Source organism: Musa acuminata, chromosome BXJ1-6 (assembly GCF_036884655.1).
Source record: "Musa acuminata AAA Group cultivar baxijiao chromosome BXJ1-6, Cavendish_Baxijiao_AAA, whole genome shotgun sequence".
Lineage (NCBI taxonomy): Eukaryota > Viridiplantae > Streptophyta > Magnoliopsida > Zingiberales > Musaceae > Musa > Musa acuminata.
This window is the reverse complement of record NC_088332.1, coordinates 4132651-4254546: the sequence shown is the minus strand read 5'-3', so window position 1 is coordinate 4254546 and position 121896 is coordinate 4132651. Positions and strand designations below refer to the sequence as shown.

At 38.0% G+C, this 121896-nt stretch overlaps 11 protein-coding genes and 1 long non-coding RNA gene across 27 annotated transcripts in view; 8 read left to right on the top strand and 4 right to left on the bottom strand.

Annotated features, from left to right (window-relative positions):
- Positions 1-1687: 1687 nt before the first annotated feature.
- On the top strand, positions 1688-4580 carry LOC135581201 (glycosyltransferase BC10-like). 3 transcript variants are annotated; one of them, XM_065186148.1, is made up of 2 exons: positions 1688-3093; positions 4363-4580. In XM_065186148.1, exon 1 carries the CDS (start codon positions 1917-1919, stop codon positions 3039-3041), a length of 1125 nt encoding a protein of 374 aa, XP_065042220.1. In that variant the 5' UTR covers positions 1688-1916; the 3' UTR covers positions 3042-3093; positions 4363-4580. The 3 variants fall into 3 exon arrangements, with proteins under 3 accessions (XP_065042220.1, XP_065042219.1, XP_065042221.1); XM_065186147.1 differs by having other exon boundaries at positions 1688-3107; XM_065186149.1 differs by lacking the exon at positions 4363-4580 and adding an exon at positions 3871-4323 and having other exon boundaries at positions 1688-3107.
- A 2982-nt stretch (positions 4581-7562) lies between these two features.
- LOC103986833 (uncharacterized) lies at positions 7563-16004 on the top strand. 4 transcript variants are annotated; one of them, XM_065186144.1, is made up of 5 exons: positions 7563-8633; positions 8711-8795; positions 10077-10150; positions 13049-14977; positions 15068-16004. In XM_065186144.1, exons 4-5 carry the CDS (start codon positions 14002-14004, stop codon positions 15559-15561), a joined length of 1470 nt encoding a protein of 489 aa, XP_065042216.1. In that variant the 5' UTR covers positions 7563-8633; positions 8711-8795; positions 10077-10150; positions 13049-14001; the 3' UTR covers positions 15562-16004. The 4 variants fall into 4 exon arrangements, with proteins under 4 accessions (XP_065042216.1, XP_009403219.2, XP_065042215.1 ...); XM_009404944.3 differs by having other exon boundaries at positions 7563-8795; positions 13107-13192; positions 13733-14977; XM_065186143.1 differs by adding an exon at positions 8903-8970 and having other exon boundaries at positions 7563-8795; positions 13107-14977.
- A 5523-nt stretch (positions 16005-21527) lies between these two features.
- On the top strand, positions 21528-30720 carry LOC103986831 (putative clathrin assembly protein At5g35200). Of its 2 annotated transcripts, none has more exons than XM_009404940.3 (16): positions 21528-21660; positions 22129-22248; positions 22352-22421; positions 23339-23436; positions 24155-24296; positions 24386-24486; positions 26230-26313; positions 26410-26460; positions 26548-26613; positions 26688-26753; positions 27721-27801; positions 27913-27990; positions 29440-29598; positions 29677-29752; positions 29848-29969; positions 30134-30720. In XM_009404940.3, the coding sequence occupies exons 2-16, from the start codon at positions 22153-22155 to the stop codon at positions 30485-30487; spliced, it is 1644 nt and encodes a 547-aa protein (XP_009403215.2). In that variant the 5' UTR covers positions 21528-21660; positions 22129-22152; the 3' UTR covers positions 30488-30720. The 2 variants fall into 2 exon arrangements, with proteins under 2 accessions (XP_009403215.2, XP_009403216.2); XM_009404941.3 differs by having other exon boundaries at positions 21618-21660; positions 22139-22248.
- Positions 30721-32250: 1530 nt separating this feature from the next.
- On the top strand, positions 32251-40193 carry LOC103986830 (uncharacterized). Its single transcript, XM_009404938.3, has 3 exons — positions 32251-32708; positions 34235-34422; positions 39519-40193. The coding sequence occupies exons 1-3, from the start codon at positions 32306-32308 to the stop codon at positions 40047-40049; spliced, it is 1122 nt and encodes a 373-aa protein (XP_009403213.2). The 5' UTR covers positions 32251-32305; the 3' UTR covers positions 40050-40193.
- A 1705-nt stretch (positions 40194-41898) lies between these two features.
- On the top strand, positions 41899-55361 carry LOC135675711 (uncharacterized). The gene is made up of 10 exons (XM_065186142.1): positions 41899-43500; positions 43997-44476; positions 44570-44871; positions 49179-49913; positions 49997-50275; positions 50451-50612; positions 50713-51645; positions 51753-51968; positions 52871-53131; positions 54760-55361. The coding sequence occupies exons 1-10, from the start codon at positions 42117-42119 to the stop codon at positions 55093-55095; spliced, it is 5088 nt and encodes a 1695-aa protein (XP_065042214.1). The 5' UTR covers positions 41899-42116; the 3' UTR covers positions 55096-55361.
- An 828-nt stretch (positions 55362-56189) lies between these two features.
- LOC103986828 (14 kDa proline-rich protein DC2.15-like) lies at positions 56190-56839 on the top strand. Its single transcript, XM_009404936.3, has one exon. The coding sequence runs from the start codon at positions 56270-56272 to the stop codon at positions 56669-56671; it is 402 nt and encodes a 133-aa protein (XP_009403211.2). The 5' UTR covers positions 56190-56269; the 3' UTR covers positions 56672-56839.
- Positions 56840-73022: 16183 nt separating this feature from the next.
- Positions 73023-74191, bottom strand: LOC135675710 (36.4 kDa proline-rich protein-like). Its single transcript, XM_065186140.1, has 2 exons — positions 73307-74191; positions 73023-73231 (listed from the first exon to the last, which is right to left on the bottom strand). Exon 1 carries the CDS (start codon positions 74106-74108, stop codon positions 73317-73319), a length of 792 nt encoding a protein of 263 aa, XP_065042212.1. The 5' UTR covers positions 74109-74191; the 3' UTR covers positions 73023-73231; positions 73307-73316.
- Positions 74192-79536: 5345 nt separating this feature from the next.
- LOC103986824 (ras-related protein RHN1) lies at positions 79537-83852 on the bottom strand. 5 transcript variants are annotated; one of them, XM_065186139.1, is made up of 7 exons: positions 83690-83852; positions 82557-82634; positions 82301-82468; positions 81331-81379; positions 80826-80899; positions 80107-80200; positions 79537-80043 (listed from the first exon to the last, which is right to left on the bottom strand). In XM_065186139.1, the coding sequence occupies exons 1-7, from the start codon at positions 83828-83830 to the stop codon at positions 79943-79945; spliced, it is 705 nt and encodes a 234-aa protein (XP_065042211.1). In that variant the 5' UTR covers positions 83831-83852; the 3' UTR covers positions 79537-79942. The 5 variants fall into 5 exon arrangements, with proteins under 5 accessions (XP_065042211.1, XP_009403207.2, XP_065042210.1 ...); XM_009404932.3 differs by having other exon boundaries at positions 83694-83852; XM_065186138.1 differs by having other exon boundaries at positions 79537-80200.
- Positions 83853-85770: 1918 nt separating this feature from the next.
- Positions 85771-91883, top strand: LOC135586831 (probable serine/threonine-protein kinase At1g54610). Its single transcript, XM_065186137.1, has 7 exons — positions 85771-86515; positions 87240-87524; positions 87779-88096; positions 88353-88574; positions 90021-90115; positions 90753-90852; positions 91463-91883. Exons 1-7 carry the CDS (start codon positions 86144-86146, stop codon positions 91604-91606), a joined length of 1536 nt encoding a protein of 511 aa, XP_065042209.1. The 5' UTR covers positions 85771-86143; the 3' UTR covers positions 91607-91883.
- Positions 91884-95111: 3228 nt separating this feature from the next.
- LOC135675708 (crossover junction endonuclease EME1B-like) lies at positions 95112-110235 on the bottom strand. Of its 4 annotated transcripts, XM_065186135.1 has the most exons (13): positions 109750-110235; positions 106467-106754; positions 106287-106363; positions 104312-104494; positions 104086-104239; positions 103875-103984; positions 103432-103607; positions 100769-100832; positions 100555-100673; positions 98057-98146; positions 96026-96140; positions 95763-95954; positions 95112-95463 (listed from the first exon to the last, which is right to left on the bottom strand). In XM_065186135.1, exons 1-12 carry the CDS (start codon positions 110048-110050, stop codon positions 95781-95783), a joined length of 1851 nt encoding a protein of 616 aa, XP_065042207.1. In that variant the 5' UTR covers positions 110051-110235; the 3' UTR covers positions 95112-95463; positions 95763-95780. The 4 variants fall into 4 exon arrangements, 2 of the variants coding, with proteins under 2 accessions (XP_065042207.1, XP_065042208.1); XM_065186136.1 differs by lacking the exon at positions 95112-95463 and having other exon boundaries at positions 95527-95954; XR_010513973.1 differs by lacking the exons at positions 95112-95463; positions 95763-95954 and adding an exon at positions 98908-99110 and having other exon boundaries at positions 96091-96140.
- A 1905-nt stretch (positions 110236-112140) lies between these two features.
- LOC135675707 (uncharacterized) lies at positions 112141-119106 on the bottom strand. Its single transcript, XR_010513972.1, has 4 exons — positions 118980-119106; positions 118817-118872; positions 112519-112560; positions 112141-112429 (listed from the first exon to the last, which is right to left on the bottom strand). It is a non-coding gene; the product is annotated as an uncharacterized LOC135675707 (long non-coding RNA).
- Positions 119107-120422: 1316 nt separating this feature from the next.
- LOC103986818 (F-box protein At5g67140) overlaps positions 120423-121896 on the top strand; it is a 9230-nt gene continuing 7756 nt past the window's right edge. For 2 of the 3 annotated variants that reach the window (XM_018828028.2, XM_009404925.3), the window contains exons 1-3: positions 120424-120597; positions 120688-120834; positions 121425-121560. In XM_018828028.2, the coding sequence (XP_018683573.2) occupies positions 120470-120597; positions 120688-120834; positions 121425-121560 (411 nt within the window). In that variant the 5' untranslated portion in view covers positions 120424-120469. Of the gene's footprint in view, positions 120598-120687; positions 120835-121424; positions 121561-121896 lie in introns of all 3 variants that reach the window. The other variant, XM_009404926.3, reaches the window with a different exon arrangement.

Here is a 121896-nt window from a genome sequence, read left to right as displayed (position 1 = left end):
TCTTCTTGTCTTCACTTATATATTATTTATTATCTTTTTACTTTTTCTTTTCCTTTTGAAAACGAGAGGCAATATAGAGCAGTCACATTGATATTATTTTATTTTATTAAAAAAAATCAAAATTTATCCTGATTTCTTTGAAATGTTTTGACCAATTCATGAGGAATGAGAACCTTATTTTTACCTAACTTACAGTGACAGAAAGATGAAACCTCCCTATACAGTTTTTTCTTCTCTTCCTTTTTAACATTTGTCCCTATCTTTTCTTTGTCTTTCATTTTCAATGCTTGTGTTGGTAGAGACAGCTCTCCCTATCTCCGCAATTTGTGTTTGTACGACTACGACCGTCCAACTACATCTTGGCACAAATTTCAAATCCAACCAGCACGAATGGTTTAGAATTCGCCATAGCACAGTAACACGTGTCACCAAATTTCCTTCGCCCTTATTTCTAATAAATCATCATTTTTATTATTTTTAGCATTATAAATTACTATAATTAGTGGTCTAATGCCATTAATGAAATAGATTATCGATTTTAATCTAAATCGCTCGTATGAATTGGAACTTTTCAGATCAGCATCAAGAATTTAAAATGATTTAAATAGCTAAATGTACAAAAAAAAAAAAGAAACACTCTTATAGAATGATTAGCTTCAGTTTCCATTGTAGTTCAAAAGTTATGAGTCATTTTGGAAATACTAAACTCCAATTAGTTTATATCTATCAGTTAATTATTAAGACTAATTATATAGTAATTTTTAATATTTTAATTATTATATTTTTAAAAATTATATTGAGATCCTTATACTTATAAAAATAAAATATTTACATCTATTGCTCTAATAAAATATCTATCTTTCTAGATTTTTAATTTTATAAAATTAATTTTTTAATCCAGAAATCTCAATATTTTACTTTCATAAATATAGAAATTTTTGAAAATACAGAGACCATGATAAATAACTAACTACAGAAGATGATTTATAATTAACCTTAAAAATACTAGTTGATGTTAATATGAATGATTCTGTCAGCTAGCTTTCTTTGGGATTATTTAAATATTTAATATAATTCTTAAGGCATTTATATTATAAGATAATGGTGAGAAAACCAGTAAGCTGAAGCATAGACAAAAAGAAAAGAGAGTAAAATAAATGAAGAAAATATTAAGTATTTAAACCTTTATAATTTATTAATTCAAATTAGCTATTGAATGCTATTTCCACAACTTGAAGGAGTAAATATAGAAATAAATCCTTCATTTTTTACAGCCAAATTTTAGGACAGAAATTTCAGGGCACCAGAATGGCAAGAACAGCAGAGACTTATTTCACAGTCCTATTATTTAGAAAAAATAATTTATCTTTTTTCTTATTGGCCTCTGAGATGGCTATATCCTGTTATTCCTCCGCATCAAATCCCAGGCTCTCTCCACGTTTCACGTTTCACCGAGCTTGTCTGGTCTGTTTAAACGACACGCGTCCGCAACAACTCTTCGCGGATTAGAGTTAATCTTCAACCGTCGGATCAGTGGATTAACGGTGGATTATCGAGGAGCGCTTTGATTTGGTCAACGTACATTTGTACTGTAAGAAATCGTTCACTTACCCTAAGAAACCAAATTAATATTCTTAGCAAATATAACAGATAATTTTAATTAATTGAATTAAATTAAAGGGGACGGCGAAAGGAACGGAGCCTCTGCCATCCGTGTCCCTCGCTCCCCGCCCTTTCTCCCTCTCAATTGTCCCCCTTCGATCCGCTCCTGCGGCGCAAGATTCGATTTTGATGCCTGAAGCAGACGATTGACGCTGTGTCGATTCTATCGCTGCCCCCGTTCGCCATCCCGTCGCCGATTTGGTTCCCAGATTAGTGTGAAAACCTAGAGGATTGATCCTTTGTTGCCAGTCTCCATGAAGGTTTTTGGGAGAAATCTGGAGCTGGATCACGAGAGGGCGATGATATCTTGGTCGCCGTTCCTGATCGCTTTGCTCCTGTTGATGTCGATCCCGGTGGTGTTCGTTTTGGCCCCCCGGATTCTGCCGCCGAAGACGATGCCGAGCATCCCCGATTTGGACGAGGTGGACGATCTGGCGCTGTTCCGGCGCGCCACTCTCGCCTCCGCCGGCGGCGAAGGGGGCAGAGGGGGCGCCGGGATCCGCCGCCGCGCCGCGTCGGCGCCCAAGATCGCCTTCCTGTTCCTCACCAACTCCGACCTCGTGTTCGCGCCGCTGTGGGAGCGGTTCTTCCACGGCCACGAACGGCTGTTCAACGTGTACGTCCATGCCGACCCCGCCGCTGAGCTCCTCCTCCCGCCGACGCCGTCGTTCCGCGGCCGCTTCATCCCGGCCAAGGCGACTCAGCGTTCCTCGCCGACCCTCATATCTGCCGCGCGCCGTCTCCTCGCCGCTGCCCTCATCGACGACCCGGCGAACGCCTTCTTCGCCCTCCTCTCCCAGAGCTGCGTGCCCCTCCACTCCTTTCGCTTCGCCTACCACGCCCTCCTCGCTGACCCTGGCACGCCTTCTAATCTCCCCGACGGCCGTCGTCGCCGCCGCAGTTACATCGAGATCTCATCCAAAGATCCGTGGATGTGGAATCGGTACGTGGCCCGCGGCGACGGCGTGATGATGCCCGAGGTGCCCTTCGAAAAGTTCCGCGCGGGTTCGCAGTTCTTTGTCCTCGCAAGGCGGCACGCCGTGATGGTGGTGCGCGACCGCCGGTTCTGGAAGAAGTTTAAGATGCCCTGCTTGAAGTCGAGGGTGGATTCCTGCTACCCCGAGGAGCACTACTTCCCGACGCTCCTCGACATGCAGGACCCCGCGGGGTGCACTCGCTACACTCTAACCAGAGTTAATTGGACGGACAGCGTTGGCGGGCATCCGCACATGTACCAGCCGCCGGAGATCTCCGCAAATCTGATCAACGAGCTGCGGAAGTCCAATTCAACGTACTCGCACCTCTTTGCACGCAAGTTCTCCGCAGAGTGCCTCGACCCTTTGCTCAAGCTCGCAGACAGTGTCATCTTCCAGGATTAGCGTCAAATGCCTAGTCTTGGTTTTGGATTTATGGATGAAGATTTGGTTCCAGGTGAATGAATTGAGGTAGCGAACTGTCCTATTTTCTCCTGAAAGTTTATTTATCTGCCAGTAGTTTCTTGATGTTCATCTAATGAAATGTTTGTCGAAAAAATTGGACTTTTTCTGGATACGAGGCACCAAGTGGAACACCTAGTTTAATATCACACTGGAAGTGTGAAAAAGAGTTAGAGGTAAAAATGAGTCTACCATCATCAATGTGAACATAAGCATTATTGAGCAAATAAGTTTAGTTTCATCAAGTTAATATGTCATCTGTTTTATTGGTTTGGGTTGGATCAGTGACAAATTCTACTGGAACAAATAAGTCAAACCTTAAATTGGGCATATTCTTAATGGGCTAGATCATGACACTAAGATACTTGTATAGTTGAGCTCTTGGGATTTTGCCGAAACTGTAGTAGTCATGGAATGTCATCCTTGTGCATAGTATTAGTAGGTGTCTCTACTCTACTCAATTGTCTGGTTATTAGAAGGCTCTGGTTCTAAATCTTTGGTGGTATTTAACATGCTTTATTCCACATGAGGATCACTACTCTGTCACGAACAATTATTCAGTTATTCCACATTTTCTTGCTTAGTTGAAATTGGTACCATTACTAGATTGACCAAAATGAAAATTTGCAAGACTTGACCACCCACTTGACGTCTTCATAATCTGTGTATGAATCTGTGGGCACTCGATATTTGATATATTTTATTTTTTGTAGAGTTGCATATACCTAAAAAATCTAATGTTTTTTTGTATTTATCTCTCTATGTAATTTAGGTTTACCGAGAGGGTCAACAGTAATACCTGTATAAATAAAGAGACTCTTCCATGACTAGAATATTGTTTCTTGAGGTAACAAAGGAGCAACTTCATCATTGTACTAAGGTTCATTGTACCTCTATTTGTATGTTGATGGTCTTCGTATCAATGCTGGTTAACCCAAGTTTGTTGAATAAATGTGAACGAGTGGGGTATCTAGAGAATCTTAATATTTGGAGTCATATATATAGACACTATATTATTATTTATACAGAAATTTACAAACTTTGCAGGGACAGATATGTAAAAGGCCCTGCATCTTTCATATGTATGTTGTTTTTTAGTGCCTTTCTGTTATGATATTTCACTTTTCCATTGATTTGACTGTCACAGTATGTAGCAGAGGATTGGTTTAGTGATTTCCTTCTGTGTATCTCATGGTTTGCCAATTCTTGTTTGGTTAAGTCAGTCATGGAGGATGTTTATATCTTTCTATTGTCGCTTTTGCAGGAATTGATGAGAGTAACTGGCTGAAGCTGATCCATCACTCCCTCTTCATTGCTGAGCACCACCAAGCCACATGTTTCTTCAAAGCAAAAAATAAGAGACTGTCAAGTGAGATAGGCTAATTAGACATCAGCATCATCATCATCATCCCATGTAACACAAGATGTAACCCAGCAATATGTGTTTAATAAACAATAATAACTGTGAAGTTCTGAGCACCATCCTTTTCTGTCTAAACTGTGTTGTTATGCCTTTTACCTTGGGCTGTTTTCTGTCCTCATCATTTTTACCTGGATGCTGTGCTAGTTCTTTCTAGAAAGTTATTGTGGCTAATGAGGCAGAAAATGGTCACAAGATGATCTTTCCTTGAAATGTTGGCAAGGAATTTTTGACTTCCACAATAATAATACTCCTTTTTCTTTTATTCCATCTTGATATTGGTATGGTGAGAGTCAAAGGGAATCAACCTACTTGGCTGCCAGGCCAGTGATCTGTGTTTTCCATAAAAGATGTCTCTCCTGAAGATCCATTTTTCTCTGCCTAACTTGAGGACCTTCTGAGAACCATTCCTTTTTCACATGGTGCTGGCCCCCATTCACTTCCTTTCTTTGGACATCTTGCTGGCAGTCACACTCATCCAAGTTTTCTAGACATCCAAGTGCAGAAATTAGTGATATGATGGTTTCCCTTTGGATTTAGAATAATTATGACATTATAACTGGACTTCATTTTCCTTGCAGTGCTGCCAAGTTGGGTTAGGAATTGAGGGATCAACTAACTAATAAGGATTCAGCAGAAGTTCTCACAATTTGTAGGCAGTGGATTTGCTCAGTGCAATAGACCTCAACAACAAAGCATATGATTTGGGAATTTAGTTGAGGAAAGAAATGACAGCTTCATTTTCTTGTGGTTTATACTTGAAAGATATTGTAAAGTTTCATTATCCTGTTTGGAACAGATAGAATAGGATATTGGTTGGCACATCACTAATGGTCCCTTCTGCTTGATTGACTTGGTGGTTTGCTCACCATTGATATATTATAATGTAACTATCATTAGCACATATGATGACTATGACAACTAAGTTGTCTGTAGTTACACACTGTTCATCCAATTTAAATTTGTGATTTGGATTGATGAGTGCTTAACATGTAGAAGGCAAGAAGTCAAAGTCCAATATGTTCATTTCTATCTTTTTGGTCATTCTCAGGCACTTGAAGATCTCAGCAGACTTCAGATCCTTTTTTTTAATCTGTGATATTTTTGAACAATTATTTCATTTACTTGTTAAATTTTGACTATTATGATGAATCATGAAACTAATATGTGACAGATTCTGATGTCATGGCCTCTTGTATATTCTTTATCCTTGCAGTCCCTAAACCTTCTAATCCTAAGAAGACACCATCGAATAGGATAAGTGACCAAACATTTCAATCTTCTTTCATCAGTTGGCCTAATCCTCACATTATATCCATAATCATTTTTTTCTCAAGGTATTTCTTTTGACAGGATAAATGTATAACAAACACTGTGTATGATTTGAAATCCAATTTTTACCATCATGGATATGCAGAATGTGGATATTCCAGTGGCTTTATTGTACAAAACCAATGTATTCAGAGCATCAAACTTTGATTTGATTGAGATCAGAGTAAAAGGTTAAATCTTATTTCATACAAAATAAAGAGCTAATTACATATCATTCTCTACACTTACATGTTATTAGCATTATAATTTTTATACTTCAAAAATTTATATATGATTCTAAAAATGAAACAAAAAATTTCATTTACCTTAATGTCATCATCAGATGAAAAACACAACATGATTTCATTGATGTAATCATAAAATAAATCTCTGCAGCAATTGCTAAAATGTGACACCTACATACATCACTCTGTAGCTAAAATGTGATTCATATTGAGAATATTAAAAACTAATATTTTAAACTATTAATTTTATAATAAAAATTAATCAACAATAATAAAATAAAAAATCTCAATTATTAGAGATGCAATCTTCTGGCAAAATATTAAACATATAGTTTTCTTGTGACCGTTCTAAAATATTAATTCTTTATATTCTCAATTTGAAGCACATCAAGAAGAACATGAAACACAAGCAAGATTACATCTCTATTAATTATTGCTGCCACCATTGCTGTTCACCACTAGGAATCATCACTATAAAATTCGCACTATCGTCATTGATCATCATGATTGTTATTGTGCACATGAATTGGAAAATGCAACCATCAAACATCATAAGGCACGCTATGGATTAATATAAACTTTCTCAAATCATCTTTGTTAATCCAAATACTATACATCATTTAATAGACTAACTAACAACACAACAAAATCGCCTCAATTGAGGTAATATTTAACCTCATCGATGGTATTCATATAATTTGTGTGCAACAATGGGAGAAAAAAAAAATATCATAAAAAATGATCTAAGTCAATTCTCATCGTTCCATACTAAAGCATAAATTTTTTTATGACACTAATAAAATAAAAAATACTAAATAAATAATAATCCATTTAATATATGAATTTTTAAAACTTATTTTTTCGAATAACACCACTTATTTTAGTTCTTTTTCCAAGATAACATCTTTATTTTCTATAATCTTAAAAGTTCCATCGTAAGACCAATGCTTCCTCAAGTAGCATCTCAATCTTGAGGTTAATCTTGTTCTCGAGCTTGTTGTTGGTAGAGCTTACGATAAGATCGCTTGAGGAGGTGTTAGCTTTGTCGTAGGTCGCCCTCCTCCCTTTCTCTGCTTTGTGTGGTGTGGAAACATGAGCGATGTTGATTGGGTGGAGACTATAAAAAAAAAAAAAAAAGGCAAGGAAAGATATTTTTGGGATTAAAAAATAAAATACTTTATTTAGGAAAAATGAAAAAAAAGAACTATTTTATAAAAATCACCCTATTATATATATATATATATTTAATTGCTATGATATTTATTTATTAAATGAATAAAAATGTCCCTTATATTATCAATTTCGTATGTTCTCTTTCTCCACAGTTATTCTACTGCATGTAAAAGTAATAATAATAATACAATATAACCTATGATATTATTATAATGTGGTTTAGGGTTTCTTTCTCTCTTTGGTCAGCCCAGGAAATGTCGTTCTTTAAAATTCGTGCTGCCACTTGGAATTAAGTGTAGGGTCGAAGGATTTCCTCTCCTTTCTATCGCGGTCCGTCCCAACGATGGTTTCTTCGTCGGTTGGTGGAGGTGGGTGGTGGCAGGCCATCTGCCACCGGTCTCCCTGCCTATGCAATCGCTCGATCCTCTCGATCGAAAGGGTTCCCATCCGATGTCGTCCACCGGCGGCGGTTCCGGGCTTCGGATCGCGGCTGTGGCGAATGGATGCGGTGAAGGAGGAGGAGGAGGCGGAGGGAATTGACCACTTCGGTCGGCTGCCAGAATCCGTGCTGCTCATCGTTTTCAAGATCGTCTCCCGCCGCTTCCACGTGCTCGTCCCCCTGATCGAATGCCTCCTCGGCCACGTCGATTGCGTAATCTCTGACGAACCATCCTCCGCCTCCGGGGCAATTCCCGCGGCGTCTTCTCCCACGTGCCCGCATTGTGTTCGGCGGCATTGTCAAACCTTTGCAGGCCATCGGCCAGATTCTCGCCCCCCTCCGCCGTCGTTGCCACCAGACCGAGGTGCTCGCTGTCCTCCCTCTCGTCGTCAGTGGTGTCCCACCACTCCCGGTTGGAGGTCGTGAAGAACCTTAATGAGATCCGTTGCCTCCGGACCGAGCTCCCTGTTGGAGAGCTCGACGTCGGCGACGGCGTCCTTTTGAAATAGAAGGTCGAATTGTGGTCGACCCTCCACAGCTGCGTCTTACTTGGCGCGTCTTCCATCATCCCCTCGTCTTCCATCTCGCCCAAATCCTTGATCGCTAACCTAATCCTAGCTTCCATGTTGCTTGTGGAGGTGATGATAGCCGTAGCATCTCGGAGTTGTACACCAATTGAAGCTTGAAGCCTAGGGTGTTTTGGATGACCAGCTCCCTGATAGCCATCTCGGCACAGCATTACCTCTGGTCGATCACTTTAGAGCACGAGACGCTGGAGAACTTAGAGCTCATGAACATGGATGGTCAGGGGGTGCTAACGACGGACCAGTATCAGCATCAACGAGTTGCCATCAAACCGTCGTTCCAGCACTCTCATCTGGAGCTTCCTGGAGGATTGGTGCTGAAGAGGGCAACACTGGTGGCCGTCAAGCCAAGCGAGGTGTGGGGTAGGGAAGTTGCCAATGATGGAGGTTGTCAACAAGCTATATGGATTTCTAATGCATTTGAAGATCCATATATACAGGTCTTCAGGGAGGATGCTTGTCAAGAAGAGGATTTTCTATCTGGAGATGAGTTCCATATCGGGTTAGAAGAGATAAACTTAAGAGGTAAATTTATAGATATTGCAACTAGTTATGCTTGTTGGAAACTATTAATTTGTTCAAACTGTTGTGTAATCACTGAGATTTTTTCACCCTTTTTCAAAATTGACTAGACATTTGACCTTTTACAAATCTCAACAACAACAAAAGATCCATATAGTTGATCCTAACTAGTTGGGAGGTATGACTTTGTTGTTATTGTTGTTGCTCTCAGCTTGTTATATTTGATATAGTTTGTGTCCTTATTTGTCATTCAGATTATGAAAATATTTAAAATTGATTTTTATTTTAGAGTGAACATATTAGGTAATATATTAAATTAATTAAATATAAAATTAAATTTTATTTATTTCCTTTGTGATAACTATCCTTCTATGTAGATGGCAATGTTGCCCATTTTCTTCATCACTCACCTATCATCAGAAGGGTAGGATTGTCTTGTTGAAGATAGAGATAGGCCTTTTGTTCATTTATATTGTAGTTATTATCATCTTTAAATATTTAGAAATAAAATTTATTTTAGTTTTAAACTAATTAAAATAAGAAAAATTCATGCATTTGAATTTTTAAAACAATAATAACTAAAATTTAAATAAAGTAGCTAGCCTACCTTTCTCTTCAAGACTTCAACAAGACTATCCTCTCCCTCATTCCCTTCTCTTAATAGTCAACCGATGAGGAACATATAGACTTTATCGTCTTTAAATAAGAGGTGAGTGAGGGCTATCCTAAAGGAAATAAATAATAAATAATATTACATTAATTAATTTGATAATTAATTTAATATTTTGCCTAATATGTTCATCCAAAATGGAAACAGATTTTAATTATTTTCTTAATTTGGATTACAGAAAAGAAATAAAATTATATCAAATAAATTAAATCTTACTATGACAATTTTAGATTTTCTTTTGAAAGGGTGGGAAAATCTTGATAATTACAAGTTGGGCTTCCACTCTATAACTGTGTGTGTTTGGCAGAAGTAGGAGCTAAAGAAACAGAAGTTGTCATTGTTATACATGTATTGTAGATCATGAACGAGTATGTAGAAATTTGGGTTACAATAATCTTTTATTGAATGTTTTTATAATTCCTGTATATTTTAATATCTTTTTATAAAGTTTAAAATATCATATTATCCTAGATATAGTTGTTTCCTCGCTTGTGTTGGCCTAACAAGGAAGTTAATTCATAGTGAATCTAATTTTCAATTTACATGGTTAAATTAGGAACAATATAAATAAATTAATAAATCTAAAAAATTTAATGATTGATTTCTTTCCTTAGTGGGAAACTCTGTCTCCTATCCCATCTTAATGATGTGTTGAGGGGTTCATGAGGGAGGAATGTCTTCGAGAGAGGTAAGTTTTCCGACTATCCTTTGTCAATATTTTTATTTTCGCATATTTTACTTTATGATATTGCTTAGATTTCTTTATTTTGAAGATTAAAATTATGCTATTGATTTATAATTCCATTATTTAGATTAATTAATGATACATGATTCTTGTGATTAAATTCCTGTTACTTATTCCCATCTTGAATATTTGAACTATATTATTCTTGATTTCTATATAAATTTCATAATATTCATGTTTGAATTTAGATTGTTTGATATTGTACGTTTAGGGTTTTATATTATGTTTAAATAAATAATTATGAATTTAATTATTAATGATATGATTTTATATTTATTTATTTTGTTATGTTACATGTTTTAAAATTTTAAATCGATCAGTTTAAAAATTCTATAAAATAAAAAGGATGAAGCTGAAATTTGATTTGAGGATTTGATCTAGCTAGAATTAGGTTTGACCTGAGTCAAACTAATTGATCGGATTGGTCTAACTTAGTCTAGTAAGTTGGTCAACCCATGGGTAGCTCAATACGGTACTGTTCTCCAGCCTTCAGTGTGAGTCATTGGCTAGGCCCCATATAACATATAATCCCCGTTGGTTTGACGTGGGATGGTGCAACCTGACCTAGTGTGACCTATAGTTTAGTGCAGCCTGTGGCTTGTGGCTCGACCCAACATGGTGTGTCTTTACGTTGCTCGAGGTTTGTAGCTTGGCGTGGCATGGTCCACCTTAGTCTAGTGTGATCCAATTCCCCGGGCTTAGCAAAAACCAACGCGACCTAGCTCTTGTGGTTCGACTTAGCATGGCACGACAGCTCAAGATTGTAGCTCGACTAAGCACAATGTGGATCAACATAACCAAGCTCATGTGGCCCAACTTGCGTCACCCTTACATCCTGACGTTTGGTGCATGGTCCTTGCGACTCGGCCTGAGCTCAGCCCAAACTCCCTTAGTTTGCAACCTTTGAGGCTCATCTAGTGGCTTGTTGCTACCCAAACCCTATTATTGGTGGCCTCATGTTGCTCAACTCATGGTCCCTTGTGGCTCAGTTGGTTTCCTTGCATAGTGATTGAATCAGATTCGTTTGGTCGGTTCAGGTTAGTTCCGAGTGATTCCGGATTAGTTTTAATCAATTCAAGTCTGTTTAGCCTAAAATGAACCAATTCAATCCAATTAGGTTAAGTTTAGGGCAATTATAATTTGGTTCAAATCTATTGGATCAATTTATGTAGCGTTCAAGTTAATTGAGGGTTATAGTAGGATTGATACCTTATGATTTTGATGTCTAACAAATTTTTAAAAAAATATTTGATATACTTGTGATGAATTTGAATGAAAGTAATGAATTTTCAATTTAAAATTGTGTCGTGTGATCAAAATAAATGATAAGGCATGATATGATATACGAGGACTCTGTTTACTATCAAGGCCAAGTGGGCCGATACTGGTAACATGATTGTTTTTGGGTGAGCCATCAGACGTGGTGGTTAGATGATTTTTCTATCTACTATTCGGAGGAATGTGTCTCTATTTTGGAGGATGAGGGATATTACTTCATTCATTATTGGGAATATGATATGTGTTGCTTGCTATTGGGAGAATAAAGATATGATCCCTCCATCCACTATTGAGAGAGTGCACGGGTGTCCAACCTACACAACTGAATGAAACCCGAGTCTTGTGATGACTATGATATCATTATGTGATATAATTTGATTGACATTTGCTTGATGATTGGCTCTCTTTGAGATATTGTTATATATTTTCGGAAGATGTTTTAGAAGATCTTTACTCAATGTGTTTTGTTAATATCTTATGTTTTTGTTTTTAGAGAGCACTCTTCAAATGTTAATTCTAGTTCCTAAGTAGAAATATTTATTTATTGCTTGCTCGAAGAGATCTAGTATTTAATGATTATTAGTGCAAGCTTATAGAACTTGTTTTACTATTTTCAGACAGTTGTTTATTTTAAGAAAACATTTGAGATTTTTGTTTGAATATAATTAATTTTTTTTAGACTGCTCTGGATTAATGTCGGTGGTAAAATTGTCATATTCTGCATTGTGAAACAAGTGTCGGATGTGACATTTTTATAATAAATATTGAAAATCCCAAAAGTATCATCAATCTAGGACCAAGAATCTGCTTAAAGTGATTCTATTTGTCTGCAAGTAGTCACCTAGTGAATTATTATTTGTCAAGTTTAAAATATTTGAGTTACATTAGTCTCCTTTTTCCCACTTTGATTGCTTTTGTTCTCTTGATCACTGTTTCATTATTTTCCAAGAGTGAGCTTAGGATAAGTTTTGCAGAAAGAACTTTTGAATCTTATTTGTTTGTACTCCATTCTTGTTTGTGATAGTTTAGGTTGAAGATTGTTTTTGATACCAAGTTTTCAGTAGTATGTGGGTCATATGTTGTTGTCTCCCTTGATGATGCTGTTTTAGCAGATAACTGGAAGGTCCACGATTCGGCTAAAATTAATTGAACAATAGATGTTCCATATATGGTGAAGGTGTTCTCTTTTTCCTACTAGATGCATTATATAACCATTATGTGATATGTTTATGGAGATATAATATGGAGGACCAAATAACCTCATTATAAGGTGGTACTCAGATGTATGGCCCTCAAGTATCACTAGCCGTGGTACTTGCTTTTAATTATTCTTTAAACTTTTTTGAGTGGTATTTATCATACAACTTATGGATTGTTGATTGCGACTAGTAAATATTTCTTTAATGTACATTGTTTTCTTCAAGAAGCTTATGGTATGTTGTATGAGGTCTTATTATATCAAATCTTGGTGCTATAAGTTTCTTATTGAAAATGTTATTCTTACTTTATATGTTATATATAATATGAAATTCTTTCTTTTTTGTGTTGCCATATGGTGTACAGCTGTTAAGATTGTTGTGATGCTGATACTGAAGACACTTTGCTTGGTTACTTGTTTCAGATAGCATGAACAACAAGCATCTCATGTTTGTTCATAAGTGTTGACATCTGGTCTATAATTCAATGCTACATGAAGACATATGATCGGTAAGGCAATTACTAAATGAAGATTAAGTGTCTCCACTAAAATTAGGGTGGCAATTCACAATTTAATGCCAGATGTTCAATAGGCAAGTCTCTGTTTTTGTCAGAAGTGCTAACTTATACCTGTGTAACTTTCAAGTCTTATTATATCAAATCTTGGTGCTATAAGTTTCTTATGGAAAATGTTATTCTTACTTTATGTATCACATATGATATGAAATTATTTCTTTTTTTGTGTTGCCACATGCTGATCAGCAATTAAGATTGTTGTGATGCTGATGACACTTTGCTTTATTACTTGTTTCAGATACCATGAACAACATGCATCTCATGTTTTTTCTTTTTGTTTTGCTCAAGTTTTCATATATGATCAATAAGTCAGTACTAAATAAAGATTGAGGGTGGCAATTCACAATTTAATGGCAGATGTTCTACAGGCAATGGTCTGTTTTTGTCTTGTATCATAAGTGACTCTGTAACTTAAGATGTTGACTTTTGGTCAAATCAATTTTATCATGTTTACTTTTTATTATTTGTGTGCAGAGAGGGGTGCTTAGCAAAAGTCATCTCATCGAAACGTGTCGGATATGTGCGCTTCGTTTTCCATTGCCGTGTTATCACATTTTGCTACAAGTCAATTGGGCTCGGTAAGCATTAAAGAAGGCAACAGGAACGTCCACCCGTTCGTTCCCCATTGTTGAGCCGGTCATCCCTTCCCGGCCGCCAGCCATATTCGACCCAAAGTTTACATACAACGCCCCGCGCCTGCTATAGTCGCCGACGTCGACTCTTTCATCGAGAGGATACAGGCGATGAAGCCATGGATCAAGATCCTGGTCATGGCGCTCGCCGGCGCCGTCGTCTTCCTCCTCCTTCCCCTCCTGTTCTGGTGTCGTCTGCGTCGGCGACTGGTTCCCCGGACCGCGGAAACGAGTCCTCCTCAGAGCCTGCAATCCGGGATCGCCAGGCTTCAGCTCGCCCACGGATCGAACACCAGCGGAAAGGTGGGTCGTCTCTTCCACCACCACCTCCACCACCGCCCGAGCCAAGGCCAGGACCAGGACCACGTGCCGACACCTTTCTGTTGGAACGACCATCCCGGGCTCGTGGTGGAGGCGGTGGAGAACGGGTGGTCGCGGTTCGTGTTCGCGGCCGGGCGATCGCCGGACCACTTGCACCCCCGCTGCGCCCCGGTCTGGGGCCTGTGCGTCGTCTGCGACGGGGAGAGCGACTCCGTGGAGACGAGCTGGGAGGTGCCCGTCGGATCGGCGGACTTCCTGCAAACGGTTCGGCTCAATCCGAGGGCGCGGAGGAGCGGCAGCACTGGTAGCAGTCCACTCCTCCACGGCGAATCTATCTCCATCGCGAGGATGCTTCTCCCCTTGCCCGGCCCGTCTCTGCGCGTCTCCTCCTTCCCGCAAGATGCCTACTTCGAGATCACCATCTTGTACCTGAAACCACACCAACAGCAGCAATCGTCTTCTCGCGCCAGCAGGAGGGCCAAAGCCGACGCCGGCGGCGAGAGCGAACGCGCGAAGCTGATCGCCGGCAAATTCTTGGAATCCCCGTCCGACTCCACGGCCCATGACACCGTCACTCCCACCGTAATCGACATCAACAGTCCAAACCACGGATCCAAATCCACCAAAGAGGAGGGAGGCAAACAGAGACACAGCAGTCTTCTCTCCTTTGGCCTCACCCATGGCGGTTCGCTTCCCAGTCGACCATCGCCCGGGACGTATCGGGGATCCATCGGCTTCCACTCCGACGGCTCTCTCCATCTCGACGGTAAGAGAACCCATCTGCGTTTCTCCGCATCCTATTGATGAGGACAATTAATTGGGGGATCAGTTCATGCAACGCGCATTCACGTTTCAGGAATGAAGCTGGTGTTCGAGTCGGAGAAGGCCGAGTGGGCAGAGGTGAACAGGGTGATCGGCTGCGGCTTCGACCCCAGCAAGAAGAAGGTCTTCTTCACGGTGGACTCGGAGCTGAAACACGTCATCCACTGCAACTCCGACACGTACAAGGCCCCGCTGTTCCCGCTGATCTCAGCAAACGCCGACGCCATGTTGCTGGTCAATCTGGGCCAGAGCAAGTTCAAGTACGAGCCGGCAAACGCACGTCGAACGCCGAATCCCTGCTTCATCCGCTCCTCCTCGGTCGACGGTGGCGCCAACACCATCGGCTACGAGGACAGCCGCGAACTGTTCTCGATGGGGAGGATCGACTCCGAGTGGGTTGATGCGGTCAAGAAGAGCCAGAGCAGCAGCAGCAGCAAGAAGAGCAACGTGAACTACAACAACGACGGCAGCACCGTCATCGATGTGGATGCCGATTCTGATCTCTTCGAGATCTCCCTGCACATTTGACAGATCATGTTGTGCTTAGAAAAATGTTACGACTCCAGCGGTGGAAGCAGACGTCATTGGATTGCTTGGTGCTGGTGACGCCGGCCATTGCAGGTGTGTGATGGAGAGAGAAAAGATAGCAACACGGAGAGTCGCATATCGCGTCTGTTGTTGCACTAATGATTCAGGACGCAAGAAAACGAGAGTGCTTTCTTGCGAAGATAGGACTGACATCATTCATCTGTGCGTGCTAATTTAGTCTCCTGTTCATAAAAATAACACAGTTGCTGTTGCAGTACGAGCGGAGTGTTTCAACTCCTTCTCGTTGATGGCCTTCTTTTTTTCTTTGTTTGTTTGTTGTTGATCAATACACTTTGTAATTTTCGTTGATGAGTTCATCAAGATGATAATTTTGTACAAGTTGGGTTATTAGAAACAATAAAAGAAAACCCATTAGAATACGACGATCAATGAGGATAGAGAAAAGTTAAAGATAAACTAAGGGAATGATTAGTTAGAGCTATCATGATCATGAAAGGAAGGTGAATTATAATTGATACTAGGAATATGAGGTCCCATCACTCTATGTCGGTAGAGTGGACTATGTTGTCATCGCAAGATATGACGATATTAATTGAGACTCCTTGCATTTAAGTAATGTTTGATAAATTCTTTACTTTTTTTTTTTCTGCAATTCTTTAGAACTAGTGAAATTATTCATCTTTAAATGTCAAGTTTGAGGTTTTTTTCAATTGTAAACGTCAATATTCATGTCTTAATGAGATAATATGCCCAAAGCATTCATCAATAATATATGTATGTATGTATGTATATTCAATGCACAAGATTCATATCAATGTAGGGTCTAGGAAAGCTAACGACTCGAACTTGATTTTTAAATCGTAAAAAAATAATCTTATTTCTTGTTTGACGGCACAGAAAATCAATTAAATTCATAACAAACAATAAAAAAAATATGATTTATCAAATTTATTAAAGTGAATGATGTATTGTGATTATCCATTAGCTTTAGCAGTGGGGCCATTGGAACTGGCTAAGGCTCTACCTAATTCCTTACCTACAGCTCAAAAGTTGGCTTTGGTGGAGGCACCTTAGCATGGCTTGTATAAAGTTTATGGACTTACAATATGGTAAGTTGCCATTAGTCTTTGGTGATAACTCTGTTGGAGTGACTATTGACATTCTAACAGAAGCACCCACCAAACTTTAACTATTGTAGTTACAGTTTGAGAACCATAAATTAAGATGTTTTTGACACTTGAATAGAAACAATTCAAGGTTAAGGATCAGCTCATCAATCCATGCAAAGTAAATATTGAGTATAGAGAAGTAGAGGATCTTTGAATGGAAGATAAATTATGAGAGTATAATGCCTTCTTCTTTCCTTTTCTTTCTTTTTTTTTTTTGGAATTTTATATGCTATTACTTTCACCTTGATTGCTTAGTATCTCTCATAATTATGATTTGATTAATGGTTGAAATTGACTTTTAGACATTTGATAAGGCTCTTGGTGATTTAGTAGCTCCAAAATTAATGTTGATGAGAGTAAAATGAAGAATAAATAGGAGAAAAATAACTAGTTAACATCAAGCAAAACATATATGGAAAGCAATTAAAGGAGTCAATAACTATATCTAATGTTTAATTCAGTAATTGCTTCAAGTTCATTGACTATTAAATATGAAACTTAAGTATCATATAATAAATCCAAACAACTATACATAATCCATTGAAAATAGGACGATAAATGATGAACGATGATATTGTAAGTCAATGAGATGTCATGATCAAAAAATTAATCCTCATAATTTTTGAGTAATTTTTTAGACCCGAAAGTAACATAGAGTCCGACCGGAAAGTAATAGAATCACAAATTAGTAAGATCGAAGGCGATTGACTGTAGGTCATTCGGAGTTATTAGATTAATCTTTTGAAAGACATAAAAAAAAATATAAGTACTAATAAAAATAAAGATTATTGGGTATAGTTTTAAGATCAATATTTCATGATCTGACCGCGAGAATCGATCCATTAATATTCTTACTAAAAAGTACTGCTCATTAACTTAATAGAGTTGAGAGCTGGTGATGACTTATATATTCAATCACATATATAATTGAAAGCGACACCACACATCATGAGTGGTAGTACGAACCAATCCTTCGTCGTCGTAAAGTTATGCTAATGATATCGTTGATAAGACAACAAATTGAGAGACTAATAATCTAGATTTGATGACAAGATCAATGGCAATAGTTATGTTGTGTCGGCTGGTCTTTGTGCTAAATAAAACACCATTGAATCAGCATGTTATTGCAAGATTTGATGTTTACTATGTCACTATGTTATTGACATGGAAGCTTATGGAGATCCCAATTCCATAGGTTTATCCGACTTAGTTAGATAGTTTTGGTGCTTATGCCTTTCACCCATCCATATAAGAAAGATTACAGGTGAATAGTTTATGAAGATGTATATTTTAATTATATTTGGTGAACAGTAAGAAAGCTTAATTATATAAAATTATCATGATTAACTTTTCTTAGGACCGATTTGGAAGTTTAGATTAGGACAAATAATTTAGCCAAATCCAATTAATACAACATCAGAATAATTTATTAAGACTAATCGTAGATTATCACCTGTAATTAGTTGCATTTAATATTTTAATCCATATATCTTCAAAAGTTACATTGAGATTATATACTTATGAAGGTGAAACATTTAATTCCGTTTCTCCTCGTACCATCATAGACGAAAATATTTACTTACGATTCAGATTAATTGTTTCACTTTCATAAGTATAAATATCTCAATATAAACTTTACAAATATATGGATTGAAATGTTAAAGATAATTAATTATATGAGATAATTTATAATTAACCTTAGTTTGTCATTATCATGGCCAAGGCAAGAAATAGATGATAAGCTCATTGATGATGATTCCCCTACAACATGATTAGCTTCCTTTTCTCTTACTTTCTTTCTTTGTTCTTTTATTCTTGTTGGTCCCAAAAGACTTCAAGTGGGTGTGTACATCATGACTCAAAAAATGCCACCCACTTTTTGTTTGATCTGGTTGGATGTCCCATTAATCATTCCTTGGATTTCTAATTGATCACTTCCTTTTGGATCCAGTAATCTAGGATTCTAAGCTACCATTTTCTTCCTACTGCCTGGCAGTTCTTGGATTGCATTAGTCTTGCCATGCTCATTTCCTAGAGCTCACTTCTTGGTCTCACACAGAAGGTTAAAGCAGTTTTAATGGGCATGAGATTTTGATCAGAGTTGAGCACCACAAAACATGTGCAATCGAGGATGATAACACAAGTTTTCATGAACATCAATTCCAATATAATATGGGAGAAGCTTTTTTTATGTGGGAAAACTTCTAAAAGCAATGGTTTGGAGCCCCCCAAAAAGGGAAGAAAAAGAAACACCCCATTTTAAAGCTAATTATAGTGCTTTCTTTAATCATCTTTCTTGTGGGTTCTAAAAGCAAAACTCAACTTTATATTAATGGCATTGGTTCATCCAAAAAGCTAAACAGATTAATACTGATCTCAGATGATATTTTGTTTCCTTTTCTTCAGCATGAGAAGAAGAAGTGAACTCAACCAATAAGCTGTCCATATCTCATCATGACTTTAGTGTGAGTCTAACAATGCAATTCCCATTGAAGAAACCAATGGGTTTTGCCCAATATGAAACCTTTCTACTTCCCTTATTATTTATGAACAAGCAGCTATCTAATCTCCATAATCAAATGTTGACACCTGATACTATTTGATTTGATTGCTGAACTGCTAATATTTCTTAGGTCAACAAGGAAGATTAAAGAAATAGTCATCTCTCCCATCAAACTTGGTGGTTTGTCTTAATTTAGGTGTTAAACTACTCTTGGATTGAAAATAATCATCTCCAATTCTCAAACAGATCAACCACTAACTTCTCATCTTCAGATCAATCATATCAGTACACTCATTCAAGTTGACAATTTATCGGATATCGGTACCTAATAAAATCATAAAGTCATAGCCATTTAGGGTTGTTATATTTATCATCAACAAGTTCTATGAAAATTTATATTCTTTATTATATTAAAAACTTAAAATTTTTATTTATAGTTTCTAAAAAAATCTTTTTAAATTTTTTCATCTCTTCTCATACCACTATTTCATATCTTTTATGAGTATAAGTTTCATTTGAGTACAGTCATATCATCTAAAATGATATTATCATATTTTATCTTTGGTTGAAATATGAGTTTATTTCTTTCGTAGCAACTTTTGTTACCAAGACTTGATTATAAAATTAATCTCTTTGTTCTAAGGACAGAGAGTCAGATCATTAAAAAAAACCACTAAATTCTTTTTCAGAAACATGAATGATAATATTTGAGTTTCCAAAGTAGATTCTTCTTTTCTGATGCAAAGACTGTTGTCTGAGTCATAAGAATATTTCGTCAGCATAAGTAGTCAAGTCTTTTTTTTTTTCCTTGTTTGAATTGTGGAAAACAGATGCACATCTCAGTTAATCCAAGAACAACTTCTAGCCTCCCATTCTCTCTCATCCAATTTCTTTGAGCAGCCAAAGCTGACCTGCTCTACCTTATCATTTGTTGTTTCTGACTAGTATTAGTCAAAGCAATGGAAGCTCCTGAAAGAAATCCCCAACCCCTTCAAACTTCAAACATGGTTGTAGCTGTCACCAGCTTCCTCTGTTCTCATTTTTTTATAATCCCCCCTCCCTCTCTCTCTCTCTCTCTCTCTCTCTCTCCACTAATTCTCAAGCACAAATAATAATAATAACATTACAATCTCATACTTCTTGTAAACACAACAAGATGTTGTCTGCATTCAATCCTTCAATACAAGGAAAAACAGAAATTGTAGAACACCAAGCTTCATTGTTTAACTGTAGCATAGATGAGACAGAACAGGATGTCTTCATTTGCTCATTCCACTATGGCAGAGAGAAAATGACAGAAACTCAACAAATTAACCACAGCCAAGACCAATTTTTACTGCAATGAGGAATATCTTTTATATGCTCTCTTTTATTTATACATATAATCTAACACCAACAGCAAAAAAAATTGGCACCTAATGACTAGTTTTATGATACTTTAGCCTTCCTTCATCTTAAGTTACTTATCCTTGATTACATTGACTTTTAAAGGTCTTGACTGTTGATAAATATTCCTTCCCTTATCATTTTGTCTAGTAATAACATTTGGATCAATGATTTTTTTTCCATACAAAATTAACTTGAGAAAAGGTTAAATTCATTCTGAGTTCTATCCATCCACCAAACACAACATGATGACTAATTTTTTAATCATTTAGTCTTCCCCTTAAATTATTTATACAACATTGAACACATCAACCACATTTGACTATTGATAGTCTTTTTAATTATTTTATTTTGAGGAAAAATTGTTGCATTTCGAATTATGAAATTATTTTAATTTCTTTAATTTTATCATTTCATCTGTAAGCTTAAGTCAAGTTTTATATATACAATTTGAATTGTTCAAGAAATCATTCACATAAAATTAATTTGTAAAGAAGAGGTCAAATCATGATGAACTAATTTTATGATGAACTATTTTTCCTCCTACAAATTGAAGTAATTCCACTGTCCAATTACTACATGCTTACAAAGTGGAGCTGTCTATTCTCACTATTACCTCTCTTTTCTACTGTGCAAAAAGAAACAAGCATTTGAACTAAACAAGGGGAATCGAAGCAGGTGTGCCTTCCCTCTTATCCTGTTCCGGCAAAACGACGCCCCCCCACCGGCGACCCGACGACTGCACCGTTACCGACTCCGTTTCACTTACGCCACGCTGGTCATGAGCCGGCATCGAGAATGACGTCGTCAATTCTCTCACCTCGTTGGCTTCTGTTGGGTTGTTGAAAGGGACGCCGAGGGTACACCGCACCGCGGTCAGCCTTCCCCTCACAGCTTAGAAAAGTCGACGCTTGAAAGCACGCAGCAATCATTCTTGCCTGCCTGCTTTGATCCATTTCTTGATTCCCAGTCCCCCCTCTCTCCCTCTTCTCCCATTCTTCCGCATCCTCTCCAATCTTGGTAAGCACTTGTTGCTCTTGATCTATTTGTGTGGTCGCTTGATAAATATTTTAGGTGGTTGTGATTTACTATTATTTTTCTTTTCCCCCTTCGAATTTTGACTGGTTAAATGAAAAGATCTGATGATGTTTTGATTTGATACTTAAATTGTCTTGGGAGATTTTCGTGCGTTGATGCCCGGCCGTGATTTTGTTGCTGGTGTTGTAGTCGATAGTTTGATTTCGAGCTTTTGGAGCTAAGAATCAATCACCGGGAGGCATATCGTAAATCATTCTTTCAGAAAGAAAAGAAATATGGATTTGCTTGATGACTAAGATTGTGGTGCTTTTCGATGGATGCTACTGTAGCTAAATTGATTGTGACTCATGATTTGTGTTTTTGTGAGAATTAAATGGTCTTTTAGATGTGGATGCTGTTAGCGGTGGCCAATTGGATTCAGATGGTGTTGTTATCGATTGTGTTGACTAGGGTCTCTTAGGTTGGGAGCAGAAAATGTCTGGAGGAACGCAGCAGAGCTTGAGGAAGTATTTGGGTGCCCTCAAAGACACGACCACTGTCAGCTTGGCCAAAGTGAACAGTGATTACAAGGTTGGAAGTCATTGTTAATGCTTTTACCTCTACAACTTATTTCTATTTTATTTTTCTTTGTTCCCTGATCTGTTAGCTTGATTTTCTTTTTCTGTTAAACCAGGAACTGGATATTGCCATTGTGAAGGCCACAAATCATGTAGAGCGTCCCGCCAAGGAGAAGTACATACGAGGTAGGCACGGCATCGTTTGGTTTATTTGGCATTCAAAGATAATTGGAGCTTCTATGATGGGCCATTTTGTTTGCTTTTTTAGGTTATAGTGTTTCTTGGTGATGTTTTCTTGGAGTGGCATCACTTGTTAATTATTTCTTATCGACATACATGGTTATGCTTCAACATGATATGCCATATTTTGAAGTCATATAAATCTAATTACAGTATGTAATCTTTCATCAGGTTGACAAAGATATGTCATCTTTGTGCTAAGTATCTAAAGCTAATTCAGATGAAATGTCCCACTTCACTGTTATCGTACCACTCTCTGTTGGTTCAATCTCTTCATCCTTCTGATGAAGAATATATCCAGATAATTACACTTAAAATATATATAAGATAGGGCACACAAATTAAAATCATATTCTTGTCTGCCATCAATAAGATGACTTCCTGTCGTTCTAATGTACAAATTTCGATCTGATTCTACTAGGCATTCAAAACCTATCTTGTTACACAGATTAAGAAAGAGGCCAATGGACTAAAAGTTCAAAGGGCACCATTTACTGCATCTGCTATCCTTTTTGCTGACAATGAGAACTTTTTTAACTTCAAACAAAGATAGAAGCTAAATCTTGAGAGCTGAAAGAAAGAATCTCTGGAGGTTACCCACCTTTCCACTGTGGTAACCCCATTACACTTATTCTGGAGTTCTGGTGAATATTGAGTTTGTGCATAAATGCAGTAATTATATGGTTTCCTCCAGAAGAATTTCCTTGTTGGGCACACCTCATCTTTGGTTCTTTTAAGTCAGTTCCAAATAAGAACCACAGTTGATATTTGGAGTTCCTTTTTCTAAGTTTAGTGTTTATTGTTTTTTGTTTATATATTTTTGACTTGATGCTTGGTTAATTTGTTATTTAATATTTTTGCAGCCATCTTTTATGCTATTTCAGCTGCCAGACCTCGGGCAGATGTAGCTTACTGCATTCATGCTCTTGCTAGGCGTCTTGCAAAGACGCACAATTGGGCGGTATATACTCCACAATGATATTTTCTCTGCAGTGGTTCTATTTTTTTGTGCATAGAATAAAAACTGAAAAGAAAAGAATTTTGATTGTGCTGTTCTAATATTTCTCTGGAACTAAGCTTCCCTTGCTATAATAGGTAGTTGATTTCTAACTCCTTGATGACTTGATCTCGAGGGACAATTTAAAGGATGTTTTTAATTTTGATCGAGGGTGGGCTTTGGTACAACAGTAAGGTTGTTTCTCTGTGACATGGGCTTTGGCACACTTATTGCACCATTTCACCATTACATGAGCATTCACTAGATCATATATTGCATGGCAAGGTTCAATACAGAGAAAGACTTTTTTAGTAGAAAAGTAGTTAGAAACTTGTGGAAGAAGAACTCTTAACTGGCGAGATATGAAGTAATTAACTATGTGCAGCAGAACAAGATTTGAGAGCTGAAATTATGATTTGCCTTTTCTTTTGCTTATTACTTTTAAACTTGTATCTTGTTGGAAGCTTTTCTTTCCTGGACTTTCCTTTTTATGTAAATCTCAATAATGAAATGTGGAAGGATTTGAAATATCCAAAAAAAATATGAAATAAATTTACAAGTTAATATTTTTATGTTTCTTTTCAATTTCCAACTCAATGTGCCTTATTAAAAATTACTTGCAGCATATGTGCAACTTACTTATGTTTGCAGTGTCACTGATTTAATATTGGTTGCAATTCAGGTTGCATTGAAAACCTTGATTGTTATACATCGTGCTCTGAGGGAAGTGGATCCCACATTCCGTGAAGAACTCATTAATTATGGGAGAAGTAGAAATCATATGCTGAACTTGGCCCATTTTAAAGATGATTCCAGTGCATATGGTATTCATCCTGCTCAGCAGACTGTAGTGAGATAAACAAACAACTGTTTTATTATTTTACATGTATGTTCTTATTTGAATGGTTTTCAGCCTGGGATTATTCTGCATGGGTGCGTACCTATGCGTTATATTTAGAGGAGAGGCTCGAGTGTTTCCATGTTCTCAAATATGACGTAGAGACAGATCCTCCGGTATGCAAATGTTAATTTTTTTTTTCTTTCGTTTCTAGTTTTGTGTACGTAAGTGCTTTAGAAGCTTCCTCTGGTGATTTTGTTGATTCGAGACAGAATTATTTTTGACTGAGCATGGCAAAAAGTTGGGTATCATAGAACACCAAAAACTTAAAGAGTTTCCCGTGAAGCCTCTAGATATATCAAAGGCACGAAGGGTGAAGGACAAGTACATCCTTCCCTTTTCTAAGAACCATTATCTCGAGAAACATATTCAATTTATTGGCTTATTCATAACAATGAGTCTGTCAGCTGGGATTTCAGTAGATCAATCAAGACGCTGCATAAAGAGAATCCTGAAACTTCATAGACATAAATGATTTTTGGATATGAGTTTTGTGCATGCTGGAGATACTATTTTGAGATACTTATTAACTTGTTTATGGAATAATTTGACAACTTAAATAGTATCTAGTTATTTGTAAATCGAATTCCTTTTGAGACCATTTTGTGCATGCTAAACCTTGTGGAATGGGAGTGTCATTTAGTTAGATTTTTTCACTTTGTTGTAAGGATACATCTGATTTTATATTGGTGGGATGCTTAGAGCCAACCTTTTAGTACTTAGCAAATTGCGGTTTTCTCATCTCAAAATCTTTGCCCTCTAGGTGGGTTCGGCTCCAAGTAAAATACCCTGAGATTTTAGCATCTAAACCCTGTCAATTTTACCCATTACCATTGTTTATATATTATTATGATTTATCTTAGACACTAGAGATTGAGCTTTGGCATGACAATTGTCACTCCTTCACTGTATAGATGGTTAGAGTTTGAGTCACAAAAACAACTTTGAAAAATCTTTTTGTATAATTCTAAAAGTCTGGACATAGTCAAATTACCGGTAGGATTTTTTGTAGACCCAATATTTTTCATCATACACAGAAAGCTTATAACACTATGCGCAAGTTAAAAAAATTTTCATACAGAGAATTTTTAGTCGAGAGTTTTAACTTTATTCTGAAGTAGTTAATTCATTGCTCCCGCCATGAGGTAGAAATTAACATTGCATGGTAGATAAGTAGCTAAAATGAGGGCTAACATTTCTCTTTTGACACTTGGGTGTCAAGAATTTGAGTCACAGATATATTTGAACTTATAGGGGTAAAGTTGCTTACATGGACTGTACCCAACATCAAGTTGGAAGTATAAGCCTTATTTTTTTGGACTGCTGTAAGATATTACTGTTGTTGAGTTATCCTCAGGAGATATCATCATGGATCATCATAATGAATGATTACTTTTGCAGCACTAAGTATTGATGTGCCCAAATTATCCTCAGGAGATATCATCATGGATCATCATAATGAATGGTTACTTTTGCACCATTAAGTATTGATGTGCCCAAATATTATAGTTAGTTTTACTTGCTACAGTTATATCAGAATTATAGGAAAACTGTTTGGATCAACTTTATGCAACTAAGAAACCCTAAAACTATATACTTCCTAATAAGGGCAGGTGATTGAAACATAAATTTATTTTCTGTGACATTCCTTAGACCTCATTTAGATGATACATATTGGCCCCACATTGGGAGGAGTCTGGTTCACTGGGCCAAACTTGTTTCCTTTTCTTTCCTTTTTTGTTAGTATGGTTTCAGTTACAAACTCAGAAAGATAGTTAACATCTATGAGTTTTGTCATATACATTCCAATTCACTTTGTAATTTATTAACTGATACATTAATATGTGTGATTTCTACAGAGAACTAAGGATCTTGAGACTGCTGAGTTGCTTGAACAATTGGCATCACTACAACAACTGCAACATCGTCTACTTGGCTGCCAGGTAAGCAAGCAAGATGCACTAGTTATTATATGAGTCATTAAAGAATTTAGTTTGTCGTGTTAAAGAGTGATTGATTCTATTGTCAACATTTTGCAGCCACAAGGAGCCGCATGCCATAATGTTATAATTCATCTTGCACTTTCTATGGTGAGTGAAGTTTGTGTTTATTCTGTATAATGAATTATTTACTGATGATTCTCATGACGCTTGTTTTTTCTGACTTGCCACTGCTAGGTTGCTGGGGAGAGTATTAAGATTTATAATTCCATTAGTGATGGTATAATTAATATGGTTGACAAGGTATTGGAATTTCATAAGTTATTAGTTGAAGGAACCCATTAGTTTGAATTTGTTTCTAACTTGTCTTTTGGCAGTTCTTTGAGATGCAACGACATGATGCAGTAAGGGCACTTGATATATACAGAAGAGCAGGTCAACAGGTACCTAAAATAATTAACCTGACTGAGAAATGTATTGAATTTTCATGTTTGAGAAAACCACATTTTATTGTATATTATATCATGTAACGATAGAAGATGTTTGTTGCTATAGAACATCAATGCTAAAGTAACTGAAATAGGAGGATTTTTTGCTTTGGAAATTCAATTCAGATTTAAAATTTAGAGCAAAATGTTGCTTGATGGACAAAATAGAAACAAGTTAGTCTAGAAGAATGTTTTTTGTATAAGTATGGTTTAGATGTGTCAACTATTAAGTATATCTGGATTACGAGGAATGATGATTATCGGGATAATGGTAGTACTGATGGGAATCAAAAAGTAACTATCCAATAATGTTAGGAGTAGGATAAATTTAAAGGACTAGTTTTCACTGAGAGATGGATTACCATTTTGTTTGGCAAGTTGATCTTCTTGCTTGAAGTCAACAGACTTGCATCAATATCCTAGAGATGTCCAACTGAATTAAAACTTCAATGTGACTACCTGAAGAGACACTTCAAATAGTATCAGGCAGACATTTCTTTACCCTCTTTTTCCAATCCTGGATTCTTTATGGTCCAATACTAGCCATCAGTACAACAACCAAGTTATTTGAGTTCAGATGATCCGAGAGACTGAGTTGGCTTGGCTTGGGTGAACTTAATTGAGAGGTGATTGGACTCAGTCCAAGCTCAACCAAGCCTTGAAACATAAATTCAGGCTTCATTCTGTAGTGATTTGATTAAAAAAACCAAATAATCAATCTGAAATAACTTCTGAAAACTACAATGGAACAGAGCCTGAGCTGAGCTTGCCATTAGCCTATCCACTCAACCTTGTTCAATCGTGGCTTATTTTTGCAATAAATCTTGGAAGTAATATGCCAATGACTAGACCTGAAGTTAGAGCAAGTGTTTCAATTTGTTTGCAGCCATACTAACACAAATTTTTTCTGACCTTTCTGCAGGCAGAAAGATTGTCAGAATTTTATGAAGTATGTAAAAGCATGGACATCAGACGTGGAGAGAAGTTTATAAAAATTGAACAGGTCCTAATACTTTAGCTCTCTCGTCGTTCTCCTGTTGGTTAATATGACAAGGAGTACTTTGTACAAATAATTGCCCAATCTGACGGAAGTTACCTTATTAAAAAATTGCAGCCTCCTGCATCATTTTTAACAGCCATGGAAGACTTTGTGAGAGACGCTCCACGAGCTTCCACAGTTCGCAAGGATCAGGTTGGAAACCTACTTAATTGTTTGATTTTTTTTTTTTGTCTGATTATGATCAATATGTTCTGCAAGCCTGCATATCAATAAGAAGAGTGATTTCTGTAATCTTTTCTATCAATACAACATTTAATAATATATTTTTATATCTAGTGTTGTAAGCAAGCAATAACAATTTAACCTACTTATGATGAAAATTGGAGCATCACTTGCAAGGCAATATAGTGATAATGGATCAATGATCTTACCAGGCATATAAAAAATAGACCTTCATTGTGCATGTTATTATATTGTTTTGGTTGATGAAAGTTTAATTAGGAATAACCCTAAACTTGAGTTACCGAGACAAATTTTAGAAACTAAAGGCTAAGCAGGCTAAAGGTCGAATTCGTAAAATGTAATTTAACAAGGTAAGAGAAGAACTGGAGGTGACTATTGATTAAGATGGAGGCATAAAAAGTTTCTACAAGTAAATGCTTTAGGTATATTAGATCTATTATTCAACAAGGAGATATGAAGATATTGCTCGTAGAATAAGAGCAAAATGGTAAAGTGGAGCAATGCATTGGGAGTTTTATATGATTATTGTATTCCTTAGATTTAAAGAAAATTTTCCGATAATTGTATGTTGATCATGCAGTGGATTGAAGTATTAGTCAATTGAGTTGTGTAGAAAAAGTTAACATAGTTGAGATAAGAATATTGAGGTGGATATACAAATTTACTAAAAAAAGATAGAATAAAAATTTCATGGGCAAACATTTAAGTATAACTATGATAAATGATAATGTGAGAAAAAAAATATTTAAGATGGTATACAAATATTCAAAAACATCTATAACTATCATTGTTAGATGAGGTGTGAGAACAGATTGAGGAAGAAAATGTTACCAGAAATCATAAAATGAATTTGATTGCTCTTCATTAAATTAGGAATATTGTCCTGTGTAGAGTTCGGTGATGGGAAAATATCCATGTATCTGACTCGGAACAAAATAAAATGTTACTATTTGTTGTTGTGTTATGGCTTTAACATATAACTAATTTTAAAATTAGATGAAACTTGAATTCCTGATATGACTTGTGGCATGTGAATTGTTTAGTTTAAGAATTCACAAGTAAAATCATCATTTAACTTTTAGTTGGTAGTAGTCATGGAATTTTGCTGCTAAAGTATTTATGAGATCCTTTGACGGTGATTACATGATTTTGTATAGAACTTATTTCATGGTGATGATACACGTCACTTATTCTGATCCGTCTTCTAAAAGGAACTTGACAGTACTTGATGTCCGTGCAACAGTACTTAGTGAGAAATGTTTGGAATAATTGTTAAATCCTGAACTAAGCTCTTTTATGTATTTGTCTGAATATCATGTGGTTTCATCTGAAATTTTTTTTTATCCTACTTGATTACTGTTAACTGTTAGTTTCTTGAAAATGTAAATGATCTCTTAGTCAAGAGACGACAAAGATGCTGCTTCAAAAGTAGTATTGGCAATTGAGTACAAGAAGACCCCTGAAGAGGAAGAAGCACCTCCACCACCCCCTCCACAACCAGAACCAGTTAAAGTGGAAGCCCCCGTATCTGTAGTATCAGAACAGACAGATTTGCTGGTATGAAACAGATCCAGAATCTCAATTTTCCTTTAGCTTACAATATATCTGAATCTTATCTCAACTTATTTGTATCAGGGACTAAATGGTGCAACTCCAGTTGCATCAGAACTAGATAACAAGAATGCTATGGCACTTGCCATTGTACCAGTTGGTAAACTCCCTAATCAGCATTGCTAATGTTCCTTATTTAAGCACATGGACTGGTCCCTTTATTTCTTTTCTCCTTTTAAATGCAAATCATTTCAGATAATGTTCCTAGCTCTGCTACCTCCAGTAGTCTGAATCCAGAGAATGGAACTACAGGCTGGGAATTGGCACTTGTAACAGCTCCCAGTTCAAATGAAAGTGCTGTGACTTCAAGTAAATTGGTAAGAGTTTCTTATACTGCAAAGTTCTGCATTCTGACCTAGGTTCTCAGTTCCCTGAATGACTCACAATTAGCACAGATAGCTAGCTCAGTTGGGATGCCACCCATGCAAAATTATGATGATTGCCTTCTTGACTATTATAAATGCAATCGACTATCGTGCAGGGTGGAGGATTTGATAAGCTCACATTAGACAGCTTATACGACGATGCAGAGAGGAGAGCAAATCAGAATGTGAGCTACAACCCGTGGGAGATGGGTCGGATGGCAGGTCCAATGATGCAACCAGTGGTTCATGACCCTTTCTATGCCTCAAATGCAGTCGCTGCACCTCATTTTGTGCAGATGGCAGCAATGGCCCAGCAACAACAAGCTTTCCTACTCCAGCAGCAGATGATGATGTCTGGTCAGCAGCCTCAGCAGACCCCTTTGAACCCTTTTGGTAATCCATATGCAGATGTCTCGTATGCTTCAGGAGTGCCTCTTCAACCATCCAATGCATATACTCGCCTCATCTAGATGAGAGAGGAGCATCTTTGTATTTTGTTCTTCGATAGGATTATTGTTAATAGTGGTCTACTGCAATTTTTAAAGAGTATATTGGTCGATAGTCTGATTTATTTCTAGTGGTGATTGTAAGATGTGCTTATATATATGCATTTGCTTGCAGTGTGAGGCAAGAAGAACAAGATTCGATTTGTTACAGTAGATTGTAATAATGGATAATAAGAAATATTCTTTTCTGAATTTTATGACCTTTGTTCCTGCAACTAAAGTTGTAAACTACAATATTAGTGCTTCGACTGTTAGAATGAAACTGTGTTTATTAATGAGTTAATTTAGTTTTTATTGCTTTGTTGATTGCTGATAATTCTTTTGAAAGATTCTTTTTGCTAGTGTCACACATTGGTTGAACGAACAAGAGATCCGACTCTCCCCTGCTTCTTTATTTACATGATTTGATCACTGAATGGGAAATAAGAATTAGTGATTCACATTCTTGACATAAGATCCAGAGGAACATGATTCTAATTCTCACTCAAGGGAATCCAAACACCAGCAGGTAACATTTCGATTGGCATTTCAGAGATGGACTGAAAAAGCTTTCATATAACACCTCATTAAGCGATGGTGTCCATTTTGATCACTCGACTCGACTTGTTCAAAAGAGTCAACTTGGTCGAAAGAGGATTAATTATGTAGTTCCTATAGTTACAAAAGTGAAACATCTAAATTCATTTATAATGACATTTGTTTTACTGATGAAAATATAAAAATAAAAGATAACGACAACGTCGTTGGGCCACGAGTGGTTATTGTGGATAAGAAAAGCGATGACGAGCTGTTGAGGATCGCTTTGCATCAATCCTAGTAAGTGAAAGGACTGTCAATGTAGTTGCAGAGTGATCCTCACCAGTTAAAAATATTTTGTTATTTTTACTTTTATATTTTCATTGATTAAATTGATATCGTGAAGATAAATAGATTTATATATATATTTTTTCGTAATTGGATGTCAATATAATATTTTAAAATATAAAAATCGAGATAACGAAGATAGCTAACTACATATTAGCTATCTAATTAGTCCATCTAATTGCTGATCTAATCAAGATTAGAAAAGACTGCAGACAAGTGTTCGAGAATGAACCGTTGGATCGGGTTAGAATTGCCCCCTTCAAGTCCGGCAACAACTCAGTGCAAGCCCGTCGGCGGGCACCCACGAAGACTGAAGTCTAAAGCCAGGCAGGATTCACAAAAGAGGTTGCAGGTGGCAGTCTGTCTGTGGTCAATCAACATCAGACCCTGCAAACAGCATACGGGGCCCATCTGAAGCCCAATTCGATGGTTCATTTCGGTGAAACCGGTCTCGGAGTTCACAATTCGAGGGGTAATCATAATATAGGCGTAGTTTTAGCGCAATCCTGCAACCAATCCAACTTAATACAAATATCAAATGTTCCGAACGCATTCTTTCAACGCTGAGAAATTGCATATTAAGCCATCTAAAGTTCAATATAGCATATGTATCCTCCAAATATTAAAATATTATTCATGTATACCTGTAAATATTTAAATCCTCCATACGTGTGTACCAATAAACAACCACTATTAATGGTGACCGATAAATTTAGAAAAATCGAAGAAAAAATCATTCTTATAGTTTCATTTATTATTTATTATTTTATGCTATACTTAAATTTGTAGGAACAAATACAGAAAAAAATACTTTAAAGGGGTATATATGAAAATTTCCTTAAATAAAACCACGCCCCATTACCTCTCCTGCTTTCTTTTCCTCTCTTCCTCCTCACCGAAACCGTCGAAGCCCTAGCCATGGCGGTGCGTGGTTTTCGTGGCGTGAGGGACGACCTCTCCGAGCTCGGCCGCCACCTCCTCGACATCGCCTGCTTTATCTCCCCACTCCTCCCCCCGCCCCATCACGACTCCCCCCCTCCGTCGCCCCGCCTCCCCGCGGCACCGCCGCCATCGCCGCGCCTCTCCTCGAGGGCCCTAGCCGGAATCCTCAGCGACCTCGCGGAGATCGGAGGAGGCTTCCGAAGCGGTCTCTCTCGCCTTTCCGGCGCGTTCCGGAGCCCTGCCGATCGCTACGGAGGGTACTCCGATCGCGCCGGCTATGCGGGTACCGTCGGGGTGTCTGAGGAGCTGCTTGAGTTCGTCAGTGATCTCGTCAAGTGCCCCGAGTCATGGCTGGACTTCCCGGTGTCTGTGGATGACCGTAATTTCCTTACTTCATTAATTGAAGGATGCTTTTGTTGCAATTGAATGTGTGTTTTTTTGGTTGTCTTGAATTCTTGAATTTGGAGGTTTCTTTTTTTGACAATTTATCCCTAAATTAGAAAGACGTGCGAATCATAGTGGACATCAGCTCGGACGATAAGGGTAAAAAGTTGTGATAATTGCGGGCTACGTGTTGCATATTACCTACTTCCTTTCAGCTTTGTCTACTAGCTATAATCTTTCCTCTCCAAGTATTGCTTATGGCAGCATGCCGTTGTAACGGCCTCCTTTAGTGGACACCATTTCTGCTCTATACTTTCGCCACAAAATCTTAAGCCTCATTATCTTCCAATTAAATGTAACACTTATTCCACTTGTGTTTTATCTTGGGCAATTTGCCTATGTTTCATCTGCCAGTTTATCTGTGTTACTGGGCTCAGTTGATGTTTTCTTGCAGGTTCAAATTCATATGTTTAGCTAGGAAAAATTCATTTTTTCATTGTAACATTGGTATGGCCATTGTTGGCTTGACTAATTTATAAGAGGAGTCTTGTCTAGTTCTCTGCCCCTGGAGTGCTACCTAGGAGGTCCAGCCAGCTAGATCCTAGTTAGGTTCTAAATAACAACTATCAACTCTTTTGTGTGTTCAACTTTAAATGTTTGTATTTGATGTTTCAAATATGTAAATGTTCAGCTGTTTTTATCAATTCCAAAGTTGTTCTTCTGTGCTGTTCATTGTTTCATCTTTTTAATGTTAATATGTTTTTTACACATTAATTTTTTTTTGTTTTTACATTCACTGTCATCAAGATTTTGAGTCCAATGATGCCAGAAATAGAGTATTTGAATCCTTCATGGATATCATGTAGATTGCAGAAGTGCAGAACTTGAAATTGTAACTCCCGTCTTTTTGTTGACCCTCGTGTACCAATTATCATTGTATATATTGATCATTGCCTGAGGCTGCATTAGTAGAAGCCTTGTGAACAACATCTGTTGTTTTTTATAATGATATATTATGGTGGATTGTAAGAATAATTCCCTCATAAATTTGGTTTTCTTGATGTCATCTTAGACTAGGCAGGGTTAGCAGGACCCTTGTGCAAGCCTTTGTTGTTTTTAACTCTATATATTATGGTGGTGGATTGTAAGAATATTTTCCTCTTAAATTTGCTTTTCTTGATCTCATCATAGTTTATGGTTAATCTCGTTAATTTCTTTTTATGTCCTTTGTGATAACATTTGTGAAACGACTTTTTTAGTTTTATTTACTTCTTACGCTGCTTATTCAGGGCTACAAAATGTTTAGGGACATAATAAGTGTTTCAAAACTTAGAGGAAGTATCTGCATAAGTACTTAGTACCAGTATGCACGTCTATCAAAGATGCACAAAAAGGCTAAAATTTGCTATATTAACCATGGTTGTCTTTAATTTACTTCTGATTTTGACAAATCTGGTGTGGTTTACTGCTGATAGACTGACAATGGGAAGCGACAACTAAATTGTTGGTATAATTTTGCAGCGTTTAATATGTCTTGCACTCAAAGAGAACACATTTCAACTGTTGAAGATGCTATTCCTGATTTGCAATCTCTTCGACTCAGCCTTTGTCCCACCTACATGAGTGAGGAATACTTTTGGAGAATATACTTCACATTATTGCATCCCAAGCTGAGCAAACATGATTCTGAATTGTTATCTACTAGTCAGGTATGTAATTAAATTCTTCATAGTACATATGAACTATACTTAAGAAAAATTCCCATGCTTCAAAATTTCCAAATGATTTTCTTGCTTATTGGTATATTCAAGTTATTAGTTTATCATGCTTCAAATAGTGGGTTTCCATGTAATTTTCGTGAAGGTAGTAGCCACCTGGCCTTATCTGGCATATTAGCTTGTACTACTAATCTGAACAGCCATTAGATCCCAAACGTACGGTCTGATTTGTGCAATTTATGTTAAATTGATCAAAACTCAAACATATTTAGGCTTTGTTGGTCAAAACAGTCCAAATTAGCTGATGCACCCCTTAAAAACTATTGTGGGTCTTTTTCTATTTGTCTTTTCTACTGAAATATGTTTCGCAGCCCCCCTTGTTTTTCCTCCTCTCTAGCTATCTATCAATTTTTTAGATCTGGCCACCAGTGTCCACCACCACTACTTTTTGCTGGCTAGAGGTCCCATTTCTCCTGTTAGATTTTGTTTTTAGATGTTGAACTTGTAAAATCTATGTTGCTATAAAATAGACTCGTCCACCTCCTCTGTTGTCCGCCATCCTAATTCTTCCTGATCTAGCGTTGACTATCACCATAGATGCCTGTAGCTGGTGACCTGCCAACAACTAGGTAATGCTTTTTTTTTTCTTCTTTTGTTGTTTCATGTACTGAGAAGTATTATATATGCAAGAATTTCCTTTTATTTTGATCTGTTTGTGAGTTATTAATTAGAATTGTATAAAAGTAGACTTTCATCGCTTGTATGTTTTATAGTTACCCATTTTTGACTGCTAGCTTAAATAAAATTTCTGTTATTTGCTTTACAATTATATATGTCTCCCTCGTCATTCTAATATTTTACTTATGCAATTATACATGTTTCAGTTGACAGAACAACTTCCATGTACCGAACTGGGGACTGCTGAATGTCGTTTACTGGAATTCTTTAATCATATAAAACTTAAAAGTGCAGCTGCATAGAGATTAGAGATGGACAATATCTTGTGCTAGATAGATAGCTTATGTTGATGTTAAGAATGTGCAAAACTGACCATCACCTACTGACCAAATATCATACCTCAGACTATGTTATCCTATTATTTAAAAAAAAAAAATCAAATAATATCTGAAGAAAATTAAATATAGAATTATAAAAGAAATATCAGTACTTAATCTTTCATCTTTTGCAAGGATTGAGGAACCCATGAGGAGGCTGATGAAGAAAAGAAACTGCACGACAAGCAATAGACAAAGAGGATTGAGAACATTTAGGAAAAAAGGAATTCCTTACACGTATGAGTAGGCTTTAAATTTTCTATAACAATTTCTCCAAACAAACATATTTAAGACTAACAGAGTCACATAAAGTCAGGCTGAGGGTCCCAATTGTCTGGTTCAGCCAGTGATTTAAAAAGCGCTAGGCGCCAAAAGGCGCCAAGGTCCAAAAACGCCCGAGGCGCTAGGCGCTCGCCCGAGCGAAGCGAGGCGCTAAAATATAAAAATATAAAATATAAAATATAATTAATAAATATAATTATTAAAAAATTTAAATAAAAATATAAAAATATATAATATAATTAATAAATATAATCACATTAACCGTATAAACCTGCTGACGGAGAAACGAGGAAGCAGCGACGAGTGGTGGCGGCAGCAGCGGCGAGCGACGGCGGCGAGCGGCGACAGCAACGGCAGCGAGCGGCGGCAGCAGCAGCGGCAAGCGGCGGCAGTGACAGCAGCAGCAGCAGCGGCGAGCGGGAAAGGAAAAGGGAGAGGAAGGCGCGAGCAACAGGAGGCCTCGAGGGAGGCGCGAGCAGCGGGAAGGCTCGCGGGAGGGCTCGTAGGAGGCGAGAGGGCTCGCGGGTGGCGAGAGGGCTCGAGGGAGGCGCGAGCAGCGGGAAGGCTCGCGGGAGGGCTCGCAGGAGACGCGAGCAGCAAGAGGGCTCGCGGGAGGCGCGAGCAGCGGGAGGGCTCGCAGGAGGCGTGAGCAGCGGGAAGGCTCGCGGGAGGGCTCGCGGGAGGCACGAGCAGCGACAGCGGCAGCGGGAGCAGCGGCAGCGAGCGACGAGATCGCGATCGGGATCGAGAGCGGCAGCAGGTTAGTGTTGGGTTAGGGTTGGGGTTATATCGGTTTAGTTGGTTCGATTGAACCAACTAACAACCGAACCAGCCTTGGTTTACCCAGGCGCTCGCCCGAAGCGCCCAGCGCCTGGGCTCGGGCGAGCGCCCAGGCGGCGCCTGTTTGAAGCGCGCCACCTGGGACATTAGCGAGGCGCTCGGGCCTCGCCTCGCCTCGCCCGAGCGCCTTTTGCAATCACTGGGTTCAGCTAAAGATATGGTGGTAGGTTCTCCCAGTGGAATAAGTCTCTTTTGGGTTTTTCATAGTGTCAAAATTCCCTTAGTGTATTTCCTATAATTTTAATTTTAATAGGCATTTTTATGACAATTTGATCAGTATATGTTTAGTTATGTGGGAGAAACTACTACTGTGAGTGTTTCATGATAGCACTTGAGATTACTTGTCAATGTTGAAAAGCATGTATATTTATTAGCATTTATAGGTTTTGAGATATGATTGAACCTTGTGATTCTGCATGCATTTCAAATGGAATGACAATCATGTTCATATTTCTTAATTAGCTTTATCATGATTTTGCTTGATCGAAAAACTGATTCATTAGCTTGATATACATGAAACTATGCGACCTCAAATACTTAAACATAAGTTGAAGATGGTAGACTCAACCAATCTAATACTCCTCCCACTTCCAATCTGGGATTAGACTAGGGTGTTACAAACTTTTTTACATAATAGGCCTTCCTACTTGTGTGTACCCCATTAAGTATTGGGTTAATTCTGATATCAATTGTCACAATTCAGTGTCATGAGAGAACTGGCTAACTTGATAGGCTTGATAGTATGTGTTTCAAAATGTTTAAATCCAAGTTTATAGTAATAGATCCATCTTCTATTTAAATTATGTTTAAATCCAGTTGATGTTTAAATTTTCCCACTTCCACTTCCACTTTATAAAGAATCTGGTTTGATGTTATCTTTCAACACTCTTCAGTTTACAACTAATGTGGCACAGATGGTTTAATTGTTTTCTTTGTTGCCTCAACACACACACAGATTATTTTTGTATGTTCTTTTATATTGTTTTTACCTCATCGAGAAATCAAATACATAGATAGTCATCTTGCATGACTCTTTGTCCATGTCACTCAGTGTTGTCTAAATCTGCTCATGTACTTGGTGTCTTGGTTATCATGTTTGCTCTCTCAAGTTCTCCCCTTTTGCTTGCTAAATTAAAATTATTGCATGTGTGGTATTCTGGCTCATACGCCTATTTACTAATTATTCCATCTCTTAGATTTCATGGTTAGAATTTCTTCAAGAATTGATTCTCAATATTAGAATAAAAACTTTGTTCTGAAAACAAGAAATATTGTGACATACAAAGCTGAAAATTTGCACGAAGGTATTTGCAAATGTTACTTTGAATCTGAATATTAATGGAATTTCCACAATTCTAGAATGCTAATTACATTGTCCAACCATGTTATCTTGTCAGTCTGTGTTTCTGCTGGCTTGAAAAGTTACTCTTCCATTTGATGTGCCTAGGTGATAAAAAGTTGACCGCCTAAATTTACAGTTATTGTTGCTCTGGTGCAATATTTTCCAGGCACACAGAAACATGCTTGTAGCTATATCTTGTTAATATGCCTGCAATATTTTACCAACATTTGGCCTTTCTGTTGACTCTTGAGAAATGGATATGTGTGATCATTTACATCATCCTAATGGTAACTAGTTAAAGCAAATATTTGCTCCTCCTGGAGGTGACTTATTCCTAAGCAGTCTTTCTATGGCTTATTGAACTCCTATGACTACTCCTACTGCCTATAACACCCCGGTTTAGTCCTACACTGGAAGAGATTTACTTGTAAGGGCATATGATGGATGTGCTATATTAGGGAGTTAATTGGTTGACTTATAAGGAATGTCAAAGTATTGAGCTACCCCTAGGGTAGGCTAGACCTGATCCAGTTCGGTTCGAACCAGAACCAAACCAGCCCAGTTGTTCGTTGGTTCCAAACTAAACCAAAACCAGCCCTTGGCAGTTTGGTTTCGGTTTGAACTGGTGATTCCAGAATTTAAATGAAAAATCAGGTCAAAGGGGCCTTGATTGACCGTTTGAGCCAACTGTTTGAGGCCCAATGGTCTAGTGGTCGATTGTTTAAGGCTTCAAGGGGTAAATTACCTATTTGCACCCCCAATAGTGATATAAATGCATTTTGCAAGGGTGTTTTGGTTATTTCATAGTGATTTGATCATTTCACTAATCAAAACTTAGAAATAAAATTATGATCTTTTGTTGCTTCAAACAAGGTTCGTCGTACCACATCGTATTGCTTAGTATGAGCAGTATGTATTGGTTCGACTAGGGATCGGTATGGGTGGTACATATTGGTACGTTAGTATGCCCCACCATTCTGTCTATCAATATGTCGGTACAGCTCGGTACATATCATACCGATGTCAGTTGGTACACCAATACAGACCGGTAAGACAAACTATGGTTTTAAATTATTTTAATTAAAAATTAAAAGTAAAAAAAGGAAGTGACAGTTTAAATGGAAATCAGAACCACCAGAACCGAAATGGGTCCTGTGTGGTTTGGTTTCGATTCCCAAAATTTAGGAATCGGAATCGTCGATTCTAGAACCGGGGTCAAGTCTAGGGTAGGCATCATATGCCCCTACAATTTAAGTTTAACTACTTAGGTTTAATCTAGAACCGGGGTCAAGACTTAGGTTTGATAAGTGGATGAATACGGTTAACTACAATTTAAGCATTTTGGGCATTTTGACTAGTGGTTTGGGCTCAATAAATAAACATGTCAGCATCCTGCTGGGCCTGGTCATGATACTGTTTAGCTTATTTTTTTCTAGTGTTTCAGGTCAAGGTTCTTGAACTTCAATAATGCTTCATTGTAAACATGCACCATATCTTAGCAAATTAACTGATCAGCTTTGGGCTTATTGTTTCATCTCCCTTTGATCATTTTACTAGTCTCTTGACAGATTTTGGACTCAATGCGCATAACTGCCAAGGAGACATGCAATAGGCCATCTACTCAATCTCAAAACCTTGACTCGGAAAGCTTACCTTCATTGATGAGTGAGAAATGTAGCACTATCCAGCAAGAGCATAATGAAGCATGGCAAGATGCATTGATGGCCAAGTCGAGATCTCAACTAAGCATTGATCAGTGGTCTGAGGTAACAAATCCAGCGGATGCTTCCGGTGACACAATAAAATTTGTACCTGATGATGTTTCATTGAGGGACACTACCGAAGGTAATGTTTTAGTGATGGAGAAGTACATGGATTCGCTCTTGACAGAAGAAGAGCAGGTGCGTTTGCCCTACTCCTTCAGGAGGAAACATGTCTCTGCCGGTGAGGAGATCATGATAAATCAAAAAATGCCAAAATTGAAGATGTCTTCTGATGAGGAATCTGGTGATTGGCAAGCAGTTGAAGATTCTGACTTCGAAATTCTGGAGAAATCTTCAGTTAATAAGAGCACTGAAAGTTTCCACCGCCATACATAAATTTCCTTTTTCCCGTTTATTTCTGTAAAGTGCTCGATCTGCTGAACCATCATATGTCTGCTGTGGCACAAAGTCTATCCCTGTATATTTCTGTAATTAACTATGCTTTTGTCAGATGGAAATCTGATGTCAGCTTTCATTTAATTCAAGCGGTTGCATCCACAATATCAGTTCAACAAATAAGTATTGTACAAAAAGTAAGTAAATGTCATTGCTAATATAATACATAGATTTTGTTGCTACTAAAAGAAGTACAACTGCAATGTACAAAAAGGCTAGAGAACCAAAGTGTGGCATATTTTATGTAGGAATTATCATGAATTATAAAGACTAGATGTTGAGGTAGTTGGTAATGTTGGATTAGATCATCTGAGATGATTCTATTTGTTGAGTTATGTTTGTATAATTCTACTTTTACCTTTGTATCTACAACCGGTCGACCTTTGGGTTTTAATTCTGATAGATTATTTGGAAATATTTTGAGCATGGATGAATCAAGTTTTAAGATGTTTCTCAGCTGGTCAAATGAATGTTGGTTAATTTGATTATTTAGAGCAAAAATTTATCGAACGTGTTTTTGGGCTTGTGAATGTGATTATGAGCTAAATAACGATAAACCAATCCAAATTTAAATTTAGGTTGTATGCTGATTTAATGTTCGAGAAGTATCACCATTTTGTTTTTTTCATGAACATGCACTGAATTTGAGACCAATTTTCTAATTGATATGCAACACATTGCATCAATCATTGTGTTTTCTTAATTTTGAATCTCTCGATATGGAATAAATTAGTCTTTTTATTTAAAGATATGATTAATATGTGATAGATCTCTCTATGCCAATTGACATATTCCCTCTATCTCCTACTTAAGTCCGAAAGGGATCCAACTAGAATATTTTGATGGTCGGTCATCCTCCGACATCTATCGCCATGTGAAGACTAGCGTAGAAGAAAAGGGTCATCGTTACCTTTCACCTACTTCCCTCCATTAACTATCGTTTGAGCTTTTTCTCTCCCAATTGTCTACATGGGTAAAACATCAAAGGAGAAAATTGTGATGGTTGCAGACTTGTCTCCTCCTTTGATCAGTTAGAAAAGCTAACTCCTAATACTATGCAGGGGTTATTTTTTTACGAAAAATTCATACCTAAAAAAGGATATCAAACTAACTTGAACATCAGAGGGACTAGGTCGGAAAACTTTTCATCTTAGTGCACATGATGCCTCAGAAGCTTTAACCCCCACCTCGAAACCATCTTAGTGCCACCACGAAACCACCCTAAGACCATCTCGGAGTCACTTCGGATGCTCCTACGTCTTCAGATTTGGACCACATAGAGTTGACTCGGACGTAATTCCCCTAACAAAAATTATTATTCAATTTTATTTCATAAGTTAGATTATTATTTCATGAAATTTATGTCAATTAAAGCAATGATATCCATTAATTTTAGATTCTAAATTTTAAATTATATATATATTGGAATACCAATAATTTTAACTAATTGCTATGTACTTTTATATTGTGAGACGAGAATCGGTAAATTAGTTTCAATATTGCAAACTGATGTTAAAATTATTTATATCTGTATAGCTAAGTCCATAGATTAATATTCGTAACATATTAGTATTGCATATTCGATGCTTTTGGGTGATTCCAACATTAATACGAAACTAATATTAATCAATGGATTTAGTTATATAAATATAAATAATTTATTTTTAGATTTTGATTTTTGAGTCCATAATCATAGCTTAAATTATATATATATATATATATATGTATATATTAGATGAAGTATAATACAGTTTTATGTTAGATTTAAGACAATGAGGTGAACGTTCTGCATTGCCCTCCCCGAATAGCCTCGCTCACATACATACGCACGCACGCACGAACGCACGCAGACAAACCCTCTTCGCCTCCTCCTCCGTCGTCTTCTTTCCTGCCCCCAAATGTCCGAAACCGAGGAAGAGCCATTGAATCCATAGATTGCGATCCCCGACCAAAAGCAAAGGAGGAGGGAGATATATACGAAGAGATCGATCGATCGATCGGGGCGCCATGAACACAGCTCTGAATCTCGCTGAGTCAATTTCGACGTCGTCCACCGCCTCGCCTTCGCCGTCGGGGCCGTTCTTGGAGCCCCGGCAGGAGGCGGCTGCGTCGCCCTTTGGGGCCGGGAGCGTGGCGGCGGCCGAGGAGCCCGGGGCCGCGCTCGTCTCCTCTCGGGATGCGGGAGGCGGCGGACCGGGGGGCCAGGACGCGGTCACGGTGGAGCGGCGCGGCCACCACTCGGCGGTGTGCCGGTGGACGGTGCCCCAGTTTCCCCGTGCAAAGGCCCGCGCCCTGTGGAGCCGCTACTTCGAGGTGGGCGGCTACGACTGCCGCTTGCTGGTGTACCCGCGCGGCGACTCGCAGGCCCTCCCGGGCTACCTCTCCCTGTACCTGCAGATCGTCGACCCCCGCGGCTCCTCATCGTCCTCCGGCGGCAACAAGTGGGACTGTTTCGCCAGCTACCGCCTCTCCCTCTCCAACCACCTCGACGACGCCAAGTCCGTCGCCCGCGACTCCTGGCACCGGTTCTCCTCCAAGAAAAAGTCTCACGGCTGGTGTGACTTCGCCCCCTTCGCCGCCGTCCTCGACCAGAGATCCGGATTCCTCCTCCCGCCCTCTGACTCCCTCGTCATTACCGCTGACATCCTTCTCCTCCACGAGACCATTGCCTTCAACCGCGACCACGAGCCTCAGCCACCCCCCGCCGACGTCGTCGGCGGCAAGTTCACATGGAAGGTCCACAACTTCAGCCTATTCCGTGAGATGATCAGGACGCAGAAGATCATGAGCCCCGTGTTCCCGGCCGGCGACTGTAACCTCAGGATTAGCGTGTATCAGAGCTCCGTTGCTGGGGCCGACCACCTCTCCATGTGCCTCGAGAGCAAGGACACTGAGAAGACCGCTGTGGCCACCGCTGGTCCTTCTGCCCCTGCCCTCGAGCGTAGCTGTTGGTGCCTCTTCCGGATGTCAGTGCTGAACCAGCGGCCTGGGTTGAACCATGTGCACCGCGACTCCTATGGGCGGTTTGCTGCTGACAACAAGAGCGGCGACAACACCAGCCTCGGATGGAATGACTATATGCGCATGGAGGACTTTGTCGGTCCAGATGCTGGGTTCCTTGTCGATGACACTGCTGTGTTCAGCACATCCTTCCATGTGATTAGGGAGTCAAGCAACTTCACCAAGAATTTTGGGCCTGTACTTGGCAGCAGTGGGGGGAGGGGGGTGGCGAGGAAGTCGGATGGACATTTCGGCAAGTTTACATGGAGGATCGAAAATTTCACGAAGCTTAAGGACTTACTTAAGAAGCGCAAGATCACAGGACTCTGCATTAAGAGTAGGAGGTTCCAGATTGGCAACCGGGACTGTCGCCTCATTGTTTATCCCAGGGGTAAGCTCATTATATGATGTTCACTGTATCTTTATTTCATGCATTTTGGGAGTATGGGATTTGATTGATGAACCTATAGGAAATCCCTTTGCTAACTATTCCTTTGTGGTTGCTATAATTTTCTTGAGGAACTGATGATCCGTCCACTTAGTATTCTTGCAGTCAGAAGGGAATTCTGCAACAGTGCGTTTTCTTCAGTGGTTGTTTATTAATCTCAATATTAATGATATTCTTTGAGATCTTAGGGATGATTCATGTAGTACTAATGCTAATTGTACCAAACCATATATGCCCAGTTTGTGCATCATTACATTCTTTAGTAGTTACACTTCATTTTCAAAATATTTTGTTAGTAATCATTCATATGTTATTATTTTATTTACATGCCAATGGGAATTCTTGTAATTGCTTTATTAACGTATAGTGTAATGGTGAGGAAGTACACATGCTGATCGAGTCAACCTTTGTTTTCTCTTACATCTGTGACGGGCACCAGGACAGTCTCAACCTCCATGTCACCTCTCCGTGTTCCTCGAAGTCACAGATTCCCGCAACATGGCAAGTGAATGGAGTTGCTTTGTGAGTCATCGATTGTCAGTGGTGAATCAGAGAATGGAGGAAAAATCTGTTACAAAGGAGTCACAGAATCGCTACTCGAAGGCTGCAAAAGACTGGGGTTGGCGTGAATTTGTGACTCTGACTAGTCTCTTTGACCAGGATTCTGGATTTCTTGTTCAGGACACTGTCATTTTCTCAGCTGAGGTTCTAATATTGAAGGAGACTTCTACGATGCAAGAATTTAGTGACACTGAGCCTGCACTGGTTCCCGTGTGTCCAGCCTCCCAAGTTGACGCTATTTCAAAGAGAGGATCATTCACATGGAGGGTGGAAAATTTCTTGTCCTTCAAGGAGATTATGGAAACACGCAAGATTTTCAGCAAATTTTTCCAAGTCGGGGGTTGTGAGCTCCGAATAGGTACATTGTGTATCTAAGTTTCTTAATTTATTTGACAATACAGTTGCTCTTATTTTACAATTTATAGGCACTTACCCTTTGACTAAACCACAGGTGTCTATGAGTCATTTGACACGATTTGCATATACTTGGAGAGTGATCAGTCATCTGGGAATGATTCTGACAAAAATTTTTGGGTACGGTACAGAATGGCTATTGTCAACCAGAAAAATCCTGCAAAAACTGTGTGGAAAGAATCTTCAATTTGCACGAAAACTTGGAACAATTCAGTCTTACAGTTTATGAAGGTCTCTGATCTGCTAGAATCAGATGCAGGATTTCTCATCCGTGATACTGTGGTGTTCATTTGTGAGATCATAGATTGCTGTCCCTGGTTTGAGTTTTCTGATCTTGAGGTATATTTGAATTCTGGAAATACTTGTGTATGGGATAGTTGGAGCCTGTTTATTATTATTTTCTGTCCAACCTAAATTTGCAGTTGATTCTTTCTATCACGAATTTCATGCCTGTTGGTTGCCAAAACATGCTGACGTGCTTATGATAACTTTTGTATAGATGAACATGAATAAAGTATAAATAAGTTGGTCATGGTTTTTGGTAATAAACTCTTTTAACTGTTAGATCAACATTTACTAATCTTATGAAGATATAAGTCCAACTTTCCTTCTTATCCTCCTTTTTCTTTCGACCTAGTAATTTCATTTAGGTCAATTTATATATGCTATACAAACATATTTCTCAGTTGTTAATAATCACTTGCTATTAGATTTTGTTTCATTTCTTAGTAAGGAAACTTTCCATAGCTCTTAATTCACCTACTTTTGAGTAAATGATCATTGATTGGAAAAGCAAGAAGATTCTAGCCCGTTAGCATATTAGGTAACATGTTGCACTATATTTGTTGTGGTGGGTTAATCAGGAAGCAGGAGCAGATCATATCAAAGTATACATGAGATAAGAATATTGGGAAGGGTAAACGGCATAGGTGCATTCCTGGAAAGGTGGACATGTAATGATTGAGCACTTGATGGTTTTCATCATTGGAGTTGGTTATTTTATTGTGCATGCATAAGAGTGAGCAAATTTAAGCTAGTTGTACCAAATCAGTGGCAGAGAACCAATATCTGGCTGTAAATAATCAAAAAGGCATTATGGTTCTTGCATTAATGAAAGATGTGACTTCTAGATGCTTAAATATTGGAAAGGGATTCTTGTGGCCAAAACAGAATCTTTTTGTCCTTGTTTTGTATGTATCAGCCAATTAAAATGCTGGCTAGAACTTGATATGCTAAAAAAGAGGATGAGCATGTCTTATTATTCGACAGAACTTTGTGCAGATTGAATCATTTATACTAGTTTTTTTGTTCCTTTAATCAGTTACTATTAGGTTTAGAACCAAAGTTTGCAATTTCGGTTGCCGGACCCATGCCAGTCCATGGCCGGACTGGTATGGGTCTGTTCATTCCAACATACCGTGTTTAGGTGAGGGGAGGAAGAAGGAAGAAAGGAGGAGAAGGAGGTGTATTGGATTGGGCGACGGGCTTGGGAATGGCAAGTAGCAATAAGTGAAGATATGATAAGTCGCATCACATGAGCCAAACACTAAGACATATATATATATATATATATATATATATATATATATATATATATATATATATATATATATAGATAGAGAGAGAGAGAGAGAGAGAGAGAGAGAGAGGGAACCGGACCACACAGTTTGGGTTGGTCTGCATACCAGTTAGTTATTGGACCTGTAAAAATTAGCCGAATCATATCAAACCAGTCGATTTTTCAATCTATGAATAAAACAATGACCAGGAAATTTGCAAACTCACATCACCATTTATTGGTACAATTTTGTAGTTATCCCCTTTGGAAGATAAATGTCTTAATGTTAGATTCTAGATTTCACTTTATGAACACTAGCCAATTGCTGATTTTTTCCTTGAAGAACAAATATCATTACTTTTTTTTTTACTGCAAAAGAAAGTACCACTACTAATCATTACCAGAAGAGCAGAAATATAAATGGATTAGGATGATAAGGCATCCTTTAACAGAATTGCATTAGAAATAACAATTCAATAAAGTAATGTTCGCCAAGTACAAAATTATCCATATATCTGAAGCCTCCATAACAGGTTAAACACACTGATACTTAGTATATATTCATGCATTCAGTTTCATCCAGAAACACCAAAATTCTGCAAACATTGCTTAACTCAAAAAACATGATACCAGGCTTCGTAAAGCCTCTGCAGTCTAACAGATTCATTTTTCATTGCCTTGAAATTTTGATTTCTGAGGGTTAATTATCGTGGTTACTTTTAGGAAATAACAGACCCAATGGTCATTTTAGTCATTTAGTGAATCTTATTCTTTGAAATGGTCAAGGTTTAAGTACAGCCTTGTTTGTCAATGCACAAGCATCCTATCATATGAAAAAGCCAAAGTATATTATATATTCGATAAATGGGTTTCTCAATTAGGCCTTTGCGCTGTTGACTTGGCTTATATTTATCCTTAAATAATGTCCAGTTCAACATGACAAGGAGATTAAGAGAAAATATTGGGACACACAGGAGAAGTATATTCATATAGACTATATGTGAACTTTTTTCAATGTTGTGAGAGTGCTATGCGGAGCACCAGATTGTAAGAAGACTTTGGGAAAAAGGTCCACATACCTTATTGGGACTTGTAGTTCATGGTAGTATAGATCTAGCACAATATATAGGTTCAGATGTGTCCAAAAACTAGGGTCTAATTAGGAAAACCTTGAGACAAAATGCTGCATATACTAAAGCTTATCATTTATCGTTCTTTTATAACATTTTCGTGTCAAGTACAATTTGATTGCTTGCAATAATTTTCAGCTTTCTATTTACTGTAACTTTAGAGCTTTGGTAATTGCTATTGGGAGTATGTAATTGCGACTTTCTGATTCTTCTTTCTGTGTTGATAGGGTCTTTATATGTTTAATAAATTTTCTGCTTGTGTGCAAATTAACAAAGCTACTAGGGAGAGGATTATTGAAAAGTCTTCAATCTATTATTGTTGTATTAAAACTTGAAAGTTTATGCTTGTTGTTCTTTTGAATTCTAGAAGTAATGACCAATAAAAAAAATGATGACATGGATTAGAAAACCAAGATATGTTTCCATTTAAAAATTTTGAGACTTCTGTAAAGGGAATAATGTAATTCATTGATCTTTGTGCACCCCCTTAAAAAAAGGAAAACCTTTAAGATAGTTCTAAGACCACCTAGCCTTATGGATTAGAGTGCTGAGTAGTTTAAAAATAACATGTATGAAAAACTATTGTGTCTAAGATCTGGATGTTGAGATGGATGTTTACTAGGAAAGCTAGAATTGAAATAAATGTATTCATAAACAATTAGTTGTCATTTTAATAGAGGATAAAATGAGGGAAAAAGATTTAAGCTAGTAGGAATACATCTAAAGACCTATAGTTCCCCCTCTCTTGCTAAGATGAGTCAATTGGTATTAGTAACCTGAGATAAGAGAAAAGCAAACCCTGGAAAGTTCTACTAGAAATAATGAAAAGAAGAGCTGCTTTTGGTTTGAACTCTGATATTGTCATAAACAAATTTCAAAGATAGGAAGAGATCCATGTGTCCAAACCCAAATAATTGCAACATTATGGCTTTTATTGGTCACATGCTGTTTTGCCCAACTATTTTTCTTGGGTTCAATGACCCAATTTGCTTCAGCTTATCTAATTATTCAGTAACCATTTTTATTATTTCTGAATGCAATATGGTTACATTGTAGGTTGAGAAAAAAATGATGCAAATTAAATCACATAATTTTCTGTATATTTAGGAAAAAATGATATGGCTAATATTAGTTTTTCTTAGAGAACATAAAAAACATCAGAAGTTTTCTGCTAAAACCATCTTCCATTCTAATTTTATCTCTATGTGGTACTTGTGTTAATACCTTTTTGTGCACTCTCATATTATGAATTTTCCCCATAAGTTCTATTTATTTTTAGTCAAAGTTGAGAATCTTGACTTAATACTGGTTTAAAAATATTATCAGATAGAATCTTGACCTAATACTACAAAAGAAATAGAATATTAGTTTTAACATCAGCAATTGAAATGTTCAAATTGATGATTTGCTGAAGGTATTAAATAGTGTCACTTTGTCATTAGCTCCATTCACTATTTTGTAAAGCAAGAAAATATGCTTCTATTTCATGAGCGAGCATCCTCAATGTAACTGTAATAGCATGTTTGTAAAATCAGCATATGTTAATCTTTGACTATATTGGTTCAGTAGATAAGTTAGGTGATTAGATGTTATCCTTCTGTGAGATCTGTCTATGATTTCAAGCCTTGTGGAATGCAGTATGTACAGTGGACTTCTTCCAGCATTTGCATATCTCTTTTCAGGATTTTTTATGTATGTTATGTCATGACCCAAACCCGAAAACCATGAGGGGTTGGGTAGCAACTCATTGTAATCACAGCCATTCAGCACACCCAGCATTATGTAAAGGCCTGCTGGTTGACTTATGTAGGCCGTGTCATGTACACTCATTTGCATCTGTTCCATGCAATACAGTTCAGATTTTATTGATATTTACTTGTCATCTGTTGCATTATTCAGCTCATCTTGTTGGTATACTTGTGTGTGCATCCTTAGGTTTCTTGTCTCTTTGTTGTAAGGTTTTGGCTTCAGAAGATGAGCAGGATGCATTGTCGACAGATCCAGATGAACTAATTGAATCTGAAGATAGTGAAATTATTAGTGGAGATGAAGAAGACATGTTCCGGAACCTTCTCTCACGAGCAGGCTTCCATCTGTCATATGGAGATAATACCTCTCAGCCCCAGGTTACATTAAGGGAAAAGCTTCTAATGGATGCTGGTGCAATTGCTGGATTTCTGACTAGTTTGCGTGTTTATCTTGATGACCCTGCTAAAGTCAAGCGCTTGCTCCTTCCTACTAAACTATCTTCATCTAGCTGCAGCAAGAAAGATGCTTCAAATGGTGATGCAAATTCTCCGAGCTTGATGAATTTGTTGATGGGGGTGAAAGTCTTGCAACAAGCTATCATTGACTTACTCATAGATATAATGGTGGAGTGTTGCCAACCTTCAGAAGGAAGAACTGGATATGATTCTTCTGAAACAAGCTCAAAAACTTCTGGTTCAAGTGGAGCTAGTACTCCACCAGAAACTGGTGGTGATAGTGAAGTATCAGCAGACTATGCACAATGTGATATGTATCAGAGATTGGAACCTGGAACGGGAGAAATCAACCACACATATGCAGTACAAAGCTCATACCCGAATACATGTGAGATAGTGGACAGAACTGACCAAGAGAGACACATTTTTCCCCATGAGGCTTCTGCTGGAGATCAACCAGCATGTGATGATCTTGTCCAAGTTTCCAAGGTAGTTTGTAAACTTGAGTTATTACCACAATTATCTTTGAGTTTGATATCCTTTATTAGTACTCTACAATGATTTTTTCATAGACAAAATGGCCTGAACAATCTGAGGAGCTTTTGGGATTAATTATCAATTCACTGAGAGCCCTTGATAGTGCTGTGCCACAAGGATGTCCTGAACCTAGAAGGCGGCCACAGACAGTCCAGAAGATTATTCTTGTGCTTGACAAAGCTCCGAAGCATCTTCTTCCTGATTTAATCGCCCTTGTGCCCAAATTGATTGATCCTTCAGAACATTCTCTAGCCGCTTGCGCACTTTTAGATCGCCTTCAGAAACCAGATGCTGAACCTTCACTGCAATTATCGGTATTCTATTAATTTCTTTGAGATCATTTTTTTTATTTATTTATAGATGTTTTTCAGATAAACCTATAATCTTTGTGCTAAAAGTTACTTTGGAAGAAATTTCGGCTTTATATACATGTTATGCTTGTAATGTATATTTTGCCTTTTGTATTTCATATCTAATCCTGCTTTTCAGGTTTTTGGTACTCTAGGTCAGTTGGAGTTTGGAAGTGAAGTGTGGGAACGTATCCTATATAAGACATTCGAGTTGTTGATGGATTGCAGTGATGAACATCTTGTAGCAGCAATGAGTTTTGTTTTCAAAGCTGCATCTCAGTGCCAGCATCTTCCTCAAGCTGTACTTAATGTTTCTCCATAACCTTGATTAATATTCATACACTGTATATCAAAGGACTGATTGTTGACTTTTTTTGCTTTCTTCTTTTTTCTCCCTGTAGGTCAGAGCTTTTCGTTTGAGACTAAAAAGTCTTGGTACTGAAGTTCCTCAGTGTGTGCTGGATATTCTGACAAAAATACTGCATACTAGTGCAGACGTGGCTGAAGCCATTATGAGTGATATTGACTCTGACAGTGGGCTTGACGGTAATTGCACGATATCTTGCGATACTTATTCAATTGGTGCAAATGAGATCTCTCCTGATGGGTTGCACATGGGGATAGATCAGGTTGTGAATGGATGTCACAATCACACTGATGTTTACATTTTGATAGAGATGTTATCCATACCTGGATTATTTGTTGAAGTTTCACAGGTCTTTGAAAGAGCGTTAATTCGAGGGGCCATTGGGCTGCAATCGGTTGCGCTGGTATTAGAAAGGCGACATTCTCAAATGTTGAACATCAAATCTAGGTCCATTTTGGATGATTCACAGAACAGGCAAGTCCTGGTAGATGGAAGTATTGATTCATTGCCTGTCCAAGAAGATGATTTCACATCAGTTCTTTCTCTTGGTGAAGTATTATCTCTTTCCAGGGATGTGAGAGTCCAGGACTTTGTGAGGATGCTTTATGCTATCATGTTTAAGATTTATGCCGAAGAGCATTACCGATTTAGGATGTTGAAAGGACTTGTAGAACGTGCAACAAATATGTCAAATAGTTGCCGTGTAGTTGATATAGATATGGATGTCTTGGTATTTCTTGTTAGGGAGGAAGATGGAATAGCTAGACCAGTTATGAACATGTTGCGTGAGGTTGCTGAAGTTGCCCAAGTTGATCGTGCAAATCTTTGGCACCAGATATGTTCTGTTGAGGTTGAACATATTCGTTTTCGAGAGGAAAAGCAAGCAGAAATTTCTAAGGTTGCTGATGAAAAAGCTTCTTTGTCTCAAAGGCTAAATGAATCTGAGGCAACCACTAACCGTCTTAAGGTCTCTATCTTCTTGTTTGAGTTGCTGGGGATCATTACCCTCTGGCTCTGACCATATATTTTTGCCCTCTAACTATCTAGTTGACTATTTTCTTGAATGAATGACAGGGTGAGTTGAAAGCTGAGGTGGAGCAATATGCTCGGGAAAGAAAGGAACTAACTGAACATATGCTTGACATTGAGAATCAGTTGGAATGGCTTCGATCTGAGAAAGATGAGGAGATTGCAAAGCTCTCTGCTGACAGGAGAGTTCTTCAGGACCGTCTTCATGATGCAGAGACACAACTTTCACAGTTGAAAACTAGGAAGCGTGATGAGTTAAAGGTAATGTAAATGCTTGATTGGAACAAAAGAGAGATTTTCCTTTCTGAATGTTACTACTTGTGGTTGTTATTTTATTTGTCGTGTCAAAATGTTAAAAAAATGTTATGCTAATTATTTTAGAAACATTACTTTTACTTGATTCCCATTTTAGAAGCATTTTATGTCACAATATATCTATGTACAACTGTATTGCGAATGCATTATCACATCCATTGGATATATCTTTTGCAAGTTAACACAGCTTACTATTTTAAATTTTTTATTATTATAAACATAATAGTAGTATATATGGAGATATTGTTATTCTGGATCTTGGGCAGTCTTTGCAAAATCTCAAAAATTAAAACTTAAAATCCTTTAGTTGTTTTCTAATTGTTTGGTCACTGGATGATTATGCCCTTGAAGAATTTCTCAGAAGATTTTTAATGTTTGGTTTTTTCTTTTATTTGCCCCCCCTCTGAACAAGACATTGGATTATAATGGTTTTTTATGGGTGACATTCTCTGAACAAGATATTGTATTATAATGGTTTTTTATGTTAAGTCAGACTTTCACTATGTTATGCAATTCTCATTAAGTCTTTGTTTCAAACAGAAACAAACTGAACCTTCAAGTTATGGAGTGTAAATATTCCACATGAAGGATGCAAGTGCCCTTTTATTTCAATTTGTCATTTTTAACAATTGGATTCTTGTTAATTTGATTTACCTAAATTCTTGCACAAGTTACTAATAGGTTCTATTTCTTTTACTTTCTTGTGACATTATAATGGTCATCAATTTCCTGCACTTGTTCTTCGTATCAACTAACTTGCAACATTTTATGTAATGTGTCCTGTACACTTAACTTGGCATTGGGGCTAATTGGTATGAGAAAATAATTTGACCTTATAATTGATGCAGAGGGTAGTCAAAGAGAAAAATGCATTGGCTGAAAGGTTGAAAAGTGCAGAAGCTGCACGTAGAAGATTTGATGAAGAATTAAAGCGATATGCCACAGAGACGGTGACTAGGGAGGAAGTCAGGCAATCACTCGAAGATGAAGTGCGGCGCTTAACACAAACTGTTGGACAAACTGAAGGAGAAAAAAGGGAGAAGGAAGAGCAGGTTGCTCGATGCGAAGCATATATTGATGGAATGGAAGCAACATTGCAAGCATGCCAGGTTTCTTTCTTTGTCTTAAGTTTTCACTACAAGTTTCTGTTTTTAGTCCCTTTCTGCAGCAAATTGTTAATGACCTTATAGGCTCTGGATCTTTTAGATTATTCTCAATATAAGGGCATTTTTAAATGTTTAACAACTTGTAAGCTTCTTCAGCTTGAGATGTCAGTGAAGATGCTCTGATAGTACGTGCAAGATAAAATTTGTTCTAGAGGATAACCTAATTCCTCTTACTGTTTCTTGCCAGTCTACTAATATCTTCTTGTGCTTGTTCTACCTCAACTTTCCTATTTTCCTTCTCCTCCTCTTCTTTTTCTATAAGCTGTGACATCATCTAACATTGTTGGCCAACTGGGGTTGAATTAACATGGATTCTAGTTATTCCCACCTATTTCAAACCATGCAACCAAGAAATCTGCCAAAAACTGTACCAATATGGATCGGGTGATGCTGCAAAGTGCAATCTATGGTATTTAATTTTTAAATTCTAATTTATGATAATGAATTCAGACTTTTTTATGGTTACAGCGATGGGGTGAATGATTGCTCAATTCTTCAATGACCATGAAGATTTAACTGCATATTAAAAGAAGCTTCTATTGCATTAAGAGATAACAACAAAATAAAAATGTTCGAAGGATTTTAGATGTTCAAATAAGGCACATGGAAAAATTACTTTAGCATTGAGCCCTATCTTGTTTATTTCTAGAAGGGGGCATACATTGGCACTATGGTTTGCTCCTATTTGACATGGGAGATCAAAGTTCCAGTCATGGAAACATTCGCCTCTCAGACATTGGCGGGAGTCTCATATTCGAGGCTGTCCATTTTGAAATATATTTTCTGATTCTATTCTTGTTAGAATACTCTTGTCCACTGATAACCAGCCTGCAATTAGCCGGTAGGTAAATTTTATTTTTCTGACAATTTCAGTGTAGTAACCATTGGAAAGTAGAAGTGTGTTCATGTCCTGGGTCTACTACGTTTGCATCTTACAGATTGTGATTTTGATGTGAACCAGCTTTTGCAGTTGGATCTGTTAAACCTTGAAAACCTGTTATCTTGTGCTTCTAGTTTCCAAATAATTGATTTTGCATTTGCTCGAGAAACTTCATGATCAATGACTAGCATATAAGTTGGAAGAAATTTTTTCATCTGGGTAGCTTCTTTTGTCTCCTGGCCTCATCAGATCAAACTATTGGATACACATGCAAACTTGTTGCGTTATGTAAGATAATTTTTTGTTAGTGTTTTCATAGTGCTTCCACAGTCCACAACAGGTTGACCAAGATATGTTGTCCCTTCAGTAACTTTTTCTGCTGGACCTCTGTGTTGTCTCCTCTGTATATTGTAGCATCTTCTTTTTCATGCACGTTTTATTTTCTTTGCCTACTTCCTAGAAATCATTCATCAGGAGGCTAATCGTTCAACCAGGCAATCCTAATCAGACTGTGTATCTATGTGTAGTTGCTTTTGTTGGATAGGCTTTCTGGAATGAACCTAGCAAATTCAAATAGATTACCTTTCCCCTATCACTAACTAAAAGGGATGTTACTCTGGGTTTTTCTGCAAATGAAAATTGGAATACTGAAGATCTGTTCTCCTAATGCTATTCCTTCATTGATTCGCAGCAATATATACATACACTCGAAGCTTCACTCCAAGAAGAGATGGCTCGCCATGCCCCACTATATGGTGCAGGCCTGGAAGCCTTGTCAATGAAGGAACTTGAGACACTTACCCGCATTCATGAAGAAGGGCTCAGGCAGATCCATGCAATTCAGCAGATGAAGAACGGTAACAATTCTCTGGTAAGCGGGCAGTCGCTTCCGCAAGTTCATGGCTTATATTCTTCAGCTCCTCCAATGCCTGTTGGTATGCCTCCATCGATAAACCCAAATGGAGTAGGAATCCATGGAAACGGGCATATGAATGGTTCCGTCGGGCCCTGGTTTAGCCCCACCTAAGAAACTAAAGGTTCAAGCAAGATTGTTGTTCTTCTGGCCTTGTGTCAAGTAATTGATATGATAGCTTTTCTCACTCAAATCTCCCCAAGCCCCCCTATTCATTTGAACTGGTAGAACTATCGGATCATTACCCGATATGAGAAAGGTATGTCATGTACAAATAAGCTAAGAAACATGCTTTGAGAAAAAATAGTTTTGTAATACTTGGAAGCGCAAGAAAAAAATCCGATGGAGCTAGCAGTTGGAAATGAAAGCTTTTTTTTCCATATGGTTGATGCCACCATCTTTTGGTTATGTTATTTGTTGTTATACACTCCTAAGGTAATTTGTGATTATGTTTATATGGCCATCTTAGACAGCATTCAGATTCAGTGAGGCCATGTTGTACTGGTTATTGTCACAGATCCTTATTAGCCACTGAATGAGCACAGAACAATAGCACAATCATAGAACTTGTTTCATCTTTTTTGGAAAAAATGGGTGTCTGTTTGTTTCTGGGAGATTGATGTGAGTAATTGCCTTTGGGTATGACATTTTTGTTTTCTAATAAGTCGATTTAAATAAATTTATAATATCTTATTTTATTTTCTATCAATAATGCATATCTAACTATTTATCGTCTCTATTGAAGCACTTGATTAGTTAGTGTCTTATTTTTTATGAGCCTTATATATATATATATATATATATATATATATATATATATATATATATATATATATATCATTTAATGTAATAAAAAATATTTTTTTTAAAAAAATATTCATAAATAAGAATATTATTTTTTAGTAAATGCATATATATTCATCTTAAAATTCTCAATGAAAATTTATTTTTTAAAAAATATTCATAATGATAGAGAAAAATATTTAGGGGTCAATCGTCATGTGATCTTATTTTTATAAATATAAAAATTTTAATATAATTTTTAAAAATATAAAAATTAGGATGTTAAAGGTATCTAATTACGGTAACTAATTATTTATTAGCCCAACCAGTCACTTGGTAAAAGGAGATCCGACGAGACATAGAAACAAAATGTACAAAGCTGGCGCATCGCCTTCAGCGCCCAACACAGGAGCCCACATCCTCTCTCTCTCTCAGCTTATAACGTGGAGCTACGCTTGCACTTGCGAGGAGAAACAGGTCGCCCGGCAAAGGGAAGAAGAAAGCCATGGACACCACCAAGCTTGCGGTGCTCCTCCTTGCTCTCGTCTGCAGCACCCTCTCCGCTGCCACCTCACCATGCAATCCCGAGACCCCCAAGCCGAAGACACCCACGCCATACTTCCCTCCCAAGACGGCGCCTCCCAACCCATTCTGCCCGTGGGACACCCTCAAGCTGGGCGCCTGCTTGGACTTCATCGGCGACGTCGGCCTGCTCGTCGGGGCCGCACCCTCCCGTGGCAAGTGCTGCGCCCTCCTCGAGGGCCTGACGGACGCCGAAGCCGCGCTGTGCCTCTGCACCACCATCAAGGAGAGCGTGCTCGGCGTCACCACCAAGTGGACGGTGGCGCTCAGCATCGTGGTTAGCTCCTGCAAGAAGCAGATCCCGGACGGGTTCAAGTGTGTGTAGGCATCTCGTTGTTGCCTTTGGACTGCTCTCGACAAAGCTTCGTTCATGATGTCTGTGCGTGCGTCTTCTTTTGTGGGTAGTTATGTCTCAGCCTTGTTCTTGTGATCACTGCAACCATCCGCTCTCCTTGTTCTTGCCACTGGAATCATCTCCTCTATTTATGTCTTAGCCTTGTTCTTGTCATTGTTAAATACTGAAATAAATTTTGAATTGATGGAACATGAAAAAAGAAAGCAATGAAAAGAAGAAGGATGTGAAGAAACATGGATTAATAATATTAAGTAAACTCAACATGTTGAGACATTAAGGTTAGTGTCCATCATATTATTTACTTGACACAAGCAGTCATAGACTTCAAATGCCTACCATGAAGGCATCATCTAAAGTGAAACTCCATCTAAGCTTGTGATCGAATCCTTTTGAGCTGTTCTTCTGGTGAAGGTTGGGTGATATGGTTCCAAACACTCGGGTGTTAGGTTTAGGGAAGAGGATAGGAACTCCTCAAATGCAATCTCTCTCTCTCTCTCTCTCTCTCTCTCTCTCTCTCTCTCTCTCTCTCTCTCTCTTCTAAACTGATGCTTCATATAACTGTGACCACAACACACCGGTGTTTGGAATTTTGCATGAAACATGAACGGATGTGAACTGTGTTACTTTGGGAGCAGGCCTGCCATGGCAAGCAGTGGACAAGCAGGGGCGCAAGGGAGAGAGAGAGAGAGAGAGAGAGGACGACAAAGAAGTCTGAGAGAGGAGATAGGAGCCCGTGAAGAGACTCTGTTTGTTATAGCTGGCAATGAAGTCTCTTTCTTATCATTCATCATATCATATTCTGATGGAGATGGCTGTTGTCTCCCCCTTTCTTCTCTCGGTTACTTCACTTCTTTTACCTCAGTAGAGACGGATGAAGCATCAGAACCAGTGATTGGTATTCATGCTTTGCTTCATATCAACACATATCAAATATCATCAAAGAAGAAACCAATTGAATTGATTAATATGTTTTACTATTCTAAGTGATGTCTGCAATCCCCTCTGTTGTTTATTCAATCAAATCCTCACTCCTACATTTCCTCAATTGGGGATTATATATATATAAACATATATATATATATATATATATATATATATATATATAATACTCATATTTTGGATTTTTTCAAAAGGTACCTCTTTTTTGGTTTATTCTAAACAATACATTTAATTTAAAAACCCAAAATACCCATCAAAAGTTTTTCTGTCAAATTTGTTTGCCCATTTTTTCAGTTTTCAACAGTTACAGTGTTTTCATTTAGCTTGTTTTTCAATAATGGTTATAGTATTTTATTAATATAGTAAAAATTATTATAAATATCAATGAAAAATACTGTAAATAATATCATATCATATGTTCTTGGATGTCATTGTAATATCATTACGATGTCATAATTTTAGACTTATAATTGATTCGATTGAAGTTATGAGTCTATTTAGATTATTGACGGTGTTTTTATTATATTGATCAAAACACTTTTATAAAGAAATTTTTTTTAGGGATAATTTAAGAATTTTATAAATTAATGATACTATTTGAGAAAAAACAAAATGAAAGTACTAATGAAAAATATCCAGTGATTTTCTAGTAATAATAAATATTATTACAAAATATTATTCTGATCAATTCAAGTTTGATATTATGGATTTATGTCAATGCAATCCTCACATTAAAACTAACAATTATACTGATAACTATGTGATCAATTCAAGTTTGATATTATGGATTTATGTCAATGCAATCCTCACATTAAAACTAACAATTATACTGATAACTATGTGATCAATTCAAGTTTGATATTATGGATTTATGTCAATGCAATCCCCACATTAAGACTAACAATTATACTGATGACTATGTGATCATTTCAAATCAGGGCTCGACTTGTTGCTTGCTAAACCAACTGTTGAACTACTGATTCGCCACATCGAGGCCCCTATTTTGATTTGATTTAGTTCGATGTCCAAATAACGCACCCCATAGTGACATTAACATCTGAAGACGGTGACGTTTACTTGGAACTAGGGCGGTAATCATACCTAGTAAATTCGAAACACGAATGGATCCCAAATAACATTAAATCCGATTTAGTTTAATTCCTATATAAGTAGCGGCAGGTCGGTAACCGACTTCGAGTTTCTCTACTTCGACTTCTTGCCTTGGGTTGGTCGGGTGCGATGGCTTCTTCCTCGTCGCCTTCCCTTTCGCCTCCGCCCAAGTCCTCCTCCGTTTCGGACAACGCCGGCGAGGAGGGAAAGCAGGAGCTCCAGGGAAAGGTGGGTCCGGATCAGCGATTTCTCTGGCTCTAGTGCCCTCGTCCTCCTTCCTGATTAGGGTTTCGTCTTGGCTTGTTTTGCAGATTCGAGGCCATGAGGTCGCCATCAGTGAACTGGAGCACGTCCAGCCTTCCCGAGTACGTTCTTCCTCTTTCTTCCCTCTGGGTGATGTTTCTTCTTTTGCTTTGCGCGAGATCTGGGTTTATTTGCCCCCGAAATAGGTATTTGTTGAAACTTGACATCCATGTTTCTTCACTCTTGCCGTTTAGTTCTATGTGAATTTTCTCGCTATTATTTTGTTCTAATGTTGGTCTGTTTCTGGGTTCGCATTCTTGAAGTAACTCATATTACGTCGATTGAAGATACTAAGGTAAAAGTGCGTCGTGTGGGAGGCAAAACCGTCTTCAACTTGTGATTCAAGGCTTCTGTTGCCTCCGTTTGGGGTTCTTGTTATGCCATAAGTTCTTCATGTGATTCTTGGGTTCCGATGCCCCTTTTAGTGCCTTGTTATCTAGGGTTGTTATGTTAGATCACAGGGCGATGCAATTCTGTAGATGATGAGACCATTGACCATGACGATTAGTAGCCTTGTCAAAACTACTAAATCAAATCTAGTCATGTATATTTGCCTGTGCTTTCATGTTAGAGGTGGCTTTTGTGTGCTATTTTTTCGCAGTCTGAATTGAGTGTGTGTATATATACACACATATACATGTATTTGTGTGTATGAGCATATACTGTAAATATTTTATTTATTGGAACACATCATTTTTATTTCGTTCTAAATGCTTTCATCAATGTTGTTAGTTCTCTGAATTCCTTATATATCTCAACTTGGTTCGTAAAAAAAGGCATTCTAATATATATAATATCTTAATTTGTTTTCATTTTTTGCCTTCTTTCTTTAAGAGGTCCAGTTATTGCCACATATAATTTTATCCTAAACTAATTTTGACTTTTCTATGCATCCTGTTTTTCTCAACAAGATCGTCTTGCTGCTCTTTCAGTTCTTTGTCATACTTAATTGAACGTTGTGAAATTTGTGGCCTCGTTGCCATTGTAGGACCTACACCCAGGTTATCAAGACGATTCAAGTGACAGTGAAGCACCTTGACATTACCAATTCAGCTTTCATTCTATTTCGTAATGGTTATATATTTTGTCTCAGAATGTATCATACTTCCATGCTTTGAATTTTAAATCGAAGATACAAATAGGTGACTTGTGTATATGTTAGTTGTTACCTGTAACCTGCAAAATCAGTATATAGTCTAGTGTATATACTCTTTATCATCTGAAGCTATAAGTAACATTGTTATAATTACCAACTTGAAACAAGCCTTTTCTCAATTTTAAGAGGAAAGAGCCTCCCAAAAGCCAGAAATTAATTAGCTTTATTACAACAAAATAGAGAATTCCAACCACTAGTTATATGGCTGTCATATTTATAGGGGTTTTTGGAGAAAAATAATCTCGTCACTTCATGAAAATCTGTTAAAAAATGTCATCCGGAACTCTCAAAACATGATCCTAATGGTAAAAGAACTTGTCTAGCCTATATGATGCATTAGCAAAATTCTAGGAAACTAATCAGGCTGAAAATATTCCCTAAATAGGCTACAAAAATTAGTATCAATTGGCAGCATGAAAATAATGAAAGAATTGAAAATTGCTGGTGAGGAGGCTTGGTTAGCCCTCCCTTTATTACCTTGGAGTCCTGAGGAAGGATTTCTCCACTCTTCCCCTCACTAGAAATGGACTGTTCACTCTCTTCAAAGTTGGATAGACCTGCTTTGCTTCTTCAAAACTATGTAAGAGTCCTCTTTTGACTAAGATATTCTTGTACTAAGCTGGAAATCCTTCATACCATGCTGAATTGAGCATCTTTTGCCGAATTCTGCTGGAATGACATTGAACTGCTGCACCAACCTGGGTTTGACGACCATGCTAAATGGACATATATATGGGCATTGCGGTTGGTCAAGAAGGCTAATATAGGACCAAATTGAACTACATCTTATCATGTTCGATAATATAATGATGAGAGAATCTTCTATATTTTCATTATTGCTCGAGTTGGATGAATGTTTTTGGACAATGTGATGTTTTCTTGGCCATGTTTCAAAATCTTCCCCCTTCAAGAATGCTGGTAGGATGCAGTTCCAATAATGTCATGGACCTTTATCAAGTCATGCTAGAAATTCCATGATATGGATTTAACTATCAATGAGACACTAGTTTTACGTCCCTAGTGTGGAGAAAATTTGGTTGATTAATAAGTACATTTGGATATTTGAGGGTATTTCAAATGAATACTTGTCTTTGCTGTCCGAGTGTGTTGATTTATCAGTCTGCATGTGTCTCGTGTCAAGCATGGTCAAGTGGCTTCGTTTGGGAAATAAAGAAGTAAATGCATAGCTATATCACTTGTCTGATCAGGTAGTCATAGACTGTTATTCACTGTTAATTAGCAAATAAGTCTCTTTCAATTAATAATAGATCATTGCTTCTCCAATATTTAGCTGAGCTTTGTTTCATCAGCTGTCAACTCTTAGGACTCTAGGCTGTGATATTCTTGCAGAAGACCATATTTCCCAAATTTAGCATTCTTCACTATCATATGTAGCAGTTTCAATTGTTTTTGTTTTGATAATAGATTCTTTCATTTCTCTTTTTATATTTAAAAAATTGTTGACCACACAACTTAACATCTAGAATATTTTGCATGTCCTCGGACTATGGACTAGGAATCTCAAGTTATTTAAATTGCCATATTTATTTTTCTTTTTTAAAATTGGTAATAACATGAGTACTTGTTGTCTAAAGCTTCCCTAATAACCATTTTTAGCATGTAATATACTTTGGTGACTACTCACTTCCAGATATCACATCCATAACGTGGGTCAAGATAGAGGTGCTAAAGTTTTACATTCCTCTGTGTGTTCTTCATGTTAGTTTCCGAGACACTCCGGAATTTTTGATGCAGTGTCATTTGTTATTAATATGTAACTTTCTTCTTTATATCTACTCTAGTCTCAGAGTGTTAGTCATTGTTGGATGTGACCTCCATCTTTATGTAATATGGTTGTGTTTGTCTTGTGAAGTATTCTCTTACCTGAAATGCAGAATTCTATGATGATGTTTATATCATCGGAATAGCTCAAAAAATAATGTTCACCCAAGTAAGAGACAGGAGATATTATGATTTTTTAGTGTCATACTCATTTACTGATATATAAAGTGATGCCTTGATGTTTACCAGTATATAGTTTTTTTTTGTTTTTGGAACTGTTATACATAAGACTGTTTAATATATATCAATATGGCTTGGAAGACCTTGGATGTGTATCGTTATGGGCCTTGAGCAGTTGAAGAGAATAGCAATGGGTTGTTACATACCCAAGATTTTTTATAGAATCTTTTGAGCCTTGGGTTTAATGTGCATATCATCAATCTTGCGTAATGAAAGATAAACCTCTTTCGTTTTCCCTGTCTTCCTTTCTCTTCACATGTACTGTAGAGTTTTAAAGATGATTGTGCAACATTTCCTTAATGAGCTTTTGTTAAGAATTTTAAATCCCACTTCAACAAAGAATTTTACCTGCTTGTATGTGATATTTATGGAAAATTGATGGGAAAATGTACTACTCTTGTGGCCACAGGCAGTATACCAGAAGAGTGGCAATATCTTTTTTCGCCGAAGCATCAAGACAGCAATAGCATCTGAACAGAGTAACTCTCCATGCAATCCTGAGTACTTTCATATTAAGTCTTCGTGGTACCTCTTGCACTCTTACTATTTTAGTTGTGATGGTCAGAACAACTTGATTTGGCCAAATCTCGGTTGCAAAAATTGAATGCTATTTGATGCCCCCCAGCACACAAAGTAACAGCACGCAAGGTATGCTCCTGTCTTTAACTTCTTTCTGTGACCCTTTGTACATTAGTGCCGGTCATTGTGTCCAACTTGCTGATGATACAAATTGAAACTATTACAATAATTGATTTAGAAATTGAATCAATAAAATTTTTAATTTCTCTGCAATGCATATCATAACATCTGATAAATCGAGTAGGTGAAGTTGTTGCTTTATATTTTTGTGATATGCACTTTTGTTCTGATAAGCTGAAGTTGTTGCTTTATATTTTTGTGGGATTCCATTAGATGAATCTTTAATATGACAAAAGTATAATTTGCACCTGCTGTTTCTCTGCTTTAAATGATCTAAATTTTGTTTTCAGTTGAATGCCAGTTGGAAAAGAAAATCCTTAGGATCCCATAATTCGGATCATAAAAAAGCATAATAGTATGTTCTTTATCATTATCGTCTGTTGCATTTGAATAAAGCAATATTTTGATCGGATCTCATGGCAGGCTCACTTTTTTTAACGCAGATATCTGCTGGAAGTGCTATTCTGTATCACTTGAACATGCTGAACAGTTTGGTTTTAAGACAGATTTTATGGTCTTGCATTTTAAGTTTGTGTTAGGGATGGATTACTTTTTCATGAAAGTAAACGGAATAGAAAACAATTGATGAAAAACCTGTTTATCTTTAATTTTTCTGGATGACATTCAAATTATAAAGAATTTTTATTTTTTAGTGTTTCAGATCATTACTGAAATGTAAACGGAAAATCTAAGTTGAAATCGAGTTGAATGACGCTTCACGCGGCTATCCGGCAATACATCCCAAGGTGCTGTTGCCTCTTTTGCCTTGCTGCGCCCCTTTGACCCGATCTGCACTTACGGAGGAGAAAGCCCAACATAAGAAACCCAAACATATGATCTGAAATGGTGTCATTTACTGATATCTCAAACTAAAGAGAAAAAAGAAAGTTAATCTCGTTAGTCTTAAATTCTCGTTCAGCAAGAAATGGAGAATGTGCCAAATGGCACCCCAAAATATCCTAAGACAAGAAAAAAAGGTACATGATAAGAAATTGTAATCCTTACGTTGAATCAAAAGTATGCAACTGACCTTTAAATCGAATAAATGAATACAATTTTTAAGGAATAGTAGTTATTCTAAATCATGCTTTCACGGTTCAATTGAAGTGTGACTCACTTGCTAATGTCAACTCAGGTGATTCAATTACATATTATGAAAATTCTATATGCTATTTGTGCAGTTCTAAATTTTTAACTTTAGCGACTTTAGGAAAACCCTGCTAATGTCACGTCTATTTATTTTGACTGACATATTGGTTTCATAATAGCATCATCAGCGACTTTAGGAAAACCCTGCTACATATCTATCGGAGGAACTACGTATTCACCAAAAAAAATCGTAAATGTAAGAACCTTACATAAAAAACATTCTAAAATCAAAGGTATATCTTTAACTGCATTCCGGAACAATCACAAAATTATAAAAGATATAAAGACAGTTTTTGGGTTAACCTTGTTTCCTGTGTGAAAGTAATCATCCAGAAATTGGTATTAGTTTCATCAAAAGATAAATAAAAGAGCCTTTAAAGCTCAAGCATTCTTCGGTAATCTCCAAAACAAAACAAAATAAACCCGGATCCTTAAAAGTTGTGTCCATTTCCGTAAAAATAAGCTTTAGAATCATAATAACACAGTCATGTTATTAAAACAGTGTTTGGCAAGACCCTCCAATGCAGCAACTCACTCTGAACAATAGAAGATCCAACTCCAGATAAAAAGGTCACACTATGACATGTGAATTACAGAGCCATCAAATGCTTTGTATATTTTCCTTCATAAAGAAGAAAGAAGATATTTTGAACATCAAATCCTCTGCGTATGGAATAATGAAAGCATGTATTTGATTTAATAGTAGGAGTGGAGGAATAAAAGGATGAAGTTCCATTCAGATATAATAATAGTATATGATCCAAGGGATATATACCATCAAGGAACATATGAATCTTTTCATAGAACAACATGACTGAAGAAAGAAAGGAAGAGCATGATTCATTCAACAGATATACACAGAGTAGATAAGAGAAAGATCATCAATATTGTTGATAATATGACAGCATAACAGACTACAATATTTCACTAGACCAAGTCAGACCATCTAGAATGAGATGTAGAACTAGCAACAAGACTATGCAGCATTTAGCTATTAAAAGAAGAAAGAGAATATAAGATCAACGACAATATAAGATCACTAGAAGATCAAGATTTTTCAGTATGCTTCTCTACTGCATCTTTCTTGAATTTTTAAATAACCTATTGTTGATTCACACCCCACAAGCAGCTACAAAAGAGATGAAGACAGAATTTCATGGGTGTCCTTCCATCATTGCCCAAAAGAGAGATCATAAGAATCCTCTTTAGGACTCATGATAACTAGATAGAATAGCATCAAAAAGGGTGTCCTAAAGAGATCAATACCAATAGTCCATAATAGGATCATCCAAAGCAAGATTTTAAAATAAGTTAATATGCCGCTTATATTGCTGACCCTAACAACAGTCCCTGATCCATATTATGGCTATTTATAACCAAAATCGCAGAAAGACTACCTTTAAGGTACATAATAACTAGAAACAATAATATGTGATCCAAAGGGACTAGACAACATTACAGAACGTATGAATCTTCTCAACACATGCAGAGTAGATACTGAGAAAGATCAACAAAAGTGTTGATACTACCACGGCATGACAGACTGCAATAGCACTAGACCAAGTCAGACCACCAAAAATGAAAAGCAAAACCAGTAATAACCTAGTGCTGAAATGAAAAGCAATAACATAAGATCACTAGAAGATCAATATTTCTCAGTAGGTTTCTCTGCTGCATCTTTCTTGAATTTCCAAATAACCTATTGCTTATAGGCACAGAGGGAGACAAGACAAAAGATGAATGCCTCCATGACCAAATAACCTACGTTATTGCTCAAAAGGGAAATCACAAGAATCATCGTTAGGATTACATGATAACTAGATAGAATGGCATCAATATCAATAGTCCATAATAGGATCAATGAAAGCAAATCTTGAGTATCCAGATAACCTAATCCACATAATCCAAAGATATTAGACAACACCAAAGAACGTATGGATCCTCTCGTAAGACACATCGTGATTCAAGAAAGTCAATAAGAGCATCTGGTGTATTTAACACTTATAAGTATTAAGATCATGCAAATTTTAATCGATAAAAGAAGGAAGAGATCTTGCAGATAACCCAGTGCTGGCATGAAACAGAGAAGTTTCTCTAGAAGAACACGTTCTCATTAAGTTTCTCTGCTGCATCATTCTTTGAAATTTCAAATAACATTTATTGCCGATCCACAACACGGCCAGCCAGAACAGAGAAGTACAAAGATCAAAGAAGATCACTGCCTCGGTCGGTACCCCTCCATCTTCTCCCAAAATGGAGATCACAGAAGGATCATACTTAGGATATAAATGAATAGATCGATCTAGGAAAAATAGAAAGATCAAGAGACAGGGTCCCCAACGGCACATCTCCTCCAAGAACAACAAGAATAAAGAATGACAGGAACAAGCATCTAATTCATTCTACACGCAAATAGCAGAAAGATCGTCAAGAACGTCGAGTGGAAAAGGGAGAAAAGGAGTAATACCACCTTGATGCGTTGCAGCTCCGTGCCTCGGAAGCGAAGCGCCCGAGTGCAGAGGTCGATGCGCCGGAGGATGCCACAGCAATGGAGATCGGAGATGGTTGGCTAGGGCACGGCGGTGGTATGGGTTTTGGAGGACAGCGCAGAAAGGGAAAGGGGGCCAGTGGCCAAGGATATCGTGGAGCCGGTGCTGAAGAGGGGAGATCGAAGTCGGAGAGACAGGAAAGAGATCGGAGGAGGAATCAAACCTAGTCCTTGGTCACGGCTCTCTACACGATCCATACCCTAAGTCTCTCCCCTTCCTTCTCTCTTCGTTCGCCTTCTCTTTGGGTCGTCACCGAGGGAATGGAAGGTCTCATCTCCCAAGCAGCCACTGCTATTTATAGAGGGGGAGGCGGGAAGGACTCAACAGAAAAGAAGACTGGGCTGCGGCCCATGGATGCTGTTTCGGGTGACGTCACGCATTTCCTTACTGGCATGGTTGTTATGGAATTAATGATGTGTATATATATATAAGATATTCAAGTTAATCCACCTTTAGTTGTGGTCATTATTAATTTATTTTAATTATTAAAATATATGTATATAATGTACTTGTATTCCTTTCATCATGACAAGTTTCTATAGAGTAGTAATATAAATTTCAACTGATGGTTAGCTATTTGATATTAAATATAAAATAATTAATGGTGAATTTTCGATTTTTTATTTTTTTGTTTCGAGAAGTGTCTCATTTTTTATCTAATTACTTGAAATATATTTTGTATTCTGTTGTAGTGTTTTCAAAAATATCAAAAGAATATTATAACATGATATTTTTATACAAATTTTATAAAAATGTTATGTTGATAATTTTTTACACTGTGTTATAGTGTATTTTTACTGTCTAATATATATATATATATATATATATATATATATATATATATTGCTGTGGTTGAAAACATTGTAATTAGATTAATTGACGTTGTTATGGAACAGTCCATAGAAAAGGGAGGGAATAATAAATAAATAAATAAATAAAATGGCAGAAAAAATGATGATACTAAAAATAATATTTTACATTATTACATCAAGATGTCAATCACAATATCAATCAGGTGGGTGCTTGTCGGCTTTCCCAGAAGTCCATCGTGCAGGAAGCAAACGTAAGGCTGCACTTCTTGACCTGCCACCAACATCAGCAAGTTTTCCCTTACATCATTTAATGGGGAGAAAAATAGCTGCTCGCCGAACGAGACATTTCACCCAGACATGTTCCCAAACAATATGCATGATCATAAATTTGATAGCTGCACTGATGTGTGCAAATTGGCTTTACTTGTTCTTATTGATAGGCACACTGGCTGGTGTGCATTGACTTGTTTATGCTGTGCATTGATTGCTTCGTGGCTCATGGATTATGGTTCACGTGATGCTATATGGGTCACTAAAGAGATCCAACATGGAATTGAAGAGGAACAGCAAGCAATCAATTTGAAGAAAGATAAATGTCTATTACTCATTTCAAGTGCCAGAAGGTCTTGCAGTACTGATGCTGTAGTGAGATTAAAATTAGGTTATTGGAAGAACCAGACATGATGACACTTAAGTGGGAGTTCAGCCCCATAGTTCCAGTATTTGCTCCATCTTATACCACTCTCATCTGCAAGTATCATATAGAAAAAGGAATCTGCTCAAAAAATCTAAACAAGAAAAATGCTGGATATTTTTATGGTGATGATTAAAGTTTAGAACTAAGATAGTGTGGATGTTTGCTAGCATCTGCTCTAGGGTGGCACTTTCTGGTTTCCAAACTTACAGTGAACAACCAGCGGTGAGTAGAGAAAGTTTGTGCAGTCTTTTTACTGGAAACAGTAGATCAGCATCACACTTCACCAACTTACCTTTGGACAAGAAGCTACCTGATGATGAATCTATATATATATATACATGTATATATATGAAGTTTAAAGGATGAAATGATGACAGCTTGGTAGTTTACCTGCCCACTCAACAACTTTTCTATCTTTTGTTGAGAGAGTCTCTCTATCAAGATTGCTGAATGATCAAACTTCTTTTTGGTTTCTGAAGCTTATGAACAAGCTTTAGTGTTCACATCAAGCAGACATGCTGTGATCATAAAGACACAAAAGTAACCCATCAATCTTTAATTTTGGCTGCTAGCTTTTGAGAATTCGAGTCGCATTTGATGAAAGGACATGGTCTGACTGCTTCATTGTTTTCTGAGAGAAGCAGCACAAGGGACAGAGGGTATGATGGTTCAGTGGCCTCCATTGTCCAACAGCACAACTGCACCCACTGTTACCTTGACATGAAGTCCTTGAGCAAACGGAGTCTGGGCAAGCACAAGGAGGATGCATGCAATCTTTGTGCTCAGAACCGGCTCTCATCAGTCTCTCAGAACCCCACAGGCAGCTCTCATTCCATGGTTGAATAAGCCTGCAAGAAAGGCCAAGACTTGCACTGTGCATGAGGATGGTAATCCATGTCAGAGGGACTCAGTGGATGGTCTTCGTCGACACATCCACTCATCAAACGTAAAGGGGAGAACATGAAAAGAAAATTCACTGGGGGAGCGTGTGACCGTATGGCCACAAATAGAAGTTTGCTTCAGCTCACAAGTACTCATGGAGGACGAGAACAAACCCAAATAAGGATACACATGAACAGGCTTCCATCAGCTTCGCATATGCGTGAGAATAATGGGAGTATGGGAGGAGGAGGAGGTGAGCAGGCGGTGATTTGAAGTTTCATCATGAAGGGAAGACGAACACACATCCATACATAAATTGCACACGCATTTGATCCATCGAAAGGACTGCCGGAGTTCGGAGCACAGAAACTTCATCTACTCGTTCAATTACACCGTGGGAGATCGATCATGCAGTAAAAGATCACCGAGTCGGAAATCATTCACACGGATGAAACTGGGATTACCTCCTCTTTCACCTCGTTATTTATCTTTCTTACCGGGCTTACCAAGCACAAAAACCAGAACTGCGAATGCATCCTCCTTTACATGAAACATCACATGGCCAAGGAAAAAGAAAGCAGCAGAAAGATCTCCATGCATACGCTTCTCAATTTGGTCTCTCTTTGTGACTTCCCACAGCTTTATTGAACCGCAGCTTAAGCCTCCGTCATAGAGCAACCGATGCAGTTCAAGAAAGCTGTGGAAAACTACAAAGAGGATCATTTACAGACTTCACATACACAGACCTCCCCACACACACACACACAGAGAAGAAGAAGAAGAAGATAGAAGAGAGGAAACATGAGAAGGGGAGAGGGAAGGGGGGAGGCTATTTATAGAGTGGAGACAGGGGAAGAAGGGTTCATGGGATTGGGTGCAAATGAAGGTCCCAATCCCGAGAAGAATAATAGGCACGAACACAACACTCCATTCTTACCTTCCACTTCCTCTTCTTCACAGGGAAAAAAGAAGAGACGCAAACAGCACAGCAATGACACATCCAACATGAAGGTTTAGTAGAAAGCTGAGGAAGACTTTTGAGGGCCATCAACTCGCAATTGTTAATCCAATAAAAGTGATGTCCTTCTTTAACGTGACACGCAGCATATAAAAATGCGTAGGTTTTGGGTTGGTTGAGATAGTGGCCAAGAGGTGGCCGGACTTATTAATCCCATAAATTCTCATTTAAGCCCTAAAAGGACGAAGTCACAGCCAAGCATGTTTGCTCCAGCCAGGCATGTCGGTAAAGATACGCTGGCTCTAACCCAACCATGAGATCCATACATCATGAACACCATTATTCACTACCAAACATCTTAAAATACATACTACGTTTGTGTTCATCCAACTTTGTTTCACCTTTTCTTCTTATTTTTATTTGTATAAGAGATAAATAGGAAACCTAAAAAAAATAATCCATCAAAAATTACAGTTTACTCTTATTTATCAATCGATATATATATTTTCTAATAGTCTAATAATTAAGTTCGATTATATGATTTATGGAAACGAGTAAAGTGCTGAAAATTGATGACTCCATCTATCGATGTTTATACAATGATTTAATCCTATTCTTTAAAGGGCCTTAAAATGCATGCCACCAAAAAATGTCGACAAATTGCCCATATTTATCTATCAAAAAATTTCTAATCATGAAACAAAAATAACCTAAATTTTAATATTAACTATAATTAAAAAAAAGTTTCAATTTCAAAGTAAATGGACTGAGTAATTTAATGAAGGCAGTCATTAGTCATGCAAGTATTACCATGTCCACTTGATGATTAAATGCTTCCATGGCATGCCCTTCCACAAAGGAAAGAGACAAACATGGATTCCATCTCTCTCTCTCTGTGTGTGTGGTGGTGGGGAGCCACGGAATTAGTGCGCGGCGGGAATCGGACGGTGTCAGAGCCCGGTGTTCCACCCTTCCCCGCCATGGGGAACGTAGCACCACCACCTCGGAAGACAGTGAGAAGCCCATGGAAGACGGTGATGTCTCCCGTAAGCAGCCGGAACGGGCGGTATCGGTGGGCCGCGAGGGGGACAGCCATGTGACGGCAGACGCACCCCCTCCACTTACCCTGTGTGGATCTCTTCACCTCCCACCCCACTTAACGTTAGCCCTCGCCACACGTGCACGCATGTGCAGGGCGGTACACCGTGTGTTTCCAACATACACTATTTTATTTCCATGTATTTTTGGACGCATTATAAATTATACTCACAATTAATTATCCTTAATATTTCAATCCTTATATTTTAAAATTATAATAAAATCTTATATTTAAAATAAATAAATAAAATAGTTAACCTGCCTCCGACAAAACTCATCTTTTCTTTTTTTATTTTTAACCATATAAAATCTTGATATTTAATTTTGATAAATATATAGATCCTAATATTATTTTTAAAAATATAAAAATTATTAATACTGAATGAGACTAATTACATGAGATAATATATATTCTTTTTTATCGTACCCTTTAATTGAATTCTCATAAAAAAATTAAGTTATTCAAATACGGAGAGATTTGCATGTATAATACTTGTTATTAGGTAGTCGAATTGACTCAATTGAACATAGTTAGTAGGGTTCGAGTTTAGATAAAATTAGTGAGCACCTTATTCATCATTAGTCGATTCGATTCGGCTCAACCCAACATGGATGATGAGCCCATAAAGCTAATATGACTTCCAATAGCACCGGTTCGATTTGGATCGGTTTAAAGATGATTCGCCGGTTTGGGTTCGAACCGTTGTCTTCCTGAGTCAATTGTTGTGGGTTGGGCCTCCGATCTCCTTCGACTGACAGTCAAAGAAGCGTTCTGGCTGAACCCATTTAAGCTCAATTGTGGTCTAATGTTAATAAAAACTGGAGCATATTTGACTGTGGATCGTCTCAACTTTAACCTCAAATGCAATGATAAAAAATATGTTGGCATAATATTAGCAAATAATCATGCTGATGTTAGAAATAATTTCACGACTAGGAAGTTTAGGCTAAAATTTCTAGTATTTAGGAATTTATTTTCTGTTTTGGAGATTTGTCTTGATCTTTCCTTGATTCTTAATGCATATAAGCCAAGGTATATTTAAGTATACATACAAATAATTACCACATTTAATTAGTTTGTGCTCATGGATCCAAATGCTATTGACTCCAAAAAGACTAATAGTTCTTTACACAACAAATATTAGCTTTACTCATGGTTCCAACATCGTTATGGATAATGACTTATAGGCCAATAATATGATCCATGGAAAGGTTCTCTTCATATCCGAATGACAATTAGATAAGGGCAAATCTTATCCATTCCCAACTTGACATGTGGATGCACTGTAGCACAAAATGATAATATTGGTTGTCAAATCTGTCTCCCCTCTCTCTAGACTCTCATATTAGTGGTCATGTCGGATCGAAACGCAACATATTGACTGTTCAGCTCTCATTAGATAGTTTGACTCCTTGATACATTTGGGTTAGATCAATATGCTTTCCGTTTAGTCTCGGACCTCGTCGAGTCATCCCAACACTTTGGAGATAGCATCTAGCAATACAAAATTGATGGGAATTTATCACATCAAAATATCATGCAACAGAGCCAAGTTTTTCTTCTTGCGTTTGAGATCTGTCCATGTTGGTGAGAACAGTGAGAGTCGTATAATTCAAGACTCCCGTGAGCATCCACTGTTGAAAGATCTTGCAATCTTATCTATATTTTGGCACGTAGTAATAATGCTCCAATAATCGGAGACAAACACTGAGATCTATATCTCTGCTTGCATCCACATATTGGCTATAGTAGCATCTCCTTTCATTCTTTATCTCATCGATCCGAGTCACCTAATCATCCATGAACAAACAACGTGCATTCTTTCTTTACTGTCGATTGTTCTTGACGGTCTGTGGTAGCATCGTCTACCACGACTTAAGTCGTGAGTTTAGTGTTGGCTGTTTTTGATGCGCGGCGACACCGTCGGCCGCGACTTACACTGCGAGTTAAGAAGAGAACGAGAAAGCACTTTATACGTAGACACGAGAAGTTGTATCAGACATGCATGCATGGGAACTCAGTGTACAGCAGGAACACACAGCTTTACGTTCATTTCACACCACAAGTACACTAGACAAAGAACATCGTAGTAAGCTTATTAAGCTTTCACTTCAGGCTGTCCGTAGAATTATTCTCTTTCCGAGATCGAAATAACCTGCAACAAAAACGATTAGGGGAGATCTTACATTGTAATTGTTCAACAAGGAAGACGAGATTAAGAAGAAGATACCATTTGGAGTCTAAGCAGGGCATTGATAACCGGGAGGAAGGCTCTTCCCGCACCCAATAAGCAACTCCAACGCAACGGGCAGCACAAGATTGAGGTTTAGCAACTTCGCCTTGATGGTGGTGCAGAGGCACAGAGCGGCGTCGAGATCTGCAAGGCCTTGCAGCACCGGGCAGCACGTCGACTTGGCGTCCGCCCCGATCCGAATGGGTATCATGCCGCTGATCAGGTCGACGCAGGCTCCCAGCTTCAGCGTGTCCGCCGGGCATGTCTCCTTGGGCGGCGGCGGCGGGCACGGCTGGGGTGGGTACACCACCGGAGGTGGCTTGGGTGGCCCGACAACAGGCGGAACGGGCGGGTACACCACCGGAGGAGGCTTGGGTGGCCCGACAACGGGCGGAACGGGCGGGTACACCACCGGAGGAGGCTTGGGTGGGCCGACAACAGGCGGCACGGGCGGGTACACCACCGGAGGCGGCTTGGGTGGACCGACAACGGGCGGCACTGGTGGAGGATTGACGACAGGCGGCAAAGGCGGAGGCTTCACATAGGGAGGAGGTTGCGGAACAACTACAGGTGGGAGTGGTGGTGGGACAACCGGAGGAGGTTTAGGAGGGCCAACTACTGGTGGCTTTGGAGGGTGAGGTTTGGGCTTAGGGTAGGGTTTCACCTTGGGAGGGTGCTTCGGGTGGTGCTTAGGGTGTGGGATGGAGGGAGTGGGATATGGACATTTGGGACACGCAAGGGAGGAATGCAGGAGTGTGAAGATGAGGAGGAAGAGGGTGGCTGCAATGAGCCTCCCCATGATGGGAAGAAGAGCAGAGAATAAATCAAGGACTGAAGAAGAGAGAGGTGGGCGCAGAGCTTGAAGGTGGGTTGGGTGTATTTTATAGAGGCCTCAGGAGGGTAGGGTTTGTGACCATCATGAGGAGGAAGAAGCTCTAGAGCTTGGATATGGTCCTTGTCATGTACATGATATAGTTATAAGGTAAAACCATACTAGGTAAAATTCCATATGCATCCCTTATATACATGATATAGTTTCTAAGGTAGCCATTAAATTCAAATTATCAAATAAATCAACTTGGAAAAGAGTAGAAATTGAACAAGAATAATTATTGAACTTATGAGCATCACTGCTCTCGCTTAAACTGCAATGGAATGGAAGCACTTGTAAGTTTGTTGCCAAGTGTCTATGCGGGATATCTTTCACCTATTCAACTCTCAGATCATCTCATTCCTCATTCGCCTTGGAAGTCGCGAAGGACTTTCAGGTTTCGGTCTAAGTTTGAGAGGAAGTAATGAACAGTGCTAAATCTGTGATAAGAAAACAACGCAGAATAAAGCCATGAAGAATAGTTTCTGCGTCGGAGTTCACGGTTAAGTGTAACAACGAACAGTGCATGCCACCGTCCACACAGCAGAATGAAGTGTGACGCAGAATGCTTCTGCAAGGCGAATAGTAGGTGGCAGTACGAGTTTGGAAGTAGGTGCATGGCCTCGATGGTGAGGGAAGAAGCCATGATTCCAAGAACAGTTGCTTCCTGTCGCGTCACGAATAGGGTTCGTATGTGCAACCCGTGACTCCTGCAAGAAAAGAAGAGCTTCACTTGGGTTGTTCTCCTTCGTCAGGTGAGACACCGCAGTACCATCACCCATGGCCTGATTCAGCTCAACTCCATGGCGATGGTAAATGTAAGGAGTACAGTGAGGGGGAAGGACACGGAAAAGCCGAGACTCCTCTCGTCAGCGGGGCACACCGCACACGTCCACAGTGAGCAGCTCAATCATGAAGGCCTTCCGAGGGTTCCAGCTATTGTGGGATGAACGTTTTCTTTGAACAAAACTGTTGAATGGTTTTATTGCCAACGCATTCGTTCACATCACTGCTTTTTGTCATCTTGGCCGGTAACTCAGTCATGCAGCAACGTATCAGTGACGCTGCAAACGTGAGGGGATTAAAACTAATACGTAGAGGAATGTAAACAGGAAAAATATAACCAGCAGCTTTTCTCCATATATCAAAATCATATTCTTCAATGGGACAGAGAGGGGATTATATTATTTTATTTGAAGAAAAGTATGAGAAATTTTCACCTTAAAATCCAAAAATGACAAATAAAGAAACCATTAAAGTGCCATTTTCTTCTTTCAGTAGTGAAAGTATATGAAAGAATGATACAGTATTAACCACCAGATTTTCTGAAATATATGGAGAATGTTTTTTTTTCCAAAAGTACAACAAATCAAGAATTAAATTGTTTCTGATGTGATGTCCCTCTCTCTCTCTCTCTCTCTCTCTCTCTGTGTTTTCTTGATAGAGTCGACCCATCCTTCACTTCCATCATGGTGTCATGTGATTCAGCCAAAAGAAAAAAGAAAACTAAAGGACTTTTAATGATGTCTTCGTCTTCCCTATCCATCACCATTATCAGTGTTTATGTCATCCTTGTCCCACCTTGTTGTTTCCATGATCATGTCCCTCATTATCAGTATCATCCTTGTCCCACCTTGTTGCCAAAAATCTATGTTGCATGGTTCTTGTGTAGTTAATGATATATCGATAAATTAATGCACTAATATTACATGCATAATAATTGCAACTTTAATTTTAGTTGAAGACTACAGTCATTCATGTAACTTTTGTCCTTTTTTTCTAACACAAATTGCATCTGTTGTAAGATTTTGGCGAGTGGTAATTGATAGAGCATAGGATTTGCCCATGTCAACACAACCTCCGATCACGTCAGCACAAGCACGGAACCTCGGGAGAAAGACATGATGCCACGTCGGATGCATCATTGGGAATTCGGGACGATGGCTGCTCCTCTCCCGCGTCATCTGGGGCCACACGACCCGACACCATCCCAACAAGGATTGTTCGGAGAAGCTTGGGATGGCGTTGCATGGCATCGTTCCATATATATCGGATGACGATCATTCAAAGGTACAAATTTGTCGTCCAGGGAGTCGATCGTCATGCAAAAATAGTGTACGATCGACCCTCTCAAGCACTAGAATAAAAGTCTCCCCCTCTCTCCCCCCCCTCCCCCCCACAATGTGTAAGGATCTGACGATGATGAGAGTGAGCGTACTCACTGTAAAAGTACAATCCGATCGACCTCGAGTTCAATCAGACCCGATGAAGATATCATCCCTTGACATCGGTAATCAGAGCAAGCCGCTCTTCAGCCTCAGTGTAAGATTCACAAACAGTAATTAGGAGAAATAATCAAGATAGTGCATGTTATTTTGTCCCTAAAACTTGGAATTTATCTTTTTTTGTTCTCAATAGTCCTAAAAAAATAATAATTATAGGTCTTATATGCATTTCGTATATTGCATAAACTTCAGAAGCATGCACAAATATCTTTTTAATTAGTGTCAAAACATTGTGACTTGACTATTACCAAGGTTACTGATGTAGTTAGTAACACATTTTGTCCAAAACCTAACGAGAGCAGTGATGACAAAAGATGTCATCAAAACCCAAAGTTGATGTGTCTACCATCAATACATCACTACGTGATAAGGCATACTTTGCCCCCAGGATATTTCACAATCAATGTCATATGCCACGTTAGAATCCGTGCTCCCAAGATACTGTTCGACATGTCTGATCCTGGTAATCTCGGGATGACAACGCCCCGCACGTCGAGCCAGAATCCGTATTGATGCCATGTTGTGGTCACCACGCCAATCCGCGTACGACCAACCCTTTTACGACAGTATAAAAACATCGATCTCGGCCTTAAGTGGAAGGCAAGAGAAAAACAACAAAACCTACTACGAACTTGCTCGTCGGAGGGGCCAAAGTCGGGATTACCCGACGAAGACCGTTTTTGTAGGAAAGTAACGCAACCTCGGAAGCTAAGGATCGGCGTCCCCGCGATGCGCCATCGAGCTACCTCGGATTGGAGAACGACGATCAAGGCCCCCGTCGCGAGGACCCGATCAATCCCGGAAGCTAACTCAGCCGACAAGAGGCTCCTGATATCGATCCGTGGACCAAGCCGTGCTAATTCATCAGCCACGATACATTTGTTCATCATTGTTTAAAATTCCGAAATAAACCTTTATGTCATCGTTACTATCCGTAAATAATCAAATCGTGAATGCTAGAGTGTGATAATCTTTTTGAAAAGACATTACGGTGGTTGACGTTCAATCAGTGACTTTTGGAACCCATCGAGGAAGTGTTTCTGACTGAGTTGTGGAGCTTCTTCGACTGTTCTCCGTCATCAAGTGAGGAGTGCTCCCCATGTGGAATGAATGTTACGTGTGAAGGAAAGGCGACCCCTCCAGAAAAGGTGTGTCGGCAGGGCAAACTTCCAAACCACATGTGAACTCATCCAAACGCGTCTTGATCGATTCGGCGCAGCTCCAAGAGACGGAGACGCGAGGATAGGGAGGGTGCGAGAAAGGAGATGGGAGATGGGAGATGGGAAGGGTTGGTGCAAAGATATAAAAGTGTACCTAAAAGGCTGTCTTCAGTCACTCAGAAACTATTAGCTGAAAGGAATTTAATTAAGAAAAGTAAATAAATAATTGATGAATTCTTGGAAAAAATTTTAAATTTGAGAATTTTTCTCAGACCGCTTCTATATTGAAAAATTGCCATATAGCACTTTTTTTTTAAACAATGATTATTTTACCGTTTGTTATCGTCTTCGTCCTATATCGTCGTCTTGCATCGCAGCACCTGTTGATCATCCTTATGTGCATAGAGATAATGACGAATTCGACGGATGCTAGTCATGGGATGAAGGAGAGTTGACCAACCAAGGGTGATGCAGGAGTAATCGAGTTTAGGGTTGTGAGTGACAATAACAAACCCTCGAGGATCTTTGAGGTCAGCTACATGGATTTTTTTACGGTTATTGAAATATATATATATATATATATATATATATATATATTTAATGAAGTATAAAGTACTTAAATTTTTATGTATAACCTATATTAAAGTATTTTTAAGTTTTTCTTTATCTCTCATCGTCCTATTAATATGAATTATTTTACCTCTTTTAACTACTATATTGTGAAGTCTTCTTAATACATGCTTATAACATTTTAAGCGAGATTTTCTTATTTTATCCTCTATCAAAGTGATACATAATCACTCATGAATAAAAATATTTTTTTATAATCTTCCTAGTAACTCTATATATATATCTATATTAATATTTTCATGTCAATAATCCAAACTTTTTGTATATATTTTTTCTTAATTGTCAAACACTCAAATTAATAAAACATTATCAGTCTTACAATTATCTTATAATTTTTTTTAATCTTAAATATATCTAATGATTCCATTGTGCCTCTCATCATTTTAACCATCATATTTTTACTTTATGAATAATTGATCCAAGATACCTAAAGCTTCTACTTAAAGGAATTTCTTATCCATCTAATTTAACTATATTCTAGAATCATTAAAATTATATTTTATATATTTAGTCTTAGTCATACTTAATCTAAGATATTTAATTTCTAAGCCTCACCTCCATAACTCAAGCTTATAATTAATCAACAAATATATACACTATATTATATATATATATATATATATATATATATATATATATATATATCATATTGAATGAGTTTTGAAATCTTCAATTTCTAATAAGTGAAAATGATATACCATCAGTTGAGAAGTAAGTGTAAGCATAAAATCTATAATGAGAAATAACTCAAAGATTGAAATTTAATGTACCTTTTGATGCCATGACAAAAGACCTTTCGTTGTCTAGGAACTAGGAACGCACAATAGTCTAATCGGCTAATTTGCAAGAAGCAATAGTAGCATCAATCTGTAGGAAGAAAATTAGATTTTCATTCTCTTCTTTTTCTATCTTTCATAGAATCATGATTAATGATAGAGTCAAGACTAACCAAAAGATAAAGAATAAATTTTTATATTTGATGTATCTAGATTCTTAAAGGTTTTGTCTATACGCGAGATGAGGTCTTAGAAGGAATAATGAGAATAGTCACTCTTATCAAGATCATCTACATTTTTTTTTTTATTGATTGATAATCTTAATCAAAGTTAAATTAGAATTTTAATATATTTCAATTAAAATTAGTTAGGATCACATAATCTAGCAACTAGATGATGGACTAATATTTTTACAAACCATTTGAATGACACAAAGACGGCTTAAGCCTTCTTTGTATAAAGATCGACTAAATAATCATAACTTATAATTAAACATATGAACTGATATCGGTTCACAATTGGATCAGTAAATACTACTAAATACACATCATACCAATCGATATTTAGAAACATGATGATGAAACCCACTCAGCACAGACTTGCTTTCCTGATGTGGCAGACTCATCTGATTTTGATATTTAGATTTTTGCATCAGGTAAATGGCATACTTGCCTTACATGTACTTCAACCAAACCAAGTCCTGTTTCTGAGAGCATGAGAGTTGCCTGTGCAGGTGTAACATGGCTAATTTTGCAATGTAGATGTTATGATGCCCCAATCAACTGAGTTCATGCAGGACAACACTTAAAACAGATAGGCATCTTGACTCGTTGGCTTTCTAAACCTTTACAAGTAACAAGATCAAAGTTTGATTGGACAAGATCAATGCATCAAGTTGGTCATGGATGTGATCATCCCGAGCAGCAGAACAGCCTTCTCTCCCTGACTTGTGTTTCATTGGACAAGTTCATCCCGGATGACTGCGGTGGCCGGGCTTTAGCAAGTCTCTTGGCTGTGAGGGATGAAAGTTGGCATGTTATTAGGAATGCATTGAGATGGTGAGAGAAAAGTTTACCTATTTCATAGAAGAGCTCGTTGATGTTCTCTGCTGTTTTTGCAGAAGTTTCAATGAAGAACAACCCATTCTCTTGGGCATATTGGAAGCCTTCCTGAGAAGAAGCCAAAGTTTCAGCACCACATATCTATCAAGTATTTCATATGCTCTAGCCTCACAAGTAGCACCACATATCTATCAAGTACGGTATGGACTTACGATGCTAGATCATAAAAATGCAAATCTCATGGGGCTTAGTTTTAGTGTTTCAATGTATGTTTACTTCATAGGACCTTAAATCCAATGAACAGCCTCGGCAGCGTAAGCTGAAACCTGCTATTATCAAGTATTAGTCTTCCATAGTGGCACATTTGTTCTTATTTTGTGCAGTTTCGATGGTGCAGGCTAAAACTAAGCCATGCCTAGGTGTCAATTGAGATAAGATGACTGGAGGTTTTCCCATGGATGTAAACAGCCTAAGAATTAATTGGTACAATAAAAAATGATGATACAAGATATTGTGGAAAATACACAAACATATAATTCATTTGGACTGTTAATCCCTCTTTTTCCAGTCACTCATCGAAGAAGATGATTTGTTCAATTGAAAAGACAGGTGATTGTTAAGCAATTTTAATCTTCATTCTTTTTGGTAATTTGAAGTTCATGCTTCATGATCATCACAGGTAACAAAAGAAGAAACTAAAGTGTGTACATCACAAAAACAAGTCCTTATTTACCTCAGATTCCACCTTCCTTTTTGCCTCCAAGTCAATCTTGTTCCCGACCAATGCCATTATCAGATATGGGTTTCCTAGAACAGAGTAGATTTGCTTGAGTTATATGTGATGCTGACTCAGCAGAACACAAACAATTAAACAAGGTGAGATCACAAAATTCATATAGAATGAAATAGTTTGACTGTTGGAGCAGCATATAAGAAACATTCAAGATACATGTTGAGTAAAAACCCACAAAGTATATAATATTTTGTTCAAGTTTACTAGTTAACACAAATTTTGCTTAGGTTACATTTCTAACAACATTATCAAAGGCGTAACTGCAAGTTCATATGTAGAATGTGAATGAAAACACAAGATGTCAGTTCAACCGATTGATGGTTTATAAGCATGATAGATAATTAAAGCTAAAAAACCAACTTTGAAGTATGGAGCAAAGAATTGACATTGTTGCATATAACTAAAATTTATGGTAAAATGCACATCGAAGGTAATACTAAGTCACCTTGTCTTTGGAGTTCTCGAACCCACTTTTTTGCTCTAACATATGAATCCTGAGGCAGGAGAAACATGTTCTTGAATTCAGCATAATCATCAGTATCAACAGTGTAAAGCAAATGAATCAAGGAACAGAGTGATTCTTGAAAGAATATGATCCGTTCTTATGATACATAAGTTTCTATAAAATGACCAAATATGAAATCTCACATAACTAATGCAATCATATGTGCCATTTAAAAGCATATAAGGTGAAGACTTATAACTAAAATACAAGTTATTAATCTAAATATTGGAACTCGGATTGTAATGCATGAACAGACACATTTTTGTTCAATGCAAAATAGTTCTAGAGCTAATCACATATACATCTCAAGATTGTGTACATCAGCCATTCCCCAAATATCTAAGAATTAGAGAAACTGCAAGAACATAAAATTTTCTTTTTTGCAGTTATATCACAGTTCAACACAAACTTCCACTAAAGCAGTTAAAGTTTGTAGCAGTAAAATAACAGTTAGCATGATGTGCATATGCTAGCTTAAGCTAATTTGATAAGAAGTGAACCATGTTTGTAGCAGTCATGTGACATTTCAACTTTGACATTTTACAGTCCATCAACAGGACGATGATGGTGGTGGTATTGGTAGTGAACACAGATACCTCTTTTGATGCTGCAAACATGCATGACTACAAGGTTTTGTATGAAGAAAACTTCCATATTTGGGTGAATATAGAGAGTACATGTACCTCTCAATAGATAAGGGAATAGACATGGAGGTTACTGTATGTCTGGACCATTCTAACTGTCCAACATATTTAGGTAGTCGAACAATGTGGAGGAAATATCTGGTGCTGATTGTTCAGTATAGACCTAAAGTTCATGCCAGTTATGGGGATATATAGATAGATTGTTGTAGCAGTAGTACAGGAAGGAATTATCTCATTTATCTCATCAATATAACAAAAATGTATACCATGTTTGAGATATCATAGACAATGATAGCTGCAGCTGCACCATGGTAGTACATGGGGACCAAACTACGATATCGTTCTTGCCCAGCAGTGTCCCATATATCAAATTTTACAATACCCTCATTAAGTGATAGGACTTGAGAGAAGAATGCAGCTCCTATTGTTGATTCCTGAAAATTGAGCATCCTTGGTTACTCTGAGTACTATTTCTAATAATTATTCAGATCAAATCAACAAAGATAGTAAAAATTTGTAAACCTGAGAGTCAAAATATTGGCCTTTGACAAACCTCAGCACTATGCTTGTCTTTCCAGTTCCCATATCTCCAAGAAGCACCTGCGAAAACTTTCTTATTATTATTATTACTATTATCATCGGCACCATCAATCGATCCACTGTTTTTCTAAAATCTGGGAAATAAACTTTAGGAGGTAGTCCTACATATATGAATGAATATAGCCAAAAGTATATTAATGTTTTCTCGGTATCACAACTCCATGAAAATAACACAAATTATATTTATTAGGATCCAAGATCAGAAGGAAACAATGAAGTTGCTAGTAGAACTTTTCTGGACACTATTCTAGCAACAATTAACTTGATGTCATGAAGAACATGCTTTACAAAAGTTCCCCTGGGAGAACTGATGAGTGCATGCATTTCCTACTTTCTTTTGGCCTTATTCTGAAGTATGGATCCTGAACATTCAATTTCTTTGCAGAATGATTAGTAAATGACTATTTCCATATTTTCCTAACTTATGACATCTTTGCCGCAATAAACTTTGCATCCCCATCTTTGCCACTAAAACCATTTACCAGTGAAGTCTTCCTTCAAACAGTTCTTTCACACAATTACACAGCATTTTCTCTACATAAAGAAGTAATAGGAATTAATGCGTACTGAATACTTACCCACATGAATCGATATATTGCACAACATTTTGTTTTATGTGTAGCAATTCACCGTCCGGAACATAAACCTTAATGACCTCATCCCTGACTATTTTCACTGTTATTTCTCTTCTGTTTCAATTAATGATCTTTTCCCTTTACATATCTCATAAGGATGAATGATCATTCTCATCACAACAACTACAATAAAGCCCCACCATCATATCTCAGATGCCACCAGAACATCGGATCTCAACATAGTTGATGATCACACCTTTCTTATGATCTCCCAAACTAATATACACAAAATCTAACATACTCAGAGATCGATTTATCAGTGTCATATCTGCTTAAACCATTATTTTCTCTATGGCGTGATATCTTGAACCCTTATCGTGGACCATGAAGACGTCGATAGAGCAGGCAGAACAAGGACAAATAGATTAAGCGAAAAGGCAGGATTTTTAGACCCAGAGCGAGAGAAAAGGGAAGACATACCCACCAGCTTGGCTTGTATGTTGTTGCTCCCCATCCGGGCCATGAGATCAACACCAGCAAAAGGGAGAAGGGATGTGTTGAGGAAGCTTTATGAGGTAGGTCATCGTCGGAGGGAAGATGAAGAAGGATTCGAGACAGCATCAAGGAACGGTAGGTGTGCAGCGTTGTGCGCTTTGGAATGTTCGGTCGTTTTCTTTCGCTCGAGTTGCTTTGAATCCCATCTTCAATTCCTGGCCGCTTGATTCTTGATGTGAGGCTGAGATTTATTGTAACATGAGTAGAATATCGGAGAGGTGTTTCACGTCTTAAAATTATCTGTATTTAGCATTTCGTTCCATCATCTTAAAAAATATATATATTGATATCCTTATAATTATTATGAAAGTAAAATATTTAGATTCATTTACTATAACGCGTTAGTTTTATCAATTAAAACATGAAAACAAAAGAAAAATATTAATTTTAACGTTCGATGGTGGACGATGTTGTCGGTGTCGACACCGACACAGCTATCTAGTCACCTTTGAAGACAATAAGGTCCACTCTCACCATGATACCACTTGTCTCCACGAGGAGTGCATCGTCGACCTCATCATCACCCATTTCGCACTGCTCTATATCAGTGTTGATGCAAATGGTGGTGGCTGACATGGCTCGAAGATGGGGTCACCAGAGCTCCTACCACTCTCCCTATTATCGCATCAGTTTCGACACCATCTCTCACTAAACGACCCTTTCCCTCAACATCTGCATCAATATTGATGTAGATGTCGGAGCTTTTACTGCACTACCCGCTACCGCATCAGTTCTGGCATCAACGTCGATGTAGAGCGGCGAAAGGGTTGCTTAGCGAGAGGTTATGTCGGAGTTGACGCAATAGTTGAGGGAGCGATAAGAGCTCTGACGACCCTAGCTTCGAGTCAATGCTGGTATCCACCCAATGGGTTAACGACGATGTGGCCACCATCTTTATCGTAAACATCACAACAGCCACCACCATCTGTGCCGACGCTAACGCAGTTGCTGCTCAACAATTATGTCAGCATTGACACAAATATAGAGCAACGTGAGACAGGAGACAATGAGGTCGATGATGCCTCCGCAAGTGGTGTCGTGGTGAGAGTGGACCATATTGTTGTTGGAGGTAACTAAGCAACTGCATCAACGTTGATACCGGTGGCACCACCGTCCGCCATCACCGATATTGTTTCTTATCGAATATTAAAATTATATTTTTTATCTTTTGTTTTCATGATAAAACTAATGTTATTAAAGTAAATAGACCTATATATTTGACTTTCGGAACTATAAGGATTTTTTAAAACGTAAGGAACAAGATAATAAAGGTAAGGAACGAGATAATAAAGGTAGCTAACTATATGATAATATAATATGTAATTAGCCCATATTTTTAATTAATATATTTTTTTCTTTTCTCGGAAGAAAATAACATCAGCAGATTATGGTAGCATTTAGTGAACTTAATCTCGTTAAATGTAATCAACATGGGATGATATCAATGCACAACCCTTACTTTTTTAATTATTATTATTGGATAGTACTCCTTATTTTTATAATATCCTTCGAGAGTTCATTCAAAACGACATATTTCTTTTATATTGCCATTTTCCCGTGATGAATGAATGGATTTAAATGTTATAAGGTTTTTGGAGATATATAAATATAACTTCAAAACTAAGTAGGAAAATAGTTAATAAAAAAATTGAAAAAGACTTTGTTAGTTTTCATAAAACCTACTCAAACACTCATACAAATTAATTTATAAAATCTAAACATATTAAAGTTAATAATTACGATTTATGAGGATTTAAATTAATTAAGATATGATTATAGTGTTCTTTAGAAGACTTATAATGTGTTGGTTTATTAATTTAAAGCTTTATATTATTATTCTTCCAAAATATATATGTATATATATATATATAGTGCAAAAATTATTTTTGATTGGAGGATATACTGTAATAGTATTTTATGAAAAATCGCTCTTATTAGATTATTTTAACGCATTTTAATAATAATAATAAGTCGGGCTGATGCCCACCAAGTGTTTGCAGCAAAGACGGGACGGCAGTCGTCAACTGCTCCCGCCGAAGCTCGAGGCCGTCTCCGGGCGATCTCTCGTCTCCAAACACGGCCACGCGCATCCTCCCTGCTTCTTTTCTGCTCCTCCACCTGGTGACAGCGTGCACAGCAGCGACGAAAAGAACCAAACGGGAGCGACGAAAGCGACGGAGAAAATCCATCCGCAGCGAGAGGAGAAAGAAGACAAAGTCGGCGAGGATTGCAACGCCAAGCGTAGCCGGCCCAACTCCCCATATTATCATCTCCCTCTTTCTCTCTTCCCCCTCCCTCCTCCATGTCTCCGCCTTCTCTCGTTCGTGTCGCCCGTCGCCCGACACCCGTTTCGGTGGAACCACACGCCGCTCGATCGTCATGGGTTGCATCCAGGCCAAGGGCCCCTCCATGGATTCTCCCCTCGGAGAGAGCCACCTCAACGTGATGATGCGCGAAAACGACTACTTCCCCGTCCGACGCGACGACGACAAGCGACAGCCCCTGGTCATCCGGCCGCCGCCGGGCCGCGGAGCACACGGCACGGTCGTGATGTGCGAAGAAGAAAGCGAGGGCAAGGCAGTAGTGCCTGAAAATACCTTGCTTCCGCCGACCCAACTGGTGAAGCCGGTGGTCGGTGACGCAGATGAGTTGGTCGATGGATGGCCTCGCTGGCTTGTCAACAATGTTCCACCAGAGATGCTCGCCGGGTTGATCCCAAAGAGTGCCGATTCCTACGAAAAACTTGATAAGGTATTTTACTTATTGGGGGTTTTTCGAATTACTTCCTGCAGTGCCAACAACGGGCAAACTTTCAGCTATATGATTTTTTATTTTACTGAATACCTCAAGACCTTTATTATTTACGAAACTTTTGATAGAATCTATGAAATGCAATTACATATGGTTATCAAATTTCAGCTATATCAATTGTCTAGCTCTTGTCAACTCTATAGGAATGCTAATTGATGACCAGGACCACTAAGGAAAGCACCACGCATATGGCAAGCATTTCAGTTTTTCTTGCAACAATCTGCAATACATTTGCTTAGTATCCACTAGTTTTAGGAAATTGCTGGGATGGCTGATTTGTTGTTGATCAGAAGAATCTTGGCAATCTCTATATGGACATCTTTGGAGTTAGTATGATGATATAAAAGGGAGGAAGTCTTACAAGTAGTGAACATAATCTCCATCAATTTCATCATACATTCATCAAATTTGTTTGGCTAATGCACCATAGTACTGTAATTTATTTGTTGACATGTTTTCTGAGAATTCGTTGCCATCCCTCCAGGTTGCAACCTTGCTTTAGGATAATTTTCTTGCATGTCCTAAAATACTAGTTTGCTACGGTGAAACAAGATTGCAGATTATTTATGCCCACACTTGTATTGTAGTTTCATTTCCTTGTAATCACAAGTACTTTGATATTTGACAATTAGCTAACCGTTGATATTTTCCGTTGCTGCTTTAGGTAGGCCAGGGGACATATAGCAATGTGTACAAAGCTCGAGATCGTGATACAGGAAAAATTGTTGCCTTAAAGAAGGTTCGCTTTGACACATCAGAATCTGAGAGTGTGAAATTCATGGCAAGAGAAATTATGATACTGCAAAAGCTCGACCATCCCAACGTCATTAAACTTGAAGGGCTTGCTACTTCGAGAATGCATTACAGCTTATACCTTGTCTTTGATTATATGCGGTCTGATTTAGCAAGGGTTATTTCACGCTCTGATGCAAGACTCACTGAACCACAGGTTTTTATACTTTAAATTGTATATCATCATGTTTAGTGATAAATTAGGATGAAACTTTTTATCTGAATCACCAGCATAATACTTCCTTTACCCTTGAAGCCTTATGCTGCATTAGTAACATACTTGCAACCCATATAGCACTCGCATCCCTTTCCCCTGAAACCTTCTTCCTCCTGATCATTTTGCCTTTCTTATTTCTGATATTCTTGCAAATACTTGAGTTATGAAGACTGCATTGCTATCTTTTTCTGCAGGTAAAGTGTTATATGCGGCAAATTCTCTCTGGTCTACAGCACTGTCACGAGAGGGGAATCTTACATCGGGACATTAAGGGTTCCAATTTATTGATTGACAAAAATGGAGTGCTGAAAATTGCTGATTTTGGCCTTGCAAATTTTTATAATCCTAACAAGAAATGTTCACTTACGAGCAGAGTAGTGACCCTCTGGTATAGAGCACCTGAGTTGTTATTGGGTACTACAGATTATGGAGTTGGCATTGATCTCTGGAGTGCTGGTTGTCTTCTTGCTGAAATGTTTGTTGGGAAACCAATCATGCCCGGAAGGAATGAGGTCCAATCATCTTTTCTTTTTTTTTTTGCTTCATTTTATTATCATTTTCTGATAGCACGCACTAAATTACAAGAAAAAATATGTGTATTCCAAGCATTGATTTCAATTTTGTGTTTTTATCAATTAGACAACCATTTAAACTAAATATTAATTGATTTTGTGTGAATCATATCATTGGCATTAAGCAAGTGTAAAATATTTAAGCTATGTGGATCACCATGTAAAATATTAGTTAACATGCTTTTGGGTTATTCAGGTTGAACAGCTCTATAAAATATTTAAGCTATGTGGATCACCATCAGAAGACTACTGGAGAAAGTTAAAGTTGGCTACTATCTTCCAACCCCCACCGCCTTACAAACCAAGCATTGTTGAAACTTTTGGAGATTTCTCATCATCTGCCCTTAGTTTATTGATGGTGCTTCTTGCGCTAGACCCCTCCAATCGTGGTACTGCAGCATCTGCTTTGCAAAGTGATGTGAGTTTTAACTCGTCATTAAATTATTTTATTGATCTGAACATGTGGGAAACTTAAGAATTTAATGCTTATAAGGTAATATTAGCTATGAGCATCTTCTTATTTTTCCACCATAAAAGGCATGGAATCATAGCATGGTACTGCTACTTAGCAGCCAAAAGAGAGTCATCATTAGATGGTTTAACTACACTTCTCCTTTTCTTTGGTAAACTTCTGTAATGCACTTTATCTTTAGTTCTGCTAAGTTTTTCTTTTATTAGAGTTGGACCTGTAGACACTTTGAAAACCATATACAATGTATTTGAACCTGGTGCAACTTTGGCGTCTTACTGTTCTAGTCACAACTCATATACAAAGATATAAACTTTGTGAAGTTCTTGCTTAAGCAAGAATTTTTGCATTGATGGAGGGAGATTGATGCAATGGCCATGAAGAAAGTAATTTACAAATTTCACTTTTGTATTATAGGATTTTTCTATGATCAGAACTAGTTATTCTTGCTTAATTCTATCACAAACCTATTCTATTATAATGACTAGGTTGATCAATAATGACTATAATGATCCAATTCTTACATATGCAGAATTGAAATATCATTGGAACTCATCTTGCATAACAAAATTAGTGTTTGCATAATTGAAAAACTTAGGTTAGTTATGGGAAATGAGCATTGTTCAGCCAAGTAAAATCAGACTAAAATTTAGGTTCTTATACTAAAATAAGCCAGAATTTTATCATCGGAATGAATGCATGATAAAATCCATATGTATTATTCTAACATTTTCACCTATTGGAATTGTAGAGCTTTGATCATGCACACCATTCACGACTTCAATACAGCATGTAAAAGAACTCTCAATTTCATGATTCATGACATCTTTTTATGAGGAACTTGTGTTTGAGAAAAGCTTACTTTTGGGCAAATAAAAAGGGCGGCTCAGTGCACATGACTCCTCCCAATGTGAAATTCATGGAGGGTCAATGTGTGCAGTCCTAACCTTGCAAGCTAAGAGGTTATTTCTATGACTTGGAACCCTGATAACCTAGATTACAGAGTGAACTTACCGTGACACCAAGGCTTATTCGTAGATGACTTAGTGGATCACATTGTTATCTGTTTAGACAGTATATACAATGCAGCATAGGCCCAATAGCAAGTCCTATCCTTGCTCTCAGTAGTTTAATATTATTTTGATTTTGGACTTAAACCATATGGAGATCTTTACCTAGCAATGGTCTTAAGTCACAAACTGGATGACAATCATGGATATCTTTTTTCCTTTTCTATGCGTCAAATTAGATTTATATAAGAAGCAATTCTATTGGATAGGAGTCAGAGACATCCAGGTTTAATTACTTTGACATTAAGCTCCAATGGTTTAATCTATTTTGCTTTTATTGACTAGAAACCGAAATAAATGTTATCACTTGCTCCTACAATCGCAGTTTTTCAGCACAAGGCCCTCGGCGTGTGACCTTTCAGACCTTCCTGTAATGTATAAAGAGGCTGATGAACCAATTCAGTCATATGAGCGAAGAAAGTGAGTTCATTTGGTCTCTTGGGTAGTGTTTCTATTCCTCAACACCTACAGATCGATGATGTGCTCAACAAAAATATGAATTTTATTTTTATCCTTTTATATTGAAAGATATTTTCTTCATTCCTGCTCCATATTTTTTCATTGTGGATCCCTGTACTTATATTAAAGTAATGTGCATCTATGTGTAACTAGACTCTCAGAATTTTATGCATGTTCACAAAGCCTCATATATGAATCAAGTATCATAGCCTGTTTCAACAATTATGTATCCACAGTTAGTTAAAACATCTTTTGGATATAAGTACGGCATCTATGTTTAACATTTAGTTTAGCATCGATTTGTGATTCGACGAATGCTTTCTGATGTCATTTTTTTTATTTATTCAGAATTTCTAGTTACATACTATATCACCAAGAATTTCTTGTTTCACTCAACATTTTTAAATGGACGTAAACTTCTTCCTGACCTTGATGCGGAAAATGAGATAGGCTCTGGGTAATTTGTTTTCCATCAAGATGCAAAACAAGTTTTAGCAAGCAATATTTATATGTCCATCAAGTCATTGCGTGACTTTAATTGTGGCATCTCAAGTCCCCATGAATCTTGTTTTGACATGTACATTTCAATTTATTACAGGCGTAATGCTTCTTCGAAACAACAGTCTCGAAGACAAAGAGATGGTGAAAGGAAACTAGTAACTGTGAACACAAAAAGTGATTCTGGATCATCAAAAGAGGTAAGATCTTACTGAAAAAGCACTACAGCATTACTGCACTGTCTACTGCTTTGCAAGTATTTTTCTCTCAACCCGTGGGTTATCTTCTATCGAATTACGTACCACTAGCCACAGAGGTTCTTTTAGTCTACAATTTGGACTTTTGACTTGTCTCCTTCATTCTTCGTAAGGTATAAAACCCTTCATTCTTCGTAAGGTATAAAACGTGGTTTGGTTCCAATATGTAATGATCATTCAAGGCCATTAGATTAATATTGTTATCTCAAGAGAACCGTACGTCGGCCTTGCTAGGGCCAGACATGGGGGAAGACTTTGTTGGCCAAGCCAAGGGCAACCATCCTTAGGCCTTGGTGTAGGCACACAAGTGGACCCTCTTGACTCGGGCTGCAAGGAACAGGTCATCTTGGCACCTTCCCTAAAGTATGACTTTGAAACTCTATATGAAAGCAGCCACTTAAGATGTGAATCATCCTCTGCAAAGGAGAGGATGAGTCTCTATGAAAGCATTACACAAAGCGGGACTGAATAACCAATTATTTCTTTGAAACTCTTGTTTCACAGACGCTCTGGTGACTTGTTTTTTTTTCGTATCTTTCTTTTATGACGATAGGAGAAACCGACAGATCTGCTCACCGATAGCCAAGAACCGGGCAGCAGCACAGGAAGCTCTTCCTCTAGTATCAAAGCTGAAGGGTCAACTCCAATCCAAAGAGAATCACAGAGAACAAGGCTTCCTTACAGTCCATATGTTTGATGGAAAACATGCATATGCGTCGGATGCCGGCTTCCTTCCACAACAGGTTTCCATATGTTTGATGGAATTTATACAATATGAAATTTTACAATATACATATGAAATTTTACCAGACTACCATACTTTCTGTTTATATGTTCTGCTAATCATATTATGTCAATCCACAATTATCTTTTGTGTTGCTATCACTTGGCATCTGTGTATAAGTTGTATAAATTGTGTAATTGACATGACTAATTTGTCTGTCTTCGGCTTAATACTTGGATGGTTGACCTTATCACTGGAAGAGTCAAAGCAATAGAGATCATATTTTGCAGGACCAACTGATTCTGAAAGGTGCATTAAACAGAGGATCATAAGCATAAAATTTTCTCTTTTGTTGTCACTCTTAGTCTAGTTTACTCTCTCTCTCTCTCTCTCTCTGTCTAAAAAGTTAGAAAGATGAATGTGAGGATGATCATTTTTCAAACATTTTTATCTCTGTGCAAGTCGAGATTAAGATATAAGCCGATATTACTTGGGTGACGTTCTTAGACAATTTCAATCTTAATTAACGACGTAACTATGGATATGACTAATTTAATCTTATTAGACAATTTTAATCTTAATTAATGATGCAACTAAAAGCGATATCAAAGATGAGTATTTGTTTGCTAAATTATTAATTTGTCTAAAGAACTCGAAGAACTCAACACATCCAAAACAAAGATACCGAAGAGACAGCAGTAGAAGTTTAGCCTAACCTTCACACGACATCAGAAAACCATCATGATCTAATCCCATACAGGCAGCAGTAGCTGCACAGGACAACCCCGAACAAGCAGCACTTGGATGAAACAGCTTCGACGAGGAAGGAACAGAGGGTGCTGCTATAGAGGAGAGATGTGCTTAGATTCATCCATGGAGTACGTCGGTGAACTTGTTCTTGATCCACTTGAAGCTGTTCCTCACCGAAGACCTGAGCTTGCGCTCCATGGTGAAGGAGTTGTAGGAGGCCACCCGGCGCTTCCTCTTCAGCTCGGGGTCGGTGGAGCTCGCAAACCCAGCGCCCTTCCCATCGGGACCGTTGAAGCTGTAGGAGTTGGACCTGTTCTCGTACCCAAACCCATCACAAGAGGAAGATGAGATCTCCGGGAAGGACCTGCACTTCTCCATCCCCTCCCTATATGTCTGCATCCAGAGAGAGATACGAACGAGGAAGAAGGGGCAATGTTAGAGGCATTAAATTGAGATGAGAAGGGAGAGAGAGATTGAGATAAAAGAGGTGGGGGAGGAGATGATGGGACCGCAGGAGGAGTGGGTGTATGGATGCTCCATGTGTGATGTTGGGAGGGAAGTTGCCGTGATTCTGCCAACCTATTGGATTGGATTCGCCGCATTGCACTGCAAATATATCTTATCTCATCTAATCATGATTTAACTCATAATATCTTATCTATTTAGGAATGATTAAAAATATTTATTGATGATCAGTTCTACTCTCATACATCACGAGAAAAGATGTTAAGAATATAAAAATATAAATCATATCTCAACTAGCGCTAACTCTCCATAGTACTTACGCCTCCTTGACATCCTGATTTTTAAATTTTAAAAATTTATATTAAAAATCTTATAATTATGAAAGTATAATGTCTAGATTAATTTATCTTAATATCATTGATTTTATCGATGAAAATATAAAAATAATTTTAACATTTCAGTCGGTAGTGATTAACGATAACGCCACTAGAGGCCACAGGTGACTGTTGTAGATGATAGAGCGACGAAGAGACATGAGAGTCGCTCTGTATCTATGTCGATGTCCACGTAATTACTAAGCAGTAAAAGTATCACTCTACATCTGCATCGACACCTATATAAATACAAAGCGACGTCGCTTGGCATATACATCGACGTCGATGCAGATGCAAAGTTGCATCACGTCGCTCTACATCTACATCGACGTTAACATAATTACTGAGCAATGAAGGAGTCACCAACGCAGATGCTGAGTGGCCCTTTTATCACTCGGCAACTACATTGACGCCGATGCAAATACAAAATGACGAAAGAATCACTCATTACGTCAACGTCGATGTAGTTATCGAGCAATGAAAGGCTGCTCAACATTTGTAACGATGTTAACATAGATTCAGAATGACTCTCATCTTTTAATGTTATTCTCCTCATTAATATCAACCACCCACAGACCCAATGACACTGTCGTCTGGCACCGCCATCACCCACTAGAACATTGAAATTATTTTTTAATCATTATTTTTATATTTTTATTAGTAAAATTAATAGGATAAATGAATCTAGATATTTCACTTTTATAACTATATAAATTTTAATATAAATTTTTTAAGTTTAAGGACTAGAATATTAAGGATGTCTAACTAAAGGAAATGAGCAATCGGATAATTAACCCCCTCATGTGACACCTTAATAGAATTTTTGATTTACCAAAATATATCTAAGAAGATGCAGACAATGTTGTCATCGACTCCAAGACATGTCTAATAAGGTAGGTAGGTTGGCAACTTCAGACAACTAATTTGGTACTAATTCGCCTCCTCAAATATTATATATTTTTATGTAATTAATTAATGTATTGTGGCCCTTTCGATTGATATTAACGTATGGTAATGGTTTTTGGCCGAAAGAATAAAGTGATGTATTTAAATCTCACTACAATCCTCAATCAACGAGTTATGATAAGACTCTGAACAAACAATCTAACATCCGAACATCGAAAAGAAAATTTTATTGCATGTGATTGGAGGATTTTATTATTATTATTATTATTTTCTCTTGACCTTAAGGATTCTAAAATTAGCTTTCTTGAGTTCAATATGATGGCAAAATGTCAAAAGAAATAAATAATTATATGTAACTACTATAGATATTGCTGAAGATAATAAAAAAATATCATGGTAAGAAAATCAATTTAACTGGAAACTATAAAAATAGAAAAAGAAAACATGATTTCGGACGATTTAACTAGAAATGTTATTTCATATAAGATAGATTAAGGCCATTAATTAATTGAAGGTAATAATCTGCATGAATCTATGACGATGAATCAGGTAATCGAATAAAATGTTTAAATGGTACACTCAATCAATCAAACTACTACTTAGAACACGATGTATCGTCCTACCTCTTTAATACAGTCAAATTATCCGTGAAAAAGTGATAAAACATCATTTGTCATCATCAACACGAGCATTATGACTCTCACTTTGCGGGTGAGCTCATACAAATTTATTTTTCTAAAATGAGTCCCAAAAGAAATTAAAGTAGGTCAAAACTTATTTATCAATCAATATCCTCACCACCTCACTAGGGAACTGAGGCCCTCCTTCAAGGGTCTAACAACAATGTCAAGATCAATATTCACCCTCTATCAATATTCATACTCAAAATACATAATTTTTCATGAGTCCTCATGCTAATTAGACCCAAATACTAATCCATTTGCCTTTCAAAAATCAACTCATATTTAAATCTAAGTTAATAATGACATACTCATATAACCATCATAAATCGACTAAAATCTTTACAACACAATTTAAAAGCGTCCAAACGTGCCGATTCATATAGGCGGTACGGAGAAAGCAAGGAAAAAAAGAATCAGCACATTATTATGTGCTGCATCAGCAGATTCCTCCATCGAGTTAAGAGTCTAGAAATTGCTAGCCCTTCACATTATGAATCTTTGAATTTAATATACGAACCACTCCATAAAACAAACGGGTATAAGTCAAATGTAGCACTCGATCTCCTACTTAAAAACACTCATTTTTCTTTATAATTAGAAACATATCCATCATAGCTTCTATGATCCATCTCGAAGAAGTCATCACATTGATCTACAATAGCAAAAAATTCGACCATCATATGCTATACCATTATATGCAATCATAAAACAAATATAGACTAAGTTAGTTTGACCACCATTCATTAATCGAAATTTTTTGGTACATTTAGAACACCCAATATCAACAAAACAAAGAGCAACATCAAAAAAGAAAATCTAACAAGCAACCTATTGTTTTTTTTTTCTGTCTCGAATAACTTATACACAATTCCTGACTCAGGTGAGTAATAACTATTCCTAAAAGATGCATCTGCTATAACAATTCCTAAAAGAGATGGTAGCAGATTTTACCGGCATACGAATGCAGAATCAACAGTGAAAAAAGTCGGCTCCTTCCTCGACATCATCAGTTTTTATGCCTCCAGTTTGTGCCATAAGAACTCTGTACACTCTCTTTGAACAAATCTCACCTAGCCTCCTGTCTTCCGTTCCCACAATCCCCGTAACCATCAAATCCTTAAGCAGGAACTCCTTTTCATGGACCTGACATTATGGGAGAAAGTCAGCCTTGGCTTTGTTGAATCAAACTACTATATCCTAGTGGTAGTACCAACCGATTTATTTGGGTCCATGTATACATTCAAAAGGGATCTCATAGTTGGATACTTCTTCCAAATGGCAACAGCATGTCTTGGTTGCACTTTGGGAATGGCTATTAGTGCTTTCAACCTGGCAAAGCAAAGTAATTCAGAAATTAGAGCCGGCCAGCTACATCAGTGCAGCAGTACACAAGAAAAATCTGAATAGGAACAAAATTGCAATGCTAAGACCGTACTATTCCACAAAAATAAGTTAGTTGCAGATTGGTTCAATATAGAACAAAACGAGAGGGAAAAGAGTTCAAATCATTTGACCACATAAATCTGAAATAAGAAAATTATGCAGGAATGAATTAACAGGACATATCATAAGAACCCATCTTTAATACTAACATTAAACTAATCTTAAGTTGTTCCAAATAAACATTAAAAAAACAACTATTGCTAATGCAACAGAAAGGATATATTAGATTATTTTCTGAACTGTGAATAGATAAGTCGAGATCCACTAAAGTTCAAGTGCAATGTAAAACCATTCCATGGCAGTGGGCCTCATAATGTAAAACATTTGTTCATTATAAAATTAATCAAGTACTACAGAGGAACCAGGATCTAATTGTTCGACTAACTTTGATTTCATGACCATTAGATAAATTGTCAGAATAGATGTGGACAGTCCATATTTATCTAAAGAGCATAAACATGATCTAAAAAAAGACAAATTGAAGAAACCATTCCATCATTTTAACAAATTGAAGGCATTTTAACATATTTATGTATTTTTAGCCTTATGAACTCTATTGAGAGAAAAAGTCAAATATAATTTAATTTTTACACAATCCTACAATTCCCATCACTGGGTGATTGTCAATTAACAGAGAGTTCCGGCACTAGCAGTAGTATCATGGTAGGTCACTTCTATCATCTACATAAGGCTTCTATATGACATTGAATATTCACAAGGTTCAAGAACTGCTTGGTCCAGTATGTACTAATTAATATCTACATGCACCCACACCGGAGAATTTTACTTGGCCAGGTTCGGAAGTACTTTTTTTTTCAAAATCTGGACAGCTGTTGACTCAACAGCCCTGTCGTTGACAGTTAGACAGTTGTTTTTACCATCAACAGTAAGGACGTTGACTGTCAACAACTCTACGCTCCTCCTCCCCTCTTAGCAACTTCTTTCTCTTTAGCACGCCAATATGTATCAGTCCGGCCACAAACCATTATCGGTCTCAAACCGAAACTTGAAACCTTGATTGACAATATGTATAACCCACATTTTTGAACTTAATATGACATAGAATTCAGTATTTCTTTTCATCAGTCCAAGGTAACTATGTGAATGGTTGTTATGCTTCTTATAAATTATATATATAATGATCACAAAGTGAATAAATTCTACAAAATACATCCTTTTCTAAAATTAGTCCTTTCAGCAAGCTTATATCATGTCATGTCTGTGTTCATGTCCCGCTTCACTGTATCAAAAATAGAAAAACATAACCCCAAAATAGCCAAACTATCTAAACCATGAATTGTAATTGATTCTTAGGTATAGGTAGCTAGACGTCAAAGTTTTGCACACTTGAAAAAGTATATAAGGGATTATTTTTAATATTTTAATTTAATATGTAAGTACATCTTTCTGTTTATTTAACTCACCAAATCAACTCTGTTACTAGGCTTACAACGAGGCAATGGCCATATAAGAAGTGTTACATTAAAACAGGAACAGAAAAAGAAAGTAACGCATTGCTACACATATGAATGTGAGTATGCAATAAAAATAACATATTCCAGCAAAGAATTAAAATCCTAAAGAGAACAATGATGGCTGCAATCAAATGTATTCCATTTGACAACACAATCTCACAGCAAACAATTGATTTATGATACTAAACATTTCGAAACAGGATTAGTACGACGAATATACAGGGTGCTACTCTTAAATTGTTTCCTACAAAGCAATAAATAAAAAGACATTGAACTAACAGGTATGTAACTACTTGTTGAATAGAAAGTACATAAAGCATGTTATACCAGACACTCTTTTTAGTCAGATTCTTGTCAATGAAATCCTTTGGAACAATGGACCCGTTAGCATGTACTGACAGCCAAGTCAACTTCTTTCTGCATATAATTAGAAAATTCATTGGCAATCTAAAGATAATTTTAATATGGAAAAATGATAATCAACCAGAAAAATAAGCATATCCCTAATGCCAAATTTCTACTAGCATATATGTAGATAAACATAAATTCAAGATACAAACAAATCAAGATTAAGTTGTACATCATTAATTACTAGAATAGCTTAGTCAAATTAGTGTAACCCAAGTCATTATAAAAAAGATATTTGTTTTTTAACCTAAAAACTGAAAAAGGTCCAGAATAATTTAAGTTCTACATATTTTTTACCTTTCAAAAACATTTTCCTTTCTTAAAATGGAGTTATTGGTAGGTGGAACTGAGATGGCACTTAAGGAGCACTTATCCAATTCTTGGTATAGATGCCTCCCGAGGATTAAATCTAAAGAAAAGCTAAAACGATATTGATAAAAATATCTAATATATAATCTACAATTGCCTACTATTGTCCAATCCAACTATACTCCAAAACTCAAAAATAAAAACCCATGTACACAATCCAAGAATGAGTCATTGACTCCCAGGCTCAGTCAAGAGGCTCAAGTAATGCCGTTGACTCACATTGATGTGTTGTTGCCAATTTGATGGCATGTGGCAGAAACTGAAATCTTGATTTTTCGGATAGAAATACTTGCTAGAAATTCAACTTCCCTAATATTGCACTTGAACATTTATTATAATGATGATAATTATGGTGTCCAACTATCAAATCTAGTTAATTGTTCTGTTAAATAAGTGCATACCCAGAATGACATCCATTCTCCTGACATCAATACGGTAGAGATTGTCAAGAGAGTTCTATCCTTGGAAACCGATGAAGACCTTGCAGCATCTAGAGGAGAAATTAATTGTCCATCCACCTCCAGTGTGGAATATGAAAAAATTGATGGTCACTTATAGCAGACCAAAATCCCTGGAAAGATTGGCACTGAAGTTGTATATTGACCTAAATACAAAGCAGAGGAGTGACAAGGTAATGCTTCAAGAATGCTGTGAATCTATGGAAAAATTGTGCAAAGATCTCAAATGGTAATTGGTCTAGGCCATTGTTCATTGCTTTCACCTTATCAAAATAAATTGCTGCTGCTTGAATAAAAATATTGTGCCCCAAGAGTTAATAATCCTCTAAAATGAAATTTTGCTTCTTTCTGATACTGGTAGCACACTCCTGAGATACTCCAAATGATATGTCTTACTCACATATCTACATAATAAGGGTAAAAAGAACAATCACCCATATAGGCCCTTGAAATTTAGGACCAGTCCAAAGGGCATAACCAAAATTCATAGTGCTCATTGTGGGTTCTTTAAGTTGTTTAATCAAAATCATCCAAGTAGATTTGAGTCTAATGATAGATTGATCCAAGTCCAATTAAGAAAAGTGGCAAACTCGATTTAGCTCATCTAGCAATTTAACCATTACAAGAATTAAATATTTATCTTGTACAATGATGTGGTTCAATTTCCTGTAATCCATGTAAAATCAACATGTTTCGTCTTTTTTTCTAAACAAGCAAACTAGGAAGATTAGAAATCCTGGGTAATCGTATCACTCTTCTTCACCTGCTTTTCAATTTCAAGTTTTTTATACATAAGGATATCAATTAACTCTTGCATTAACGGGAGGCAAGATATATAGAAATCCCAGAATCATGATCTCTTGCTGGAGGTAAGCCTTTCATTCTTCAAACAAATTTGTGAACTATTGTAGCAACTCCTATATATGCCCTTGGTGGCCTACAGTTTGATACTTGCAGAGTCAGTTCAGAGGTTAAAATAATCTGATTGAAGTTTGATTCGGATCTTCTACACTTGAATTTTTTTTTATCTGAATCATATTTCAGCAAATGCCAAACTTTGGGCAAGAAAATATGCCTGTACCAGAGCAGCAGTTTGTTCGACTGATACATTGCAGAAGATGAAATTTCACTTGCCTTCTTGAGAATCTTTTTGGTACTCTAGCAGCAATCAAAGGCTGATTGAGGCAGTAGAAAGGCAAATTAGGTGTTATTTTCAAAATTTGTTGGAGGGCCTAACAAATGTCGATATCACGTTTTCAATATCCCAACTAATATTAATAACTACTTCAATCAACCAATATAAGCTTACAAGTATATCAGCATCCTTCACCATCTTTAGCCTTAAATCTTTGCCAGAGCCAGGCTTATATTTATTGACAAACCATAATCCAAATATCTGGCCTGAACAAATTGAAGTTAACCGAATGAACAGGCTGTATCCAGCTCTAGCTTGATTCCAGTGAAGACAGGTCTCAAGCCGACTTTTGAGACTCGAGCCAGCCCATTCAAACAACATATATATTGTCAAGCGTACAAATGCAAATAAGTACTTTTGAAACTCAAGATTAGGAGACAAATGCCCAAACTTACCTAAACTGGCAATTGGCAAGGCTACATGTTAAGCCAACAACATGTTCTGCTAATTCTGCTTCATCTATGCATTGCCTTGAATGCACGTTTGAGTAATGAGTCGTCAACTTTGACAAAATCTATAAAAAAAATTCAAATACCTAAAGGTGAAATAATTTAAACAAACATAACTCATGAATAACTCAGGAGCAACAATTTTGATAAAGATGCAGACCTCCTCAACAGGTGGGCATTTCCAACAGCTAGCATTTGATGGATTTTTGTATTGATTCTGTTCACTGACAAAACAAAAAATCATGCTAAAAGTACTTTGAAAAGTCAGATATAAAAATCTTAGGAGACAAGAAAGATACTTATCAGAGAAAACTTGCAGCAAATAGAGGAACAAACAAAAACAATATGAATAAGCTCAAATAAAAGCAAATATTTGCTCAAAAAAGTAAAGTTCAAATCATGTCAACATAGACAAGCTCCACATATTAGAAACTCATAGAATGCTTAAGCTCTCAAAAGAATATCAAGCACCAATTTCTCAAAGACTCAAACACTGTCCATGTTCAGTAGCCATTTTGTTCAACAGGCAAGTGAGAATTTTAATAGAAAAACTAATTGTTGATGGAAAAAGTATATTTTAATTATTCAAAAATGATTCATGTCATGGCATATGGCTATGCATATTGCATATTTTGTGTGAACTAAGGAATTCAATCTTGGATACCTGACTGTAAGAGGCACAAAGAATGAAGAAGACGAAGGAAGAAAAGAGGAAGTGGATGCAGAGGAGAGGGGAGAGGATGAGTATGGGTCTGATGGATGGTGGACAGGTAGTGGAGTCCAGGGCACAAGCGAGGGGCAAGCCTATTGACACGGACTTAGCTGGTTTTGCCTAAGTCGTGCGGCACCCTCGCACGTCCGTCCGCAAAGGTCAGCCTCCCCGAAGCCTCCCATTATCCCTTAGGACCAACAAAAGAGAGAACGGGTTAAAGAGAACGCCTCAATCGGGATCCACAGGCAAACATGTCCGAAAAACACTTCATAGACAATGCAAATTACAAACAGACTTTACAAGCTCTGAATAGTTGCACAACAAAGGGTAAAATGGTCCATTACAGACCGAAAAGCTCTCGCACGTGTCCACATGACACAACCTTTATTTACAAGCCTAAAGAGGCCACCAACCCAACTAAAATGGGACTTATAAGCCTTCGGCTGCCCCTCTACACGTTGTACAAGGCATGAACATGCCAACAGACACGGACAGATATAAGCATTACATCAAACATCCTGTTTCAAAGTTTGTCCGTGACACTATGGTGCCGTGGACCACTCCATAGGAGTCATGTGTCTATGACTCATGAGAGAATTTAGAAAACCTAAATGTGCAAAGTTTAAAAAAAGACTAGATCCGACCGATTGGAAGCAGTTCCATCCACATCTCACATCCTGATTCATGTCAAAACCAGTAGATAGTGGTTAATACGAATAGGTCCGAGTGGTTTTGCATGGTACAAACATTTTCAGGCCATCCATGTGCTCGGACTGCTAGATACTAGTCGGTGCAAACCGGTTGCAGCTGCCAAAAACAAATCAGGATCATTTGATCCTAAACAAAAACTCCTTCCTACTGTCAGTTTCAGTTAGCATAGGTTAGTTTCGATGGTTTCAGCAACTTTGGCAAAACAAATCAGCAGGTCTAGAAAAACTTAACTTCACAAAGAAGAAAAAATTCCTTTTTGACTTTTCAAAGCAAATTGTTATATTTGACCTACATAATCAAACAACCAAAACAAAACAAGTCATCAAGCTAAAGTAGTTAAAATCAAATTAGTCAAGATTGGAACTACATGGCCAAGACATTAATGCCCAGAATGGCACAAACCATCAAAACAACTCTCTTTATGCATAGAGCTGATAGAATTGTGGAACTCAAACCAAAAACCTAGACAGTGATGTATATATCACCATATAGCAATAAATCACCAATATTTCTTTAAACAAATGACAGAGATGGATTACACTAGCTTACTCATACGTAACTAGTATAGATGTGACTAAAGTAGCCTCTGTAATGCAATAGAATATTAACATAATGGCATATTATTTTAGGGCCTTCTCACAAATATTCCTGTTCCAGGCTACATACTAACAAGGGCTGACAATTGTGAAGCTTAATAGAAGTCTCTTAGAATCATTTTATTGTATCATGTTTAGCTAAAATTTTATGCAGATATTACATGGTCCGGTAGTACATAACAAAATTTAAATAGTCTCTCACCTGCAAAAATATCTAATTTAAGATAGCTCGTATAAAGTTCTTGGATCAACATATCAGCAAAAATAAATAAAATCCCACAATAAAATTGTAAAAATCATTATTTATCATTCCTAACAATTGGACAAATACATGGTATAGAATCCTCATAATAACACAGGACAGAAAAAGAAAACTGCAAGAGGACCAATAGGTGACCCACCCAAATTTAGAATGAAATTTTGAAACAGTGCTATCAAACTGCAGCATCAGAATTACTATCAAATTAGATTTGAGTAAAGTTACTAGATTCCAACTGCAGCATCAGAATTAGTTCTTGTAACAGTGCTATCAAATAATACAATAACTCCATTGCTTCAATTAATTACCAACCAACACCACAAAACTGAGAATGCTCAATAATTTCTTGTATGCATATTGAAAATATTAGGAATTAAAAAACACATTTCTAAATTAAATTTCCACAAAGATTGATCCCTTGGAGATGACCAAAATGGAACACATATAATAACCACTAAGGAATTGTAGATGCAAAAATATCAAAGAGCCAAGAATAAAGTAAAATTGGAAGGAACAAATAACATGAGCCAGAACCCAGGACTAACCATTTTTTTATGTAACTCGTTAGTTTGTTAATAAGATAGCATATCGTGAAAGTTGGGTACTGACTTTGGACTCTATGAATGCTGTCAAAGAAGGATTCGGTGATTACAAGGTCACAAAATTCCTCTGCCTCAGACACAAGTAGTATGTATGGCACTTCTGATCCAAGAGGGGAAAGCTGCATATTATTTGTAAGAAGAGTCAGTGCTTAAATAACAAATTTTATACAAAAGCAGCCACATACATATTGTTAACAAGTTTAAATTATACCACTAAATAAAAGTACAACAAATTTTATGCAGGATTGATGCTTTAAAAATAATTTTCTTCTCCCAGTCTATATCACACCATCTTTTTGATCTTTTCTCTCCTGTAACTCCTTTGAAACAAAGTAACACATTAGCATGAGTGTTGGATAGTGTGCTCTAAAAGATCTACACCTTACCTTTGCAATATGATCAGGTACGTTCATTTTCCACATGATTGATCTTTCAACCGGATTTGAGGTTACACGAAAAGATAGACCTTTCTCTGCAAACCTAGTGAGAAGATGCCCTACATCAAATTTGGACAACAAAGTTCAGGAATAGAAAATAAGCTAATAATGTAACAATGACATGACTATTTACAGGATTAAATTGACATGTTTACCATACCACCAACAGACCCGTTTTCGATAACTTTAACATCAATCTCAGCCAAGATAGACTTTAATGCAAATTTCCCTTTTTCCCATTTTTGCCTTTCCTTCTCCAATTTCTTTGCTTCTGCTGCTTCAGATTTTAAAGCTTCTTTCTTCAATTTCTCTTGCTGTAGACAGAAATCTGTAGTCACATTATGTTATCTGTTTCAAATGTCAATATGAATTTACTCAAAACTAACCTGTTTCTGTCGTTTTCTTTCTTCAAGTAAATGACGTTTCTCTTCTTTGAGTTTCTTTTTTCTTTCATCAGCCTCAGTTTTGTGGTTTTTCCTAGCATCAACTATGACACCTTTGCAGTTCTGATCTCCAGTGAAATCTTCTTTATCAAACATGCAATCCTGATCATCACTGTGGTTTCCAGTCTGTAATGCAGATAATAAACATTCAGCTCTGTTCTGTCTTAAGTATAATTTATGATTAATGACTTGTAAAAAGCAGAAATTAGTGTGTCCAATAGTATGAAACAAATACCGGCATATATATATATATATATATATATATATATATATATATATATATATATATATGAAGAATGAAAAATTAGTCCAAGAAAATTTAGAGGTCATTATTGAAAACAATATAAAACCAATAAAAAACAATAATCATAGGGGCATAAATCTGCAAGGAGCAACTAATATAAACTATCATGAGCAGAAAATGGCCAAGTAACAAAAAGTGACATGCAAGAGGCAAAAAAGCTGGCAATCTAATCACAAGAGTTATCTTACTACTTGAATGTTGATGGGCAATCTAAGTGTACAAGTAAATGTTGTTTACACTCTCACTGTGATTGTTAACCTTAAAAACAGGTATACTCATTGGTTCCAATCAAGAAAATAAAATTAGTGGTACACCATGCGATACAGGTTCTATGTACCAGTCAAACAAAACCATGGTTGCGGTATACCACACTTTACAGCTAAAACCAAAACGAGCCAGGCAAACCAGCCCAATTTGGTGTGATAAATGGATAGGGCCTACCACTTAATTCAAGGCACCAGCAAATTGCAACAATTTTCAGGTGGTTTTAAACTATTCCCAAATTGGTGGTGGAAGCAAACCCACAGGAGAGAGAAGAAGAGGAGGAGAAGAAGCAGTAGCAACAGCAACAGGTAACGAGGTAAACGTACAAGTGCTTTTTTTTCTCCTAATTCTTCTCTGTTTTGTTTTATTTATTGATTTTGGCCTGTACCAACTGATACACTACAGAGCATTGTACAAGGAATAGCCCAACAGGCTTTTGGTTCCAGTACCAGTACCAGTATTTAACTCCTTGATTCCAAATCATATAAGAAGATCAAGAGTGATACTTTAATGTGATATTTAGTTTTTTTTCTCCTTTCCCTCCAGTTAGAATATCCAATGATATGCTTGAACAAGATGAATGACATGGATCCCCTCATTAAGTGCACAATTTTGGAGCACTAAAAATATTGACATCATCTAATATGTTTCAAGAAATTTTAATTCGTATCAGCAGGAAGTTTATTGAACAGCTCAAATTCATCACCCACAATTTCGAATTTAAACTAAAAGTTTCACTCTCCAATAGACTTAAATGCAGCTTATTATCTGATAGACAAGAACAATAAAGAAGATAATAGGTAACAAAGACTAATATTTTCTAAATTCAGTTTTGGAATCTGTCATATCATATACTTTATATGACATACTTAGTCAATATAATGTGGTAAGAGTCCCCACCAACTTATGGAAGTATGAAGTACAAATATTTTTTAAATATTATAATTGGAACGAGTGAGACAAAGAGAGCGAGAGCGAGAGAGAGAGAGAGAGAGAGAGAGAGAGAGAGAGACTACTAGCACCAGTTTTCAGTTGTCTGGAAAAGCACATAACATAATAGCACTCAGTTTAATCAGCATGTCAAAAACTATTATCCTATGAGTCATGACATTGCATCAAATAGTGCAGAGACTAGCCATACTAGCAAAAGAAGCAAAAAATGGATAGCAAAAAATATTGTAAGACTTCAAAATAGTTCTTTTCAAAATTATTTAATTAGGCCTTTCACAAAAAAACTCCAAAAGATATGCCTATATCTGATGTGATGATTTGGTGTTTTGACAAGTACTTAGTACCACATCCGGAAGCTTGTGCACACACTCGATGAAAATGGAACTTTCATGGGATCACCTGCAGAAGAGCTTCTTTAGCCATGCAGCAACCATGCAGAGGACTGGCACCAACAATCTGTACGAAACTGGAAGTGGCTGGAAAACACATTCACTTTATAAACCAAAATGACCAGAAAGTGACACACTAATAGTATAATCCTAGCTTCAACTTGGAATGTTAGACATATGTATGAGTTACCATCAATGCAGTCATCAATCACTCCATGACTGCCATCCTGTATAATATCTTTATTGTTCTTATAGTAGCTGTCAGAAACTGCATCATCAATTGGGAAACATAATGTGTCATGGTCCTTTTCTGCTCCTGTAACTTTTAGATCTACAGCTCTGTGGAATCTTAAATCCGTCCCAGCATGCTCGGGTGGTGTAGAAAAAGCACTAGTGGTATCTTGTTTGCTCACATTTACCAAATGTGCACCAAGTTCGGACTCATTATCAGATTCCAAACAAATCAACCCAGTAATTCCTGTCAAGAACAACAGCAACAACAAAGTTGTAAGTCCCAACTAATTCGTCTCAAGCACAATAATTAAAAAAAGGGCCTTACAGAAAAATCTGGTGGACAAACAATCAAAATAAAGTGAAAAAAGTGTAGTTACCATTTGATAACCACAATTAAACTTTGAAGCAAAAAGAAGGAAATGAGTTAAATAACAAAAATGATAAATCAACCAAGGAATGACTACTAACATGCTTGTGCACTGCAGCTGTACCAATAAGCAAACAAGAAAACAATAGACAAGGAAAATGAAGTATTACCAAAGCATGCTTATCATTAAAATGATATAAGGCACCACATACAAGAGTCAAGAATAGGTTTGTCATACCGCGGTATATTGCTCAGTATGGACGATACAGACAGATCCATGCAGACCACCTTGTACCAAGCAATACACATTACATAACCTCGTATCGAGCGATACAAGGTCAGTACCGATCGATAACGATCGGATCTTGATCGATACTTATCACAGGCTAAGATTGTCCTATTTTAAATGGTCAATTTGATCATTTGAACCAAGGGAAAAGGTTTAAAAAACCCTTTCCTCATATTTCTTTCAACTCATTTCACTCTCTCAAATCCTTTTTCACTCACATCTCTCTCTCATTCTCACAGTTTCAACTCTCTCAAACAGCTAACAGCAGTACGGTGATAGTTGATCATTCTTCTTCGAGCAACAATATGGTAATCGATCTTATGATACGGAGCAGCAGATCAGTGACGAAAGTAAAAATTCTAACATTCTCTATGCTCCGCACCAATACATGCTATAATCGTCCTTGCCTCAAGAGCTACCTTGGGCACATGTGGTTCACAACAATCAGACCATGACCAGCACCACATTGATGCATCAATGACATACGGTGTATCAGTATACTAAATCGTTGGATCAATCTCAGGATTGGGTTCGACAAACATATCAAATTGATATACAGATACATAAGATCGAGGATCCCAATCCAACGCTCATGGAGTCCTGTCATTATTTTTGGTGGTAGAACCAGGCATATCCATCGATTGATTACTTGATTTAAGTATATGTTTTTTAAAAAATAATCTAATAATTCAAATCATTTCTTTGTAGATAATTTAATATCAACAGAAGAACGGTTCGAAATGTACCACAAAACTACTTCTTAAAGGCTAAAAAAGATGTGTCATTATTCTTTCCTAATTTAGATTATTTTTGCTAAAATTATATTAAACTTATTTATTTTCAATTTAAAAACCCTAATCTAACTTCTTTTTTTCTTTTTCTTTTTTAATTGGAGCTATTTTCTTCCATTTTTCCATGTCATTGGTACGGCCCGCCGTATTGACACATGATACGTCGATACGGATCGGTATGTACCGTATTGACACCAGTTGGTACACTAGTATAGTTCGGTAAGGCGAATCCTCACTCAAGATGGGTGCTCAATTTCTAGACATTCCAATAGTAATACATTCGAACAGGCTCAGTACTTATGCATAAAAAATGAAGAAACAAACTCAGTCGATGAGAATCCTACCAATGCAGGGTACAGTGTCAATGTACTAAAGCATACCATCAATAAATCCAGGAGTAAACACGGGAAGCCGATGCATCACACCTACATAAATTACAGTGACAAACTATGACTAACTATTCATTGCAGCATGGCATATTAATTTCTAGAACACTGCATTGTACTGCATCCTGTAATGATAGATCAATGCTAGATATACAGATTATCTACTAAAATTCATAGATGCACATTATGAGTTATTTGTAATGTGAATATCACTTCCAAGATGAAGTTAATTGATAAGGATTGATGACAATTACTAGAAGTCTAAAAATTGTTTTTACTATATTCACCTTAATTTACAGAAGACAATGCATACAAAACATTCTTTGAGTCCAAAAACGCCAATATAATCATGCAGACTATATAAACTTTTCTGTCTGAATTCAGGTTTTACACCACTATCCGATGGGAGAAGTACAAGAGTTGCAAGAGAAATCAGAACTAGTCAATGAGAAAGACAAAAATCCTCTGTACATTCATTTCCTAATTACCTCTGAATAAAATTCAGACGGCCAATGTACCAGCAAGTACACTCTTCCAAAGAATATAATACATCAAAATTTATGTTGCCATACATGCCAGCCTGCTACCAGAGTGATATGTGCCAATATGTCTATCAATGATGAAATGCAACATAGCTATTGTACGTATTTAAAATTTATTTTTATTACTGAATAAGCTTTGACATAAAAGTATATCCATATTGAGTCAAATCAGTACCCCACATTTAGATCCATGTATGACAGTGTCTAGATAATTTATAAGAGTAAGTTTTTGGGCCCAATGTTAATATCATGATTTTGATAATAATAAAATGTTTCGTGGCATACAAAATCAATCACAAGTAGCATCAGAGCAATCTCAAGAACTCATTGGATAAGTAAAATACAAGGTTGGCAGCTTCAAAATCAAGCCAGTACATTCTTTATTCCATTTTTATTTATCTCGGGAACTTGATTACTTTTCATAAAAAGAGAAATACTTTTACATAATAAGAGAAACTCAATACAAACCATTGGACTTGGACTTAGTGACTACAACTAGTAAACTAAAAAAAAGTGCAAATTTTGAAGAGACGTGTGATTATACCTTTACAAATAAACTTCAAAAGAGATTGACCAAAACCGTATTTTTTGGAGATAAAAAGGATAAACATAATGATAAAGATACTAAACAAATTCCACCCTAAATCCCAAGCAGGGTACAACACCTATTTAATCCCACTTAAACTGAGGAAGGAGAATCAAATCAATCAACCACCTATAAAGGAAATGCACTCTCCAAAGGAATAGGGATCAAACCCCACCCTCCACCGGGAAGACAAACTCCCAACCGTCCAGTACAAGGGACGGCAGGCAGAACCAAACCTAAAAAATCAGTCTTTAATTTAAAGAAAGAGGAGAACTCACCGGCGAATTTATCTGAGGAAGCATTTCCGAATTTGGCACGGGAAAGGCTGCATTTGACAACAGAAGGATCAGAATCGAAGGCGAAGCCAGGAGAGAGGGGCGTCTCGGCAACAAAGGAGGGGGTGCGGGTGGCGTCGGCCTTCTGAGGAGTTAGGTCGTCGTCGATGACGACAAGGGTCGGAGGCGGCCCTCCGCTTCCCCCGAGTTTCAACTGCTGCCTCTTCTTGGGACGACGCGGCGAGGGAGAAGGGGACGAAATGTCCACGGCGACTGCGGGCGGCGGCAGGGGCCGGCGATCCATAAAGGCGATCGGGACGCGCTCTAAGATTGGGGATCTTTGGGGTTTGGGAGAGGGTCAGGCGACGCTTCCATCGCGCGAAACAATGGTGTCAAAAAGCTCGTCCCCGTCAAATTATCGGGTCGGATCGATGAAGATACCGGAGTTCGGTCGGCGTAGCGAGGTCACATAAACCCGACCCGACCTACCAAAGAAATGGAACTATCGAGTCGGATCATCCGAAAACCGGAGTTGGGCAGGGATTGTGACTGCTTAAACCCGAACCGATCCGCCATTTGGTCAACAATTCTTGATCCAAAACCGAGCTATGATTAATGGGTCGGATTGGATCAGATAGGGTTGGCAAATCAAAGCATGCTTCGAACTATTGTTCTTTTAGCATCAGAATCAGATTAGGCTGAGGGAGATAGGTCAGGTTAAATCATACTATCAAGAAACAAACGCTTAACCTGAAAGATGAACATGAATCTAATTTTACTTTCAACTTGGATTAAGGTTCGAGCCAAAATAAAAATGATCGGATATAAGTCAAATTTAGGGTGCAAAAAGGGTTCGAAAAATAATGTGAATCGATATATAAAATATATAAAAAAAAACAATAACATTATTAGTAAATTGTAAGTATTAAAATATCATATGATAGCGTAAATATGTTTGATATTAAAATGAATTTTCTTTAGGAAAAAAAAGCTTAGATATATAGCTATAACTAATGATAAAATAGAAACGATCATATACTTTTAAAACAATAAAATCTAACAAAATTTGTCATGGTTTAAAATTAGACTAATTACATATTAACTTTATAGTTAGACTTCTTTAGTATCATGGTCCCTATACTTAAAAATTTACATTAAAATCTAAAATAAAACATCTAGTTCCATTTATCGTTTTCGACGGAAGCACAAAATGATAGACAAATAAATAATTTCAACATCTCAATTACGTTTTCAGTGATAACAAACAACGACGTTATTATGGGTCACAAGTGGTTGTTATGGATGAAATGAAAGAACAATAACAAGAGATGAGATAGCAACATAGATGTTGATGCTCTACATCTACGTTGATGTCGATGCTCCGATGCAAAACGATGAAAGGGCCACTTAACATTTACATTGGCATTGATGTAAATGAAGAGCAACACCGTTATGCATCTGTGTCGACACCTATAATAATACAAGGAAGGGCAATGTTGCTTTGCATCTACGTCGGCACCAATGCAGATATTAAATGACCATTTCACAACTTTACATCTACGTCAACGCTAATGTAAATATTGAGCGATCCTTTCATCGCATCTACATCGATGTCGATATAATTGTCGAGCTACGTCAACGCAAATGCAATGCAACATTCGGTATTTGCATTAATGCCGACGCAAATACAAAGCGACACCAACATAAATACAAAACATTGACATCTACGTCGTTGCCTCACCTCTCATCATTGTTGTCCCCTCCTCATCCTCGATAGTCACCCGTGACCCCAACGATGCTGTCGTCCACTACCATCGAAAATATAACTCAAACATTGAAATCATCTTTTTATCCTTCATTTTCGTTTTTCTATCGATAAAACCGATAACGATAGAATAATTAGAACTAAATATTTTATTTCCATAATTATAAGAATTATAATATAAATTTTTAAAATTTAAAAATCAGAATACTACTATAAGGATTTTAATATAATTTTTTTAAAATTTTAAAAATCAGAATACTAGATAGATCTAACTACATAAAATAATATATAATTAACCCTTTAAAGTTACATACATATTATGGCTATCTCTTTTATAAAGGACTTTCATAGTGAAAGAAGAAAACCTCAAAAGAGGTAGAGTGAAAAAGGTAGATGAGCAGGGAGAAAGGAGGGAAAGGGATTAAGAGATAGAAAGGAGGGTTACAGAGAGCCTTAATTCCATCACCATATAGATGCATTGATTGATGCACGCACTGGTTCACGCAAAATTTTTGTATGCAAATGATGAAAATTACTAGAGATTAGAAAGTAGATCAGTTTCTTTTTCAGATTCAGATCAATATCCTTTTGACATTACCATCGGGTTAAATGCAAAAAAGAGGAGCGCATTGGCAGCAACAACTTCATGGATGGGGAATATATAATTTAAAATGATGCATAGGACAAGGCCTAGCTGAGACTCAAACAGTACAATCTCATATCACGACTTGCTTCGGAATCTGATAGAGCATCTTAAGTACTACTTATCACCACATAGGAATCAGAATCCAAGAAAAGGTGGACAAACATTATATTAGCAGTACAGTAGGAAGAACATTATTTCTTCCCACTCTTCTTGAGACCTGTACCCCCAAATGATCCCTTCTGGGATGCCTTGGCCCTGAGCTCCTTCATTGCCTGTTTAAAGAAAGTAAAACTTAGCCATTCAAATAATTTTCATCTGATTTAGGAAGATAATCCACAACTCATACAAAATTTAACTTCACCTTCTCCTCATCTTTTTTCTTCTGGAGGTTTGCTAAATCCGTCTGCAAAGAGCCCAAAAATGTCAATGTCAGACACAACACAGAATTACTATAATCCACACACTAGCATAATATCAAAGTAAATGGGCCAGCAAATTTAAGAACAAGCAACCTCGTCTGAACATTTGTTCCTAGTTGTAATTCAAGTTTTGGAAATTAAGACTTCCACCTCAAAGTGACATGAAAATCAGCAAAATTGATGAGACACAGACTTCAATAACACATATGTACTCTTAATAGTAATTAGCAAAGAATGCCCTAATAAACAAGACAAATCAGTATGATAGGATTTGCTGCTGCCCCAAAAGCAGGGGAAAAAATAAACAAGAGATGGATGCACCTATCCAGAGTCTTTGCTGAAGCACATTCAATCTAACAAATTCATTGGATCAAATAAAATTTACAAATCCCAGGGAATCGTAACAAGAGCTCCCAGTGACAGGTGGTGAATAACAAAGCAAAACGGGAAAAGAAGTTAAGAGGGAGTGATTGGTAGCATATCTATAGTTGGAAATCATCCATCCTCATGATCCAAGAAGCTGAGACAAAATCTTGCTTAATTTAGTGTTAAGAGTATTGTTTTTAATTAATGTTTGACATACCGAAATGTACCGTTCTGTCACGACCTTAGCTGGTTTTGCCTAAGGCGTGCGACACCCTCGCGCGTCCGTCCGCAAAGGTCAGCCTCCCCGAAGCCCCCCCATTGTCCCTTAGGACCAACAAAAGAGAGAACGGGTTAAAGAGAAAGCCTCAATCGGGATCCACAAGCAAACATGTCCGAAAAACACTTCATAGACAATACAAATTACAAACAGACTTTACAAGCTCTGAACAGTGGCACAACAAAGGGTAAAATGGTCCATTAAAAGCTCTCGCACATGTCCACATGACACAACCTTTATTTACAAGCCTAAAGAGGCCACCAACCCAACTAGCATGGGACTATTTAGCCTTCGGTCGCCTCTCTACCTGCTGTACAAGGCATGAACATGCCAAAAGACAACGGACAGACATAAGCATTACATCCAACATCTTGTTTAGAAGTTTGTCCGTTACATTCTCCCCCACTTATCCCTTCGACGTCCTCGTCGAAGCCTTTGTGAACACTGCAACTCTTCGCCTTTGCTGAGTCTTCAATCTTCCGCTCCAGCTGCAATGCGCCTCCTGGCTCCCAGCTGCACTCCGCTGCTGTTTTTGAGTAGTCGAATCTTTGATCCGCCATGCTGCTTCAACTCACCAATGACTCTGACTCTGGTGTGGGGTTAGCTGAGTTGTGTTGATCCTTGTTGATTCCTGCGGATCCGCCAAATGAAGGAAAAGACCATCCTTACTGCGCCAGTCTCTTAAAAATTCCACATGCTGCTTGAACTGGGTGGATGCTTGTTGGAGCTTTAACGAGCATCGTCTCGCAAACTTCTGAAGTTTTGGGTCCTTCCTCCACAAAATCTGCTCATTGACTCTTCTTTCAGTTAGTTGTCACATCCAAGTAGGTTCGCATCACTTCCGCTTTCCATTGGCATTTCGTTGGGAAATGAAGCGGACAATCTACTCTCAGTAGCACTGATCACCGTTGATGAGGATTTGACAACTATTGTCTTCCATTATCTTCGAAGCGTCTTTGAACTTGTGCAGAGCTCCTCTGCTAGATAGATAAGAGAACTGGGGTACTCGGTTTCGCCCATTCTCTTAAGAGTTGAGAAGGCAAAGGTTACTTTGACTTCGCCCGCCTCCACGAGGTTGTACTTCATGCATCGAGCTGGTTACTGGTCTTCGTCTGCTCTTTGCTCACACTTCTGAAGCACTTGAAGTGTTTGCACTCCTTGCATTGAGTTAGCTACTGTGATTCACCTTCTCAATGCCATTGAACTTCTAGAATGCAGGAAGTTTTCACTCCAACTTGGAGTAATTCTCTGATAGATGAGGTTGCCTCTGGGATTGTACCGTCTTCTCCATCAACCCCGCCGCCTACTCCACTGAGTAGCAAAGGTATAGCACCGCGTACTGCCTGCTTCGTTCCTTGGTCGTGCACTCTTGCATGACCCGAAGTCCTTCACTTACGGCTATCTTGATGAGAAACTTGTTGACACCGGTCTTACGAAGTTTCTTGGCCTCTGCCCTTCAGCCTTGTCTCGGTACTTGGAGATTGCCTCTGCATGCTCCACCTCCTCGGCCCCTTTCACGACCAAGTGCTCTCCCTCCGTGAGAGCAAGGGATCAATGACTTGCACGGAAGTCCCGCCTCTGCGGTACCATGGCGCTGCCATGCCCATGGCCCTACTATCCGTCGCCTCGCCTCTGTATCCCTTTTCTTCACAATCAGTAGAGATGTCTCCGTGGCACTCCTCTGAGTTCACCTCCATTCTAACTGATGCTTGATTTTGGGTAGCTAAGTCCCTCTCGACTCATCGTCGCTTCCTCGCCCCTTTCGACCCCCTGCTTCAACACCTCTGTGTTCTCCAAGCAGTCCGTTTGGTCGATGGAAAGACAGACTGCAACTCCCATGCATGGCCTCTGCCATCACGTTGTAGAGTTTGCACCGATTCTGTTCTCCTTAGCTTCCTTGGTAGCAACGTTCGCTTACTCGACTTTGTCCTCTGACTTGTCGGGCTCCCTTAAGCGAATATGAGCTTTGGAGCAGTCCAACTCTCCAGTTGCTTCGATCATACCTCTGCATGATCAAGTCCCTCCCATGGAACTCACTAGTACTTGCATTCGAACTTTTCCCTTGGTGGAACCCAGCCCCCATATGCTGATGACCAAGGTTTTCATCCGATGCAAAATTCGGTGCACGCCCGGAAGACCCGCCTCTGCGGTACCATGGCCTTCACTCCTTGAATCCATAGCCCTTCCTGCCGTCGTGTTGTTCACCAAAGCGGAGCTCCCAGTAGCTCCCGATCATACCTCCATATGATCTCATCCCTCACGGGACAGATTGTGTGTATCGCATTGCCACGAACTATTCCACCACGATCCGCTGCACCATGTCGCCTCCTGGTGACATCTCCATTGCATTCTGATCCTTGTGGAATAAACTTGAATTGTGAACCCTCCATGTGTGGCCTCTGCCAATACATCGCAGGGTCCCTTCCACCTTCGATTTTGTTCGCTCCTCTGACAATCGACCTTCATCCACCCACTCCCGGGTCACATCTAGATGAAGCACCGCTCTAGGACAGTCTGTCGCCTAGTAGCTCTCGAAGTCCACCGACTTCACTGTAATCTGTGCACCATTGTCTGGATCCTGGGCCTCTGCCCCTACCAGCACAATCTCCGCTGCGCACTGCTTCCTTCATAGCAACTCAAATGGCAACACTATGGCATATTCTTCAAGAGTACCCGCCTCTGCGTCCTCTTGCCCCGTGCTAAGGCCCTTCTGAACCCAACTTCGCCTCCGCAAATTGAGTCGCCTTAGTTCCTCCATCAAATGCTTCTCCGAGTTAAGGTGCATGTGCCGCGAAGCTCCCTTCGTCTTTGGCACCATGCAAGATGAGTCCGCTCCGTCAGAAAGAAGGACCCATGAAACAACATGATCCTACTCTTGCCTCTGCAAGAGTTTATGTCCTTGACCTCTGTCTAAGGAAAGCACTGTGCCTCTGCTCCATGTTCCAACTTCTATGCTGGCTCCCTTCATGCGGCTTGGGTACTTCACCAAGTTACACCCAAGTTGCTCCGCTCCTCGTTTTTGCATTGAGTCGATGGTGGCCCTCGCGCCCACCATTCCACGAGTCAACCCTCCCTTGAGTTCGATCTTCACATCGACTCTAAGTGTGCCTTCATTTAAGTTGTTTTAGGTCGCTCCCCCACTTGATCTCGCAATGCATCCACCAATGCATTCTCTCGACGAGATCATGCGACAACTCCTCGCCGCCTGCTCAGTCCACCGAGCTTCGTGGAGTTGTTGTTTGTTGAGGTACTCCTCAACATGTGAGGTCCGTCTCACATGATTCTCCCTCTGGAGAGCCGGGACTTATCCCTCCTGGATAACTACCCCGTTGGAGCAACATCTCTCTTCATTTTGGAGACCATCATCCCCTTGGACTACTCCGATCTGCTGAACAAACTGTGCAATGTCTTGCCTCCTGCAAACGCACTTGCTAGATTGCGCCTCCACGTCAATACAGCCACCGCTGCACCCCTCAAGGCCTAGCAACATGTTGAACTCGTTGCACACTTCAGCCTCTTCCGGACGTATCCTTTGCATGCCGAAGAGAAAGTTTCAATGCTCCATGGCGCCGAGTCTCGGCCGCCTTGGGATGGCCACGAACATTCCATCGTCCGCATACAAGCCCATGCATGAGTACCAAATTCTTCGAGTTAGCAATTCCCCTCACCTCTGTGAGCTTTGCATAACTCTTTCGGTCGCTGAGCAACTCATTCCACTTTGCATGGTCTCATCCTTTGCCAAGCGCCTTGCTTACCTTGAGCACCATCAAGTCAAGTTGCCAACGTTGAGCCGTAGCTCAAACTCAGCCATCCCAACCTTTGTGCGCTCCGCATTCTTCCAAGCTTGCCTGTTCTCGTGGTGCCTTTTGCGCGAAGGGTTGGCCATTCCTCTGAATGCCAATGTTAGATGCCCGCTCCTCTGAGCGACTCTTTTCCCTACATCTCCATGCCCGTTTTCCCTCAAACGGTCGCGCGTGCTGACTACCCTCAACGCAGCCCCGCTAGGTCCCCCACGTTTGCATGTCAAGTGTTTCTGAGTTCCCGCTCTGATACCATAATGTCACGACCTTAGCTGGTTTTGCCTAAGGCGTGCGACACCCTCGCGCGTCCGTCCGCAAAGGTCAGCCTCCCCGAAGCCCCCCCCCCATTGTCCCTTAGGACCAACAAAAGAGAGAATGGGTTAAAGAGAACGTCTCAATCGGGATCCACAAGCAAACATGTCCGAAAAACACTTCATAGACAATGCAAATTACAAACAGACTTTAGAAGCTCTGAATAGTGGCACAACAAAGGGTAAAATGGTCCATTACAGACCGAAAAGCTCTCGCACGTGTCCACATGACACAACCTTTATTTACAAGCCTAAAGAGGCCACCAACCCAACTAACATGGGACTATTTAGCCTTCGGCCGCCCCTCTACCTGCTGTACAAGGCATGAACATGCCAAAAGACAATGGACAGACATAAGCATTACATCCAACATCTTGTTTAGAAATTTGTCCGTTACAGCTCGGTACGGATAGTATGTACCAATTCAACAAAGGATCGATATAAGCGGTATGTCGATACACCTTAGTGTACCATGTGTCGATATGATCGGTACAGCTTAGTACATATCAAACCGATAACTGATTGGTACACCGGTATGGACCGGTAATACGAACCATGTTTTTAATAGCCAATAATAACCCAAAGACACCTTGAGTCAAAACAACCACGTTAAAAGAATCATAACAACAAGAACATTTAAAGCTAAATGAATTCAAAACCTTTCGCTGAGTTCACTAAACACTCACCTCAGATGATTTGCTCAGAAGTTTATCTTAGTTCTAAAGTATGAATACCACAATCCCACGATCATCCCAAGGTACATCTAACATGCAGCATCGCCAAACAGGGTCAATACCAACTGACTAGTTCTTATGCGGTCGAAGGATTTCAGGTACTCCAACTAAACAAGCTTAATTAAGATTAAATGAGAGCCAATAGGACCTTTTTTTGAGACAAAGAAACAAAGTATCTTCGTTTGCTTTACCCTTATAATATCTCCATAAGGTACAGCGCTTAAAATCCTACGTCCAACCCAGAGTTTGACCGTTCACGTCATAATAGCAGAATAGCAGTAGAAAACAATCATATCACGGTTTTCTTGGCATCAGAGATAAAGTTGTAGAAAAAAGACACCAAGATTCAACAAAAGACATTATCACACAGAAACTCAAGGAATCAATCAAATTATTATGAGAAATCTATTGGGAACAGGGCAGAAACTTAAGAAGCAACGCTTTTCTAGGCATCAAACATCAATTCAAGCACAGACAGAAAATCCAAGTTTCCCGTTGTATAAGAACCCGAGGAATCAATCAAACGATTAGGGAAATCATAATAGATAGATAGATAGCGAGAGAGAGAGAGAGAGAGAGAGAGAGAGAGAGAGAGATGATCCTACTGAAAAACCGTATTGCCAACATGAAAGATCAATACGAAAGAAAGACAAATTTGCAACAAACATCGAACCCAAGAGCCCACTTCCCGTTAAATAAGAACTCGAGGAATCAAGAACAAGAGAGTCGAGCAGATCAAGAAGCCACCATACCTCATCGTACTCCTTCTTATCGGATTTAGGTTGCTTCAGGGGCTTCACCTTTCCACCTGAAACGATCGCATGGACATCGATTCAAATCCTCAAGAAGCGATTACAAAGAAAACGACACGGATCTTAGAACAAGAGAGAGAACGAGAAAGATAGAGAGACTAACCTTGCTTCGACGACATGGCTGCTTCGGACAGGAAGGGAAAGCGAACCCCAATTTTTTATGTCCGATACGAAATCGAAAAAAGGGGAGACGGTTGGTGCTATGGGTATAAATAAGGGACGGGATGGCGAACCCTAACGGGGCCCAGTAACTCCAGAAGGTTCTTACGCACCGACGCGAAGCTGGGCCTCAGTTGTAAATTGTGGAGCTTCTCCTAATGGGCCTTGGCAGCTAACTCATTCGCCAATCTTTTATCACTCGTAAAATGAATATAATATATATAGGACGAATTTAAGAAACAAACTCTTTAAGTTTTAGAATTTTTTAGATAATATATAAAATTTAAAAAGATTTTATATAGTATTTATTTTTTATCATTCTACCTCCATCGACATCGCCCTCCTCCCTCTGTCCTATCGGTTGCCTCTTTTGTCCTATTTTATCGGATTCAATTAGCAACAAAAGCATAGTAACTAGACCTTATTGTTCCTTCATGGTCGATGATAAAAGTGTCATAATGAGTCCTCACGTGAGGTCCATAAGCAACCAGATAGATTCTCGCACAAGAATTATAGACGATGTGACGAGAGCTACGTGTGATAATATAGGGCAAAGATAACGATTAGTCTACTATTGACGATGGTGATGATGGATTCAAAAAATTAATTTTAAATTTTATTATAAAATAAAAAAAATATATATTTTTATATAACTAGGGCATTCTACAAAAAAAAAATTCAAACTTGGAGCATCATCTAAAAATTCTTCAAACTTAAGATTTTTTTTTAATTCACTGTTATATATATATATATATATATATCCCGTAAGAAGTAATCTACCGGCGCAATATTTATCATTTATTGTCGATGTCAAATTAACTCACAGAAAGTCCAAGGAATCGGCCCAATTAATTGAACCGCTCAATTAGCGTGTTGCGGCGAAACCACGTGGCTTTCTCCTTCATTATTACTTGTCTCGTTCATCATCTGTACCCGCGCAGATACCCGACTCTTAATTGATTTGCGGGACCTGATCCAGACGTCCCTTCGCTGCCACCGGGGCAAGTGAAGTCGACGGGGACGCGGGTCAAAATTTCAAGCTTTCTTGTTCCCCCAGCCAGAAGCTTACAGCTTGGCTTGCGTTTCAAATGGGTTCTCTCTTCCTTCCCATTTTGAAGTTGCCGAAATCTTCTCCTACCCGTCGAAACCTGAGCAGCCAAAAATACCTGCCTTGCAAATGGTCATTATGATGCCGTTTCGGCGGTCCCCACAACGGGCCCACTGGCTCTGCCCAATAGCAAGACTACGACAACTAGGAAGGTAGAATATATATTAACTTTTGACGGTTAATTAAGTCCGCTCGTTGTCGTACCGATGACGGGCGGATGAGCACATAACGCCGAAAGCCTGGGCTTCCTCACCCACCTATATAATGCCTCGCCGTTACCCAGCCTTCTCTACCCCTTCCATATCGCAGATTGTTTCGCCCACAAGATGAAGGGGGGAGAGGGAGCGGAAAAGGAAGCGAAGGCGATTGAGTTGGAGGCCGAGATAGAGCGGCTGCCGGTGGACCTCCTCGCTTTCATCTTCTCTCTTATCTCCTCCTTCAAGGATCTGGCACAGTAAGCGCCGATCGCGATACCCTCGATTCTCTTTTCTCTTCTTAGTTGGGTTAAATCGGGTTGTTTGACTCGCGGCTTTGAAATTCCAAGGGCGAGTGGGGTGTGCCGGAAGTGGCGGCGAGGGGTGGAGGAGTCCCTCGCGAGGAAGGAGAGGCTGAGCTTCGCCGGGTGGAAGGTGGACGACGAATCAACTGCCCGGGTCGTCCGTGCGGCCTACAATCTCAAGGAGCTCGATATGTATCTTCCATCTCCTCTTCAATTTCCATCGGGTTTTCCTTCCAATTTTCCCCCTATAAGTAGGTTTTTCAGCACTTGCCGTGCTTATATATATATATATATATATAATGTGCAAATAATGAAATTAAAGAAATCGAGTAGTTATTTGGGTTGTCATCAACCATGTAACTTATTCCTTGTTGGACATTGAGAGAGCATCGGCTTGAAATATACATAGTGTTTGAGATTTTTGGATATGATTTTTTGTTTCTTGGCTTTTATACTCTTTCATGAACTGCTTTCAATTAGCTTTGTAGTTCATACTGTTAGTAAATTCATTCTTCTTGTTAAGTGCAATTGGATAGTTGTGTTCTGTGATTGTTGTTTAGCGCACCGTATATTTACATGACAGCAATGGTATTCTTTCTCCGTTGTTCTGTTTGTGTATCTTGTAATGTTGCTTATACTGTCATTGACTTAATCAAACTTTGACGTTATTGTATTTGATGAAACATGTATTAAATCTTAAAAAATTGTCAGTCTGCTATCAATTATTTCTATGTTTTCTTACGACTTGTTATTTATCTAAAGTCTACTTCATTTTTTTATAGTTCTAGGAGTTGCTGGGGCTGTCAAATAACTGATGGAGGACTGTACAAAATTTCACTAACAAAATGTGTTGGCAATCTATTGTCTATATCATTATGGGGCATGGCCGGAATCACTGATAAAGGAGTAATTCAGCTGGTAAGTACTTTTCCAACTTGCTCATGCAAAGGAAATGGAACAATTTAGTGGTTATACCATGGCTAAACTCATGTCTTTTATGTTGTTTGGAAAAATGTAAATGTTTTAAATTGCTTGGTTCATTCAAAAGTATGGATTTTCAATCATGTTTATTTATGATTTTTAATTTGATAAAGTGGCCTAGTTTAAGTCAAATAGTACCACTGGGGCAATTTTATGTTAGATTGTAGTTATTTTGTCTTAAAAATACTTTGGCTAGGTTTGTCAATAATATGGTCTAGAGAATTATTTGGCCAAATAAATACTCTGGTGAATTTTATGTTGCCATATTATTGC

Coding starts and splice junctions, on each gene's coding strand:
- LOC135581201 (XM_065186148.1), top strand. CDS start 1,917: ATGAAGGTTTTTGGGAGAAATCTGGAGCTGGATCACGAGAGGGCGATG.
- LOC103986833 (XM_065186144.1), top strand. CDS start 14,002: ATGAAGCCATGGATCAAGATCCTGGTCATGGCGCTCGCCGGCGCCGTC. Junction 14,978..15,067: donor CGGCTCTCTCCATCTCGACG/GTAAGAGAACCC, acceptor TTCACGTTTCAG/GAATGAAGCTGGTGTTCGAG.
- LOC103986831 (XM_009404940.3), top strand. CDS start 22,153: ATGTCTGGAGGAACGCAGCAGAGCTTGAGGAAGTATTTGGGTGCCCTC. Junction 26,314..26,409: donor ATCGTCTACTTGGCTGCCAG/GTAAGCAAGCAA, acceptor AACATTTTGCAG/CCACAAGGAGCCGCATGCCA. Junction 29,599..29,676: donor CAGAACAGACAGATTTGCTG/GTATGAAACAGA, acceptor TATTTGTATCAG/GGACTAAATGGTGCAACTCC.
- LOC103986830 (XM_009404938.3), top strand. CDS start 32,306: ATGGCGGTGCGTGGTTTTCGTGGCGTGAGGGACGACCTCTCCGAGCTC. Junction 32,709..34,234: donor CCCGGTGTCTGTGGATGACC/GTAATTTCCTTA, acceptor ATAATTTTGCAG/CGTTTAATATGTCTTGCACT. Junction 34,423..39,518: donor AATTGTTATCTACTAGTCAG/GTATGTAATTAA, acceptor GTCTCTTGACAG/ATTTTGGACTCAATGCGCAT.
- LOC135675711 (XM_065186142.1), top strand. CDS start 42,117: ATGAACACAGCTCTGAATCTCGCTGAGTCAATTTCGACGTCGTCCACC. Junction 43,501..43,996: donor CCTCATTGTTTATCCCAGGG/GTAAGCTCATTA, acceptor GACGGGCACCAG/GACAGTCTCAACCTCCATGT. Junction 50,276..50,450: donor AACCTTCACTGCAATTATCG/GTATTCTATTAA, acceptor CCTGCTTTTCAG/GTTTTTGGTACTCTAGGTCA.
- LOC103986828 (XM_009404936.3), top strand. CDS start 56,270: ATGGACACCACCAAGCTTGCGGTGCTCCTCCTTGCTCTCGTCTGCAGC.
- LOC135675710 (XM_065186140.1), bottom strand. CDS start 74,108: ATGGGGAGGCTCATTGCAGCCACCCTCTTCCTCCTCATCTTCACACTC.
- LOC103986824 (XM_065186138.1), bottom strand. CDS start 83,830: ATGCTGTCTCGAATCCTTCTTCATCTTCCCTCCGACGATGACCTACCT. Junction 82,469..82,556: donor GCCAATATTTTGACTCTCAG/GTTTACAAATTT, acceptor CTCAATTTTCAG/GAATCAACAATAGGAGCTGC. Junction 80,900..81,330: donor TCGAGAACTCCAAAGACAAG/GTGACTTAGTAT, acceptor ACTCTGTTCTAG/GAAACCCATATCTGATAATG.
- LOC135586831 (XM_065186137.1), top strand. CDS start 86,144: ATGGGTTGCATCCAGGCCAAGGGCCCCTCCATGGATTCTCCCCTCGGA. Junction 88,575..90,020: donor CATCTGCTTTGCAAAGTGAT/GTGAGTTTTAAC, acceptor CTACAATCGCAG/TTTTTCAGCACAAGGCCCTC. Junction 90,116..90,752: donor CAGTCATATGAGCGAAGAAA/GTGAGTTCATTT, acceptor AATTTATTACAG/GCGTAATGCTTCTTCGAAAC.
- LOC135675708 (XM_065186135.1), bottom strand. CDS start 110,050: ATGGATCGCCGGCCCCTGCCGCCGCCCGCAGTCGCCGTGGACATTTCG. Junction 103,608..103,874: donor TACCTGATCATATTGCAAAG/GTAAGGTGTAGA, acceptor AATAATATGCAG/CTTTCCCCTCTTGGATCAGA. Junction 100,833..103,431: donor ACGAGTTACATAAAAAAATG/GTTAGTCCTGGG, acceptor TTGTTTTGTCAG/TGAACAGAATCAATACAAAA.